This window comes from Oncorhynchus keta, chromosome 28 (assembly GCF_023373465.1).
Source record: "Oncorhynchus keta strain PuntledgeMale-10-30-2019 chromosome 28, Oket_V2, whole genome shotgun sequence".
Taxonomy (NCBI): Eukaryota; Metazoa; Chordata; class Actinopteri; order Salmoniformes; family Salmonidae; genus Oncorhynchus; species Oncorhynchus keta.
The window spans coordinates 26,537,329-26,681,507 of NC_068448.1; the positions used below are offsets into that span (position 1 = coordinate 26,537,329).

The window sequence follows — 144,179 nt, forward strand, 5'->3', positions numbered from 1 at the left end:
CAGTGCTCAGACAGTCCGCAATAGGCTGAGAGAGGCTGGACTGAGGGCTTGTAGGCCTGTTGCAAGGCAGGTCCTCACCAGACATCACTGGCAACAACATCGCCTATGGGCACAAACCCACCGTCGCTAGATCAGACAGGACTGTCAAAAAGTGCTCTTCACTGACAAGTTATGATTTTGTCTCACCAGGGGTGATGGTCGGATTCGCTTTTATCGTTGAAGGAATGAGCATTACACCGAGGCCTGTACTCTAGAGCAGGATGGATTTGGAGGTGGAGGGTCAGTCATGGTCTGGGGCGGTGTGTCACAACATCATCGGAATGAGCTTGTTGTCATTGCAGGCAATCTCAAACCTGTGCGTTACAGGGAAGACATCCTCCTCCCTCATGTAGTACCCGTCCTGCAGGCTCATCCTGACATGACCCTCCAGCATGACAATGCCACCAGCCATACTGTTTGTTCTCTGCATGATTTCCTGCAAGACAGGAATGTCAGTGCTCTGCCATGCCAGCGAAGAGCCCGGATCTCAATCCCATTGAGCACGTCTGGGATCTATTGGATTGGAGGGTGAGGGCTAGGGCCATTCCCCCCAGAAATGTCCGGGAACCTTGGTGCCTTGGTGGAAAAGTGGTGAAACATCTCACAGCAAGAACGGGCAAATCTGGTGCAGTCCATGAGGAGCAGATGCACTGCAGTACTTAATGCAGCTGGTGGCCACACCAGATAATGACTGTTACTTTTGATTTTGACCCCCCATTTGTTCAGGGACACATTATTCCAATTCTGTTACTCACATGTCTGTGGAACTTGTTCAGTTTATGTCTCAGCTGTTGAATCTTGTTATGTTCATACAAATATATGCTGAAAATAAACGCAGTTGACAGTGAGAGGACATTTATTTTTTTGCTGAGATTAGATTTAAACTCTCTCAATGCTAAAAACACTCGGCCATTCACTACTAAAATGTAGACTTTTACAACCCACACTGAGAACATGTTGTTGAGTGTTTTTCAGTGTTTGCTGGCGGCTTGGCGTTACCCACTGGGTACAAACTGGTTCAATCAATACGGTTTCAACGTAATTTGAAACTGTACAGTGAGTGACATGGAATATACTTCGAAAATACATTGGATTTGAAAAAAAGTACATTTGGTAAAATTTAAACCACAGGATTACAGTGGCTTGTGAAAGTATTCACCCTCTTGACATTTTTCCTATTATGTTGCCTTACCATCTGGAATTAAAATACATTTTGGGGGGGTTTGTATAATTTCATTTACAGAACATGCCTACCACTTTGAAGAAGGTAAATATTTTTTATTGTGAAATAAACTAGAAATAACACAAAAAAATGGAAAACTTGAGCTTGCATAACTATTCACTCCCTCAAAGTCAAGACTTTGTAGAGACGCCTTTTGCAGCAATTACAGCTGCAAGTCTCTTGGGGTATCTCTCTATAAGCTTGGCACATCTAGCCACTGGGACTTTTGCCCATTCTTCAAGGCAAAACTGCTCCAGCTCCTTCAAGTTGTATGGGTTCTGCTGAGTGTTGCTTTAGAAGTATAATTAGGGTCACTGTCCTGTCTCAAATCTCTGGAAGACTGAAACACAGGTTTCCCTCAAGAATTTCCCTGAATTTAGCATCATCCATCATTCCTTGAATTCTGACCAGTTTCCCAGTCCCTGCCGATGAAAAACATCCTCACAAAATGATGCTGCCACCACCATGCTTCACTTTGGGGATGGTGTTCTCAGGGTGATGAGAGGTGTTTTGTTTGCGCCAGACATATTGTTTTCCTTGATGGCCAAAAAGAGTCATTTTAGTCTCATCTGACCAGAGTACCTTCTTCCATATGTTTGGGGAGTCTCCCAATTGCCTTTTGGTGAACACCAAATGTGTTTGCTTATTTTTTTCTTTAAACAATGGCTTTTTTTCTGGACACTCTTGTGTAAAGCCCAGCTCTGTGGAGTGTACGGCTTAAAGTGGTCCTATGGACAGATACTCCAATCTCCGCTGTGGAGCTTTGCAGCTCCTTCGGGGCTATCTTTGGTCTCTTTGTTGCCTCTCTGATTAATGCCCTCCTTGCCTGATCCATGATTGTTGGTGGAGGCCCTCTCTTGGCAGGTTTGTTGTGGTGCCGTATTCTTTCCATTCTTTCCATTTTTTAAATATTGATTTAATGGTGCTATATATGTGTGCACCTCTTTTCCGTTTTTAATTTTTTTAAATTTTATTAAACATGTATTTTTTTTTCATTTCACTGCACCAATTTGGACTATTTTGTGTTTTAAATTACAGGTTGTAATGCAACAAAATAGGAAAAACACCAAGGGGGGTGAATACTTTTGCAAGGCACTGTATGTCATCATGGTAACCAAATTTCAACATAAACAAAACTTTGTATAAAATATAATGAAGTTGTACCTTTAAAACAATGTCAGTCTTCGATGTTATTTCCACTATCATAAAAAAACAATAGACTGGGTAGCACCTCGTACTGGAGAATCCACAGCTATCCTTTGGTCTCCCATGCTGGGTTTTAACCAAGTCTAGCCATGTTTAGCTATGATATTTGTCGCAGACTATTAAAATAAAATAAAATGCTATTGATCACATACAGCACATTCAAAAAGCATTCCTTCCTTTTAACTACATTTTGTTACAATACAACCTTATTCTAAAATGGATTAAATTAAACAAATTCCTCATCAATCTACACACTATACCCCACAATGACAAAGAGAAAACCGGTTTTTAGAAATGTTTGCAAATTTGTAGAAAAACTAAAATAGAAATACCTTATTTATATAACTATTCAGACCCTTGCTATGAGACTCAAAATTGAGCTCAGATGCATCCTATTTCCATTGTTCATCCTTGAGATGTTTCTACAACTTGATTGGAGTCCACCAGTGGAAAATGTAATTGATTGGACATGATTTGGAAAGGCACACGCTTGTATATATAAGGTTCCACAGTTGAGAGTGCATGTCAGAGCAAAAACCAAGCCATGAGGTCGAAGGAAATGTCTGCAGCATTGAAGGTCCCCAAGAACACAGGGGCCTCCATTTTTCTCAAATGGAGGAAGTTTGGAACCACCAAGGCACTTCCTGGATGTAACAAAGACGCAGGGAGTCAAGCAGCAGGTGCAGATGGTGAGTTTAATAATAACGGACATGGAGAGTTACAAAACCTGTGATGCATCTGGACATAAAAACAGAACCAATACTGAGTGATGCTAGGGAGTGGTAGATAAAGGGGGAGAAATTAGGGTAGTAGTCCAGGTGTGCCTCATGATGGTGTGTAGGTGTGCATAATGAGAGTTACCGGGTGTGCGCAATGATTGGGTTCCAGGACTGGTGGTTAGTAAACCGGCAAAGTTCTCTGGTCTGATGAAACTAAGAGTCTCTTTGGCCAAGCTTCATGTCTGGAGGAAATTTGGCACCATCCCTAAGATGAAGCCTGGTGGTGGCAGCTAAGATGAAGCCTGGTGGTGGCAGCATCATGCTGTGGAGCTGTTTTCAGCGGCAGGGACTGGGAGACTAGTCAGGATTGAGGGAAAGATTAACGGAGCCAAGTACAGAGAGATCCTTGTTGAAAACCTACTCCAGAGAGCTTTTAACAGGACAACAACCCTAAGCACACAGCCAAAATAACACAGGAGTGGCTTAGAGACAAGTCTCTGAATGTCCTTGAGTGGTGCAGCCAGAGCCCAGACTTGATTCCGATCAAACATTTCTGGAGAGACCTGAAAATAGCTGTGCAGCGACTCTCCCCATCCAACCTGACAGAGCTTGAGAGGATCTCCCGAGAATTGGAGAAACTCCCTAAATACAGGTGTACCAAGCTTGTAGCGTCATACCCAAGACGACTCGAGGCTGTAATCACTTCCAAAGGTGCTTCAACAAAGTACTGAGTAAAGGGTGTGAATATTTATGTAAATGTAATATCTCATTTTTTACATTTGCAAGAATGTCTAAAAACCTGATTGTGCTTTGTCATTATGGGGTATTGTCTGTAGATTGATGAGAGAAAAAAATATTTAATCCATTTCAGAAAGGCTGCAATGTAACAAAATGTGTAAAAAGTCAAGGGGTCTGAATACTTCCTAATGGACTGTACATTGGGGTGGCAGGTAGCCTAGTGTGGTTAGAGCGTTGTGCCAGTATCGAAAGTTTGCTAGATCAAATCCCCGAGCTGACAAGGTAAAAATCTGTCATTCTGTCCCTGAACAAGGCAGTGTTTCTAGGCTGTTATTGTAAATAAGAATTTGTTCTTAACTGACTTGCCTAGTTAAATAAAGGTTTAAAAAAAATATTGAAGTATTATTTGCAATTGTCACTATGACATTATACAATGGGTGGGTATAATCCTGAATGCTGATTGGTTAAAGCCGGTGTCTATTCCACGTTACCACTGGCTAAATCTATGACCTGCCTATTTACTCTGTTCCATCTGACTGAGCAATCCACTGTCTCATCAGCCAGCCAGGCAATTTGTTCACTTGATTTAAACTATAAAAAGCATCTACACACTATCTCACATTTCTTTTAGACTACCATTTAGTTTTAAACAACGGAAATTTGTATCAACCTTGCTGTTTCTCTATCTGACATTTGCAACATTGTTTCAATATTCAAATTCAATCTCCAGCTGTCCCATAGTAATTAACGTGTCGGGATGAGGCAGACAGACAGGCAGTCAAAATCATGAATCAGCATAATTTCTATGGATATATACAAAGAATAGAAATAGAAAATGAAGAGCAGCTAGTTTTCTGTTTTTGCAGCTTCAGTTTGAAGTGATTATGTAGGTTGTGTTGTTGCCTAGCTCTTCTGAACAACAGTGTCCTGACGAGGGAGCATATTTTCTATGCCATTAGCTCATTGTTATGTATGTATCCAAATAAATGTCACTAGGAAAGTTTAAACAAATGCAGCTATTTTGCTGTTATTCTGCCTGCACTGTTTGACGTGATTGTAAATTAGCCGTAGTTGGCTAGCTAGCAAGCAAGGGATAAGAACATTGGATAGCTAGCAAGCAAGGGATAAGAACATTGGATAGCTAGCAAGCAAGGGATAAGAACATTGCCAGCTAGCATGGAAATTGAACATTTAGAACAACATAGAACAGAAAGACTAGGACTGGGTCGTGTCTCTGGCAACTGAAAGGATAGAACGAACGACCAGCCGGCTTGGGTAGCGACCCTAGATTTGTGTTGGGACTATATCTTGTGGAAGGATAAAAATAGTATGAATAAATTAATCAAAATAACGTTGTTAATGAAAATATGTCAACCATTATTTGAAAATATTGGCCACCCGTTGTTTAAATTGATAATAGTTGGTAACACCGGCGCGTGCAATAAGGAAGTAAAGTGGAATTCGAACCCATCACCTCCATTGTTTGGCTGTGGCCATAGCAACGTTCTAAAATGAGGTGAACAGATAGTGGAGGGAAACTCACCTCAACTCCTCTAGGCCTACTTTGACACACATGCAAAACAGACTAGACTAAATTAGGTTTATACTAGGGATACAAAATGGTTTGAACCAAACAATTCCAGTCCCGTTAAGTATTTCTGTAGCCTAATAAGTGAGGAGCAGTTAATTTGAACATCCTGACATGTGCATCATTGAACCAACAGCTGGAGGCAAATGATGGAACACCTGTTGCTAAGCAACCACCAGTCCGTTCTTCAGAGAGGGCCACATATTTGGCCACATATCTTGTTGAGAAACTAGACCCCGGCTTTGAAGCCAACTCACCCCTCGCTCACATTAATCTTTTTGAATAGCTATATCCAGCTTTGTTATGGATGTCGGAGATTTAAACAGTCCTGGAATCGATGGGCCTCATTCCAGTCTCAAGACTGTGCTCCTCTCCTCGCCCCTACCTGGGCTCGAACCAGCCACCCTCGAAGCATCGTTACCCATCGCACCACAAAAGCCACAGCCCTTGCAGAGCAAGGGAAACAACGGCTTCAAGGTCTCAGAGCGAGTGACGTCACTGATTGAAACGCTATTAGCGCGCACCCCGCTAACCATTTCACACTGGTTACACTAACTCCCCTTTTGAACTCCTCCTTTTCCACAGCAACCAGTGATCCGGGTCATGGCACCAATGTAACAGTATAGCTCCTGTCCCTCTCCTCATCCCAACCTGGGCTCGAACCAGGGACCCTCTGCACACATCAACAACTGACACCAACGAAGCATCATTACCCATCGCTCCACAAAAGCCACGGCCCTTGCAGAGCAAGGGAAACAACTACTTCAAGGTCTCAGAGCGACTGACGTCACCGATTGAAACGCTATAAGCACGCACCCCGCTAACTAGCTAGCCATTTCACACCAGTTACACCAACAAGTTTCAATCAGCCTAAGCACCGGACAGAGATCAGAGGAGGTGAGTTTGTTGCCTACGACCTTGCGAGAGCATGCACCACAAACAGATCACTAGTGATGGGTCTGCTTTTTTGAACAGATCTTTTTGGTGAACGTCCGGAACCGAATCACATCGTGAAAGAGCCGTTAATTTTTCTCCCTGATTTACATAGCCTACTGCAACTACATTTTTGTTGTTACTAAAAGATATGTTTTTCTACAGATAAGTTACAACATAATCATTTTAAGAGGGTCCAGTAAATAGTGCTAGAGGGGAAAAGCACGTCAGTCTGGTCCATGCTGATATTTTCAGTGCAGGCATCTAATAATTTGGCCAGGTAAAAAAATATTTGATTTCACATTTCACGATCTGATGTAATGGTAGGCTACATTTAGGGCTTTATGTTGTAGATTAGAATTTATTTTATGGTTCTAGGTCGATTTTAAGGCATTTTGAACGAACAACTATTTGAGAGTGTAACCTCGGAATGCCCATCACTACAGACAGTCCCCTCCCATCCCAGTTTCACATTTTACATTTCTGTGGCAGAAAAAACTTCCTTTTACACAGTTGTCATTTTTGGCTTATGCAATGACATAATCATCAATTTGGTAGTTACAGTCTGTTCTTACTAACTTTTTTCAGTGAAGAGAGAGTTAGCCTTGTACCACTTCAACATTCCCAAATGGACTCTGGGAAAGGATTATGGAGAGTTTACATCTTCAGCTAGAGTAGGAAAGGTCTGACAGTAGTGCACAGAGATTTACTACAGTGCATTTTCCCTCCATGGTAAAACATGACCCTTTGCCAAGCTGCAGTCTGGTCACTCACCTGCTCTTCAACCCGGTCAAGAATGCTCATCACATGTTGACTTGACACACTGCTCTGTGTTCAGATAGGGTTGAGTACAGAACGGCCAGGATGCCAGCCGCACCAATGTTTTGTCAGCAAATGGAGACAAAACTCAGTACAACTGGCAGGTGAAAGGAAATATGTTGAGTTGTATTATTATCTCATGTAAATGTGCCATATTCTAAACCTCACTGTATTACCTCATTTGGTTTTGAGGACCATGCACCTGGTCCCCTCCCATCCCTTTTTACATTTCTGGAGTCACTAGTTACAGGGCAAATGGAGGAGAAGGACATCCCAGCCGCACTGCTTCTTGAACACTGCCCTCCCGGATGACCTGGAAACTCAGTACAACGCCAGTGTCAGCATGTGGCACGCCACCTCATGGGACATCCCAGCCGGCCAAACCCTCCCTGACCTGGACGACGCCAATTGTGCGCCACCTCATGGGTCTTCTGGTCGCGGCCGGCTGCGACACAGCCCGCGATCAAACCCGGATCTGCAGTGACGCCTCAAGCACTGCGAAACAGTGCCTTAGACCGCTGCGCCATTCATGAAGCGCTTCCATCCCTTTCTGACCTCTGATTCCTGCAGGCAGGAGTTTCTGCTGGCCCAGGGGTGCTGGTGTACCCGTATGGATCTGGACGTGGCCCACCAGCACCTCTACTGCTTCTCAGACCTTGGTCTGCTGTGCTAATTCAAAGAGGGCATGACAATTAACATAGGAGTTGGGAAGACAGCACAAACACATCTGGTACCAGGCTATAGCATCAGCCCACCAACCAGGTCTGCTGTTCTCAAATGAGAGTGGAGTAAAGTTACAACATCAAATCAGATTTTATTGGTCACATACACATATTTAGCAGATGTTATTGCGGGTGTAGTGAAATGATAACACCGTAGTCAGTGATCTGTGGTTTGTAATCCATCACTCTCCCATCCTGTTCTCTCTGTAGTCAAAGCGTGGAGCAAGGCGGCCCATCTCCTCCATGTGTTTGAGGGCCATAACCAACCTGTCACCAACCTGGTCCTGCACCCTGACACCCCTCCATCTTCATCTCTGGCTCTCTGGACGGTAGAATCCGCCTCTGGTGCCTGGACACCCTGACCCAGCTCTGCAGGTGACCCCCTGCTCCCTCTACCCTGATCCTCTCACTCATATAGACTCTGAATTGTAGTTAATTGAAAGGTTGGCATGCAGTATATTTTGTGAACACCTGAGGGCGGGCATTCATAAATGGACACAGTCTGATTAGTGAAGTCCCTTCAGCCTTCACTTCCTCTTCTCTTTCCGTCCACTCTCCCCCACATTTTTTTCAGATTACTTTCTATTTTCCATATTCCTCATCTTACTTTCTTTACTTCATGTTATCACCCCTCCATCTGCAGTGTAACATGTGTGAAGGGGGTTCTGGGACTGGGGCTAACAGAGGAGGGGCTGCTGAATGCCTGGTCTCTGAGGAACATGCAGCTCTACCAACCTAACTACTTCCTGGACTTCTGGAGCCACCTGCGCTGCCTAGCCCTCTCCTTCACACTGTGCAAGGCCCTGGACAAGACCACATGCCTTCTCACCCTGGGGGAGGGCAACAGGTCTACTATGTTCACCAGGTTTTATCATCATCTTCAATCTTCTTCATACAGAGTGTATTGAAATGACATCTGTATCCTTGTAAAGTGTTCCATTCCTGTATTTCATGTTTAGATGTCAGGCTTTCTGTTCAAATGGCAATTATGGTCTTTTGATTGGCAAAGAAATTGCCTCGAAGTCACAATTGCAGCATTTTATAGAACATAAAAGTGTGATATATTTTATTGAAGCCTTCCATAGATCTGCCTCTGTCTACTATACAGCCTCCACATCTTCTCCTGTACAGATGGTAAGAAGTTGTGCATGATGCCCCCACACCCCTTCCACTCACTGCTGAAAGTCCTGCCTAACTTTGCCTATGGCCGGGCCAGTCGGGCCATCGCCCTCCTGCTCAGCTCCTGGGAGATCTGGGTCTACACAGCCAGGTAAGTGGGTCAGAACAGGTACTGCTGGGAGTGGCTTGAGTCATTGTAGTTGTTTATATGACACTATGAAATCATATGATCAGATGTGATCAAAGGGTTTGATCAAAGTATTTTCCCCTGTAATCTCTGCAGGACTGACCCAGTGTTCAGTGTGGCTAGGTTGGAAATCAGGGAGATGCAGCAGCTCATTGCTTACATCATGCCAAAGGACAGGGCATGTGTAAAGAGGTGAGGGATTGACGAGGGGCTCCGGCTGAAGCATGGTCAGGTTTTCAGTGGAAAGTGTAGTAAATGCATGCATGTTGTTTATATGTTTATACACAAAAAGGGAAAAGGCATTTGCATTGGCACCGGAGGTGCACCTTGTGACTACGGCATCGAGTTTGGTGTTATTGTCCAGTGGTCAAGGGGTCTGTGCACCTTCATTAGACGTCTCCTGTGAGAAGAGACAAATCTGGGAGTGTTGTAGCCTGGGATTTCTCATCTCTCCTGTCTGCTACTGGACTGATGAGGGAATGGTCTGTGCAGATGCCATCAACTTCATACTGTGTGGCATGTAGGTATCTACACCCCAATTTCCATTTGTCTGCCTGCCTTTTTTATGTCTACTGTATCAGTGTGTCATTTCTCGCCGTCATTCGTGTATCCATATCTTTTGATAATTGTCTTTTCAAGACGAAAGAATACTATTCATGGATGTCATCATTCGAAATCTGAAATTCTGTGAGATTAAAATCCACAAAGATCCTGTAAGCATTCCACTACAAACTTCCCTTCAGTTACATATACCTTACCAGGGGGTTGACAGTTCACTCTTCAGCCACTAAAGGGCCTATATTCTTCTGAGGAGGATGGGCAGGAGGTGGGGGAACTCGCTCTCTCTCAATTCAATTTCAATTTAAGGGGCTTTATTGGCATGGGAACCATGTTTACATTGTCAAAGCAATTGAAATAGATAATAAACAAAAGTGAAATAAACAATAAAAAATAAAAAGTAAACATTACACTCACGAAAGTTCAAAAATAAAGATATTTCAAATGTCATTTTATGTCTATTTACAGTGTTGTAATGATGTGCAAATACCTTTCTCTCTCTCTCAAAGCTATCTGTGTGTGTACACATTTATTTAAGTTTTTCTCTGTAGGATTCAAAGTCCAGTGTGGATGAGATGATACCAGCTCCCTCCCTAACCTACCAGTCCCTGCCCAGTCCCATCTCCTCTCTGTCTGTGCTTCAGAACCCTGCTCCTTAAACATGGACAGTCCACCACGGACCTCATACAGACCCTGGGTGAGACATAAGCCAAGGAGATCGTTAAATCATACTTTATTTCTTTTTATTGACCATCTACATTTGAGTCATTTAGCAGACGCTCTTATCCAGAGCGACTTACAGTTATTGCATTTATATTAAGATAACTAGGTGGGACAACAACATGTCGCAGTCGTAGTAAGTACACTTCTCAATAAAGTCAAAGTTGGTAAGAAAAAAAAGAAGTGTGTGTTAGTTCACAAAAGGGTGGGTTCGAAGAGGCAAGGTTTCCAATGTTTTTGGAAGATGGGCAGGGACTCTGCTGTCCTAGCTTCAGGGGGAAGCTGGTTCCACCATAGGGGTACCAGGACAGAGAACAGCTTGGACCTGGCTGAGCGGGAGCTGCCCTCCTGTAGGGGTGGGAGGGCCAAGAGATCAGAGGTGACAGAACGGAGTGCTCGGGTTGGGGTGTAGGGTTTGAACATTGCATGAAGGTAGGGAGGGGCAGTTCCTCTTGTTGTTCCGTAGGCAAGTACCATGGTCTTGTAGTGGATTCGACCTTCAACTGGAAGCCAGTGGAGTGTGCGGAGGAGCGGTGTGACATAGTGTTTTACATGTGTATCTTGTATTACAATTAGCTTCAATTCTCTTTCAGTAATTTATTTAAAGGTATGTTTTAAAGCCTTGTTTCATCTTCAGACACTATGGTCCAAAACATGAGCGCCAGTCCAATGTTGTCATTACAGTAAACCTCAGGAAGGCTTCCCAGACCTCCAGCATGTGGAACTACTCACTGACAGCACAACCCTCTCTCCATCTGCAAAACATCAATTAGTGTCAAATATGGGTGTTTGAGCAGGCTCAGCTGTGTACAGTATGCACGACTGTGGAGCTACAAACTTTTGAGTTGACATAAAAATGATCTCTAAGGTCAGGGCGTGACACGACTACAGTCATTCAGTGTATACCTTATCACTGACATTGTGTTTAAGGTTTAAGGCAGGTATTAAGATTTTCAAATTGGTTTTGAAATCGCTATCATCTGGTCAGGTTCCTCAGAAAGATTGGCAGCCTGTAGTTTCCTGCCCACGTTCCTCACCAGGGACTGGCAGTGGGAGGCAGGCTGCTGTTGTCTCTAAGAGCAGGCCGGAGAGAGCACATCTGACCTGAGACAGCCATCTCAGGGGCTTCAGAGGAGAGCAAGCTCTCATAGGCCACCTGCAGTCAAAAGGTCAAGGTAGATAATATAGCACAACCTGTAATAATGCTTACATTACATTAGTTCATTGTTGTGATGACGTACAAGTAATAGTTACGCTTACAGATATAACTGTAAATATCAATTTATTTTCCAGGATAAGCCACAGCATCATTCTTCTTGTGCTGAAAAAAATGTGCTGAAAAAAATGCTTGTTAGATGTGCTGTATGTGCCTGTTACCTTGATGTACTTTTTGTTTTGTGAGCAGCAGAAGGAGAGTGGGGATAGGACTCCCAAAAAGACAACCTCTGCATCTAGAAGGGAGTCCAACCACACCCCCAGCTCTGTACCTGACAGAAGACCCAGCACGGTGACTAATAGATTACCCAGCCCTGTGACTGACCCACCCCCAAGCCACACCCTTACCTCAGGTAAAGCACCCATCAAAGCTCACACGCAGACTCTGTCGAGACCGAGTCTGCATCTCTCCCGTGGATAGGCAGACCATTCCATAAAAATGGAGCTCTATAGGAGAAAGCCCTGCCTCCAGCTGTTTGCTTAGAAATTTTAGAGAAAGTAAGGAGATAAAACCTCGAAATCAACCCTAGCCTTAACAGGAAGCCAGTGTAGAGAGGCTAGCACTGGAGTAATATGATCAAATTCTTTGGTTCTAGTCAAGATTCTAATAAACTGAAGTTTATTTAGTGCTTTATCCAGGTAGCCGGAAAGTAGAGCATTGCAGTAGTCTAATTTAGAAGTGACAAAAGTGTATTGTCCGCATAGCAGTGAAAGTTAACATTATGTTTCCGAATGACATCACCATGAGGTAAAATATATAGTGAAAACAATAGTGGACATATAACGGAACCTCGAGGAACACTGAAATTGACAGTTGATTTGTCAGAAGACAAACCATCCACAGACAAACTGATATTTTTCCGACAGATAAGATCTAAACCAGGCCAGAACTTGTCCGTGTAGACCAATTTGGGTTTCCAATCTCTCCAAAAGAATGTGGTGATCAATGGTATCAAAAGCAGCACTAAGGTCTAGGAGAACGAGGACCGATGCAGAGCCTTGGTCTGATGCCAAAACTTCTTATGGCTGGGGGGCAGTATTGAGTAGCTTGGATGAATAAGGTGCCTAAAGTAAACGGCCTGCTCCTCAGTCTCAGTTGTTAATATATGCAGAGTATTATTAGTATTAGATAGAAAACACTCTAAAGTTTCTAAAACTGTTTGAATGGTGTCTGTGAGTATAACAGAACTCATATGGCAGGCAAAATCCTGAGGAGAAATCGAAACAGGAAGTGAGAAATCTGAGCTTCGTATGTATTCACCACAGTTCCCAATGAAATCCCCTTGAGATATGAATGATGTTGCACTTCCTAAGGGTTCCACTAGATGTCAACCATCTATAGAAATTTGAATGAGATGTCTACTGTGTTGTGGGACTGAATGAGAGCAGAATCTATCAGGTGACTGGCAGTCAGCCATTTTCTGATCACGCTCATTCCTCATGGTATCCACTTGCGTTCCACTGCTCATCAAGACACAAAGGAATATTCCGGTTGGAACTTTATTGAAGCTATATGTTAAAAACATCCTAATGATTGAGTCTGTACTTAGTTTGAAATGTTTCTTCGACCTGTAATATAACTTTTTGAAGTTTTTGTCCGACGTAATGCTGACCAGAATGAGTGTTTGGATATGTATTTGGTATTTGGACATAAATAACGGACATTATCGAACAAAACAAACAGTTATTGTGGACCTGGGATTCCTGGAATGCTTTCTGATGAAAATCATCAAAGGTAAGGGAATATTTATCATGTAATTTCTTGTTTATGTTACGGCAACATGGCGGCTATTGTGACCTTTTCTTCTGAGTGCCGTCTCAGATTATTACATGGTTTGCTTATTCTGTAAAGTTTTTTTTAAATCAGACACCGGTTGCATTAAGGAGAGGTATAGCTATAATTCCATGTATATAACTTGTATTATCATCTACATTTATGATGAGTATTTCTGTTGAATGATGTGGCTGTGCAAAATCACTGGCTGTTTTTGGAACAAGTGAATGTAACGCACCAATGTAAACTCATATTTTGAAAAATATGAATTTTATCAAACAAAACATGAATTGTGTAACATGAAGTCCTATGAGTGTCAATCTCATGAAGATTATCAAAGGTTAGTGATGAATTTTAGCTCTATTTGTGCTTTTTATGACTCCTCTCTTTGGCTGGGATAATGGCTGTTTTTATTGTGGTTTGGTGGTCACCTAACATAATCGTTTGTGGTGCTTTCGCCGTAAAGCCTATTTGGAACCGGACACTGTGGTGGAATTAACAACAAGACTACCTTTAAAACGGTATAAGATACTGTACATGTATGTTTGAGGACTTTTAATTATGAGATTTTTGATGTTTTGAATTTGGCGCCCTGCACTATCACTGGCTGTTGTCATATCATCCCGTTAACGGGATTGCAGCCATAAGAAGTTTTAAAAGGTATTTTACCACCTTCACGACTGCAGTCTCAGTGCTATGATGTGCGTTTCGAATACATTGTTTGTCTTCAGGAAGGCAGTGAGTTGCTGCGCAATAGATTTTTCTAACATTTTCGAGAGGAATGGGAGATTCGATATAAGCCGTTAGTGTTTTATTACTGCCACTTTTAGTGAGTTTGGTACACATCCGATGGATAGGGAGCCGTTTATTATATTTAACATAGGATATGACTTGACCATGATAGCTGACTATCCAATATTACACCTAGAAGTTCAACTTCTTCGACTTCTTCAGTGGTCACACCCTTTATGCACAACTCCAGTTGAGGTTTAGGTCTAAGAGAATGCTTTGAACCAAATACCGTGCTTTTTACAGTGCTTTTCCCATTCTGATACTGACTGTAACTCCTGGCTAAGAGTCTCAGTGAGCTCACTAGCTGTAGGTGCTGATGTGTAGAGTGTGCATACGTGGTCATTTTAGTTTCTTGTTGTAAGACAAGTGGCATATCATTTGTAAAAATAGAGAAGAGTAACGGCCCCAAGGCAACTGAGGGAGAACGAACTGTACATACAGTATCTGATGTTAGAGAAGCTTCCCCCCAAGAGTTCTATTGGGTAGGTAATTCTCCAACCATTTTATGGCATGTGATGTAATACCATAACAAGTTAGTTTTTTCAATAACAAATTATGATTAACAACATCAAAGGCTGCACTGAAATCTAACAATACAGCTCCAACTATCATCTTATTATCCATGTATTTTAGCCGATCAGACATCTGAGTCAGTGCAGTACAAGTTGAGTGCCCTTCACTATATGCATGCTGAAAGTCAGTAGTTAGCTTGTTCTTTGAAAAATAGCATGGTATTTGTTCAAACACAATTTTAATAATAATAATAATAATATATGCCATTTAGCTGACGCTTTTATCCAAAGCGACTTACAGTCATGTGTGCATACATTCTACGTATTTTGGGCTTTAGTTTACTAAGAACATGCAGCAAACTGATTGATCGGCCAGCAAAGGGTGGTTTACTATTTTTAGGTAGTGGAATTACTTTTGCTTTTGGACACACACTCCTTGAGGCATAGTGACCTAGGTACTGTATGAATAACAACACACTGCACTTCAAAGCATTTCGACACACTCGCTAGCATTTCGCTACACCCGCAATAACATCTGCTAGATATTTGTGTGACCAATAAAATGTGATTTGATTTAAATCCACACACAGAATGTAGCCAAGAGGTGGAGGAGCAGAAGAAGAACAAAGAACGACATCTAGTTTTCTTCACGCAACACTTAACAGGAAGAGTTTGAGGCATGGCGGACAAGAGTCCCACAGAGGAATTGTGATTGTCTCGACAGCCTCATTCAAGCAAGAAGAACCGAGGGACAGAAGGACACTTGGAAAAGCTGAGGATGGAGGGAGTGGAGAGGAAGAGGTAGAGAGAGTGGAAGAAGAATGTGATGGGAGGAATGAGGATGGGGTTAGGGTAGAGGACATGAATGGGAGGGACAATGAAGAGGACAAGGTATATGGAAAACCTGAAGAAGCATTGGAGAACGATGAAGTACAAGAAGAAGAATGGAAAGGAGAGGATATGTTTTACAATGGTGATGAGGGAGAGTGGAACAAAGCTGAAGAGTGGGATGGTAGACCTAAGGGAGAGGGCAAGATAGAAGAAAGGCCCACAGATGGAGTGAAGAGAGAGGACAGATCAGATGTTAAAGCAAAAGGCATTGTCAACAGAGGGGGAAGAAGCTTGGAGCACAGATGCTTAGCCTGATGTAAGTTCACAAACTTAGTGTAAGATGTAAGTTCAGAAACAACCATTAGAGAGATCTGCTTTAGAAAGTAGATACAGTCAAACAGATTCAGTCAAAACACTCATATTGACTATTCAGAACATGATTAGTCAGACTTCAGTGAAATAGGTCAGTGGAGAATTCATGGAGATATTAAGCATGTCTTGGGAATTGTATGCATGATACAGTATGTTTCAGTGCAGAGTTTAGTTGGCATCATTAGATGCTTAACAGCAGAAAGAGAGAATGATTCATTCTTGGTGCTGTTAATGGGTCAATAAAACAATTTTCACACTCCAGCAATCTATTGGAGGTTTACACGATAAAATTACTAATCATGACTAATCACGCTAAACAAGTGCTTCAGCTGCAACATTGAAACAAATGACAAAACTTTGTGTAAATATTTGAAAAGGCTATCATAGAAATGAACTATTTATCATGATCTTCATTATGCTGGATTATATATGAGATGCGTTTTCTGTTTTCCTCCAGCGTGCTGAAGTTTCCTCAGTCCAAGAATCAGAGGATGTCAAAGCTCAGGACAGCTACAGTAAGCTTCATAACATGATCCATAAACATACTACCTCTGTCCATCATTTACTTAAAGAGATACTTCAGAATTTGGGCGATGAGGCCCTTTATCTACTTCACCAGAGTCAGATGAACCTGTGGATACCATTTGTATGTCTCTGTGTCCAGTATGAAGGAAGTTAGAGGTAGTTTCCTATTGACCAGAAGTCATTGCGCCAGTTGGCATTGGCTCGCGAAACTACCTCAAACTTTCATACTGCACAGACATATAAATGGTATCCACAAGTTCATCTGACTTTGGGGAAGCAGATAAAGGACCTAATGTAAGGATCTATGTATTTGGTATCAGGCAGGAGTATCCGGATCCCAAGTCCCTCTGAAGGCCCAGATAAGACCATAGCGGATTAGTCTTTACTCCCATCAATCACACAACATCAGTGTCTCCTGACCCCCTCCAGTATTTATGCTGCAGTAGTTTATGTGTCAGGGGGCTAGGGTCAGTTTGTTATATCTGGAGTACTTCTCCTGTCCTATTCGGTGTCCTGTGTGAATCTAAGTGTGCGTTCTCTAATTCTCTCCTTCTCTCTTTCTTTCTCTCTCTTGGAGGACCTGAGTCCTAGGACCATGCCCCAGGACTACCTGACATGATGACTCCTTGCTGTCCCCAGTCCACCTGGCCGTGCTGCTGCTCCAGTTTCAACTGTTCTGCCTTATTATTATTCGACCATGCTGGTCATTTATGAACATTTGAACATCTTGGCCATGTTCTGTTATAATCTCCACCCGGCACAGCCAGAAGAGAACTGGCCACCCCACATAGCCTGGTTCCTCTCTAGGTTTCTTCCTAGGTTTTGGCCTTTCTAGGGAGTTTTTCCTAGCCACTTTGGGGTTTTAGGCTGGGTTTCTGTACAGCACTTTGAGATATCAGCTGATGTACGAAGGGCTATATAAATACATTTGATTTGGATTTGACACAGAGGAACTCTGCTCTATGTCAGTTGGACAGTGTTGAGAGCCAGGTAGAAAAGGATCTCCCGAGGTGAGGAGGCTGATGCATGTATTACAGTATTGTGTTTGTACAGTACATATCTCACAACAATTTAATCAGATACATGAAATAATCATTTACAAATATATACTATATTTCCCTCTAACTTGTTTCCCTGCTTGGCCAATCCTAGACATGAGTACCTGCAGAAGGTGCGGAGAGAGAGAACCCGGCGGGCCCATGAGAGGAGAGGGGACGTGGAGCCCCAGCGCCTCCAGCAGTGGGTCAACCAGCCCCACCACACCCGCTGTTGGAGTGCCCACCCTGGGGGCCATGGTGAGACAACATGCTGCTGAACCATGGTGCACATAGTGGCCCAACACTGCCCTTTATGATTATCATGCAATAGCTATTCTAACACTATTATAAACACTCTCACATTGATTCTTATAACATATGTATCGTTTGGGTGACCTGTCCTCTACCATTTTTTGTCAGAGAGGCATATATTTGATGCTCTAGAATCTAGGCAATGTGAGCAGGGTAGGTACATGCCCCGCCATCCAGCTCCATAATGGGGGTACCCCCCACAGTCACCTGCCTCCCCCCAGTCACGCTGCATCTCCACCCCTGGTCTCACTCTGCCACCCCACAGCCAAAACCCTGCATCAGGCCTGGGACTCAGAGGAAGATCAGCCTTTCAGGTAAAAGCTTCCATATGGGCATGTGTTTAGCTCAGTAGGTGATGCAATGTGTATCACAGGCCTTGTGGCCAACGTCTCTTTTTCTTACTGTTATTTTATGAAGTAATGTACAGTATGTGAGTACAGTAATGTCACATCAGTGTTGGTGTGTGCGGTATGTGTGTGCTGAAATCTGCTGTGGTCCACCTTAGGCTCTCGATGTCTGTGGAGCTTTGCAGCTCCTTCAGGGTTATCTTTGGTCTCTTAGTTGCCTCTCTGATTAATGCCCTCCTTGCCTGGTCTGTGAGTTTTGGTGGACGGTTCCCTCTTGGCAGGTTTGTTGTGGTGCCATATTCTTTCCATTTTTTAATAATGGATTTAATGGTGCTCCGTGGGATGTTCAAAGTTTCAGATATTTTTTATAAGCCAACTCTGATCTGTACTTCTCGACAACTTTCTCCCTGACCTGTTTGGAGAGCTCCTTGGTCTTCATGGTTCTGCTTGCTTGGTGGTGGTCCTTGCTTAGTGGTGTTGCAGACTCTGGGGCCTTTCAGAACAGGTGTTTATATACTGAGATCATGTGACAGATCATGTGACACTTAAATAAAGTCCACAAGTGTGCAATCTAACTAATTATGTGACTTCTGAAGGTAATTGGTTGCACCAGATCTTATTTAGGGGCTTCATAGCTTCCGTATATTCTTTTGATTTCACTTCAGCAATTTAGATTATTTTGTGTATGTCCGTTACATGCAATCCAAATCAAAAATCTATTTAAATTACAGGTTGTAATGCAACAAAATAGGAAAAACGCCATGTCATGCAGTTAATATACTTTTTGGGAGGAGATTGATCGAAAGGTCAAATCTGACTTTTAATCTTCTAGCCATGACCGTCCCGCTCAGCGGCTTGTGTTCGCATCAGCGAACTGTAAAGGTCATATCCAAGCGACGACAAAAAACAGTTGGATGTAAACAAATATACAGACAGGGGAGGTATAATTAGCATGTTACTGTGTATTATGATTAAATCCAGAACAGATTTAGAAACAACAGGGTTTCGTTTTTTCACATTTTCACATTTTGGAAGTATTGCATGTCCGCAATTCTTTCTAATTGTCTTATCAACTTGTTTTTTACGTTTGGAACTAAGGAAGTGGTCTAAGGAAGTGGTCGGCTTAGATCAGTGGTTCCCAACTCCGATCCTTGAGTACCTCCAACAGTGCCCCATTTTATTGTAGCCCCGGACAAGCCAACCTGATTCAACTAGTCAACTAATCATCAGGCCCTCAATGAGTTGAATCAGGTATGTTTGTGCGGAGCTGCAACAAAAATGTGTGCTGTTGGAGGTACTTTGTCAGAAGGTGAGTGTAGCTGGTGCATCATGTCAGGCGCAGGAGAGCAAAATGAGTGAGCAACGTACTTTACTCAAAAATTAAAGGCACAAGGTAAACAAATACTCTTGACCAAAAAAACAATGGAAAATATTACTCACAGGTGAACACAGCACCCGTCGAAAAACCAGCCATCGTGAACCGAACTGAACATAGAGATAATTACGCACAACAAACATGGGGGAAACAGAGGGTTAAATACATGATACATTGGATAATGAAAACCAGGTGTGTAGAAAATAAAGACAAAACCAATGGAAAATGAAAGATGGATCAGCGATGGCTAGAAGACCGGTGAACGCCGCCCGTACAAGGAGAGGGGCCGACCTCGGCGGAAGTTGTGACAGTAACCCCCCCCTTGACGCGCAGCTCCAGCAGCGCGCTGACACCGGCCTCGGGGCAACCCGGAGGGCGAGGCGCAGGGCGATCCGGATGGAGACGGTGGAACTCCCGAAGCATCAATGGGTCCACACGTCCTCCACCGGCACCCAGCATATCTTCTCCGGACCATACCCCTCCCACTCCACGAGGTACTGAAGGCCCTCGCCCCACGTCTCAAATCCAGTATGGATCGAACTGCATACGCCGGGGCCCCCTCAATCCAGAGGTGGCGGAAGAACCTCCAGCACCTCAGACTCCTGGAATGGACAGTCCACCACCGGCCTGACGAGAGACACATGGAACTAGGGGTTAATTCGATAATCGGGGGGAAGCTGTAACCTGTAACATACATCGTTCAGTCACCTCAGGACTTTGAATGGCCCCACAAACCGCGGGCCCAGCTTCCGACAGAGCAGGCGGATGGGCAGGTTTCAGGTCAAGAGCCTGGTGCGAACACTGGGGCCTCACTGCTGTGGCTATCTGCGCAGGTTTTCTGGCGCCTCACGGCCCGCTGAAGGTGCACATGAGCGGCATCCCAGGTCTCCTCAGCACGCCTAAACCAGTCATCCACCGCAGGAGCCTCAATCTGGCTCTGATGCCAAGGCGCCCGGACCGGCTGGTACCCCAGTACACACTGGAAGGGGGAAAGGTTAGTGGAGGAGTGGTGGAACGAGTTCTGGGCCATCTCTGCCCAGGGCAAGAATGCCGCCCACTCTCCCGACCTGTCCTGGCAATAGGGCCGCAGAAACCTACCCACATCCTGGTTCCCTCTCTCCACCTGCCCGTTACTCTCGGGGTGAAAACCCGAGGTAAGGCTAACCGAGATCCCCAGACGTTCCATGAACGCCCTCCAGACTGTTGACGTGAACTGCGGACCTCGATCAGATACTATGTCCTCAGGCACCTCTTAGTGCCGGAAGACGTGAGTAAACAGAGCCTCCGCCATCTGTAGGGCTGTAGGGAGACCGGGCAAAGGGAGGAGACGACAGGACTTAGAAAACCGATCCACAACGACCAGGATCATGGTGTTGCCCTGTGATGGAGGAAGATCCTTTAGGAAATCCACCGACAGGTGCGACCACGGCCGTTGTGGAACGGGTAAGGGTTGTAACTTCCCTCTGGGCAAGTGCCTAGGGGCCTTGCACTGGGCGCACACCGAGCAGGAGGAGACATAAACCCTCACGTCCTTAGCTAAAGTGGACCACCAGTACTTCCCACAAAGACAGCGCACTGTCCGACCGATGCCCGGATGACCAGAGGAGGAACGTACAGAACGTACAGACGCCCAGCTGGACATTGAGGGGGAGTGGGCTCTGTACGTAACGCTCGCTCGATGTCCAGCCTCACACTACCGGTGCCACCAGGCACGAGGCCGGGAGTACGGGAGTGGGATCCATGGGTTGCTTCTCTGTGTCATACATCCGGTACAGTGCGTCTGCCTTCCCGTTCTAGTAACCTGGTCTGTAGGATAGGGTGAAAATAAAACAGGTAAAAAACATGGCCCACCTTGCCTGGCGAGGATTCAGTCTCCTCGCCTCCCGGATGTACTCCAGATTGCGATGGTCAGTCCAGATGAGAAAAGGGTGTTTAGCCCCCTCAAGCTCAAGGCAGGTGAAGTGGAGGGCTGAATGTACCCCTGCCCCACGGATTCGGAGACATATGTTTCCATAGCCGTCGTCTCGTCTTATGACAGGGGATACACGTGACCTAATTATGACCCTAATTATACTTCTAAAGCAACACTCGAGTGGTTTAAGGGGAAAATTTTACATTTCTTGGAATGGCCTAGTCAAAGCCCAGACCTCAATCCAATTGAGAATCTGTGGTATGACTTAAAGACTGCTGTACACCAGTGGAACCCATCCAACTTGAAGGAGCTGGAGCAGTTTTGCCTTGAAGAATGGGCAAAAATCCCAGTGGCTAGATGTGCCAAGCTTATAGAGACATACCCCAAGAGACTTGAGGCTGTAACTGCTGCAAACGGTAGCTCTACAAAGTATTGACTTAGGGGGGTTGAATAGTTATGCATGCTCAAGTTCTGTTTTCTTCTCTTATTTCTTGTTTGTTTCACAATAAAAAATATTTAGCATCTTCAAAGTGGTAGGCATGTTGTGTAAATCAAATGATACAAACCCCCCCAAAATCTATTTTAATTCCGGGTTGTAAAGGCAGCAAAGTAGGAAAAATGCCAAGGGGGGTGAATACTTTCACAAGCCACTGTGATCGTCTAGAATGTCTTCGAATGCTGCAGGGTAAGATGTCACCTTTGGATGGTGGATCATTCTTGATACCCTTGGGAAAATGTTGAGGTTGAAAAGAACGATGCGCCTGGCACCTACTACCATACCCTGTTCAAAGGCACTTATATATAGTGTCTTGCCTGTTCATCCTCTGAATCGCACACATACAAAATCCATGTCTCAATTGTCAAGACTTTAAAATCCTTCTTTAATCTGTCTACTCTCCTTCATCTGTAGGTTTCATCAAGTGACATCCTTAATAAGGGTTCTTAGTTTTCACCTGGATTCACCTAGTCAATGTCATGGAAAGTACAGGTGTCCTTAATGTTTAGTATACACATATACAGTACCAGTCAAAAGTTTAGACACACCTACTCATTCAAGGGTTTTACTATTTTCTACATTGTAGAATAATAGTGAAGACATCAAACTATGAAATAACACATATGGAATTATGTAGTAACCACAAGTGTTAAACAAATCAAAATATATCTTATATTTGAGATTCTTCAAAGAAGCCATTGCCCTTGATGACAAATTTGCACACAAAGAGAAACGACAGTCCTTCATTACTAAGACATGAAGGTCAGTCAATCGGAAACATTTCAAGAAATTTTAAAGTTTCTTCAAGCGCAGTTGCAAAAACCATCAAGCGCTATGATTAACTGGCTCTAATGAGGACCGCCACAGAAAAGGAAGACCCAGAGTTACCTCTGCTGCAGAGGATATGTTCATAGAGTTACCAGCCTCAGAAAGTACAGCCCAAATAAATGCTTCACGGAGTTCAAGTAACAGGACATCTCAACATCAACTGTTCAGAGGAGACTGAGTGAATCAGGCCTTCATGATCGAGGTGCTGTAAAGAAACCACTACTAAAGGACACCAATAAGAAGAAGAGACTTGATTGGGCCAAGAAGCACAAGGAATGGACATTAGACCTGTGGAAATATGTCCTTTGGTCTGATGAGTCCAAATTTGAGATTTTTGGTTCCAACCACCGTGTCTTTGTGAGATGTAGAGTAGGTGAGCAGATGATCTCTGCATGTGTGGTTCCCACCATGAAGCATGGAGGAAGAGGTGTGATGAGCTGACAGGGTAGCCTACTGGTTAGAGCGTTGGGCTAGTAACTGAAAGGTTGCGAGATTGAATCCCCTAGCTGACAAGGTAAAAATCTGTTGTTCTGCCCCTGAACAAGGCAGTTAACCCACTGTTCCTAGGCCGTCATCGAAAATAAGAATTTGTTCTTAACTGACTTGCCTAGTTAAATAAAGGTAAAATAAAAATGGTGCTTTGGTGGTGACACTGTCAGTATTTTTATTTATTTATAATTCAAGGCACACTAAACCAGCATGGCTACCACAGCATTCTACAGGGATATACCATCCCATCTGGTTTGCGCTTAGTGGGACTATCATTTGTTTTCAACAGGACAATGACCCAGCACACCTCCAGGCTCTAAGGGCCTTTTTGACCAAGCACAAGAAGGAGATGGAGTGCTGCATCAGATGACCTGGCCTCCACAATCACCCGACCTCAACCCAATTCAGATGGTTTGGGATGAGTTGGACCGCAGAGGGAAGGAAAAGCAGCCAACAAATGCTCAGCATATGTAGGAACTCCTTCAAGACTGTTGGAAAAGCATTCCTCATGAAGCTGGTTGAGAGTCGGAGTGTGCAAAAAGTGTGCAAAGCTGTCAAGGCAAAGGGTGGCTACTTTGAAAAATCTAAAATATATGTATATATTTGTTGAACACTATTTTTGCTTACTTCATGATTCCAAATGTGTTATTCCATAGTGTTGATGTCTTCTCTATTATTCTACAATGTATAAAATATTACAAATAAAGAAAAACCCTTGAATGAGTAGGTGTTCAAACTTTTGACTGGTCCTGTATATATATCTACAGACAATTCCTTCAACCTCATGGCTTGGTTTTTGCTCTGTGTGACCTTACAGTATATAAACAGGTGTGTGCCTTTCCAAATGATGTCCAATCAATTGAATTTACCACAGGTGGACTCCAATCAAGTTGAAAAACATCTCAAGGATGATCAATGGAAACAGGATGAACCTGAGATCAATTTCGAGTCTCATAGCAAAGGGTCTCAATACTTAAGTGAATAAGGTATTTCTGTTTTAAAATGTTAATATATATATATAGGGGTCTCATCTTAATATTGAGGTAGAATAGTAGTTGTGCAGCAGTTTTTCTCTTGTTCCACTCAATTAGCCGATGTCAGCAACATTTTTTAAACTTCGGTAATATAGTCTAGCCATTGATTTTGTTCGTCAGTCTCACTCATATCATATTTAAAACTGCAAACATTTCTCTCCACCCTATGGCAGAAGTAGTAGAATTGCAGAAAATTAGCTGTTGCACTGCAAATGTTTCTCTCTGCCCCATGGCAGAATTTGTAGAATTGCATGAAATTATTTAACAAATGGCAAAATCTTCTCTCCGCCCCATGGCATTTTTTTCTCTCTCTCTCTCCTCTGTCACGAGGGTGGTCATTAAAATGATTTTCTCGCAACAAAATTGAACTTATGGCCCCCAGAAAACTAGGGCCGGCTCTGACTGCATGTGTCAATATGGATTTGGGTATTCACAGCCGCGAGCCACTGCAGCCTCATGATGAGTTCAGATTTTTTGTGGTCCTCACCCCAATCAAAGTTGTCCATCCCTGGGTTAAGGTTAGCTAAAATGCAAAAATGTTCAAATTTGGACATTCATTTGACAAAAGCTAGATCCCTTCTGTGTAAATTAATCTAACCTGCTACTAAAAAGTGACTTCCGGTCATAGCTGTCAAAACAAGACCTAGTCAAAACATGACACTTCGATACAGCTACAACCGGAAGTAACTATCTGTAGCAGGTTAGGAGAGCATTTTTGCTAACCCGAACCCGTTTCCTAACCTCATTCCCCTAACCTGCTGCAGAAGTTCTAACCTGTAACATAAGTCACTTCCAGTAGTAGCTGTATTGAAGTGGCGTGTTTTTAGGGAATATGGTCGCAGGTTTGGACTAGTGGTATATACGTACAGCAGCTAAGACCGGAAGTTACTTTTTCGCAGCAGGTTAGATTAATTTAAGCAGCAGGTTAAGATAATTAGGAAAAGGGTTAGTGTTAGCTAAAGTGCTCTCCTAACCTGCTACGAGAAGTCACTTCCATCTGTAGCTGTACTCAATCTAGTTACAACTATGGTCGCAGGCTGGTTAGTGCTATCCGGATTCCTTGGGATGTCCCTACCCATAACACTAACCTTACCTAACCCTTACCGTAAAAAAAACATTTTAAAATTCAACTTCAATGGGGTAATGTCAGAGTTGGGATGTCCCAAGGATCCCGTCGCAGGCCTGGTCACAGGTCAAGTAATCAATCCGTCGATGACATCGATAGGTGTCCAATGCAGGCATACAAAATGGAATCTGTCAAAAATGATAAATGCATCCTCTCTTCGACTGTAGCCTGCTACATAAGAGTTGAATTGTAAACCAGTAAAAGTCTACAACAAAAGTTTAAAAAAGCACAGAATATTCAGCAAACATTGCATGGAATGGTGTTGATTAATGTATGACGCATAGCCTTTGTCTGGCAATTGCAGTTAGCACTGTAGGCTATTTCAAAACAACCAATGAAATGTATGTAAACTTAATTGAGGTTTTAACATAGTTTCTTTTTTTTCTTCATTTCACCACATGGCGATGAGTAAACATGTAATTGCCTGTTGAATTATTGACCTTTGCGACGTGAATATTCTGTATGCAGTTATCAAGAAAGATCTGCAGTTACTGGATCTGTAACCGGAGGCAAACACAGAGCACATAATTTTAATTGTGCTTTTATCATTGGAAAGAGCCATAAAACTACTATGGCCTTCTCAATTTATGACCAGGTGATAAATGCTGACTGTGATGAACTCATATATAAAGAGGCATGCCTTCTTCAACACAATATGCCTTCAGTCCTCGAAAGAGCAGTGGTGAGTAGACTGCCAGTTATTTTCTGGTTAGGTTGGGTGATTAGCAATAGGATTTGTTTATAGCATGAGCCAGTGGGTTTGGGCAAGCTGATCAATGTCCTACAGCTCTAGCCACCTGTTGAGTTTTAATGTGTCATACAAAGACTCATTGAATGATACAATGAGATATAATGAAATAAAACAAATTCAATCATTTATTGAAATTTAAGTAAGCCTAATTGGGGGACTGAATAGGTCTAAATTGATTGTGGTAAGAAAGACCAAATGTCTTTTCACGATCTGACCTATTCTATATCCATATTGTGCAACTCCATATTGTGCACCTCTATCTCATCTTTACAGGTTGTTGAAGGAGTAAGTGGTATCTGCAGTAAATACAATTCAGGGAAGAATGGCTTCTGACACGGACTCCAATACTGCTGGTGTGCAATACAACCGCTGGAATGAAGACAACATCAATCTGAATGTGGCTGGGACAGGTGTAACGGGGTAAGCTCTGAGGAAGACCCATGACTGGGCGACAGAAGATACAATCAGTGTTCTTACTATTATAGGGTACCCGTTTATTAATCACAGGAGATAGGCGATATCAATTATAGTGAATGACAATGTTTTAGGCAGTTCAAGAAACACTTACTTTCAATTAAGGTATATGAAGTTGAAAATTGTATTCAGTGCAGTGTTTCCTACCTTTCATCCTAGTTTATTAACTTTCCCAAATGATGACCCCTTGAGTTTACTGATCGTGTATGGACTGACCTTAACTGTAATCAGTGGTCATATTATGACATGTTCTGTTCCCCAAAGGCTGTACAACAGATTCTGCACTGGCACCTTGGGCATAGCTATCAAGGTGGCCGGAGCTTTGGCTGCACTGGTGGCTGTCTACATCATTGGATACGTCACTGGATATTACGTCCACAAATGCTGACCGGCCACTGACCGAAGGACCCTCAACAGATGGAATTATGTTGGGATTGCAGTTTGCTTGTTGTAAAGTGATTTTACAGCTTCCCACAGCTTTGTCTTATATGTGAAAAGTCATTGTCTAAAAACATGAACATAATGTTTGACTTACAGTGCTTGGTATTCAATATGTTCTTGTCACTAAGTGATATCTATTTCAATTGTTTTTTCAAGATTGTACTTGTACAGGGCTTGTTATGTTAGCCTATTCAACTGTATATCAAGGCCATGTGGATTCAATATTTTAATGAAAGGACACAGGCAATACTAATAGTAATAAAAAAGCTGTTGAAAATATGTTAATTACCTGTGTTATTCAACAAACATGGTGTGGTAAATATGCTGTCAAACAAGAGGTTTGCCTCTCTTAACAAAGACTGGATTTTTTAAATTTAGGTGTCATCTGCAAATATATCAAACCTAATCATCATTACAAAAATACACTTTAATATTTATTTTCTCACCTCAAATCCTCAAGTCTGTAATGAGAAATAGCTTTATAATCAAACTGTCATAGGGATTAAAAAAAAGTCTGTAAATTTGAGCCCTGGACTGGGGTGTAATTTATAGTGGGAAAGGGGGGGACATGGCCACCGCTCCCAATATTAGAGGCAAATGTTGTCCTCTGCAATGTTCCCCTCCCTAATGTTGAAGTCAAACCTATGCCCACTGCCCATAGAGGCTGTAATGTCCACAATGTATACTGAACAAAAATATCAACAGAACATTCTGGTCCTTCTGTGGCACAGTTGGTAGAGCATGGCGCTTGTAACGCCAGGGTAGTGGGTTCGATTCCCGGGACCACCCATACGTAGAATGTATGCACACATGACTGTAAGTCGCTTTGGATAAAAGCGTCTGCTAAATGGCATATATTATTATTAACATAAGTGTGCCACAGATGTCTCAAGTTGAGGGAGCATGCAATTGGCATGCTGACTGCAGGAATGTTCACCAGAGCTGTTGCCAGAGAATTGAATGTTAATTTCTCTACCATAAGCCACCTCACAACCGCAGACCACGTGTAACCACGCCAGCACAGGACCTCCACATCCGGCTTCTTCACCTGCAGGATCGTCTGAGACCAGCCACCCGATGAAACTGAAGAAAGCCCTTTTGTGAGGGAAAATAATCATTCCGATTGGCTGGTCCTGGCTCACTGTGCCCTCCCAGGCCCACCCATGGCTATACCCCTTCCCAGTCATGTGAAATCCATAAATTAGGGCATAATGAATTTCAATTGACTGATTTCCATATATGAACTATAACTATAATGCTTGACATTGTTGCATGTTGCATTTATATTTTTGTTCAGTATAAATGACAGTGAAAAAGAAAATCTCACCTAGTTGCTCGACCTCATCAAATGAGCTTTTATTACTCTCCCTCGTAGATTATTTTTATGGTGGAAATATCTTGCTCCTCAACAGAATTTACACTATGCATTTCATCATCTAATGAGGAAAATAGGGTGGAGTTGACTTTCAAGACCCATTCTGCAATTCTCTGATCCGTATAATATTCTGCATCATTGGGACAAAGACAGTCTATGCCAGTCTTGATGGTATCTTTGTCTTCAGAGTACCGGGATTCTGTTTTAATAGCCAAGTCATCAGAGGAGAAATCTCTCTGCTGTTTTGTTTCACATAGACTGGCATCGTGTTTAAGCCTCTCCGTCATCACCCCGCTGTAGTTGGCACTAGGGTTACTCACATCATTTCTCCGTTGCCTTACTAACGGGTCTGTTGGTGAGAAACTTGATGCCACAGCTGGCTGGGCCCCAAAGGTCCCCTTGGTGCAATCTAGTCTGGAGCGAGTGTCTGGGTTCTGGATGGAATCTTTTGTAGACCTAGTCAACATGGTTAGACTACTACTAACTAACCCAGCTTTGTTAGACATTTGACAATTCTGCGCATGTTGAGCAACCAGTACCTGAAACACTGTATTTACACTCCTTACACCAGACGTTGACAAGTGTGTGTCTCCGTTGTCTTGTAGTGACACGGCTGGTCTTGCAGAAAGAAACGGCACATTTGAGCCCTCCGCTTTACCAGCAATGATTCTTGATCCAGTGATGGGGGGCAGAAGGATACCCTGGGTGATAGCGGATGTGCTTGCATGGCCTAGTTTATTTTGAATCATTAAATGCCTAGGACAAGTAAGATATTCAATTGGGTTTGTTATCTTTGGAGCTGGTCTCAGGTTAGCATTCGCTTGAGCAGGGTCTCCTCGTGGAGCATTCGGCCTGTCAATCCGTTGCACATTAAGCTCCAAGTACCGCATGTCCTTTTCACTAATGCTTCTCCACCGTGACTTTTTCTCCCTGTTTGTATCGGACCAGGCTTGCTTCTTCTGTACTCTGTAAGTACTTTTCATAGTTCCAATGAATGGGTTGCCTTAAGTGGGAGCTTGCATCTTGTGTCGAGAAGTCCAACCCGGTCCTTAACGTATAGGACACCTAACTGCAACTCTCTGGCTATTCTTTTATACTGTGTGTGTGTGTCTGAGACATCCCCCTACACACTCCCACCAGCCGTTAATAGACACTTGATATGTAACAGTACCCCGCACTTTTTAGTTAACCTGTTAATACCCAAGCAGTTTTACAATTCAGTCAAAGGGCCGTTCACCATGCATACACATTAATTGACCAATCTCTTTGGGGTTTCCTGTGTCATTGAGGCCAAGCATTCCTGAAATTATCAAGAAAATAGGAGAAATGTTTCTAGCCAGAACAAAGCATTGGCTTTCAACATGTGCAATAAAGAAATGCATAACCACTGCTGCTGTCAAGGTTACATTTATTTCAGAGATCTTTTAAAATATTACACATTATACACATTCCCTGCTCTTAATTGGGTAATGGAAAAAGGTTTTATACTTGTTTCAGTTCACAATTGCTAAAATGTTGTCATTAACTATGTCTACACTCTACAGAGCACACAGGCTTGCTACAGACTTTACAGTTATTGTGAGTTGCCTTTAGTGTGTAGCAATATAAAAAATAAGTATACAAAAACGGCAATATTTTAGGTTGGGTGGGTAGGTAGGTAGGTAGGTAGGTAGGTAGGTGAATTATTCTATACCTTAATACAGCAGAAGCTGTTTGTACGTGCCAAAGAGTAATCAAGAACTTTAAGCAAGGGCATAATTACACTATTTCCATGTTTGAGAAATTAGTGGATGTAAATCGGCAAACCAAATACATTGAACAGTGGCAACTCATATACAGTATTGTGATTAACTGTGTGAGACCGTAAGTGTATAAATCAAAAGGCTGGTTGTTGCGCAACTACCAAACGACGTTCAGGTCGCCGACGTCGGTGCAGAGGTCCGTTTTGGACGGGTAGACGACCTTGAGGTTCCCGTCGGGGTCCACGGTGCGAACCTGCTGGATGACCAGCTCTCCTGAGGTGATATCATCCGAGGCAGGGACTGGGGGTGAATCAGACTCTCCCTCTGACCCAGCCTCCTCTCTATGCTCAAACGTGAACTTGTTCAGCTCCGCCATTTTCTGAGAAGGAAACAGAGAGATGTGTTAATTGCTGACCATTGGGACCATATGGATGAAGTCTATTTGAGAAAGTAAACGAGAGCAGGGGTCACCGCAAATGAGTCATTTTTTAAATGTTTTTTGGGAGGGATTTTAGTGTTTGGTCAATAAAAAGAGACTAAAATCACCAGGAATTCTGCAAAAATAAAATCTAAATAGGAAATCTGTTCAAGTATCCCCCCACAAAAAAATATTGTCTCAATGTAATCAAGGTATGAAATTGTTATTATAGCCTCAGTCTTTACATTCTCCTCATTTTATTTCTTAAGCAATGGCGGCAAATTTTGTTGAAGGTATTGTAAACTTTCACCAACTTGCCCCACGTTTGTTGACGCAGTAAAATATTTTTTTTATTTTTTTTATTTCACCTTTATTTAACCAGGTAGGCTAGTTGAGAACAAGTTCTCATTTGCAACTGCGACCTGGCCAAGATAAAGCATAGCAGTGTGAACAGACAACACAGAGTTACACATGGAGTAAACAATTAGCAAGTCAATAACACAGTAGAAAAAAAATGGGCAGTCTATATACAATGTGTGCAAAAGGCATGAGGAGGTAGGCGAATAATACAATTTTGCAGATTAACACTGGAGTGATAAATGATCAGATGGGCATGTACAGGTAGAGATATTGGTGTGCAAAAGAGCAGAAAAGTAAATAAATAAAAACAGTATAAAAACAGTATGGGAATGAGGTAGGTGAAAAGGGTGAGCTATTTACCAATAGACTATGTACAGCTGCAGCGATCGGTTAGCTGCTCGGATAGCTGATGTTTGAAGTTGGTGAGGGAGATAAAAGTCTCCAACTTCAGCGATTTTGCAATTGTTCCAGTCACAGGCAGCAGAGTACTGGAACGAAAGGCGGCCAAATGAGGTGTTGGCTTTAGGGATGATCAGTGAGATACACCTGCTGGAGCGCGTGCTACGGATGGGTGTTGCCATCGTGACCAGTGAACTGAGATAAGGCGGAGCTTTACCTAGCATGGACTTGTAGATGACCTGGAGCCAGTGGGTCTGGCGACGAATATGTAGTGAGGGCCAGCCGACTAGAGCATACAAGTCGCAGTGGTGGGTGGTATAAGGTGCTTTAGTGACAAAACGGATGGCACTGTGATAGACTGCATCCAGTTTGCTGAGTAGAGTGTTGGAAGCCATTTTGTAGATGACATCGCCGAAGTCGAGGATCGGTAGGATAGTCAGTTTTACTAGGGTAAGCTTGGCAGCGTGGGTGAAGGAGGCTTTGTTGCGGAATAGAAAGCCGACTCTGGATTTGATTTTTGATTGGAGATGTTTGATGTGAGTCTGGAAGGAGAGTTTGCAGTCTAGCCAGACACCTAGGTACTTATAGATGTCCACATATTCAAGGTTGGAACCATCCAGGGTGGTGATGCTAGTCGGGCATGCGGGTGCAGGCAGCGATCGGTTGAAAAGCATGCATTTGGTTTTACTCGCGTTTAAGAGCAGTTGGAGGCCACGGAAGGAGTGCTGTATGGCATTGAAGCTCGTTTGGAGGTTGGATAGCACAGTGTCCAATGACGGGCCGAAAGTATATAGAATGGTGTCGTCTGCGTAGAGGTGGATCAGGGAATCGCCCGCAGCAAGAGCAACATCATTGATATATACAGAGAAAAGAGTCGGCCCGAGAATTGAACCCTGTGGCACCCCCATAGAGACTGCCAGAGGACCGGACAGCATGCCCTCCGATTTGACACACTGAACTCTGTCTGCAAAGTAATTGGTGAACCAGGCAAGGCAGTCATCCGAAAAACCGAGGCTGTTGAGTCTGCCGATAAGAATTTGGTGATTGACAGAGTCGAAAGCCTTGGCGAGGTCGATGAAGACGGCTGCACAGTACTGTCTTTTATCGATGGCGGTTATGATATCATTTAGTACCTTGAGTGTGGCTGAGGTGCACCGTGACCGGCTCGAAACCAGATTGCACAGCGGAGAAGGTACGGTGGGATTCGAGATGGTCAGTGACCTGTTTGTTGACTTGGCTTTCAAGACCTTAGATAGGCAGGGCAGGATGGATATAGGTCTATAGCAGTTTGGGTCCAGGGTGTCTCCCCTTTGAAGAGGGGGATGACTGCGGCAGCTTTCCAATCCTTGGGGATCTCAGACGATATGAAAGAGAGGTTGAACAGGCTGGTAATAGGGGTTGCGACAATGGCGGCAGATAGTTTCAGAAATAGCGGGTCCAGATTATCAAGCCCAGCTGATTTGTACATAGGGGGACGTATACAATCTGTCAGTGAGATTGTGGAAATATAGGACAAGCACTTCCAGAACAGGAAGTCTCATCAACAGTGCAACCTATACTGTGTACAAAACATTAGGAGTGCTATTTCCATGACATAGACTGACCAGGTGAAATATATGATCCCTTATTGATATCACCTGTTAAATCCATTTCAAATCAGTGTAAGTGAAGGGGAGACAGGTTAAAGAAGGATTTTTATGCCTTGAGACAATTGAGACATAGATTGTTGAGGTGTGGCAAATCGAGCAGGAATGAAATCAACCCCAAACTCTCATGACCTGACCTCAAATCCCTCCTTCAATCACCACACCCAATCAAAACCGTACCCTCTCTCAATAATGTCTATTTTGGGGCAGGAATCAGAGTGTGGATTAAACCCTTATCGGCTGCTATGTTTCGACAAGGCTGTTATTGAAACGTGTCTGCTGCTGTGTGTATGCAGCTCTAGGGTTGCAGTCGTATTGTGAGCTGTATGTTTAGGCGGTGACACCGTACACCGCCAGGCCACTCACCCCGGGCAGATGAGCTCACTTATTCCACTGAGGGCCAGGATCCAGACATCAAACCAGCACAACACCCTGAGACTGAGCATGACACCCGGTGTCATGACACTTTTCTGCTCTCGCCAGCCACCGTGTGTGTCTGACTGATGCATGCATGTGTAAATGTTTAATTCATGCAATCAACGGCTGTATGTGTTATGCATGTGCATTGAAATGTAGGATTCAGTCCTACTGCATGTCTCTTTGTATACAGGGAGAGAGCTGAGCTTACCACTATGAGAGCATCCATCACATCTTTACAGATCTGCAGGCTGGTAGAACTGGTCACTTCTAAGAAAAGCTCCTTAGTCGTCTTCCTGATCTATAATATGGGACAAAGACACAGTACATCACTTGTATGTAATATTGTCCCCAGCTAAAGCAGACTACTATTTTTTATTATCAAATTAAATCAATCTGTAAAGAGGGATGACAGGATAGAGTTGACAGAACGATATCATATCCATCCGGCATTAGAAAACAAATACATTGAATGCAGTGCATTGCCTGTAAGCCTATTCCACGTCATATTCCCTTGAATTTATAAGCTACTATCTCAAAATTCAGAATAAGGGATCAGAACTACATTTTAGAATCAGGAAATGTCAGGTAAGACAACACCTGGTTGCGTCATCAACTAATAGTCTTAAAAAGTCAGCTTTTGATTTCAAGGCTAAGTACTATACTCAAGATGAATTTATTGCAACCCGGGTACAAGCATGTCCGCAATTAAGCAAGCAATAAAGATACACATTTGTTTCTTTATCTGGTGTGGCTGCAATTTAAAGCTTCCAAAGTCAAAGTGCTGGAGATGTGCAAAGTCTAAGGGAAAGTACAACTCAGCAAGGTTTTAGACTGCATTCTACACTGCTGGGCATTCTATAGGTTGGCTACATGTAGATACTGAGAATAAATATTTATTATAAATCTTAACATTTCTGTTGGTAGCTGTATTGTGAATTCACTGCTGGATCAGCAAGTGATAAGCGGATGAGTGTGACCTGTAAGAAAGGCACCTGTCTTTGGTCTGATAAAGATCACACACACACACCTTGGTTTTCTCGCTGTTGGTGATTGGTGGAAATGAGATCACATGATCCTCTGCATCCACCAGACATGGGTAGAGTTCTTTTCCATCAAGAAGCTGCAGGTATCTGAGTCAAATAAAAAAGTCAAATAACTTTAGCTGAGAAACAATGGCTAGTGTAATATGTGTAATATTGCCCTCATGCCAACGATGGCTACAATAGCCAACAGAACCCTTTCATAAGAGCCCATTGAAAGGTCTACACCCATACTCATGGTGCATATTGAAGTGGCATTTGAGCTCTTTGAAAACTCCCCAAAATACTGTGTCATGGTATTTAGGTCAACCTTAAAGTAAATTAAAATTTGGTAAGTTATCTAACCTAATCTTGTAAATAACAATGTAATCTTTATCACTTGCCTATATCTTTACAGACAGGTCCTAAAAACAACAGTCCACATATTCTCATAGACATAAATAAAGGAGTACGTCTATTTACTTCAACATGGTTTCTGTATCAAACAGCCTTATGGCGCCCTCATGTGTTGAATGAGCAATCTAATCATTTTGCCTTTGTTTTGAGCTCCTGAAACTACTGAAGTGCTCAATAAAAACAATGCATTTGGACACCACACCAACATACTGTAAATGGAAAATGAAATAGGAATTAATTTATTACTACACCATAACATTTATAGGGGCAATCAGCAGTTGGAGACATTTTTGACCGATATGTACCCATTGATAGATAAAGAATATAACTTATAAATGCCTCATTTTATTTCACCTTTATTTAACCAGGTAGGCCAGTTGAGAACAAGTTCTCATTTACAACTGTGACCTGACCAAGATAAAGCAAAGCAGTACGACAAACACAGAGTTACACATGGAATAAACAAATGTACAGCCAATAACACAATAAAAACATATATATACAGTGTGTGCAAATGTAGTAAGATTAGGGAGGTAAGGCAATAAATAGGCCATAGTGGAAAAATAATTATAGTTTAGCATTAACACTGGAGTGATAGATGTGCAGAAGATGATGTGCAAGTAGAGATACTGGGGTGCAAAGGAGCAAAAAAAATGAATAATATGGGGATGAGATAGTTGGGTGGGCTATTTACAGATGGGCTGTGTACAGGTGCAATGATCAGTAAGCTGCTCTGACAGCTGATGCTTGAAAGATATAAGTCTCCAACTTCAGTGATTTTTGCAATTCATTCCAGTCATTGGCAGCAAAGAACTGGAAGGAAAGGCGGCCAAAGTAGTAGTTGGCTTTGGGGATGACCAGTGAAATATACCTGCTGGAGTGTGTACTACGGGTGGGTTTTGCTATGGTGACCAGTGAGCTAAGAGAAGGCCCTTAGTTTGCTTGTCGTACCCCATTAGAACCCAAAATATAAACTTGTTTTAGTCCAATGTTCGTAAACAAACACTGTATAGCATCAAAACATGGTTAACTACACTGAACAAAAATATAAATGCAACAATTTCAAAGATTTTACTGAGTTACAGTTCATAACAAAATCAGTCAATTTAAATAAATTCTTTAGGGTCTAATCTACAGATTTCACATGAGAATACAGATATGCATCTGTTGCTCACAGATACCTTAAAAAAAAGGAAGGGACGTGGATCAGAAAACCAGTTAGTATCTGGTGTGACCACCATTTGCCTCATGCAGCGCAACACATTTCCTTTGCATAGAGTTGATTGTGGCATGTGGAATGTTGCCCCACTCTTGAATTGCTGTGCAAAGTTGCAGGATGTTGCCAGGAATGTGCTGATGTACACATCGATCCAGAGCATCCCACACATGCTCAACGGGTGACGTTTCTGCTGCGTATGCAGGCCATGGAAGAACTGGGACATTTTCAGCTTCCAGGAATTGTACACAGATCCTTGCGACATGGGGCCATCTATTAAAGTGCTGAAACATGAGGTTATAGCAGTGGATTTATGGCAGAACAATGGGCTTCAAGATCTCTTCACGGTATCGGTGCATTCAAACTGACATCAATAAAATGCTATTGTGTTCGTTGTCCGTAGCTTATACCTGCCCATACCATAACCCCACCGTTCACAATGTTGACACCATACACGCTGTCTGCCTTCTGCCCGGTACAGTTAAAAACCGGGACTTATCCATGCCAGTGGCCGTCGAAGGTGAGCATTTGCCCACTGAAGTCAGATTGCAGTCAGGTCAAGACCCTGGTGAGGATGACGAGCAGGCAGCTTCCCTGAGACGGTTTATGCTAGTTTGTGCAGAAATCTCTGGTTGTGCAAACCCAAGGTTTCACCAGCTGTCCAGGTGGCTGGTCTCAGACGATTCCGCAGGTGAAGAAGCCAGATGTGGAGGTCCTGTGCTGGCGTGGTTACAGGTGATCTGTGGTTGAGGCCAGTTGGACGTACTGCCAAATTCTCTAAAATGACCTTGGAGGCAGCTTATGGTAGAGAAATTAACATAAAATTCCCTGGCAACAGCTCTGGTGGACATTCCTGCAGTCAGCATGCCAATTGCACGCTCCCTCAAAACTTGAGACATCCATGGCATTGTGTTGTGTGACAAGACTGCACATTTTAGAGTGGCCTTTTATTGTCCCCAGCACAAGGTGTGCGTTTATTTTTCTTCTAGATAGCATGTGTGTAATGATCATGCTGTTTAATCAGCTTCTTGATATGCCACACCTGATGGATTAACATTATGAGAGAAATAAGCTTTTTGTGCATATAGACAATATAATGGATCTTTTAATTTCAGCTCATGAAACCAACACGTTACATTTATATTTTTGTTCAGTATATGATTTTGATATCATGGATAGTCAGTCCTTGCATCCATAGCTCTGTCTATGAACTGAGAGGGATTACATTTTACAATTGCCATCCCTTAGTTTTTTACGCAAAAATCACTTTGTTATTGTTTCAACTGCTGATTGGCCCTTTAAAAATGACATTTCACGAGCATCCCCGCATATATTGCGATGAACATGATGCAAGACTTCGCTCTCACACAGTCATACAACGTGGCAGCCACTTGGGGTGTAACGGTTTGACAAACCCACGGTTCAGTAGTATTGCGGTTTGGGGTCACCGTTCGGGAAAATTAAATGCCATTCACAATGTTCCTAGAATTGTCTGTTGTGACCGGATTGTTATGTTGGGCCTCAAGGTGGGAATTTACCAGCTATGAAGTCATAAATACCAGTTGGATACATTCATGTGATTTGAGCTGGTTGATTAACACAGATTGGCTAATGGCCAACAAGATGCATCCACCATAAACTAAAAGTACATCTATCATGCTTGTAAACAAATGACAGTTCAGAAACCACATTAATGGACCGCTTTTTATAAATAATGTGTTGCTGCATTCAATTGCCGAAAGTGCTGTTATAGAGGACATTTCCTTAGTAGGTGATGTCAGATGTCACCATGTGGGAGAGGTGGGTGCTCTCGATGATAGACGACTTTCCCACTAGTAATTACCAGTTGGATGGCCATTCAAGTGGATTTTTCATAGTCGTATGTGATAAATTCCCACTTCCATCTTGGTTAAAAACACATGACACTGTTTCCTTCAGTGCCATATGAGTACTTGTGACTCTCATAAAGGGGGCGTGTCTGCAGCACGATACCCCCCGGGGAAATGTGATGGGCTGTCACTGTTAAGTAAGCACTTATTAATTGAAAACGTTGGCTTGGCTTATTTAGAGCGGGTATCGCTATGCTGAAATGGGTGCAAGAGGGAAGTTCGTAATGTGGTTTGAGCAGTTTCACGAGGTGCTCCCTGAAACCCCACCCATTTTTAACCACAGAATGGGCACATATCTACAGCTATAAACCAAAAACTGTAAGAGCCTACTTATCGCTCTTGTAATTTATTTGGTCCAGTCAGAATCAGCTGCCAAGGGCCACTTGAATGCAGAGGGGAGACGTGTTGTGTTGTTTCTTTGCGTTTCCGTCTTGCTCCGGTATACTGGGGTGATGTCGGCTTAAATGTGTCAACATATTTGAGGTGTTGGCAGCTGCATAGGTTATTCTCGTTTAGTGTGGAGACATACTGTCAACGTTTTATCCACAACTCTCTGTCCGTCGCCATTGTCATCTACTGGGAAGCCAAAATGTTCCCAAATTGGAAATTTAAACGATGATGGAGGATCCTTCAATTCTGGTTTATTGACCCCACCACTCACCATCGTACAGAACTAGTTCCTGGCTGCGTCTCATAAAGGACCGTTTGAAATGAGCCAAATAAGATTATAATTTTATTACAATGTGAGCATAGGCTCTAGTTGTCTTAACGCAATAGCCTGAAATGATTTTTTTGTTGCTCAGATTTACTCAAGAGGCATAGGTCTACAAAGCAGCGTAGGCTTAGCCTATAGGCCTTGCTTTAATTGTGTTTTTTGTTTTATTTTCATTCGGATTCACAGTGTGGACCGAACCGAGAACCCGTACAAAACGGTTTGGTCCGAATACGTGTACCGTTACACTCCTAGTAACCACGTGACCAAAACAGGGGAGAAGGTTAGCCTCGCGCTCTTAGTTGTTGCGGAAATTGACTCACTATGCTGTTTATTTGTGCATCTACATATCGCTGACTCTACCTTTAAGAATGCTGGCGTAAACCCAGAGGCCACTTTGTGATTTATTTTTTTGCCCCCTCCTTCTAATAACAAAACAAAAAAGAATGGGCATCAAGCCGACTGCAGCTTTGGGCTGCGTTTCCGATTCTACATCCTCCAGAAGTGTGCACTTTTATACTTCCTGTCATGGATTTATTGAATTGGTGTAATCATTTGCTGTATAGTTTCCATCATTGTTAAATCCATGAAGGGAAGTTTGCAAATATACTTTGGAAGAAGAGTGCAGAATCTGGACTCACCTATACTTTCAACTCTGCCTTAAAGACAGGTGTTTATACTCACTTGTGGAGGCCAGACACATTCTGCCGCTTCCTCTGTTTCCTCTGGTCCTCTGCCTCTAGCTGCAGCTGCCTCATCAGCTCCACCGCAGTCATCTCCTTACGGCCCAGAGGGACTATCTAATAAACAACATTTTATGAGAGGGAGTTTATGAGAAATGTATGCTCCTTTCAAAAGACCATTTGCTTGTTTAAATAACCGTGAATGGGACCGAAATGCATTGACACAAACCTGAATGCAATTTATGAATATACTGATTTGTTCATATGCCAAGAGCGACAGGCAACAACCAGCAACAATTATTTTGTGTTCAAACTGTTGAGGTGAAGCCGCATGAAGGTCTTTCAATAACAGACTGATGTCACTATAACAGGCTTGTTGCCTGGCGTTGGCGTAAAATATGTTTAAAAGGATCATGAATTATTAAGAACAGAATAATGTTATGGCTCATAACTACTGATTAAAACTGTCCTTCAAAATAATGGATTCTACTCAAGAAAACAGAGGTATTATGTTCAATAGAAAGAGAGCCTTGTTATGTTCTCCAGAAACATTTGAGACTGCCTGTATAAACTACTTGAACAAGGTCCTGATAAATGTCATCATAAACCAATCAAATGAGAAGAGTTTAAAATACCTTGGAAAACACATAGAAGCTAGGAAGGGGGGCGGGGGTAGCTGGGTAGTTAACGTTAACTAGCGCTAGAGTAGGCTGTACCTGCGGCAAAACTCAGGCATTTCTCATCCTATTGTTTGTTCTCCATCTTCTTTTTAAAATGGTGAGCCAACATGTTTTGGGGCACTTTTATCTCAAAATTATCATGGCTCTCTTCAGCAGACATACTGTAGTGTGCAATACATTTGAAATATATATCGAATCGCAATACATATTGTCAGCACCTAAGTATCGTGAGGTCCCTGACAATTCCCAGCCCTAGTATAAGAAGTTAGTCATAGTAAATGTGTCAGATGTAAAAGTGTTTTTTAATTCCATCTCAGAGAGACTTACATTTGAGAATTTGTGGCCGGCTAACATTGTATGAGCAAAATGTCATGCAATGTGTCATACCTTTAACATAGGAGGTGTTCTGGCATCATACATGAGAGGTCCCTTGAGTAGCTGCATGTCGTGTGTTGCGATGGTCGCAGTTGTCCTTTTACCACATAGGTCATCGTGAAGTTTGGTCTAAAATACAATAGGTAAGAGAAAGAGTGGTGAAAACGGAATAATGCAAAAGAGACTTGACAATCATATATTATGTTACATAGCCTATCGAGGATGGTGTCAATTTATGAGCTTGCACAGTGGTGTAAAGTACTTAAGTAAAAATACTTTAAAGTACTAATTAAGTAGTTTTGGGGTGCATCTGTACTTCACTTTTGCCAACTTTTACTTCACTACATTCCTAAAGAAAATGTAGTTTTTACTCCATACATTTTCCTTGACACCGAAAAGTAGGACCAATTCATGCACTTATCAAGAGAACATCCCTGGTCATCCCTACTGCCTCTGATCTGGCAGACTCACTAAACAGAGAACATCCCTGGTCATCCCTACTGCCTCTGATCTGGCAGACTCACTAAACAGAGATCATCCCTGGTCATCCCTACTGCCTCTGATCTGGCAGACTCACTAAACACAAATGCTTAGTTTGTAAATTATGTTGGAGTGTGCCTCTGACAATATGTAAATAAAACATTTACACATTGTGCCATCTGGTTTGCTTAATATAAGGAATTTGAAATGATTTAATTTTATTTTTAATCTTGATACTTAAGTCAATTTAAAACCAAATACCCAGTAAAAGTTTAAAAGTAACTTTCACTCGAGTCATTTTCTATCAAGGCATCTTTCCTTTTACTCAATTATGACAATTGAGTACTTTTTCCACCACTGAGCTTGAGTTTATTTTGTAGCGTGTTCTTAGTCTGTTTCTGCATTCACAAACTACTAGCCTACATAGTTTCCTTGCCAAATACCGCAACATAGAAGTTGACTAACGCAGAAACAGTCTGGTACCAAGGCTAACGTGTTCTCATCTCTGAACAGCATTACCTGCGCAACCAGGAACCTCTTGAGCGCATTCCCGGACTGGAAGTTCATGCCTCTGACCACACAGCACACCAAGTACGGCCTCACGTCCTTCAGTTCATTGGCCACCTTTACAGTGAATGCCCCTGGGTTGTCAGACACATGAAGCACTTTCACCACTAGCCGGTTCATCTCATCCACCTCATCCTCCTCCTCCTCGGTCTTCTTCTTTTTCTGCTTGCGCTGCTTTTTGGTCTGGGTCTTCTCTGCGTTCCGGCCCCCGTCGGCCTTATCCCCATCGGCCTGCTTGCTGCCTTTGCCTTTCCCTCGGCCACCGGCCCGAAGGTAGTCCAGGATGGACTTGGTCTGGCAACCGTTGACCATCTTCTCCAGTCGCTTGTCTTTGAGTTTGTTTCCTTTGAAGTTGATCTCCTTCAGTTTGGAGCAGTCACTCAGCTCGTAGGGGATGTCACTGAGCTTGTTGTTGGATAGGTCCAAAACCTGAGGAAAATTGTATATTTATTACATTCAACTATGATAACAACATGAATTAAGATTAATAACCAAATGGGGTTTATCCTGGTCTCAGGTGTCTCACCATCGTTGAGGCCTTGTGCCAGGAAAATGTTAAGACAGTCTCAGGTTTAATACAATGTCGATAAGATTAACTGAGAACTACCCTGTCAATCATGACCATAATTCAGTAGGAATAGACTAGAAGTATTTATGAAGTCATGCACATTTTTGGTAGCAGTGAGATTATGGATTATTTCAAATACAAACTTTTAGAGCAGAGAGCTTGTGAACATCTCCACTCAGCTCTTCTATGGAATTCTCAGAGGCGATGACAGTGCTGAGGAGATCCAGGCGATAAAGGTCATCAGGGAACCGAGTGATGTCATTTTTGGAGATGTTGATGGTAGAGAGTTTCGTGCAACGACACAGTCCATCTGGTAGTGACTCGATGTTGTTGCAGCTCACGTTGAGTGTATTGAGATCGCTTAGCTGGGTTATCTCTTCAGGCAAATCTTTCAGGTTGTTAACTGAAATGTCGAGGACTTTCAGGGACTTCAGATTTCCAATGGTTTTTGGAATAGAGGAGAGCTTATTCCTACAAAGAATCAAGCTCGTAAGGGTGGTCAGATTTTGTATGTCTCCGTGAATCTCTGTCAAACTCGGACATTGGATGATTTCTAGGTAATTTAGGAGCTTGAGAGAATAGATTGCGGGACACAGACCTCCATTCGATGATATCTTTTCATCGATAACTGCACCTTGAAGGACCAGTTCGCGTCTTTTCTCTTTTGAGGCTTTCTCAATTTCTGGCCAACTCTCTTGACCATCCATGCTGCTACACCAGACCCGGAAAAGGAAAACTCATGCCACCCGGTAACACTTGAGCACAGACGCTTTAAGCCACCCGGTAACACTTGAGCACAAACGCTTAAACGACCCGGTAACACTTGAGCACATACACTTTAAAATGTCTATCTACCGAATGGAAGACGCAGTGAAATATGCATCGAGCAGTGGCGATGATATGCGCAGCGTACGTGCAGACTGGACGTACGTAAATTTTTTTTTTTTTTAATTGATTAAAAACTTCATGGACCACAGTCCTTCGCGGTGAGACGATGGTCCGGCACATGCGCACCTTAGCTTAGTAGTTGTTGTCAGTGGTGGTTATGGAGATGAAATGGGACTTGGGCAAGCTGTCAACATTTTTGTAATGTTCATGGTAAGATATCTTTGATATATTTGTGGTAACACTATACTTCAATAGGAAATACGTTGTATTCAAACGGTGGTTTTATTGTGCATCCGGTGTCACTATATTTATGTGAATTCAATGTGTTTTACGTTACCATTCTAAGTAGGAACGAGTTAGCTAACGTTAGCTAGTTACAACAAGCTCGCTAGCCCTGTCTTTTACTCGCGCTGTCATCGCTCCAAGTTCATTCCTTCCCACCCCAGGGACGTCAGAAGCAAGCAAGCAAGCAAGCAAGCAATGCAATTCCATATAGCTAACACGGAGTATTGAAATGTATGCTATTGAACTCATTTGTTTAGGGGCATAAATTTGATATTAAATGCCAGAATGATATGAAGATTAAATGGCAGAATGATATCCCAAGTTCACCTACACATCTAATATTGTGTCCATTGTAGAGTAGTGTAGCTGTCAAGGTTTATCTCAATCCCAGGGTGAATATTGCTGTCTGTCTTCCATGGTTTATGAGTATAGGTAGCTAGCTAATTACTGTGTCAATCTATTTGATAGTGAAAGGTGCTTCAGATGATATTCAGTTGTAGATTGTTATGTTTCTCCATATTTGAAATTGTGCAGCAGCAGGATGCCCCGGAAGATAGGATTCACCCTGGTCAGTTCCTCTGGTCACGAAGATAACTTCAGTGCCAAGGAGCTGATGGTCCATGCACCAACGGTCAATGGCTGGAGATCTGCCAGGTAGACACTCTCTCTCACACACACACTCTCTCATGTGCGCCTCCGCCATATGCAAGTGTCCCAAAGCCTCCGAAGGCCACTTTGACCAAGGCTGCAGGCTCCAGAGCAAAGTGATATCCTAACACACACTGCAATATGTTTGGAGTTTGTGCATTTTCATAGGTGGAATTTCAGGCTTGTTTTATTATTTAAATGTAGGACATGAATTGCGTCATTCAAGTCAGGAGTGTGCCCTGAAGTTGATGGGTTTATTGATCCCCTCACCACTCTTTTGAAGTTATCTTCTGAGTTTCGTCACCAACACGTGACAACTGAGGGTCCTCCAAACGAGTTTGTTGGGGCGAGGGGCTGGTTTGAGATTCACACACGCACACACTGCTTTTGGATCTGTTTTTCAGTAATGTACTGTAAGGGCAGTACTAGAAGTACCAACCTCACTGTTTCTTTCCACAGGTTCTGTCCATACCCTCAGCAGGTCACTTTGCAGTTGCCAGAGCGGAGTCGGGTCCGTAAGCTGCAGCTGCTTGCCCACCAGTACCTGATCTCAGGCAAAATAGAGTTCCACATCGGGGACCGATTATTAGAAGCTGACTCACCTGGTCTCTCTGGGCACCTCCGCAGGCTAGGGTGAGTCAGTAGAACCAGCCAAAAGAGATGTCTGACCGACACAGACAAGGCACCAAAAGCAAGAAACTGAGCTGAAACATTGAGGGAGTATCTGAAGTCTTCTGATAGAAAATGTGTTTTTTTTCTGTTGCAAAACATTTTGCTATGGTGTACCCTAATGTATATGAGTCTGGCTTAGTTGGTTGTCATGTTTCTATGGAGCATGGTGCTGTGAACAGAAAGGTTGTTGGTTCAATTTCTACCTGACACACACATTGTAATGAATATAGATGCTGAACTTCATCATCTGTTATTTCTAAGTAACTATATTACTATTATGATATATAGGCCTACATTTTCATCATATTTACTGCTTTGTTGTTACAAGAAAGGTGCACAGTAATAGAAATTGATATGCAACCTTTGCCATAGGTATGTTTCTTTATCAGACAATGAGAAAACAGGCTTCAAAGCCCGGGAGCTGAAGTCTGTTCACGTGGATGCCATTGGAACATACCTCCGTATAACCTTTCACAGAAACCATGTCAACCGCTACAACCTTTACAACCAGGTACTCCACTATGAAGTCATAAAGTCATTCCCCTTAACCTGTTTATTTGACATACATACTACCACATTCATATCATTTTATAGTTTATTTGATTTATTTTTTCATCGACTTTTGTTTATCATTTCAGGTTGCATTGGTTGCCATTAATGTTTTGGGAGATTCTTTGGATGGCACTGCTGTTGACACAATTGTAAGTGGTTGCTCTTTAATGTGTGTGAGTGTTCTGTCATGTTTAATGTTACTGTATATTTAAGGTGCAGTACTACTGTGAAACACCAGAATGCGCTGCTGTGCTAGTATTTGTGTGAGCCTGCCAACCTGAAGTAAATTTCTTGATAGGCTGCGCTAATAAAAACATCTATTTGATTTCATTACTTGTCCATAAGCATTTAACCCACAACGGTGAGTATGGCTACTAGAACCATATACACATTATATACCTACATTGTTCTGCAGATAATCATCGTCGATATTTCTGAATATTGTGGACTTGCCTAGTTAAATAAAGCTAAAATAATGGATAAAGCGTCTGCTAAATGGTATATATTTTATTGGTGTTATGTGTTTCCATAATATGTATTTATGTATAGAGAAAATAGAAAAAACCCTTTTCCACTGTTTATATATTCAAACTGTGTGTTGGTGTATGTTTACAAAATGCACACAGACTACAGTTTGCACACAAACACAGTGTTTGCATGGTGGTCACTGTGTGTGCCTGTATTGGCATCTGTATTGGTGTGTGCGCTGCTTGCCCTGACAGGCGTGGGGCAGGAATGTGGTAATCCGACTCCGAGGGCAGAGTAATCACAGAGGAGGCCTTAGCCACTGTAATCAGATAGACCTGCGGACGGACAGCCCCTGGAAGAGAGTGGCCCAGCTCCTGGGGGGGAAGTTTCCCCTAGCTGCAGATATAAGATCAGCTTCCCCTCCCCAGTCCTAACCTTAACCATTCATGTGGAAAATGCAAAGCTGACCAAAGATCAGCGTCTAGGGGCAACTTTCCCCTATACCAAGTGGTCCAGCCGTACCTCTCCAACACACAGATAGGCAGATTCCACGGTACAAGCTTCACATTTTCACTCTCTAATCCCACTCTTAGGCACCTCCACCCTGCCACATTGTTAGCTTGCCTGGTTATCTCTCAGGGAGTTTAGTTTTCTTACTGCTGCATGTATGTTGTGATTGTACAGGGAAAGCCTATAGAGTGACTTTGAAGTATGTGTAGTGAGAACTGGTCGTATCATTGACATACTACTTGTGGTAGATCACCTAACTCTGTGGTGTTGTGGCACTGATGACTTGCCTCATCAAGTATTATACAGAGTTGAGTAGTCCTCTTATCAAGTCCATGTTACTGTTCACTCTTGTTTACCACCATTCTTGTATCCATAATAATGACTCCGTTAAGTGGTTGTGTGTTTTGCTGAGCAGATGACCTGTCTGGGCCTTATGGCTGTGTGTTTTGCAGCCTGTCATTGAGGGAGGTTAATTGTACCTCTGTTTGTCCTCAGCCTAGCAGAGAGCAACTGATTGAGCACTACCTCAACATTAGTCAACACGAGACCGCCTTGGATGGAACATACATGGGGTAAGGGTTGAAGGCTCAAGGCGCATTGTACTGTGAAGTGCTCTGTGACAATGCTGTTTAAACAAAACATTAGCCTTGAAGTTGACGTATGATTACCACTCAATTTGCCATTTCCATTTTACAGTTTTTCTTTTCGCTTGGACTATAGTCTTAACAGTAGATCTGGCAAATGTAGAACCCAGGAACTGATGCATCAATTGGAATAGTTGTCAATTTGTCACTCTGAGACTCCAAGATGTCATTCACATTTTTAGAAAAACAAATCAATATCCCATAGATCAGGGGTAAGCATCTAGATTCAGCTTCGGGACGATTTTGTTCTTTGAGCCGATGGTCGGGGGGCCGGAACATAATTATAATATTTTGTTCACTTTAAATTGACCACAACTACTGTAAGCCCAAAAAGAGAGAATTTCATACCTTGAATACATTGAGATAATCTTTTTTTTATTTGTGGGAATACTTCCTAAATGAAACACATTTTTTGCTGAATTCCTCTAGTGATTTTAGTTTTTGAACAAAAACGAAAATCCTAAATATACTTACTGACTTTATTGTCCCCATGGGGATTTTTTTTTTGCAGTGTCGTATGTACACGTTTAAATACAAAACAAAATTGACAATACAACTTTCATAACAGTTACATACAAATAAAACATTTTTTTTTTTAAGACTAGCCTGCTGGCCTTACTGCGTCGGTCGATATGAACATTAGCCCGAGCTATTTAGGAGGGATATCACACCTGGCACAAATGATTGTCTTGTTCTGTTTTTCCTGCTGAGGGGTGCCCTATACCTGCGCCCAGAGGGAAGTAGTTCAAAGTCCGGGTACAGGGGGTGGCTTGGGTCTAAAATGATTTTGTGAGGCTTGCGGTGGGCCCTGACCTTAAAGATCTCATCCAGGCCTGTCTGTTTGACTCCAACTACCTTGCTTGCTGTGGTAATAATCCTTCTCAGCATATTTCTCTGGCTGACCGTGGCATTGCGAAACCAACAAACAATACAAAAAGTTAAAATACTCTCAATGAAAGATTTGTAAAACAGAGTCCGTATAGTACAGTCTACATTAAAAGATCCCAGCTTTTTGAGCAAGTAGAGTCTCTGTTGGCTCGTTGTAGATCAGGTCTGTATATTTACTCAGCTGAAGCTTATTGTCCAAGAGGACAGACACCCAGGTATTTGTATTTTTCTTTATTTGGACTATTTTCTACATTGTAGAATAACTATAAAATAACACATATGGAATCATGTAGTCACCAAAAAAGTAGCCACCCTTTGCCTTGATGAAAGCTTTGCACACTCTTGGCATTCTCTCAACAAGCTTCATGAGAAATGCTTTTCCAACAGTCTTGAAGGTGTTCTCGCATATGATGAGCACTTGTTGGCTGCTTTTCCTTCACTCTGCGGTCCAACTCATCCCCCAAACTATCTAAATTGGGTTGAGGTTGGGTGATTGTGGATGCCAGGTCATCTGATGCAGCACTCCATCACTATCCTTCTTGGTCAAATATACCTTAGCCTGGAGGTGTGTTGGGTCATTGTCCTGTTGAAAAACAAATGATAGTCCCACTAAGCGAAAACCAGATGGGTTGGCGTATCGCTGCAGAATGGTGTGGTAGCCATGCTGGTTAAGTGTGCCTTGAATTCTAAATAAATCAGACAGTGTCACCAGCAAAGCACCATCACACCTCCTCCTCTATGCTTCACAGTGAGAACCACATATGCCGAGATCATCTGTTCACCTACTCTGCGTCTCACAAATACACAGTGGTTTCAACCAAAAATGGCAAATTTGGACTCATCAGACCAATGGACAGATTTCCACCGGTCTAATTAAAAAATGTAAATATAATAAATGTAATGTAAATATCTCATGTTTCTTGGCCCAAGCAAGTCTATTCTTCTTACTGGTGTCCTTTAGTAGTGGGCTTGAGTTTATTTTGGGATGCAAAGAAACCAATACTAAAGGACACCAATAAGAAGAAGAGACTTGCTTAGGTCATGAAACCCGAGTGAGCAATGGACATTTAGACCGGTGGAAATTTGGTTCCAACCGCAGTTTCTTTGTGAGATGCGGTGTAGGTGAAGGAAAAACAGCCAACAAGTGCTCAGCATATGTGGGAACTCATTCAGAGAATGCCAAAAGTGTGTAAAGCAATAGAAAAACGGCTCCCTGCCATAGATGTTAAAAATCATATTTTTTTAACAATACTGATAATACTTGGGAGGCGTGTTGTGACTCAACAAATGTAAAGAATGTGTTTAACTAATCACTCACTTTCAGATAACAATGTACCCCAATTAGGTGTTCAAAATGTTATCTGAAAGTGTGAAATTAAGCTCTGGTCTCTGCATTAAAAGTGGCTCTATCCCATTGTTTTTGTTCAGTAAGTGTGAGTCCATCTCTCCTCTGGATGACCTGGCTTTTGACATGTACCAGGACCCCGAGGTAGCCCACATCATCCGCCTGCTGGATGACAAGAAGCAGGAGATGGTCCGTCAGGAGAGATACGAGTTCGCCAAAACACTCAAGCAGGCTATCGCTGACCTGCAGAAGGTACTTCTAGGGTCTTCTGTGTGAAAATTGAACAAAATACTCAATAGCCTGACCCCCCTTGGCCCTTGTGTAGATCTGAAAAGATGTATTGCATAGTTAGATTCAAGTAATATGACAGAAATTCCACCTAGCCTATCAGAGGATAAGGTGGAGTGCCATATTGCCTATACAGTACCTACCTATCCATCTACATGAAGTGCTTAGGGGTAGGGGAGAAAAGTGTTGTTAGAATCACAAGCAAGAAGTTTGACATTGAAACAGTACACAGATATGCTATCTTTGCAATACAAATGGACACAAAGTATACTCCATATCACATCTTGTGAGTGAATTCAGACGCCACCCCGTAGGCAAAGAACTTCCCAATTCCAATCCACTTGTACACCTGGCCAATTAGCATTGCATGCGCTGCTGTTGCCAAGGTGGTCAAACCGAGACTCTTCCACCATAGCCTCTTGAGGGCATAGCTCACACCATCGTAGGATTTATAGAAAAGGCAATTACTTCATATTGTGCTTCCGAGTGGCGCAGCGGTCTAAGGCACTGGATGTCAATGCAAGAGGCGTCACTACAGTCCCTGGTTCGAATCCAGGCTGAATCACATCTGGCTGTGATTGGGAGTCCCATAGGGCGGCACACAATTGGCCCAGCGTTGTCCGGGTTTGGCCGGGGTAGGACGTCATTGTAAATAAGAATTTGTTCTTAACTGGCTTGCCTAGTTAAAGGTTGAATATTGTCACATACTTCAAATATATCTACTAGTAATTGTCTTTCACATCAGTAGCTGTGTTACCCATAGACTTATATATGTGTGCTACCTGGCACCGGACTAGCAAGCTTGCTCAGTTCTATGAAATATCCCTGTAAAATGATGCTTTGGACTGGAACCTCTGGTCTCTGTCCTAAGTGGCACCCTATTCCCTATGTACTGCACTACTTCCCTATGGGCCCTGGTCAAACTATAAAGTTATAGGGTACCATTTTGGATATTGACAACGGTAAAATATCCAGTTCGTAAATGTTCCATCCATGGAATACCATGATGCCCTGTGGGCATGGCAATGCCCCGTTGCATACTAACCACAATTTAAGGAGAATTTGCTCAACATTTATTTTATGCAGTCATGTTGAACAATAATAGATAGTTTGCCACTTCCTTCCAACATCTAGGCCTTTAGTTGTCCATTCATGGACATTAAAATATTTAATCACAAAAAAAGAATAAAACATACTCTGTTTCTCTATCTCCGTCCTCTCTCCTCTTTCTTCCTTCTGTCCCCCTGTGTGACTGGGCTAGGTAGGAGAACGTCTGGGCCGATATGACGTGGAGAAATGCTGTGCCATAGAAAAGGAGGACTATGACACAGCCAAGAAGAAGAAGGAGCAAATGGAGGAGTACAGGATGACGGTGTACCATCAACTAGAGGTCCACAACCTACTGGACATGGGCATGGTGAGTGGCTCAATGTGGCTTCTTCAGTCATTTGAATTGTTGTGACTGAAAATGTACACTATATATACAAAAGTATGTGGACCCGTTGCTGACAGGTGTATAAAATTGAGCACACGGACATGCAATCTCCATAGACAAACATTGGAAGTAGAATGGCCTTACTGCTGAAGACCTCAGTGATTTACAACGTGGCACCGTAATAGGATGCCACCTTTCCAACAAGTCAGTTTGTTATAAATAGTCTGTCCTCGGTTGCAACACGCACTGCCGAGTTCCAAACTGCCTCTTTCAAGCACAAGCTTAAGATCACCATGCGCAATGCCAAGCATCGGCTGGAGTGATGTAATGCTCGCTGTCATTGGACTCTGGAGCAGTGGAAACGCGTTCTCTGGAGTGATGAATCACGCTTCATCATCTGGCAGTCCGACGGATGAATCTGGTTTTGATGGATGCCAGGAGAACACTACCTGTCTGAATTCCTGGTGCCAACTGTAAAGTTTCCTGGAGGAGGAATAAGGGTCTAGGGCTGTTTTTCATGGTTTGGGCTAGGCCCCTTAGTTCCAGTGAAGGGAAATCTTAATGCTACAGCATACAATGACATTCTAGACGATTCTGTGCATCCAACTCTTGTGGAAATAGTTTGGGGAAGACCCTTTCCTGTTTCAGCATATCAATGCCCCTGTGCACAAAGTGAGTTCCATACAGAAATGGTTTGTTGAGATCGGTGTGGAATAACTTGACTGGCCTGCACAGAGCCCTGACCTCAACCCCATCGGACACTTTTGGGATAAATTGAAACACCGACTGCGAGCCAGGCCTAATCACCCAACATCAATGTCCAACCTCACTAAAGCTCTTGTGGAAGCAGGTCCCCAGCAATGTTCCAACATCTAGTGGGAAGCCTCCAGTAGAGTGGAGTCTGTTATAGCAGCAAAGGTGAGACCATCTCCATATTCATGCCCATGATTTCGGATTGAGATGTTTGACGAGCAGGTGTCCAAATACTTTTGGTCATGTAGTGTATCTTAATACCCTCATTTAACAATATTAATTGGGTTTTTGGATAAAACGGCATAAACCGTGCTGTGACAACATATCAACTGAAAACAAACATGACCTTATAATGGAAAAATACATTACAAGTTCGTTCACTATGGCAGCAGTTCCCAAACTTTTCCTTTCCGGGGACCACCAAGTCACAGTCAAAGGCTATTGAGGTCCACCATTCGCAGAGTCGCATAATTTTTTTACATAAAATATCTATCTTAGCGGACAATTTTTTTCTATTTTATCAGTGAATGTAACAGCTTAAAGGCCTATTATGTTTGTTATTCAATTTGCATTGTGAAAAGTAATGTAAAATTGCTTACAACTTCATTATAGGCCCAACTATTATTATTTCTCACAAAAAAATGAAACCAGTTGAAAACCACTGCACTATGGTAATTAATGGTATTTTTATTATTTTGTAAACAAATTAACTAGCATTTCTACAAATATTCATATTCTTTGTCACTTTAGCAGACACTTTTATCCAGAGTGTCTTACAAGAGCAATTACGGTTAACTGCCTTGCTGAAGGGCACATCGACAGATTTTTCACCTAGTATACTCGGGGATTTGAACCAGTGACCTTTCGATTACTGGCCCATTGTGCTTAAACTTTAGGCTACCTGGCTCCCCATATATCCCATCTTCCATCTTGCATTAAATTACATTTGGTCATCTTTCAACCTTGACACCCACCAACATTGCAAAGCCAAGCAGTTTGATGAGGAAAGCCCTCCCTCTTCTCTCCTCATGTTGACTTTAGATAAAGGAGATGACAGAGTCACCATCTGAGGACTCTCCCGATGTGCCTTCCCCACGCCGCCACCAAGTAGGACACAAGATAAGGGTTGTCACGGAAACGAGGAGGAGGAGAAACCAGGAACCTGTGATCACGGAGACTGTGGAACCTTCCCCCAAACCTGTCAGTCCCCCCCAAACCCTGCTGCGCTCCCTCCCTCCGACACCACGCTCCTACCCAGCAGTGCCCAGGATAGATGTGAGTCCCACACTGAATCATACTATGTAGCACTATTGTTTCACTTGTGAAACGAAGCATGATTCTGTTTGGATTTCAAGTCTAGCAAAGACTAACCTGCCAAGTTAAAAAGCTCTGATTGATGCCCAGTTATAGTTGAAGTTTTCTTATGCTATTCACAACTTTTTCCCTTTTCCTATGTTATACTAAACACCAAAAGTTATTGAAAAAGAGTTATTGTCACGACAAGAAACACACTGAGCCCCTCCTTATAATCTGCAGGGGTGTTTGAAACACTCAAATGTGAGATTATGACCAAGATGTTATATGGTTTACTCACTAGTGTGACTGCAGACAGGTTCAGTTTCACAATTTAATTAAAAGTGCGAAACAGTTGAGTGACTTTAGCACAAGCCAACCTGGCTGGAAGGCCCTGCTTTTGGCCTTTTACAGGACAGGAGTATTGTGCCAGTTGGCTGGCAGTTAAACTTGGATTAGATATTATACCTGGGTTCTAAAACTCATTATACATACAACGACAGCATCATCAATGAAAGCAACATTTGTTTTAGTAGATAATCTGATCAGTCAATCTTTTCACCAGTTTGTCTAGCTCGGTTCTGTTTGGTTGGTTACATAGTCTTTTTCTCTTGAATACGGAATATTTCAGTGTATCTCAACACTTGCGATATCTGGGTGTAAGAAATGTAAACCTGCTTAAATCTTCACTCATCAAGTCCAAACTCTTAACCAACCCAACAGGTAACTTTAGTTTATTTCAACCCTCAATTAGTGTTGCTGCAAGCAAAGTAATATTAGCGTCATGTGAGGTTATCTTAAAGAAGTGAATTGATCTATATAGAAACATGATCTAACCACAATAATTAAACAATAGTTTGATGCCCCATTGATCTCCCATTGAATGACTGTATGCACAGGTCACTGCCCTGCCTTATGATGAGAGACCCCTACCTGCCCTGCAGAGAAAGGGGGAGATGCCCCAGAGCCACCCTGAGGAGTCCGGTCTCCCCCCCTCTCCCCTGGCCACCATCATCCCCTGTAGCCCTGGTGTGACTGGGGAGCCTGAGCCCCTGACAGAGAGTGCCCAGAGAGAGGCCAGTTTCCCTATCGAGGTGTACGGAGACGGACTGGTGAGATAAATACACACAAGCATGTATGCACACACACATACACAGGAAAAACCCAGACTTCACATGATGTATCTCTCATAGTCAGTCCGTCATCCTCTGGACAGTTTGACTTTCTAATCCTCTCATCCGCCCTAGGTGGCTGGAGCTTATTCAAAAACGTGGTCCTACCGGGAAGATGCCCTGCTGGCTGTATACAAGAAGCTGACGGAAGTATCGGCCGGGACGCCCAAGGAGAAACTGAGGAACATGATGAGGGCAGCAGTGTTTCTGGTCAAGAAGGCCCTCAAGGATAAAGTATCATCTGTGAGTTTTAAATGACATCGCAATGTGTGTCCCAAATGGTATCGTATTCCCTATATGGTGCACTACTTTTGACCAGATCCCAATGGGACCTAGTCAAATTTATATAGGGAATAGGGTGTCATTTTGGACACAGGCACTCCCTATTTAGCCTAGGAATGATAATTTACCGGTAGATCTTTTGGGGGTTGTGTTCTTTATTACTCAGAACAGTAGGTTAACATGTTTACCTTTTCGTGCCTTTAACCACACTTGGCCCAGATTGAAGTTACAAACAACATGTAGAACATAAAAAGAGCTAGCTACATGCCTTAGGCCACAATGACTAACCACCCTTGTTGCCTGGGGCTGATTTATGGAGGCCAACAGTCAATCTAACCCACGCTTGGGAAACCTGCACTGGGGGAAGTGATATGGTACCGTTTCACAGTAGTGTGTTGTAATGAACAGAGAAGTCTATGTGCACTGAGAAGTTTTTGAACAGAGTAAATATTGATCATGCAGTATTAGAGGGTGGTTTGCACACAAAAATAGACAACTTCAGAAATGTATACATTTTGGGGCTTAGCCGACATAGCAGGCAGCGGGGACATTTTTGTTAAATGTTTGTCTATTTTTGTGGTCGAACCATGCTCTTATTTGTGGACTTCCTTGTTTAGGCATTATTTAACATGGGATGATGATATTTGTGACACCTTTCTCCCTGTGTTTGATGAACAAGATAACAGGGTTTTTCCCTTAAAAGTCTATTCGATCAGCGTAATATAGAATGATTAAGTGAAAGGCATTGTCCATGTTTTGAAGGCAGTAGCGGTGTGGGTAAAATCACTGGGTAAGCCAAGACAGACAAAAAAGGTATACTACAACCTATGAGTTGTAATAATTGCGTTGTTTGCTCTAACCTGTTAGTTCATATGTGTTGACACTGATATTTTTGGAGGCTCCCGAGTGGCGCAGTGGTCTAAGGCACTGCATCTCAGTGCAAACTACAAACTCTGGTTCGATCCTGGGCTGTAATCACAACCTGCCGTGATCGGGAGTCCCATAGGGAGGTGCACACTTGGCCCAGCGTCATCCATGTTAGGGAAGGGTTTGGCCTAGGTAGGACATCATTGTAAAATAAGAATTGGTTTTAACTGACTTATATATATATATATATCACACACACACACACACACACACACACACACACACACCCACAGTTGAAGTCGGAAGTTTACATACACTTAGGTTGGAGTCATTAAAACTAGTTTTTCAACCACTCCACAATTTTCTTGTTAACAAACTATAGTTTTGGCAAGTCGGTTAGGACATCTACTTTGTGCATGACACAAGTAATTTTTCCAACAATTGTTTACAGACTGATTATTTCACTTATAATTCACTGTATCACAATTCCAGTGGGTCAGAAGTTTACATACACTAAGTTGACTGTGCCTTTAAACAGCTTGGAAAATTCCAGAAAACTATGTCATGGCTTTAGAAGCTTCTGATAGGCTAATTTACATAATTTGAGTCAATTGGAGGTGTACCTGTGGATGTATTTCAAGGCCTACCTTCAAACTCAGTGCCTCTTTGCTTGACATCATGGGAAAATCAAAATAATTCAGCCAATGAGCCATTCAGAAATGAAATTGTAGACATTCACAAGTCTGGTTCATCCTTGGAAGCAATTTCCAAATGCCTGAAGGTACCACGTTCATCTGTACAAACAATAGTACGCAAGTATAAACACCGTGGGACCACGCCACCGTCATACTGCTGAGGAAGGAGACGCGTTCTGTCTCCTAGGGATGAACGTACTTTGGTGCGAAAAGTGCAAATCAATCCCAGAACCACAGCAAAAAACTTTGAAGATGCTGGAGGAAACCGGTAGAAAAGTATCTATATCCACAGTAAAACGAGTCCTATATCAACATAACCTGAAAGGCTTCTCAGCAAGGAAGAAGCCACTGCTCCAAAACCACCATGAAAAAGCCAGACTATGGTTTGCAACTGCACATGGGGACAAAGATCGTACTTTTTGGAGAAATGCCCTCTGGTCTGATGAAACAAAAATAGAACTGTTTGGCAATAATGACCATCGTTATGTTTGGAGAAAAAGGGGGATGCTTGCAAGCCGAAGAACACCATTCCAACCGGGAAGCACGGGGGTGGCAGCATCATGTGGGGGTGCTTAGCTACAGGAGGGACTGGTGCGCTTCACAAAATAGATGGCATCATGAGGTAAGAAAATGATGTGGATATATTGAAGCAACATCTCAAGACATCAGTCAGGAAGTTAAAGCTTGGTCACAAATGGGTCTTCCAAATGGACAATGACCCCAAGCATACTTCCAAGCATACTTGTGGTAAAATGGCTTCTGGACAACAAAGTCAAGGTATTGGAGTGTCCATCACAAAGCCTTGACCTCAACTCTATAGAAAATGTGTGGGCAGAATTTAAAAAGCGTGTGCGAACAAGGAGGCCTACAAACCTGACTCAGTTACACCAGCTTAGTCTGGAGGAATGGGCCAAAATTCACCCAACGTTTTGTGGGAAGCTTGTTGAAGGCTACCTGACACGTTTGACCTAAGTTAAACAATTTAAAGGCAATGCTACCAAATACTAATTGAGTGTATGTAAACTTCTGACCCACTGGGAATGTGATGAAAGAAATAAAAGCTGAAAGAAATCATTCTCTCTACTATTATTCTGACATTTCACATTCTTAAAATGAAATGGTGATCCTTACTGACCTAAGACAGGGAATTTTACTAGGATTAAATGTCAGACATTGTGAAAAACTGAGTTTAAATATATTTGGCTAAGGTTTATGTAAACTTCCGACTTCAAGTGTGTGTGTGTGTATATTATTTGTTTCATCACAAAACCGGAGAGCAACATCTGTCTGGTGAGGTCCTCAAAACGTATTACATGTAACAAATCATTACATGACCTACTACAGCATGGTCAAGCAAGTTAATGATTTCATCATTTTCGGGCTACTTAGAAACACGGAGAGTTGCCTCAAGTCTCAAAGAAAACCGGTGCTGCCTCCACTATTCCAGCACCCTTTTAACTTCAACATCATCTAATCACCTATGCTAGTCCAATACAGTGACAACTAAAAACATTTTTAAAAATAATTTAGTTTTCTGTTATTATCTCCACCCGGCACTGCCAGAAGAGGACTGGCCACACCTCATAGCCTGGTTCCTCTCTAGGTTTCTTCCTAGGTTTTGGCCTTTCTAGGTAGTTTTTCCTAGCCACTGTGCTTCTACACCTGCATTGCTTGCTGTTTGGGGTTTTAGGCTGGGTTTCTGTACAGCACTTTTGAGATCTCAGCTGATGTAAGAAGGGATATATAAATACATTTGATTTGAATTTGATTTAGTCCAATCAACGTCAGCTAATTATGATGTGGCTGTCCATTGTACTGATATCTGTGTTTGTGTGCAAGTCAAAAAAACATGTCGACTTGCCCTACTTGTAGTGAAATGCCATCCTCCTCTTTCATGTTGCCTAAACGGTCTATGACTCTGTCATGATACAGTACACACTTTTAGTTTTTGTTGTCCTAGGCTACCTGGCTAAAATTCCATTCCAGCTAGTTAACATTAGCATACTACATCTAGCTACATGTTGAACTTTCATCCTCTCAGGCCAGGGGCACAATGTCTGAATTTATAGTTGGATCAGAATCGGCGTTATAATCAATGGCCAGTACGGAAAATTTAGTAAAAACACAAAAATAATTATTTCCGTCCCTGGCTAATTTAGGAAAGTGCCAATGCTCGCTGGCTTCTCTTGTATTCAATGCTACGGGCGGCAACAATATCATATTATTTTTGACCAGACCACATCAGATAGATGAGCTTCACATACAGAGACAGAGTGGCGCTGTTTCGCTCGCTCTGAATACTTTCTCTGCGAATTGAAGGGAAATTATGAAGCTCAGAAACGAAAGATGCATTATTTAATGTCTTTCTTTTTTTGGGTGGGAAACCTGGCTTATCTTGGCACCCATGAAGACACCACTGGAATGTGTAAGGTTTTGTTGTCATTTGGAAAGCTTTAGGCTGTGTAAATTGAATTGAAAAGGGATAATTTGTTAGCAGTGACCCACACAGACACACATGAAGGCCAGATATGTTTATTCCTGTCACAGGCTCTCTGAGTGCTATACACACACATTCTAGCCCCTCAACAATGCTATCCCAGTCCCACTCACATTCCCACTGCTCGCTGCTAGAGGTCTCTCCTTAAACAAATATTGGAGAGGATTGGTGACAATGCTGGCCTTGTTAAGTTGCAACCACTTTCCCTGACTTGTCCTGCAATGAGAAAGATGGTCCTGAGACATTGGGTCCACTGGATTTCCAACCCCCAAAACTTCCAATCTCAGGGAGGACACTCAGCTGCTGAGTTGACTAATGTTATACAAACAAAAATAAAACTAGAGTAAATAACTATGTTTAATAGGACATTACAGAATTTTGTAATGAGATTACTTTTTCATTACTTCTAATGTGTGTTGTTGATGGTCCTGTCCTGTAGGTGTTCCAGGCATCTCTGAAGCTGCTGCGGCTGCTGCTGACCCAGCTGATCCCAGGCCAGGCCCTGGGCAGAGCCGAGGTGGTCCACTGCGTGGAGCAGACCTGGCCCAACCTACTCTCCAGGACCGGGGACTCGGCCACCAGACTTCGGGCCATGGCCATAGCTTTCATCCAGGTGGGTAGAGTTAGATCAGGGATGGGCAACTTTGATGGGGGTGGGGGCCACAGAAAAATCTGAACTCCTCATGAGGGGCCACAGTTGCTCGCGGGTCTGTGTACCCACATACATTGTTTAGCAAAACATTTTAGCGGCCCCCCTCTTGACAACGAAGATACATTTAAGTTTTACAGTAAATTGCATGCAATACTACACAGGAATACTTGCAGTTTTTAAAATTATATCTGAGTGAGACTAACTAAATCAATGGGGGCCCCCGGCCAGTAATTCGACCATGATAACAAGTTTAGATAGTAGTTTAGTTTAGTGGCCAGCTAACTTAGCAATCTAAAAAATGTTAGCTGACATGGGGTAAATGACTGACTATCAGTGACTAACACACAAATAGAAACACTGCTGATGCACAACAACATTTTACTGTACTAACTCGCAACAGTAAGTAGAGACCCCGGAGGGGGTGATTGATCCGAGGGCAGCGTAGCCTAGTGGTTAGAGTGTTGGACTAGTAACCGGAAGGTTGCGAGTTCAAACCCCCGAGCTGACAAGGTACAAATCTGTCGTTCTGCCCCTGAACAGGCAGTTAACCCACTGTTCCCAGGCCGTCATTGAAAATAAGAATGTGTTCTTAACTGACTTGCCTGGTTAAATAAAGGTACAAAAAAAAAAAAAAAATCAAAAGGGGAGCTGCGGGCTACATCATTGAAGACTTCAGCCAGGTGGGTTGATGCTCTATGGATGCACTTATCGTGCTCTGGCCAAATTCCCAACCTGGTCCCCTTCATTTGCAGACCTGATTTCTTGCTAGGCCTATATTGCTGTTCTAGTACGTTCCTAACCTACACTGTGATAGCAGGCCATTGTGTGGCAGGCGTTTGGCCACAAAATGTCTGCCACCGATCACCCAGGTGGGAACTACATGTTGTGGATGAGATTAATTACAGAATATTGCTTTACAATACATCACCATTCCATTACAAACGTCTCATTGACTGCATGCCATCGAGGCCCGCGCCCGATCTAGAACGTTTACAGTAAATGTTAACTAAATGTCTAAACTTTAGACATTTAGTTAACATTTACTGTAGATCTGTTTGGATGAAGAGCTGGAGGTGTTGCAGCTGATTTCAAACTCTCCAACAAGCCCCGTGTTGTACTAGAAATGTTGGGGCCCTACAGAGAATCAGAGGGACTGTGTGTGTGCGCGCAAAACATTATTGGCCTCTGTCTATATAAACAACAATGGAGACACAAATGAAACTTTAAATTTTTAGTAGTACCATAAAAATACACATAGCATGAAAGGGTCTTCTGGTCCATTCTAGGAGCAATAATACGTCCTTATCCATTATGCATTCATCTCACTTTCCCAGAACATTATTGTGAGCAAAACATTGGTAGGGTACTGTAGGTTAGCATGCAATGACCTTTAAAGGCCCTTTACACATTATAGAACTTTAGCACAATGTTGCTTTAAAGGCTCTTGACTATGCACCTTTTAAAGATATTAGTGAATAGAGAACAAGCTTGTATTGTAGCTTTTCATGAATGTGCTTTGCCAATGTAAAAATCATGCTTATGATTTAAGCACAAAAGCACATTAACACACAAAAGGGGAAACCTAGTTAACCTCACATTCAGTGAGTTGAAAGTTCTATGTTTAGCACCTGACTACACCGTGCAGTTTGGATGAAATGATTGAATAACATGCATACATTCGTTTTGCAATGCTCGTGCACGGAACTTGGCAGGTATAGTCAGCATGCTACACTCCGTAGAACAGGACACGTTCCAGTACTTTTCTTTGGTGCAATTGTTGTGCCCAAGGTCTGCATTCTAGAAAATGTTAAATGTATCAATATCATGTTTGTGTAGATCATTTTTTTGTTGTTGATGTTTTTCAGCATGAAACATGATTTGAAGGGTCATCCTGAACCATTTTATATTCACTTATGTCATCTCCAAGGACTGAGCACACATTCTGGGGTTTATTAAATCTTTAAATTCCTGGTCGTAGCTCCCTCTCTGGCATTACTGCTTCTCCACTACTACCTCCTGGTTTCAAAATGGCTGCCTTGCCTCTTGCTCCTGTGCAGGATATGGCCCTGTTTAAAGAGGTGCAGGCCCTGCAGTTGGTCCCTGGGGAGCTGGTGAAGCCCATTAAATCCAACATCCCCACACGGCAGGCCCTGAGCAGGGCTGAACTACTGGAGAAGCTGCTGGGAGAACTGGGTACAGACAACTCAGGTTTCACTCTGGACAACGTCATGAAGGTAAACACTTAAGGCAACCATGATTTTTGTTACTGTCACTCCTGGAGGGTTGCAAGTGTGTGCAACCCTTTTTTAAGAACAGTGGATGTCCACTCCCCATTCATATTTGTTTATTTATTGTATCACTCAGAATTACATGGAGAGACAGAATAGAACATTTCAGGGCGGGTTTTGAACCCATGTGTGGTCTAGAGTCAGCAACCCTACCACTGCACCAGACTCTGGCACGTTTTTGCAGGCTTTTGAGCATTGTCACCCTGGTGCCACTTGCTGTCACACGTTTCTGGGCTCAGGCATAGATGGGAAGAAGAATCTGTAGTTCCACTATCCGGGCTCTTGAGAAGCAGTGAATGAAGATGCCCCAGAAGTCAATCAACACACTAGAGTAAAAATAGACCTTAGGCCTCCACTTATCTTTACTGTTGTCCATTTCTATGCAGTTCTATACCATAAGTTGATCAGTGGAATTGATAGCCAAATTAATGATGTCCGTGTTTTGAATCAGTCATCCTAATTCACTCAACTCAAATAGGCGTTAGTCAACTCTGGTCAGCTGGGGGCATGCTGTCATTGGTGAATGCCACAGCACACCCCAACTCTCTCTCAGGACAGAATATAATATTTTAGCTATGATGTACAATATAGCATTCACATAAGGCTCAGAAGCATACACACATAAATGTGTTCCACAAATTAAACCACCAAATAAATAAACAATAAATAAATAACAAGCATATTGTGGCATACATTGCTTGAAATGCAAGAAGCAGTACCCAATGAACATAGGGAATAGTTTTTTTTTTCTTCATATAGACCAGGGCTCTCCAATCCTGTTTTTGGAGAGCTACTGTCCTGTAGATTTTCACTCCCAACCCTAATCTTGTGGACCTGGTTCTAATAGTTAGCTCATTGATAAGCTAAATCAGGTTAGTTGGAACTGGGGTTGGAGCGAAAACCTACAGGAGGGTAGCTCTCCAGGAAAATGGTTGAAGAGCCATGATCTAGACAAATGTTAATGAGAACATGTTCATCATCTTCTTTCTTGCATGCATCAAAGGTTAATGTATCACATTTTATTTTCCCTCTCTCTTTTTTCATATTTAGAGAAGTATAGCTATGTTTGGTAGGAATCCAGGAGCCAGGTTTTCTGAGTGAGTAGGCCTCATTCCCTTCGTTCCACCTCAGTGCAGGGATGTACAGTACTTGATGCATTGCTTAGAGCGCAATAACAGGCCTGCGAAGAAGACAGACCTGGCTGCTAGGATGGTCAACATTGTCCCACGCAATTGTCTGTGTGGCAAAGTTCAGCAGGTAATCTGGTCTTTGAGATTTCTCTCCACTATCGAGATTGTGCAGTTGGGTCAGCGGCATGTCACCTCGTTTCCTGGGGAAAGCGATTAGCAAAGTCCCGGGGTGCCCACTTTGATGTATTCATTCTCTCTCTCTCTCTTTCTTCTCTCTTCTCTCTCTCAACAGTGACCTAGTATCTATGTGTCAACTATCCAAGTGTTGACAAAGTGGGCAGTGTGATTGTCTGTCCTCTAGTTGACGTCAGACTTATTTTGGCCGGCCTCTGCTTCACCGCTGGCTTTATGGTAGGCGGGAGCAAATTGTTAAATTCTGCACCGGAGTCCCTCAAGTTGAAGAGCCCCTGACGGTACTCTCCTCGGTGGCGTTTGTTTGTGTGCTTGCAGACAGCTAGCACATGCACCAACTCCTTTATGTCAGCTCCTTTCAATGTTTGCTGAAAACTTTTGGGGTAAGCGTTGCATTCGGAGGCATTAGTGGGAGGGCATATAATGCTTGCTCGCTACTTAAGACTGGAATTTGTTTCAGTTGAAAACTGTTGGTGTTCATTGACAGCCCCTTCAGGAGTCTTGGTGCACCACTTGGCCTAAAAACACATAATATGTAAACCCTGTGGGTTCAGTCAGTGAGGTGTTGTATGAAAATTGGTGTCTCAGTCATAAACATGAATTCCCAGACACAGTTTTGTAAACACACCTGTTTGCTATTGTGAGATGATGGCTTCATGTCCACCCTCAGGCCTGTGTCGTCTCACTGAACAAAGGGGGGTTATGCAACTGAGCCGTACTGCTTGAATTTCACACCTTCCTCCTCGGGCTCACTCTTACAGCGGACAGACTGTTGGGCACAGCAGGGCAGCTTGGGACTACTGTAGGGTCTATAACACGTAGGAACAAACCTGAAGAGGTCTGGATTGTGCACCTGTTGTTGTGTCTGGCTCAAATATATTTGTTTTAAGATAGTAGCCTATAGCATAACTTCCTAGTGTAATGCTTGCCACATTGACCAGATTGGAACGAACCCTGAATTTGATGGTAATTGAGCCTACCATTTCCCCATTCTCTTTAGTGATTATAATGAGCCTGCACCTAGGCAGGGTTCTCCAAAGAATGTAAGAGATTAGTATCAAATAAGGCAATTCTTTGCTCTAGATTGCATGAAATGGCAGTTACAGGTGTTAAAAAAACACAAAAATCTCTGAGGCCTCCCTCTTGGTAGTAGTCAGTAGCACCACCTTGTTATAAAATCCTTGGGAGAACCCTGCTAGGTTGCTCTTTGCTCAGTGCAGGGTCAGCCGGGTTATTTCCCCCTGGTCCAAGGACTGATACATTTATCCCTTTCCCCTCCGGTTACCAGGGAGATAGGCCGGAGCAAAGAGGTGATTGAATTTCCTGTAATTAAAATGAGAAGCAGAGAGAGACAACAGAATAATGGCTGCCTGTCCCCAGCCCATTGACAGAGTATAGGTGCCCTTTGTACACAGTTTACCTTTTGATGTAAATGCTCTCTCCGAATGTTCTCTAGCCGATATGCTATGACAGCTATTGAGCTATCATTCTCACCAGACTATCGTAATATAATGACTGTTGGTTTAAAAAAGCATTGATTAGTATCATGTTTCAATGAAATGTAGAATTTCTGCATATCAATCACATATGCAGGCTTTTTCATTCAGTCAAAAATAACTAATTTATACATCTGAGTGGTGCAAGCATGCTTGCTTCTTTTTGGACATGCAACCTCCTTTTGTAGTTCATCCTCTGTACAGGTACATCATGCTAAACTCAGTATGTTGTAGCTTTTTTAGCCTGCTACTGTATCCTCTTTGTTTTTGCTTCATTTCTGTTAAGGCTCTTATAGGCGGTTTCCCAGACTACAAATGAAGCCTTGTTCTGGACTAAAAAACACTTTCAATGGAGATTCTCCATTAAGCAGGAGTTTTTTTGTCCAGGATTAGACTTAATCTGTCTCTTTTAAACCAGTCTTTTTGTTTCCATTTCAGCTTTCTAAAAGCTCTTGTTCTCTCTTGTTCATCACTTCTGTGCCTCTGTGTCAGTTCTGTACAGGTGGGCTGCAGCACAGTGCGTCAGAGGTGAGAGAGACGGTCATGCTCATCATCCTGGCTATGTACCGCCTGCACAAGACCGCCATCCTCAGCTACCTCCCGGCCAACGATGCCGCCACTCGCAAGAACGTCCTCTATAAAAACATATTTGACGGCTTCGCCAGGATTGATGGGCGGCCGGTGGAGTCACAGGCAAGGCTCGGCCCATCTGTGTGTTTGAATGAGTCATGACTTAACATTGGACACGCTGTGATTCTGAACAAGTTCTCAGTTGTTTTGGATGGGTGACAAGCTGCTTCTTTTCTGTCACTTGTGTTCTCTCACCCCATTAGTCCCATTACGTAATGACTGTGCTACTGTTAAGTAATGTTCCACTGCTAAAATTCTGGCCATGTCTCCTTGGGTAAGTTGAGGACACATCGTCATCACTGCAGTAGAGTCTGTCTGGAAGGCTTCCAGACATGACTGGGTTGTTAGAGAAGCATGGACAAACTCAGAGAGAGGGAGAGGAAGAGCGATAGAGGAGAAGAAGAACGAGAGGGAGAGGAGAAAAGGAATGAGTTTGTGAGAGACTTATACAGTACCATGGCATTAAGTGTCACTATACTTCTTTAATTTAGTTTCAGACGTCAAAGAAGGGAGGAGTACAGCAGGAGGGGGAGAAGGAGAAAGAGGAGATCCGTAGTCTTCGGGAGCAGCTGGCTGCCTTGAATGAGATCAGTGTAGGTGGAGCTGTCATCACTGCACTATTACCTCATTTCCTTCAACAGGCCAGCGTGTCTGTGTCACTCCTCCTTGTTGTGCACTCATTCCACTGTACTGTTTGTCCACAGTATAGACCACTGAAGTAAATAGAACACACACGTAATAGTCTCTATGGTGTTGATTATTTCCAAAAGACACTTAATCATGTGTACCATTGTTATGGATATAAGCACAGGTATATTGTTTTACAACACTTTTTAGACTGTATGTACTGTATCTCTGCAAGATGTTGATTTGCTGTTTTGTTTTTTTAATTCTAGAAGGCCAATTCCAAAGTGGAAAACGAGAAGGGAAATACCAAAGAACAGAAGAAAGAGGCTGTTAAAGTTGTAAAAACAGGTCGGTATGAACCCTATCCTCAACCACTGTTCACACGTATACTGACTTTGTTAAACCCACCTGAAATACCACAAAAGGTTTTGGCCAAACCCATTGTGGTTCACGTTTTTGTTTTTACAGTGGAATGCCGGTTGCACCACTTTGAGGCATTATTTTAGGACCTACAATACACTGTCCCTCTAGTTTGTAGTGACAGGTGAAAAATACCTGTTGCTTTCCAGGTGTCAAAACTGCACCCCAAAGCAACCCGGAAGATGCAGGAAATAACCAGTCTTCAGTTGTCAACAACTTGGACAAGTGAGTGTTGATGCCCAGCAAAATCAGAAAGGAATCTCAGAAGCTGACTGAAATGCTGTAAAATTGTCTAACGCATAAAAGAGTGGAAAACACCTAATTGTCACCATGGAATGCCTTTGAATTGTATTTTCCAGCCTGTATTTATTCATAATGTGTGTCTGTGTATTCTTAATGTTATAGCGTATGTATATTCTGAATTGGTTTCAGCCTGTGTATATTCTCAATGTGTTTCAGCCTCTGTATATTCTGCAGTGGAAAAGATGAGTCCTTCACTGAGGATGGATTGGACCTGCACTATTGGAAGCACTGTCCTATGTTGCATTGCTGTGACCAATGTAGACAGGTACCCAAAGGCCAGTAGGGCCACTTCTTCAAGTAACTTCTATCAAAATATTACAAAATGACCCATTGTGGAAGGACCATAGGGTGGGGAACCAGCAGGAGCTTTGGGTGGAGTAAGGATATGACCGTGTAGTGCGTAGACACATTAAAGTGTAGTTTTGTGTGTCCTTGTGTTGGAGACCAGTGTGTTTTTGTGACTGACGTTGTCTCTCTCAGGTGGTTGAGATAGCCAGCCTCACAGAGCACCTGTTGGGGGAGTGTGAGAACAGGGCCAGGTTCAGTCAGTGCCCTCGCTGCTCAGAGGCCGTGTCCATTGACGAGCTCACCCACCACACCCAGAGCCCTGCCTGCAACCGTAAGACTCAACGTTCCTCTAGCACTAGCGAACTGTTAACTTTGCTAACTTCTTACCCTGCTAACTATGCTAACCTTGCCAAATGCTTGATCCCTTCTTTTAGTCTTTGTAAGCAAGTATATTCTAACAAGAATCCAACACAGCCAAGGATATTGAGTCTTTTGTGCTTGTTACTATAAACACTCATCTACTCTTTCATTTATGTCTGTTGGGTTGTCGAGTAAGCTCATTAAAACAGTACTTGTGTAAATGACTGATAGAAAGGAAACATTATCACTGAGAGGTAACATCACTGCATGGAGTATATACATTGGTGCTCAACCAAAATATGGCCAATTAGTTGAATCTATAGCTTGAATAGTGCTGAATAAAAAGTATAGACAACATCCTTTTGGTTTGCGAGGGAATGGGAACAGTTGTTTTAAAACAATACCATGGCAGTGTTATTATTAGGGCTAGCAAGGTAAATGTATAACCGTGTAACCAATGATTATGGATAATGATCATGGATAAAATAATCGTCGGAACTGTTCTAATACTTTCATTGTATTGTATTTTTAAGCAGAGGTCCGTGTGGTGTAATGACTGAATGGTCAGACAGCTACCAACAATGACACGAAGCTGCCATGTGAGGAGTCATAGGTGGCTTGTTTTAGCTAAACCAACCTGTCTATACATTTTGTCCGCTTTGTAAAGATTCAAAAACTATACTAAAAGCCACCATCTCTGCTGAAATGAACTACCAAATGTAATTCTTGGTGAGTATGGAAATGTATAGACTGGTTGGTTGTTTAGCAACAAAACCGACGCGTATGTGCAACTATGGGGCAAAACAGACTGGGTTGGCTTAGATTGTTGACAACATGTAAACTATATTTAGTGTCTGTTTATTGAAAACATAAATACATTTGCACAATGACCACTTGTTGTCTCTCAAATACATTGTTACAGATGTTGGTTAGCTAGCAAGCACATTTGAGCCATATTAGCATAAACATGACATCAGTCAAAACACCTCAAAACAAGACATGGTATCAATAACAAGATACAATGAGCTGAAAAGAGCCATCTATGATTCCCCACATGGTAGATTCTTGTCATTGTTGCTAGCTATCTGGCCATCCAGAATCACAACAACACAGACTTCTGCCTCATTGAAGCGTGTGCATTGTTTTCGTGACATTGGCAGCTAACCCATCTATAAGTGAATGTAAATCTGAGGCAAAGCAAACATTGCAAACTGCAAACAAAGATTTGTATAACTAACCCAAGACCACAGCCTGTCTTTTCCAATGGGAACAAATGAGTCATAGTGGGCAGAAGAAGCAAGGAGGTGGGCAGAGCCAAGCACAAGCTAGAGAGAATAATCCCAACAGGGTGGAACCTAACAGGGTGAACATTTGGAGCCTAAATTAGCCATCGCTCTGTGGGTTAAGGGTAGAATAATGGTAAACACTTGAAGATTTTAACATTTAGAAATGTTATTTATTGTGGCAATGTAGGAGTGAGACAGACTAACATAATGAAACATGGAAAAATAGATAAAACCAAGTGTTTATATTTATTTAGCTTTGGACCATTGCTTTCCCACCAAACAAATGATGACACTTCATGAACATGATGTCAATGTGGGAAGGGGCTGTTTTCTTAAAGGACTATTACTGCAAACTAACGAGGTGGAAAGTGATATCAGGGACACACAATGTTAAATAATATAATAATAAATACAATCATGAAAAAAAGTTATAAAGTAATGAAGATATTAAATGTTATTATTTTATGGCTTCTATTTCTTGTAGAAGTTGATGAATAACAAGGACATGGCAAAAAAGCCACTGAAAAAAAAGTTGAAAATCATGTGACCTTTTATATTTAAAGCCTTTTGCAATCCACATTTTACCCTACAAAATTATAATTCCTGGGGACAGAAAAGACACCGCATTGTAGGAACAACACAGCTAACTAATTCAGAACATCAACACATCACAAGCAGATGCAGAAAGGAAATAATTTTGGGCAATTTCGCTTTTGATGTGATTTGATTGGTGTTATGCCAAATCCAAACTGGCCTCTCTTGGGGGGGGTGTTTTGGTGCGCAAGGACCACCCACAGTTGCGGTCAGCTCAACACTGATTGGGTAATTATTTTATACTTTTTATGCTCACTGGGAACAATCAATCAAATGCTACGGCGGGAACATGTCATACTCTTTTTGTTCAGACAGCATTAGATACATGAGGGGGGCTGATTCACTCGCTCTGAAGATTTCTCCGGTGAGATAGGTGCTGTCAATTGCGAATTGAAGGGAAATGATAAAAACACAGATTAAATAGTTTTATACTAAATTATTGGTCCATTTTTGGGGGGAAGCCTGGCTTCTCTTGGCATTCATAAATACATGCAACTGGTGGGCATTTTGGGGTTCTGTGCAGGGTTGTGCTACTCATGTTTCTCTTTGTTTTCAGCTCCTGGCTCAGTCAAAGGCTCCAACCACTGTCCTTTGTGTCACAACAACTTCATGTCTGGAGAAGAGGTGAGATTCTGTTGCACTCCCACAGATTATATAATAAAGGACCGCAAATACTGGCCGTGGTCCTTTTCACTGTAGCCAGTCACTGTCAGACTCGGGCCACCTATGCATTTTTTGGGGATGACTAAGCTCAAACAGTAAAAAAAAAAATATATATGTGTATGTGTGTGTGTGTGTGTGTGTGTGTGTGTGTGTGTGTGTGTGTGTGTGTGTGTATACACACACACACACACATACACAGTGGGGCAAAAAAGTATTTAGTCAGCCACCAATTGTGCAAGTTCTCCCACTTAAAAAAATGAGAGGCCTGTACTTTTCATCATAGGTACACTTCAACTATGACAGACAAAATGAGAAAAAAACAATCCAGAAAATCACATTGTAGGATTTTTACTGAATTTATTTGCAAAAAGGCACAACTTAGTGTATGTAAACTTCTGACCCACTGGAATTGTGATACAGTGAATTCTAAGTGAAATACTCTGTCTGTAAACAATTGTTGGAAAAGTTACTTGTGTCACGCACAAAGTAGATGTCCTAACTGACTTGCCAAAACTATAGTTTTTGTGGAGTGGTTGAAAAACAAGTTTTAATGACTCCAACCTAAGTGTATGTAAACTTCTGACTTCAACTGTTTGTGTGTGTGTAATTATTTTTTGGGAAGGAAAAACAAATTAAGTGTAAACTTAAATTACTAAAACCAGATATAACGTATGTAGAAAAGATAAAAAGGATTTATTTTGTTTTATAGTATCTTTGAGAACTAATAATCACCAAAATAAAAGCTAGACTGTCAGGGAGAATAGAACATTTCCAAAATAATTAATTTAGCAGTATTGATTTTGTTATAATTTGTTAGCAAAAGAACACCTCATTAAGCATGGCAAAATGCATAGAATTGCAAGAAATTCACTTTAAAACTGCAACATTTTCTCTCAGCTACATTGCAAAATGTGTAGAATTTACAGGAAGCGTGCTTTAAAACTGAAAAAAAAGTATTGCTAAAATCAAGCAGTTCCGACAGGCCAACCACTCCCATTGCCACACTCTATGCCACGCCCACCACCTATGCCCCTTTTTGATCCAGAAAAAAAAACGGTGATTTCAACAGTACTTCTTGTCAAAACACAAAATATGCCTGCATTATTTCAAAAATTTAGTTTATCAAATGTAGCAGTTTCAACTAAGGCAGGTGCATATTGTTTAGGCTGGGATTTAATCCGATCGTGCTTTGTCGGCTATGCACCTTTCAAAAGGAATGTTTCCGTCTTCGCTAAAACCACATTCACGGCAAACTGCATTATGTGGGCTCATTCTAAAATTAGCTTTAAATGGCGCGTAGCCGACAAAATTTGATTGGATTCAAACCTCGCCTTAGTTTAGCTTGTGTCGCCTTTTGAGATTAGGGGGGAAAACGTGACACGTGTTTAAAGTGGAACGGACAGCATTTTAACTTCTTTGCAGATATGAAACAAACATACAATCATATCAGTAAAAAATATCAAATTCCCAGTTTATGCAACAACAACAAAACATACTTAATATAGGTACTATTTTACCCAACATTCCATGATGGCAGAATAGATGGATTCGGTTCAATGCGTGATTAATATAACTCACCAATACATTTCTTCTTAGTCCAAAAAATATTGCTATCAGGTTGTAATTCACAGCTGGCCTGGTACATTGTTTGCTGCCTCTATTCGGGATGCACAGTTTCAGTGTCAATGACTCATTATTTTGGACAAGAACTGACGAATGTAAGGCGGGGCATGTCAATAGAACCAAACTAGTGAGGGCAATGATCACAAATCAGTCATAACGTGGCTAATATGCTAGTGTATCTATTTATGTAGCAAGCTACAAACACTAGCTAGCTAACTGCTAGGAGGACGTCATGTCATTGGAGGAGTGGTTGAGTGCCTGACTTTTTCCCCTTGTATCGTTTTTTGGTGGCTACACAGCTAGGGCAGAGATGCACGTGTCATTTAGTTTGAAATTGAATTGCTTTGCTAGCTATGTTACCATATCTCTTGCGTTCGTGAATTCACTTAGCTACCTACTCCGATTTCAGAGCACTCTTGTGTGAGTGTGTCAGAGCGCAGAATAACTGAATTTAAGAACACGAAACACCTGCTGAATTTGTGCCACATTGTGCAACTTCTGTTGCGCGTTTATTGTGAACACTGAGGCTGTAACCGCTTTAATTACAATTATAACAGTGGCCAAGTAGGCTGCTGTGGCTATTTGATTATAATGTAGGCCTATCAGTGGCCTAACATCAAAAACAATGGAGAAAATGTATCCCATAACATTTTAACATGAAAATAGCTGTCATCCAGCCTACAGTGGCAGCCAATGGGTGGTGTTTAATGTAGACCTACATTCCATGAGACTTTTGGAAAAATTATGCAGGGCAAAAAATATTAACAAATGTGCACATGTGGCTATATCCAGCTCTCGCTTTGATCGCAAATCAAGCGCATCTACTCGCGACCACTCATGCTCTAAACACAGTCCAGTTCAAAGTGAATGGCACAGGTCCATATATGGCAATGGTCTATTTGCATATGTAACTCACCACTTGGATTTGGTCTTATGTAGCGAAATTGTGTTTTGACATTGGATAAAAGTAGAGACTCGGAGCTACACAATTATATACCATACTGCATTTTTGAGGAGCAATGGGAAAGTAATTCTGCTTTGAAAGTTGATAAACTTGTTCACTCACCTTTGAGAAAATGGCCTTTGAAATGTTTTGGTATCTAGTAAAGAGCTCCACTTTGTTTAAACCCATTCAGCATCGTTCACACCCTCTTAAGCTTTAGCCCACTCATCTTGTTTCGCCCTCTGAGCTTTCAAAGCGCACACTTGAAGCTCTGGCCGATGATTTCTTTCCCTAGGATAACATGAAAACAGCCTAACCAGCTCTGCTGGCAAAAATGTTGCTTCTTTCCTCTAACTAGCAAAGCAAACAACTCTGGGATACAAATAACAACGTCCGCTACAGAGCCAGCCAGCTAACGTTAGCTAGATAGCTAACAATACACTTTAGCTTGAAATGAAACCACTTTCTGTCAAAATTAGAAACGTGTAATATCTGAAAATGTAGCTAGCTATCTTACCTGTATACATCATCATGGACATGTCTCCCTGTCATGGATGTCATGCCACAGTTGCTCTTGTTTGAAGATGTAATCCAGAGACAGGTGTTTTCTCCATCTCTTTAGCTATCATACTCTAATTCCACTGATTTCAAAACTTGATCCTTCAGACAGTGGAGAGTAACACTTAGCTATGCAACTCCACTACACAATGCATTTAAAAAAAGAGCCGTGTTCGACAGAATTACCAACACAGACTGACCAGCTCAAATAGGCCTTCTATATGGCAGACCAATCCTCTCTCCTCTCTCAGCATGTCCAGCCACTCATGGCTAGTGGGAAGTGACTTTTTTTCTGTGGTTTTAACCAACAAGACTCATAATTTAACAATTTTATTCGTATTTACAGATGGCATACAAGTTTGTTATTAAGGTACATGAAAGTTCACATGTTCAAGAAGGCATTTCTGCCAAGAAAGCTCATTTTGATATAAAACAATGACGTTCAAACAGCTCTCCTGTGAAGTCGTGAATTGCGACATACGCCTAATTTCCTGAATCAGGTCACATATAGGGATACTGCAGCTCTGATTGGTTATGCCGCACCGATCTGGTCTGTAGAGTATGGGCTGAGTTGTGCCTGTCAATGCAATAGAATTCTACTCCGTTGTGTTCCGCCTACAAGAATCTCTTGCATATTTCCTTTTGTATGTTGCAATGGAAGTGGCTAATATTGGCAATTCCCACAGTAGAGGGAAACATTGATAGTGTTAATTAAAGGGGAAAACTAGAAAGTTGAGTGAAGTTCAATCTCTTGCTTCTCTGCGCGGGCTAATATTTAGTCTGTGCGACAGTTCCAGGGGAGCTGCGTGTAGTTTAGAGGGAACTTTGCTCATGAACGATCTATATAACATGTAAACAGCCTAACCAGGTTAGTGAGGTGTTCTCTCATTTGTGTATGGATGTAGCAAGCTAGCCAACTTTAGCCAGTTAGCTTGGGTGCTTGGTTGGGACAACGCATGCAATGGCAGGCAAGCTGCAGAAGGACGAGCAGGCTATTCCCCATCGTTTATCAGTGCAATTTTAACTGCCAACCAGCTGAAAAAGTTTGAGAGGGTTTATCTAATGTTCCTTTGTTAGAGTTTAGCTCATCTTTCTCTGGCTTGCATTAGTTATTGATCTTGTTGTTGTTGAGATGCATATAGGGAAAGATAGCCAACCTTTTTATGATTGTATGATAAATAGAACTGTAACGTTCCCAAAATGTAAGAGGACTCCCGTGGTATTTAGGTACATATTTGCAGAAATATGAGAGGCTTTTGCCGAAATGCGTTCTAATGATCTAAAGTTGCGCTGTTGCAACTGCCTGTAAATACAGTCCAGTTCAAAGTGAATGATGGCAGGCCCTTGTTTGCATATAGGCATACTGTACCTCTGATTGGCTATGGTGCACATGTCTGCGTAGACTCGGTCCTGGACAAGACAAATGTTTTTATTCAATTTTATTTACTGCAGTGTCTAATTGTACAAACACACAGCTGCTTTCCCACTCTATATTGCTATAGAATTGTCATAAATGCTTTAGTATACGTAATTCCCAAACATTTTAATAATTTATGAAAACTTTAAAATGACCATATCTAAGTGCTCGTTTGTCAGATTTTAGAATTTTTTAAAGTGTAATTCTTTCTGGGGGTGTATATTAACAGATTTTAATAAGATTTCATGTTGCTAAAATGCTGTCAGTTCCACTTTAAGGTGAATGAGACCGAAGGCTAAAATACTAAGTAGATAGATATAAAGGTGGTTTAAGACTTGTAAAGGCATTCACTAGCACAAACACAGTTGTACCGTGCCTCTCTCTTTTCCTCGCTCTGTCAATCTGCCACCACCCAGAGTGCTGTTAATGTTAGGCTTAAGGACCAAACAGCTGTGTGGAAAACATTGTCTGTCTTTAAAGTCAGTGGACTCCAAAGCCCTCACTTCAAAATATAAATGTTGTTAATCCAAAGGAAAATAAAATGTGACAACTTTTCTTGCGTTATGATTTTCTTTTGGGCATGGCATTTTGGAAAAAAATCTAACTGTTAAAGATGTAATCGCCTTTCAGTTTCTTTCTCCGATGTTCATTTCTATTTTTTTCCCTAATCAATCATACAGCTTAGCTCACGGCAAAGCATCTTCTTCCTTTACTTAATTCCATTGTTTGATACTTGGGCTTTCCATGTTGCCTGGCCACTTAAGTCAGGGAGGGGCAACTCCAGTCCTCTGGGGCCTGATTGGTGTCGCTCCTTTCCCCCAGCCTTAAAGCTAACACACTTGATTAAACTGAATACCATGATTAGTTGATTATTGGAGTCCGGTGTGTTAACTGAGGCTGGGGCAAAAGTGTGGCACCAATCCAGGCCCCCGAGGACTGGAGTTGCCCATCCCTGACTAAAGTAATGAAATGCTCTTGTGTCCACGGGGCAAAAGAAACACTGGCAGCACCTCAAACCTCTAACCACCTCAAACCTTTCATCCTTCTGATGAAATGGCTCAAAACAAGGCTGACATGTTACAATACAATACTATTCAACTTTGTCCATATGTTACAGCGTACAACGTAAATTAGTCTTCTGCGCTGTACTCAATGATAACTTTTCTGCTCATGCTTTTGTTTCTCAATGTCTTACCCACCACTAGTGTGCGTGGCCAAAGAGGTCTATTTTCATGTCATCTGACCATAGCACTGGTTCCAATCCAAGTGCCAATGCTGTTTAGGTCTGCGGGTAGCACTCCCACCATTTTCTGGCACTCTAAATGTCAAGCTTCTGCCTCTAACCCTATGAAACTTTTTTTCCACATTCTCCCTCTCTGCGGATGACTTTGTCAACCACTTTGGAGAAAAAAAGGTTAACGACATCCGCTCCTCATTCACTCAGCTTATTCATTCCACTGGTCCCAGTCAAACAACTACCCTCCGCCTGGACCTCTTTCTCACCTCTCTCCAGATGAAAGCCAGTGACTAGTGGGGTCAGGCCACTCGACAACCTGCCTGCTCAACCCCATCCCCTTCTCCTGACCAGCTCTGAAGACCTCCCATTCTTCACTCCCCTCCTCTCTCACTCGACTCCTCTCACGTCAAAAATTACAGACACTTCAGCGTGCTGTTTTTGACCAACTCTCTTGCTATCTCTCTCAGAATGATCTTCTTAAACCTAACCTGTCAGGCTTCAAGACGGGTCACTTAACCGAGACTGTTCTTCTCTGTGTCACGGAGGCTCTCCACACTGCCAAAGGTGACTCTATCTCCTCTGCTCGCATCCTACTAGATCAATCCGATGTCATCAACACCGTGAACCATCAGACCCTCCTCTCCACCCTCTTTGGGCTATGGGCGTCTCAGGGTCTGCACACTCTAGGATTGCATCCTACCTAACAGGCCAGTCCTACCAGGTGACGTGGAAAGGATCTGTGTCAGCACTACTTACTCTCACTACTGGTGTCCCCCAGGGCTCAGATCTACGCCCTCTTCTCTCTATACACCAAGTCGTTCTGCTCTGTCACATCCTCACATGGTCTATCCTATCATTGCTATGCAGATGACACTCAACTACTTTTCTCCTTTCCCCCCTTCTGACACCCAGGTGGCGACACGCATCTCCGCTTGGATATCGGCCCACCAGCTCAAGCTCAACCTCGACAGGATGGAGCTGCTCTTCCTCCCGGGGAAGGTCGACCCGCTCCAAGACCTCTCCATCACGGTTGACAACTCCATGGTTTCTCCCTCCCGGTGACCCTTGGCGTGACTCTGGACACCCTGTCGTTCTCTGCAAACATCAAAGCAGTGACTCTGTCCTGCAGGTTCATGCTACAACATCTGTAGAGTACAATCCTACCTCACACAGGAAGCGGTGCAGGTCCTATTCCAGGCACTTGTCATCTCCCGTCTGGACTACTGCAACTCTGGCTGGGCTTCACGCTTGTGTTATCAAGCACCTACATCTTATCCAGAACGTTGCAGCCCGCCTGGTGTTCAACCTTCCCAATTTCTCCCATGTCACCCTGCTCCCGAACACTCCACTGGCTTCCAGTCGAAGCTCGCAGCCACTACAAGACCATGGTACTTGCCTACGGAGTAGCAAGAGGAACTGCCCTTCCCTACTTTCAAGCTATGCTCAAACCCTACACCCCAACCTGAGCACTCCGTTCTGCCACCTCTGGTCTCTTGGCTCTCCCACCCCTACGGGAAGGCCGCTCCCGCTCAGCCCAGTCCAAGCTTCTCCGTCCTAGTACCCCAATGGTGGACCTAGCTTCCACCTAGATAGCAGAGTTTCTGCCCATCTTCCGGAAACATTTGAAACCCTACCTCTTATTCAAATTATCACCCAATTGCCTTTGGTGAACTAACATTCACACTTGACTTTTTTTTCACACGCTCTGTCACGAGAATTAGGTTCTCAATGTTCATAAACCAATTCATTTAAATTACTCAGTCTGTGGCCAGGATTTGTAAGATACTGTGTTATGTTAATGACTGTGTTATGCAGTTGTTCCACCTAGCTATATGAATGCACTAACTGTAAATCATTCTGGATAAGAGTGTCTGCTAAATGACTAAAATGTACTCCAGGAGGTGGTATGGTCAGATGACATGCAAATAGAGATTATTTGGCCACCACACCAGTGGAGGGTTTGGTGTTGAAGAACTGAAGCATATGCAGAAATATAATACCTCATACCTATGGTAAAATATGGTGGTGGATCTTTGATGTTGTGGGGCTAGTTTGCTTCCACTGGACTTTACCAAGGACCAGGACATTTTAGCCAAAAACCTGGTTGTCTCTGCCAGGAGGCTGACACTTGGACGCAAGTGGATCTTCCAGAAAGACACTAACCATATGCACTAATCAAAAGCCACAAAGAAATTGTTAATTTACCACAAAACCAACAGTATAAAATAATGTAATTTACAACTTTTGGAGCATACAATATAGCTCAGTATTTTTATTATTTATTTTGGTCGTTTTTGCTCATCTTTATCAAGGGTGCAAATAATTATGGGCCTAAGTATATATCATGATATTAAAAGGTCCAAAATGTATATAGCAATTGCAGATTACCCCTTTTAAATAGTAAGAAATATGTTCTTTATCAGGGCTGTTAAGTATCAGTCCTGGAGGGCCGAAACACTTCTGGTTTTCATCCTCTCCTTCTAATAAGGGACTAATTCAGAACTGGGATACCAGGTAAGTGCAATTAACTACCAGGTAGAAACAAAAACCTGGCAAAAAAACCTTTTAAGGATGATGAGTATTCTACAGTGGCAAGAAAAGGTATGTGAGCCCTTTGGAATTACCTGGATTTCTGTGTAAATTGGTCATCAAATTTGATCTGATCTTCATCTAAGTCACAACAATAGACAAACATAGTGTGCTTAAACTTTTAAAACACAACTTATTGTATTTTTCTTGTCTATTGAATACATCATTTAAACATTCAGTGTAGGTTGGGAAAAGTAGGTGAACCCCGAGGCTTATGACTTCTCCAAAAGCTATTTGGAGTCAGGAGTCTGGTAACCTGGAGTCCAATCAATAAGACGAGATTGGAGATGTCGGTTAGAGCTGCCTTGCCTTGCCTTACAAGCTGCCTTGCCTTTACAAGAAGCATTGCCTGATGTGAACCATGCCTCGAACAAAAGAGATCTCAGAAGACCTAAGAATTGTTGACTTGCATAAAGCTGGAAATGGTTACAAAAGTATCTCTAAAAGCCTTGATGTTCAGCAGTCCAGGGTAAGCCAAATTGTCTATAAATGGAGAAAGTTCAGCACTGTTGCTACTCTTCCTAGGAGTGGCCGTCCTGCAAAGATTACTGCAAGAGCACAGCGCAGTATGCTCAATGAGGTTAAGAAGAATCCTAGAGTGACAACTAAAGACTTAAAGAAATCTCTGGAACATGCTAACATCTCTGTTGATGAGTCTACGATACATAAAACACTAAACGAGAATGGTGTTCATAGGACACCATGGAAGAAGCCACTGCAGTCCCAAAAAACAACATTGCTGCACGTCTGAAATTTGCAAAAGTGCACCTGGATGTTCCACAGCACTACTGGCAAAATATTTTGTGGACAGATGAAACTAAAGTTTAGTTGTTTGGAAGGAACACAACACTATGTGTGGAGAAAAGAAGGCACAACACACCAACATCAAAACTTCATCCCAACTGTAAAGTATGGTGGAGGGAGCATCATGGTTTGGGGCTGCTTTGCTCTCTCAGGGCCTGGACAGCTTGCTATCATCAATGGACAAATGAATTCCCAAGTTTATCAAGACATTTTGCAGGAGAATGTTAGGCTATCTGTCTGCCAATTTAAGCTCAACAGAAGTTGGGCGACGCAACAGGACAACGACCCAAAACACAGAAGTAAACCAACAACAGAATGGCTTCAACAGAAGTCCTGACCTCAACCCGATTGAGATGCTGTGGCATGACCTCAAGAGAACAGTTCACACCAGACATCCCAAGAATATTGCTGAACTGAAACAGTTTTGTAAAGAGGAATGGTTCAAAATTCCTCCTGACTGTTGTGCAGGTCTGATCCGCAACTACAGAAAACATTTTGTTGAGGTTATTGCTACCAAAGGAGGGTCAACCAGTTATTAAATCCAAGGGTTCACATTTTTCCCACCCTGCACTGTGAATGTTTACACGGTGTGTTCAATAAAGACATAAAATTATACGTTTTCTTGTGTTATTAGTTTAAGCAGACTTTGTCTATTGTTGTGACCTAGAGGAATCAAATTTCATGACCGAATTATGCAGAAATCCAGGGTTCACATACTTTTTCTTGCCACTGTAAATAGAAATATTAGAATAGAATGTAAATGCTCTATTTGAGCTGCATTGTCAATGCATGTCGACACTAAGCCTCCTTTTGGGGGAAATTTGACAGTGTAACTCTTCCGTATATAACATCCGAAACCTGTTTGTGTGTCAGTCAGGCAAAGATTGAAAATGTCTTTCAGCGACTTCGGAGCTGTTGTCTGTGCCAAATAATGTTTGTATCATGCTTTGTGCTGCTGCCATGTTGTGTTGCTACTGTATTGTTGTCATGTTGTGTTGCTACCATGCTGTGTTGTCATGTGTTGCTGCCATGCTGTGTTGTCTTAGGTCTCTCTTTATGTAGTGTTGTGGGGTCTCTCTTCTTGTGATGTATGTTTTGTCCTACATTTTTATTTTTAATCCCCCATCCCCGCAGGAGGCCTTTTGGCTTTTGGTAGGCCGTCATTGTAAATAAAAATGTGTTCTTAACTGACTTGCCTTTTTAAATTCATAAAAACACACATGCAGTGTCCTTCTTAAGATGAACTGAGGAGGCACATTTTCAGGAAGCCCTCAAGCAGCGCTGCCGCATTCATTCTCCCTCGCACTTCTCCTTCTTACCTTCGACAAGGAAAACTTTCAGTAGCAGTTGAACCTCTGCGGCCCAAACCCTTGCCTGGTGTGCCAGAGAACCCCCTGTGCCAAGTCGGCCATTAGCCAGGCTCTGACACCGGCCCACAGTGCTGCTGCAAAGCAAAGGCATGCATGGAGTAAGAGGGAGAGAGTCAATTTTATAGGCCAGCAGCAGACTGACTTGCTCTTTGTCCTTCAGGCCTGGAAGGCACACCTCATGGGCCGAGAGGGCTGTAAACAGAACTCACGGAGGACTGCGGTATTGCAGAGAGCCCAGCTGGCACAAGGTAAGTCATTCATACACCCACTTAACCCCCCGCTCTTCCACCCAAGCCTGCGGGGGGTAGTGTTAGACCCATGGAAAGGACCCATGCTGCATATTGGTCAAATATAGAGCTGTGTTCCAGTCTCATGCTGAGAGATGCATTGAAATGTCAATTTGTTGTATAGTAAATAATGTGTTTTGCATTCTTGTGAATTCATAACAGAAAAAGGCAGTAATGCTTTCAAAATGCAAAACCAATTAGTGCATGTAAATGATCAGTACAGTATGTGCTCAAGTTATAGTTCATTGGTTACGAATTTTCTCTGTTTATACCCTTTCACTGAAAGTGTATTTTTTTGTTTGTATTTGTCATTTCCTGACCTTTGCCATCACAGGAACGTTCATGTTTTTTCCTCTGTCCTTTGTTTGCGCATACATGCATGCCAGTCAGTGGAGGCTGCTGAGGGGAGGACGGCTCATAATAATGACTGGAATGGAGTAAATGGAATGGCATCAAGCGTTTGCTGTATTTTGATACTATTCCACTCCAACCATTACCTTGAGCCCGTCCTCCCCAATTAAGGTGCCACCAATCTCCTCTGATGCACATTCTGCAAACGTGTACACACACACACAGCATTCAAACACTGTACAACCTTCTTGCCTTGCAGGTTACCTGTATACAGTACACACAAGGCAATTCCAGACTGAATTTTTTTTTGCTATCAGATTGTTCTGGCAATTCTCACATAGAAACTTAATTGGGAGGAAAGATGTTTGGCATGCTTTTACATTTGTATTTTTATTTATTTTTTAAAATCATGATGAAAAGTGGCAATTTTAGGCCCTTTTTAGACCTACAGTGCATTCGAAAAGAATTCAGACCCCTTGACTTTTTCCACATTTTGTTACGTTACAGCCTTATTCTAAAATTGATTAATTTGTTTCCCTCAATCTACACACAATACCCCATAATGACAAAACAAAAACAGGTTTTCAGAAAGGTTTGCAAATGTATAAAACAATGTACATAAGTATTCAGACCCTTTACTCAGTACTTTGTAGCACATTTTGGCAGCAATTACAACCTCAAGTCTTCTTGGGTAGGATGCTACAAGCTTGGCACACCTGTATTTGGGGAGTTTCTCCCATTCTCTGCAGATCCTCTCAAGCTCTGTCAGGTTGGATGGGGAGCGTCGCTGCACAGCTATTTTCAGGTCTCCAGAGATGTTTGATCGGGTTCAAGTCCGGGCTCTGGCTGGGACATGCAGAGACTTGTAGGTTTTCATCAAGGATCTCTCTGTACTTTGCTCCGTTCATCTTTTCCTCGATCATGACTAGTCTTCCTGCCGCTGAAAAACATCCCCACAGCATGATGCTGCTACCACCATGCTTCACCGTAAGGATGATGCCAGGTTTCCTCCAGATGAGACACTTTGCATTCAGGACAAAGAGTTCAATCTTGGTTTCATCAGACCAGAGAATCATGTTTCTCAGTCAGAGTCCTTTAGGTGCCTTTTTGCAAACTCCAAGCGGGCTGTCATGTGCCTTTTACTGAGGAGTGGCTTCCGTCTGATCACTCTACCATAAACGCCTGATTGGTGGAGTGCTGCAGAGATGGGAGAACCTTCCAGAAGGACAACCATTTCCACAGAGGAACTCTGGAACTCTGTCAGTGACCATCCCTTCTCACCCCAATTGCTCACTTTTGCCGGGCGGCCAGCTCGAGGAAGAGTCTTGGTGGTTCCAAACTTCTTCCATTTAAGAATGATGTAGGCCACCGTATTCTTGGGGACCTTTAATGCTGCAGAAATTGTTTTTTTGGTACTCTTGCCCAGATCTGTGCCTCGACACAATCCTGTCTCGGCGCTCTACGGATACTTCCTTCGAACTCATGGCTTGGTTTTTTCTCTGACATGCACTGTCAACTGTGGAACCTTATATAGACAGGTGTTTTCTTTCCAAATCACGTCCAATCAATTTTATTTACCACAGGTGGACTCCAATCAAGTTGTACAAACATCTCAAGGATGATCAATGAAAACAGGATGCACCTGAGCTCAATTTCAAGTTTCATAGCAAGGGGTCTGAATACTACATTAAATAACATATTTCTGTTTTATTTGTATTAAATTTACAAACATTTCTACAAACCTGTTTTCAATTTGTCATTATGGGATATTATGTGTGTGCATTTGTTCATGTGCCCGTGTGGTTGGTTGGGGGGGGGGTATTTTAGAATAACACTCAGTACTTCCTAATGGTGGAGGAAGTCATTCTCTTCTTTTTCTCCTGTGTTCAGGGAAGCCTGGCAGTGTGGCTAAGCTTAAGCAGGTGTGGTCAGTGGGAAGTAGGGGCAGGGCAATGGGCAAAGGGAGCAGGATTCCGGCCTTGGCACCCAGAGCCAGCCGAACCCACACCAGCCGCCTCACCCCAGTCAAACGGTGAACCCACACCCAACCGTCCCTGCCCCAGTCTTCTCACACAAGAGCACCCTAGATTGTCCAAATGCTTGGAATGAGGAAGAACCATGGTACCGTCCCAACAGTATAAAATACATTCCTTTACAATCACTGATCTAAAATGACATGATAGGTTTCAATCATATGGCTTTATCCCAACCTATGTAGTCGCCTTACACCAATGGGAGAGGAAATGAGGGAAGAACATTTGTCAGTTTTGGGCTACAGTTTCATGTTGACACCCTGACTAGGGAGGACTGGATTAATCTCCCTTGCAACTGAGTCTGTCAGAACAGGGACCAAAATCTGGCTAAAATCAAAAGGGAGGGATACTGAACGATATTGCAATTTATTATATATTAGTATACTACATACTAAGGTATTATAATATAGTAACAATACTATTCTAAGCTGTTTATTGATTACTCCAAATCCAATAACAGCCTGAGTATAGCTACAACCAGCTTTATGCAGGGCATCTGTTTACATTTCTCTTTACGTCTCTCTGTGTGGCTTGTAATCTAATCAAATATGTTTTACATTGATACAGTAGTTGTGTAAATGTCTGTTTCTTACTGTAATTAATTTCCCTACTTAGTTATTATATAGCACCTTTTGCTTGGCAATGGAATTTGTCTTTTTTTTTTACATTGTCACACTATTTATTGTTTCAATCTGTTTTTTTAAATATATATTTTGACTGTTTAGACAATCAACACTAAGCACAGATATATGGCCTAGCCAAAAAGCCATTTAAGGTAAAATAGGAATTATTAATTGCTAATTGAAATAGAAAATAAATGAGAACAAACATTCTCTTTTTTTCTTTAGGAGTAATGTACATTAGTGGTAATTTTCCCAAACATCTAAGATTTCAGAATGGTCCCACTTGATGAAACCTCTTAGGCACTTAGTTCACTGTAATACTTTCTAGATATGGTAAGATGCACCCTTTTATAGGGTTGCATTTTTTCCCATATGTTACTTAACATGCTGCTGCATTTCGTATAGGTAGCCTAAATCAGAGGGATTTTATACCAAATGTGTGAATCTTGACCTAAATCTACAAGTCATAATTAACTCCAAGGTACACCCTACATCAGTACAATGTGGACTGGAACTAATATAAAGGGTTCACTTAGCAGACGCAGACAATACTATTTTACTATTTTACTGCTTCATATGTTATATGGTGTGTTTCATTGTTATCTGCTTGAATTACCAAACTTGATCAAATTATAGGACAATTTGACATTTTCTTACATCCCAATCTTTTTGTCTCTTTCAGCTTTTTAATATTTAGGAAATGACAGGTGTATATTACAGGAGGCTGGTGGCACCTTAATTGGGGAGGACAGGCTCGTGGTAATGGATGGAGCGGAATCAGTGGAATGGTATCAAATACATCAAACGCATGGTTTACATGTATTTGATGCCATTCTATTTGCCCCGTTCCAGCCATTATTACAAGCCGTCCTCCTCTCAGCAGCCTCCACTGATGTATATATTTTCCTTGTGGATTTTCAGTACATATCAATCAGTATTGACTGTACATATTTGATTTACAACCATTCTGTGCAGAGATAGATGTTTCAATGTTTGATTAAATGAAGTTAACAGCACTGTATAGATTCATTTGTCTCTTACTCTGGTGAGTTTGAGATGCCAAATATGTATTTCATAGACAACTGTTGCAATATTTTACACCAACAATTACAGTATCTGTTATCCACCCAGCAGCCCTCAACTCTTACCCAGCAGTCAGACACATTAAAACACTGGTATAACAATACATATTTAATGAATCCGTTACAAACATCAACACAAAAACTAGTTGTGACTCTTAAAATGTCATTAAATATTTGTTCTAGAATCTATGGCAAACATTTACCAAATTATATTTTCATGTAACCTTTTTAGTTACTAAAACATCCATAATCTCAAAAATCAAAGGCACTAAACTGGCATGAAAAAGGCTTTTCAGTGTTCAATACTGCCATATATTTACAGTTTGCTGAAAAAGTGGTTAATTTTGTATAGACATAAGTCATGTACACTTACTAATTTGGTTTTCCTACCTATTGACATTACAATAAACATTACAAAAGTGAAACATTAAACAGGTCAGTGAGAATTAAAGAATGTCATTCTTTTCACATTGTCTTTGTTAGTTGGATATTTTAGTGTTGGATATTTTAGTGTTGGATGTTTTAGTTTATCAGTGTGTCCTACTAGGCCTACATACACATATTACAATTAACAATTTAACAATATTTGTTGCATAACCTTTGTCACACTGAGCTTTAGCTTGACAATCATGGTGCAGTGTTTTTGGCACAGACCAGCTCCTTATTTTCCACTACACTCCACATCCTGAATAGCTCCTGAGGACTCAATTTATGGACTACGATGAGTTTTTTGAAAAAGCAAGGTTCTCTGTTCATTGGACTCACTCTGCGTTTCATGATGCCAAAGGTCCTGAAACCTATGTGCATCTCTGGAGTCAAGTGTAGCTTCTGGAGGCACATTCCCAAAAACACATCATCAATGGGATAGAGCTCCAAGTCCTCTGAAACCACAAACAGTCTATGAGCTAATTGTGAGGACATTAAAAACCCACCACCACCAACATAAGGTGGGTACGGTTTGTCAAACAGCTCTTTGGGGATGTAGTATTTACTTTGATGGTTTCTGATGGGGATGGCTTTGGATATGGTGTCCCCAACAAATAAGTTCAGCACTTTGCGGTCCTCAGTCTTGAAACCAATAAGTTCCAGTAAGTTCTTTGTATTCACGAAAACGTCGTCATCCCCTTTGAATATAAACTTGGCACTGGAGCAGTGAATATCAAACCATTTCAGAAAATTTACCTCTTTCAAGGTGAGGTTGAAAAATGTGTCCATAAAATCCCATTGAAGAATGTCTCCATATATAATGTCCTCATACTCAATCAACTTTTGAAGGTTTTTCGTGTCTTTACCATTTGTAGGGCTTCCTAGAAGAAACAGCGTTTTTATTCTCTTACCATCAATTTCCTGTTCCCTACCCCAGGTATTACGCACGGCCTCTCGCCTATCATGCTGCTCTATAACGGATTTTACAACCATGAGCAAGTGTACGTCTCCATTCCTGCATTTATCCGGGTGATTTATTAACATTGGGAAATACCGACAATGTCTGTGTAGCACAAATTGGTGGAACCTCGGATCCAAACGTCGAAACCAATCATTTTTCCTCACGGCTGAATCTTCACTGCAGTTCATAACGTGTACATCCCAAGTAGCTGGAGTAGCGTCGGACACCTTCACCCGTGGCGCATCCAAATCATCACCAAGAACAGGCGAGTAGTTTCCCAAACTGCTTTTCAATAGGCCTTTTCCTTTGTAGAAATCACAGTCAGGTCCACACCAACCGGCTTCTTCCTTGCGTTTAACCTCCATATCATCCTTGATGCTGTTATCCACAAGCTTGAACTTTTGGATCATCAATAAAGACGCAAAAACTAGAGACAAGCTGAGGAGAGTTTTCAATGCCCTCTTTCTTCTGAAAAAAATATCCATATCTATGGCGCAAAACGTGTAATGAATAAGAAATCCTTAAATTGAATATGTACCCTTATTGTTAAAGCATCTCATCATTCATTTTGGCTACATCTTAGTGAGTCTATTCACTGCCACCATGCTATTCCTTTAGCGTACAAAAAGACTAATCTATATTTCTTGGAAAGTAATCTCTGTTATATCATACAACAAAACAACGTTATCGATGAGATTGTGGACTGGTCTTGAAAAGTGACTGTTGCCTACAAACTTATCCACTTACTCAGTTCCCACGAAGCATGGACCGACTTCTTTTGTACATATTTTGTGGGGGTCCTGTCCAGACCGGCCTTCTTTGTTTGGTATTTTTTTGGTGTGGTTTGGACCAGCCACCGATTGTTAATTTTTGATCCGGTCCGAACCAATCACAGATGTCTATATTTGGTTCAGATTTCGTCCAGTCCGGAAAATATGTATTTTGAACTTTCATTCATAACCTAAAATTAACCTAACTTTGACGTCAGAAAATATACGTATTTTCAACATTATTTTGTTTACTGGGTTTTTTATCCTCCCCATTACACATATATGTGACACGCTTTGGATAAAAGCGTCTGCTAAATGGCATATATTATTATTATTATTATTATATGCAGGTTTCTTATTTCACACCACAGGTGGCTCACTGCGTCTCAGGTTGGCTCACTCATCTTTTAGTCTTTCAATTAGATATCTAATAGCATAAGTTACTTGAAAAACTAAGGCTCAGGCTATATTGTCCATTTGATTGCACCTGCTATTTATTTATCAGCCATCAAGCAATACAGTGTATTGTCTTATTATAATGATAATAATACTGTATTATATAATAGGTTATTGTGCATTATTATATGCATTATAATATCACAGCCTACATACAATTGCCCATCAACGTATCTAAGGAACTCAATTTAAGTCCCTTAGCTACCATCAACGTAGCTTCAGAAAACGTAATTATAAATTATAGGGTACATTTGTTTTGCAATAATCATCCATTAACACAAAAATATATTTATCACACACATACACACAGAGAGAAAGAGAGATCCACAGGGACAAAATCAGTGTAACTCTAGACGCCCAAGCACATATGAAAGGGGAAACCGGTGTCTTTGGGCTGTGTGAGGAAATACATTACAAGCTTTTACCACCCTCGTGTGTCGGTTTTGGAAATTGTCAAATGTGTCGTGTTTTTCCACCTCAAACAACGACCTTATTTATGCCCTGTATAAACATGTATTAAGTGTAGTAAGACACGACACTCAAGTTTTAGTCGCAATAACAGAGGCAAACAGTAAGCTAGTAGGCACCATTGACTGGCACAAGGAATCAAATGTTTCTTGATCATTCAGCGTCAAAGAGACCTCGACCTCTGATTGAACTGCACGTGACTTCTAGACGTAGCTACATTTTTCGGAATTCGAGCGCTGTCTCGATTCACCACTCGGACCAGAAAACAACACGGTGTCTGAACGACGATTTTACCGTTTGCTGACGACCTGTATTTAGAACAAAATTACTATTGGTTGAATTAGCTAGCGACGTCTACAGAAATTTGTGCAAAAGCGACTGTTAACAAGCTTGCAATCCAGTGACTGACATGTAGCTAACTTCCGAAAATGAGGAAGAAACAGGTGAGTTTGTCCGAGTTAGTAGCTAGCAAACGTTAGCTAGTTAACCTCCCACAATATATACTATTATTTAACAGTATTTAGTTAGCGATTAAATTGTCCTATGCTACCTAGCAAGCTATTCAATTGTCCACTGTCTTTGGGAATCCTGATTAGTCCTTCTTTCATCGACTAACGGTAGTCTGTTAGCTAGCGGGGCAGTAGTTAGCTAGCTAACTATCTGTTGGTTACGGTAGCCAACTAAGAAGTGTTCGTTATTTAGCTAGTTAATGTCTGTGCAACTGTTGATTAACAAAATATCTGAACTCATTTCAGATGTCGAGTCGAGTTAGCAACTTGAAGCGGCGAAAGGAGAAGTGCGCTTTTCCCTCAAGCGACCGAAACCTCAAGGTGAAGAGTCCAGATAAGGTGAATGTTGTTTTTCGTTCTCGGTTTAGATACGTGTTAAATTATGGCTGGTCCATCAGTGAAGCCTTTTAATATTTTGAATAATCTGTTTTGCCTTCAGAGTTCAGTGAAGAGGATGGATGTTAAAAAAATGGAAGACTCAAAAACCGAAATTCCCCTGAATGACTGTATGGTTGGAAGTTGTATGGAGTCAAAAACTACTTCTGAGAGGCTCATCTGTGACGATTATAAATGGGATGAAAAGACAGGGTGTGGCGCACCACCAGACATGGATGAATTGTGGGAGGGTAAAGAGAATGGTCTGAGATTTGAGTTGAATTACCGCAGAACAAACGTGTTACCAGAGAATATGGAGGGTGATGAAACTGAAGCGGGTGTTGTGATTGATAAGAGCATCTTCCTTGATGATGACAGCAACCAGGTTCTTCCTGTGGAAAAGTTCTTCGGAAACATGGAAGTTGTACAGGTGAGAGGAGATTTTTACAAGAAGTGCTTGGTGTGATGGGTGAAATAATGGTCAGATGTTTGGAGTATGTGGCCTAATTTCAAATACTGGTATTTCCATTTGCCTTGTAGGATTGTCCACAGAGATCTGCAGCCTCCTCGACCTTCAGCAGGAGGGAGCACCGGAGACGACAGTACTACGCCAAAGAGGACAGTGATGAAGAGGGCTACACCGACATGCAGCAAGAGGACATAAATGGCACTTAGTTTATAGAACTAAATCCTATCAATGGGATGGATTAAAACCTCTGTCCTTTTACTAGCCTAATGGCAGACAAGCCTGGGAAAGTGGATTTGTTCAATGGAACGAGGGTATCAAGTTAACTTTTTGCCAGCATGTACCCCAAAGTTTTTAAATTTGTATTGATATTTAAAAAGCTATTTGCACTAACAAAGTAACTTCTTGCTTTTCAATTATCAGGACCTATAGTGTGTATATATTGTTTAATTGGTACAGGGTAAGCGCTCGTTCTATTTTTATTGAATGTGTCTTTTACTTTGTTACTGGTTGCCTTGTCAGTATGTATGCACAGTAATATCTTTTTATTTGGTGTTTTTATATTGCTATATAATATCACGACTGAATGAATGCAACATATAAATCATGTAGTCTTTAGGCAGGTTTCCATTGACCCGGGTTTATTAGACAAAAGCAATGTAGCGACAAAAAAATGGTGATGTGTAACGGAAACTGCAGATATAGGAAACACTTTCTAAAGACACACATTACAACATATCAGTTCGATGGGTGGGATTTTCCTTTCTTCAAACTTTCTTTGTAATAAATGATTGCTGAATACTTTGGACGGTTCATGGGGAGTGTCATCATGAGCTCCATGCTACATTTAATTCTAAATGCCTACTGCTTGCAAAATCAATTTCTTCAACTGGTTGACTGGCAACTCACCATTTAGTTATTTTTGATCTGCACGAGTGTAAATTTCATAGTGGCACGGACAGTGGTGATACGTTGGCACAAAATTAGTCAATTATTGGATTATATCCATTCTGGCTTTCTCGGACTACCTGAGACATGAAACCGATAGGTGGAAGAGAATACAGTCTGTTGCCAGTTTAAGTGCAATTTGCCTAAATGGGTAATGGAAACTCATTCTGATTGGCTGGGCCTGGCTCCCCAGTGGGTAGGCATGGCTGCACACCTGCCCGGTCGTGACTAGACATGAATTTATTTCAATTGACTTATTTTCCTTATATGAACTGTTACTCAGTAAAAAAAAAAAAATTGTTGCATGTTTTATATTTTTGTTCAGTATATTTTCAATGCCAACTTTGTAAATGTTGACAAAAATCACTGTAGAAGTTAAACATAGGTAATGTTACACTGCCAATACAAGGAGCAAGTAAACTTTTTTTGAATTTTCAATGACCTGTGTCTGTATTCCACAAAAACATTTACACTTGCCCAAATGAAAGCATAATTTTATCACATAATTATCTAATGACACTTACAGGCCATGTAGCTGCAATCAGTTCTCAAGTCAAATTTTATTTGTCAAATGCGCCAAATACAACAGGTGTATTTTCAAACCTTAGTGAAATGCTTACTTACAAGCCCTTAACCAACAATGCTTTGAGAAGTTTTAAGAAAAATAAGTGTTAAGTAAAACATAGAAAATTAAAGTTACAAATAATTAAACAGCAGCAGTAAAATAACAATGTGAGGCTATATACAGGGGGTACCAGTACAGAGTCAATGTGCGAGGGCAACTGTTAGTCGAGGTAAAAGAGGGGTCTGGTTGGCCCTTTGATTAGCTGTTCAGGAGTCTTATGGCTTGGGTGTAGAAGCTGTTAAGAAGCCTTTTGGACCGAGACTTGGCGCTCTGGTTCAGCTTTCCGTGCGGTAGCAGAGAGAACAGTCTATGACTAGGGTGGCTGGAGTCTGACCATTTTTAGGGCCTTCCAATGACACGGCCAAGTATTGAGGTCCTGGATGACAGGAAGCTTGGCCCCAGTGATGTACTGGGCTGTATCCACTACCCTCTGTAGTGCCTTGCAGTCGGAGGCCGAGCAGTTGCCATACCAGGCAGTGATGCAACCAGTCAAGACGCTCTCGATGGTGCAGCTGTAGAACCTTTTGAGGATCTGAAGACCCATGCCGAATCTTTTCAATCTCCTGATGGGGAATAGGTTTTGCTGTGCCCTCTTCATGACTGTCTTAGTGTGTTTGGACCATGATAGTTTGTTGGTGATGTGGATACCAACCTGCTCCATTACAGCCCCGTCGATGAGAATGGGGGTGTGCTCGGTCCTCCTTTTCCTGTAGTCTACCATCATCTCCTTTGTCTTGATCACGATGAGGGAGAGGTTGTTGTCCTGGCACCACACGGCCAGGTCTCTGACCTCCCTTAGGCTGTGTCATCGTTGTCTGTGATCAGGCCTACCACTATTGTGTCATCTGCAAACTTGATGATGGTGTTAAGAGTTGTGCCTAGCCATGCAGTCATGAGTGAACAGGGAGTACAGGAGGGGACTGAGCACGCACCCCTGAGGGGCCCCCCGTGTTGAGGATCAGCAAGGCGGATGTGTTGTTACCTACCCTTACCACCTGGGGGTGGCCCGTCAGGTAGTCCAGGATCCAGTTTCAGAGGGAGGTGTTTTGTCCCAGGGTCCTTAGCTAAGTGATGAGCTTTGAGGGCACTATGGTGTTGAATGCTGAGCTGCAGTAAATGAATAGCATTCTCAAATAGGTGTTCCTTTTGTCCAGATGAGAAAGGGCAGTGTTGAGTGCAATAGAGATTGCATCATCTGTGGATCTGTTGGAGTGGTAAGCAAATTGGAGTGGGTCAAGGGTTTCTGGAATAATGTTGTTGATGTGAGCCATGACCAGCCTTTCAAAGCACTTTATGGCTACAGACGTGAGTGCTATGGGTCGGTATTCAATTAGGCATGATATTTTAGTGTTCTTACGGAGAGCGTGATCACACAGTCATCCGGAACAGCTGATGCTCTCATGCATGTTTCAGTGTTACTTGCCTCAAAGTGAGCATAGAAGTAATTTAGCTCGCCTGGTATGCTCGTGTCACTGGGCAGCTCGCGGCTGTGCTTCTCTTTGTAGTCTGTAAAAGTTTGCAAGTCCTGACACATCCGACGCGTGTCGTACGATTCAATCTTAGTCCTGTATTGACGCTTTGCTCTTACAAGCTTCCGGGGTAGAGTCCCGCTCCTTGAAAGCGGCAGCGCTACCCTTTGCTAAGTGCGGATGATGCCTGTAATCCATGGCTTCTGGTTGGGGTATGTACGTACGGTCACTGGAGACGTCATCGATGCACTTACTGATGAAGCCAGTGACTGATGTGGTGTACTCAATGCCATCGAAAGAATCCCGGAACATATTCCAGTCGGTGCTCGGAAAACAGTCCTGTAGTTTAGCATCCGCTTCATCTGACCACTTTCTTATTGACCGAGTCACTGGTGCTTCCTGCTTTAGTTTTTGATTGTAAGCAGGAATCAGAGGGATATAATTATGGTCTGATTTGCCAAATGGAGGGCGAGCTTTGTATACATATCTGTGTGGAGTAAAGGTGGTCTCGTTAGAAATGATAGATAGGTAGAAATGATGTAAAATAAATGTAAAGTTTCCCTGCATTAAAGTCCCCGGCATCTAGGAGCTCCACCTCTGGATAAGCGTTTTCCTGTTTGCTTATGGCCGTAAACAGCTCTGCTCTAATAAAATCTGCGTGACTCCAAAACAATATAGTCAAACCTGAGACAACTTTCTTTCAATACTTTATTGGTTCCCCCCACACAATTATTGTGGAAACAGTAATGAAATTAGAATATATATCCAAATATAATGTGAGAGCACATTAAAAGTATAATGTGTATATATATATATATATATATATATATATGAAAATGTCCAAACAAATCATTCTCTATGCATTGGAGTGGCAGGGTAGCCTTGTGGTTAGTGTTAGACGAGTAACCGAAAGGTTGCAAGATCCCTGACCTGACAAGGTACAAATCTGTTATTCTGCCCATGAACAAGGCAGTTAACCCACTGTTCTTAGGCCGTCATTGAAAATAATAATTTGTTCTTAACTGACTTGTCTAGTTAAATAAAGGTAAAATAAAAAATGGATTAGACAGGTGTAATCAATCTAGTAATAGTTCCACCTTGACATCTGATAAGAAAGGGGGTCTTCAGTACAACAAAACAGTGTTTTGCATTTTAAATTAAACTGAAAAGGGTAGAGAACGACCAGTTGAAGAACAGTGTGATTATGGCGTCCCAGAAGATTGTACGGTATGTGCTTCACGTGTTTCAAATTTTAAATAGTTACATCCATATTGATCAGGCCACAACCACCAAACGGGCACAAATTTACCTCAAAGGCTGTTGAAGCATGGTACGCACCATTTTGGGGACACGTGTCTTTCAGTACAAACCGTCACACAATGTAGCAAGCATTGAATCACACTGAATGCACCCTGTGCATAGGGATTAGGGGACGATTTGGGATTGGCCCATTGACTACTACCCAATCAGTGGCTCATAATGGAGTGCTTTTTAATATCACTAGCACAAAATGATCAACAAATCAGCTGTTCTGAGAGCAGCAGAAAACAATGTTCCCTGCCCAGAATTACATTTAGTTAAATTTACCAGTAGTTATAAGTATTATACTTTATCTGTTTAAGAACAAACATACACACATTACAAAAGGCATCTGCCCTGAAATGTAAAAAGCATTTTCCCTTTATAATCCTTTTCGTTTGCCCCATTTGTACATGTTTCTTTTATCACACAGCAAGTCATGGGCACTTTTCTTGTGGCATACAATATGCACCAGCTTTAGATTCTCCCGAGTGAACAGCAGTTTATAAAAATAGTCCAGGTTTATGTTGCTGCTCTTGCGGTTCTGCAGTGCTTCCACCAGGGCAGGAATGACCGTCCTCTTCTTCTCAATCCTGGGACAGAGATTTCTACAGATTTGATCCATAACTGACAGGACATGCATAGCATTCCAATTGATGATTAAGAAAGCTTTTTTTGTAATACTGTTTCAAACACGATTGTGAGCCTGACATTCTGAATGATATTAATAACCGTTATTCACTAAACCCACCTGTGGTCCAAGTTCCAGGTGCTAAAGAGAATCCTGCTCTCTCGGTTGCCATAGGGGTTGATGGAGTGGAGGGAAATGCATTCATCCTGGTCAAATGCACCCTGAGGAAAGGAGAGGGATGAGGGAAGGACACAGGCTATAAGACAGGATGCTATGGAGCCAAACATGATCTGGAACTGTTGGTAACCATTCACAGCTCCATCATGACTGTGACTATTGTACATCACATAATTAATTATGTTGTGTTTATGCTTTATTATAGTCAAATCCTGCATTACTAGCCACTTTCAGGTTCATAATTGTTACCTGACAGGAGAACCATCCATCCTTGGTGCATAGTCGATTGAGTTCCTTCTCTGTCCTGTTGAAGTAGCAGCCATTGTACTTGTCAGACTTCAGCTGCATCACCAAGGACTCTGCAGTCTTCTTGTATTCAGCCTTGAGTTTAGGCTTTTGGATAGTTTGAGCATAACTATCCACCTGTGAATAAGCAAACTATAAAATCAGTCATGAGTAAGTATATTGTTTCCCCTCAGAAAATAGAAGGGCAGATAACAATTTGGAGTAGATTTGTTATAATGAGGTATTCCTTGAGAATCACTTCTTGACAGTCCCAACCACTTTCAGTGTCAAACCAAAGCATCAGTAATACAGTTTTACCTCCTTCATGTATCCACGAATCCTGCTCTCACAGTTGTACTTCATGTAGGCCGATTTAGTCTTAAATCTGACATCAATTCCTGAAAGCGCAGAAATGGAAGAGTGCAACTTTAAAAAGGCACAGTTTGGTTCAGCTAAATATAAAAAGTGTCTTATACTTTGCTCCATCTTGCTTTTGGCTATCACATTGTTTCCTGCAGGATTTCTTTCCATCCCAAGATAAAGGACTTTTTACCTTGGAACCAGTCTTCATCATCTTCTCTGTTTTCAGTCTCAGAGCTGTCCTTCAAATGCAGCAGCAGTTCCCCCAGGAGTTTGCGTCTCTTTGGAGACCGCTCGTCAGAGAGAAGCCCCTTAGCCGCATCAATCAGAAGATCTGAGTTCCTGTCGGTGTCCAGCAACCGGCTTATGTCACAGACAACTGGAATAATAACAAATCATACCTGTTATTTAAATGGATTCACAGAACAACTTTTGTTAGCTACACATCTAAGCCATGGCACCAATGTGACCAACTGGGTTTGAAGCCCAGACAGCCTAACTGGCCAACCTGGACTCCGAGGTAGACGTAACATAGTAAATGTAAATCTGGAACACTCCAATTAGTATGATATGTTGCGTTTCTTATGGTACGTATTAATTTGTGGATGTCCATCATCCATTTCGTATGATACGTTACAAATTAAAATTCATATTAATACTGTATGTAACAAATTGTAATTCATACAATATGTTTCTAATTCCAATTTGTTGTGGCTAATGTTGGCTAGGTGGCTAACGTTAGCTAGGTTAGGGGTTAGAATCAAGATGATTAGTTAGGTTAAAGGGTTAAGGTTAGTGCAGTGTTTCCCAGGACCAAGTTTGGGAAATACTGGGTTTGGGGAAGGGTTAGCTAACATGCTAAGTAATTGTAAAGTAGAAGGTAGTCAAAGTTACTAAAGCTGTCCGTGATGAGATTCAAACACGCAACCTTTAGGTTGCTAGATGTTTGCGTTATCCACCCTACTTTTTGCTTAAGTAACCTTCTGTCTTATGCAACCATGCCAAACATATCATACTAATTTGGGTGTCCCGGATTTACATGTACTCTGTTATGTCTAGTCTATGAGACCAGGCTGCACTGGCAAGTAAAGTTAAGCTACACATTAGTGAGTGTCGTTAACTGCTCTTCCTACAAGTGAAAGCATGGCTCATCCATCGTTTCAAATCAATTAACGCAATTATTTGCCTACGTAAAGTATTTGAAGTGCATATTTAAATTAGTATTGTTATCATACATTTACCATGCACAGCTACATAAAGTAGGTCTCATCATTATATTAATGTGCATGCAACTAAGTCTGAGGTGGTTAGTTGGCTAGTTGTTTGTCACAGTTAAAATATTTAACTCACATCCGCTCCATCTCTCACCCATGGCAAGAAGGACAAGTTCAGCATTGTCTGGAAGACTTCGGAAATAGTCCTCTGACAATTCTGTTCCATCTTCATACAAGCAAATATGCGAACCCACGAGTGGAACCTATAAGAAAAGGATTCACATAATTTAAACAAAAGCACAATGTAACTGTAACTATCGCCATTTCCTTATTGCAGGTGTTGCTGTTTCGGTCTGGTAGCAGTAGAATGTGCTGAATATTGCTAAACTACTGGGCGAAATCGTACCTGTAGAAGTTTACTCCCCTTTTTGAGAAGCTCTTTCAGACTTGTTGCAGCCACCCCATGTTTTGTAGTTTCATTCAGACTTCTTATTTTGACAAGTTTGTTTTTTCTGAAAAGTCCAAACATCGCGCCTTTTCTTCTATGAAGACCATTGTGCAAAAACATGCAAAGAAAGTACTCATACTGCCAACTACTGGACAGGCTGTAAAATGATCCAATATTCTTCTTCTTCTATGGTATATTGGCGATCACACAATGTAATGTGATTTCCGGATGGAAACAGGATTCCCCCCCCAAAACTCTGGTCCCTACACAGGGGAGCCTGGGAGGGTGGGTCTTCCGGCACCAGTACCTGTTGCAAGTCTTCTAATGAAAAATCCTTAAGTCCTGAAAACTTTTCTGCCACAGCCACAATTATGTCCAGTTTCTTAGACTTGTTTGAGACTTGTGGTGTATAGTTTATAACTGTGGCAATGAACGCAACAAAATCCACCCTTTTAACACAGGGTATCTCTTGTCTGGCAGAAAACATTTACTGTGGTGTATCCACTACTATTTCTTCACTAGCATCACATGTTTTCTCAATTATTTTAATCGCCTCTGCATAGGATATTCGATTGAGAGGTCTAACTTTTGCCATCTCAATCTCGTTCACCCTTAAAGGGCACTTCAAGAACTCAGGATCATGATCCCCACCACAATTGCAACACGGTCGTCCTTCTACACACCGTTCTTCAGTATACTCTGTTCGTCTGCATACACTTGAAAGATGGCCAAATCCTTTCAAGTCTTACACTACAGTGGTTTGGGGACAAAAGTTCTTACGGCTTATCTTACATAACCAAGATTCACATGCGTAGGTATTTCATCTTTATCAAAAAACAACAGGACCAACAGACTTACTTATTTTTCCCCATTCACCCAGCGGTCAGACACCGGGCACCAATCACACCAGGAAATCTCTTCTTGTATTCAACCTGAACATCCGTTGTCACCCCTGAGATGACTCTGTGCTCTACTCCGAAGTTCAAAACATAAAACTTCTGTTGTGCGGATTCTTCTGAGCCCCACTGCAATATTCCTCTGCTCTTCAGAAATACATTTAATCAAAATAAGACCACTCCTGGTCACTCTGACAGACTCCACTTTTCCAGGCGCATTCTTCACCATTTTCGACACCTCAAATGGATTTCCCACATATGCATCCTTACTCAACAAACGCATCTCAACAAGATGCGATTCATTATCATTCACACACATATATTCCACTCTAATTTTAGACATTTTCCTTTTTGTTCCAGTTTTTGATACTACTGTTGTCCATTCAGAACAGCAATTTTCAATTCAAAAGCTTTATTAGCATGAGAAACATACACCATTTATACAAAAGTATGGGGATACCCCTTCAAATGAGTGGATTCGGCTATTTCAGCAACACCCATTGCTGACAGGTGTATAAAATTGAGCACACAGCCATGCAATCTCCATAGACAAACACTGGCAGTAGAATGGCCTTACTGAAGAACTCAGTGACATTCAATGTGGCACCGTCATAGCAAGCCACCTTCCCAACAAGTCAGTTCATCAAATTTCTTCCCTGCTAGAGCTGCTCTGGTCAACTGTAAGTGCTTTTATTGTGAAGTGTAAACCTCTAGGAGCAACAACAGCTCAGCTGCGAAGTGATAGGCCACACAAGCTCACAGAACGGGACCGCTGAGTGCGTAGTGCGTAGTACAAACTGCCTCTGAAAGCAACATTAGCACAATAACTGTTCGTCGGGAGCTTCATGAAATGTGTTTCCATTGCCGAGCAGCTGCACACAAGCCTAAAATCACCATAATCACCATTATTTTTCACAAAGTCTGATGCCTCAGTTTGTATGATGGCAATTTGCATAAACTGTTATGATGTTATAACAGTATAACAGTATATGACGTTATGTTATGAACAGTGCTCAGATGAATTGCAATTAATTGCAAAGTCCCTCTTTGCCATGCAAATGAACTGAATCCCCTAAAAACATTTCCACTGCATTTCAGCCCTGCCACACGGCTCTGAAGGAAGGTGTTCTTCCTAGCAGCTTTCCAGACAGCATCCCTGTAGAATCTGGCAGTGAAGATGATGATATCGCTTGGTCTTGAATCGTTTTGCTGTTGCTTCTTGCTGAGGCGATGCGCAACATTAATGGTATCACCAACTTTGTTAATCTCTGCAGGCATAACTTCTTGGCAGATAGCCTCTCGTCGCACATCCCCATTCTCCGTCTCTGGCACGCCGTAGAGTCTCAGGCTCTTCTTGTGTATTGTTCCAGATCAGTGAGACGTCTATGGTAGACATTGTTATTCTTTTCCACAACTTATTTTTTCAACTTCTGTCACTCCTTTTCACGTCCTTGATTTCACCATATGCAAACTCCAGTCTTTTTCAAGCCTTCGATAACCATGGTGTTCGCGCCTACTATTTTCTCAATGGCGTCAGACCTGGAGTTGATGAGTAAAGAGAAGGTAGACACAATGTCAGAGTTCATGTTGGGTTTTTTGGAGGGTGGAGGTTTGCACAGAGTAACCGGTAAATCTCACCGTCCAGGTTTGGCCGGTGTAGGCGTCACTGTAAATTAGAATGTGTTCTTAACTGACTTGCCTAGTTAAATAAAGGTTCAATAAAAAATAAAACTACTTTCAGTGAGCATTAATCCCATGTCCCTGTGCTAGAGTGTTGACTCGAACTAGTTTTGGCTGCCATCTATTGTATTGGAAAGGAATGGTAACCACTGGGCAGCTAGTTGGCAGAGTCAAAGTAGACTTTAATAATATATGCCATTTAGCCGACGCCTTTATCCTCCAGCCCCATCCCTCAGCTTTTTACTGAAAGAGTTGCAATAAAGTTGTCCAGTGTCTAACACTAGCCTAGTCAACAACAGTCATGACCGGTTAACGTTACTTCAGGCTCCATTGCATTTACTCACGTCGCCTCCTCCATTCAGTTGCTTTTGCTTGACTCCAAAAATCATTGATGTTCATGATGGTCGGTTGGTAACCCCTACACCATAACCCTCAATTTCAAATGGAGGCGCAAGCAGAGGGCTTCAACGTAGGCCTATGACTCCTTTCCATTCGGAAACTCCAAGTTTCCTCATCGAAAGTGCCCTTCATTGCGAAGTCTGCCTCCGCAAAGTGCTGTCTGCAGATCCTGCTAGGTCAAGCTGGCATGTCCTTCCTTTTCAGGACATGGAGCCACTTCTTCTAAAGTTGTAGGTCCATGGGAAGCCGATGGTAGTTTACAGAGGGATTTTTTGGGGCCAATTCAAACAGCCTGGCGCTATACAGTTCATGTTTGAATTACAACTTGCTGTTGCCATCTTCGTTGTCCGCCCCTAACCTCACTCTCTTCATTCACTCTCAGCACAAAAACTCAATTACCACAGAAAATTTGCTGATGCCTGCCAGTGAGCACTGGCATCAGTCGTTACTATGGCAATTTAAAATGGCGCTGACCGTAGCTCAAATAAACCTTGTCGGCGATCAAAATACTAAATATAGAGATGTTTTTATGTTAAATGCACATGTTTTTAGTATAAGTGGATTAAATACATCTCTTTGCTTAGATTTACTTCCTAAAGTGTGTCCATTCCCCTTTAACAGGTTAAAATTCCCAACGAATGTGCATTGACACCTTAACGCCAGCCGAAAATAGAGATCTACAGGGGCACGGGCTAGGCTAATAGTTTCTGGACTGGGCTAGAATGTCCAAGGAAATGGAAGTCAATTCTTAAGAACGTTTCCAGTGGTCAGCAGTCTTTAGACTAGTTATACGGAATTTGTTCAAGGGAGAGGTGACCCGAAATTAGCTGTTAAATGGGTTCAGTCGCTAAGTAGCTATTGGCCAAAATTGTTTTGATGCAAAATTAGCATCTGAAGCTAAGCAGGGTTGGTCCTGGTCAGTCCCTGGATGGGAGACCAGATGCTTCTGGAAGTGGTGTTGGAGGGCCAATAGGAGGCACTCTTTCCTCTGGTCTAAAAATATCCCAATGACCCAGGCCAATGATTGGGGACACTGCCCTGTGTAGGGTGCTATCTTTCGGATGGGACGTTAAACGGGTGTCCTGACTATCTGCGGTCATTAAAGATCCCATGGCACTTATTGTAAGAGTAGGGGTGTTAACCCCGGTGTCCTGGCTAAATTGCCAATCTGGCCATCAAACCATCATGGTCACCTAATAATCCCCAGTTTACAATTGGCTCATTCATCCCCCTCCTCTCCCCTGTAACTATTCCCCAGGTTGTTGCTGCAAATGAGAATGTGTTCTCAGTCAACTTACCTGGTAAAATAACGGATAAATAAAATAATATGCCACTGTGCATTTCACATTAGACCCCTCCGAGGACAAGCTATTAAGAATGTTGCAATGTTTGAGCACTAAGAATTTGTCAGCTGCTTAATAAAAATAAAAGTGAGTAAATATATTTCTTCACAAAGGTTGGGGTCAATTCCAGTAATGCAGTCAATATAGGATTTGTACTCAAATTAAATGGCCATTTTCAGTTCATTAAGGTATTTTTCAAATGATCCTGAATTGACTGAATACAATTTAATTAACCCCATGCCTGTTCTATTTTAGTCACTTAGCAGATGCTCTTATCCAGAGCAACTTGGGTTAAGTGCCTTGCTCAAGGGCACATCGACCTATTTCTCACCTAGTCAGCTCGGGGATTCAAACCAGCGACCTTATGCTTACTGGTCCAACCCCCTTAACCGCTAAGCTACCTGCCACGGCTGTTGTGCACAAACACCATTGAGCAGCAGAAATACTGCATTCACAGACGCATACTGTAGGCCTTCATTAATTCCACATTTCAGATCCCATCAGCCCCAGGCGGTCGTAACACGTCATAAATCTTATCAGGATTATTAAGTGACTACGGTCTGGTTTCTGTCAGGCTACAAGAGGCATATCCATTTTTGATTTGATTTGGGCCGATGCATTGCATTCATGTTGGTGTTTATGAGTGGCAAGTTGCTGTTTGATCTCCAAATAAAGTCTCAGGGACTCTAGCCGAACAGCGGGGGAGCTCAGTGAAATTGCATAGGTCCCGATGGATTGGTTTTAATATCAGGCAAAGAGAATGACTCACAAACAATCAAAGCTATTAAGGCAGAAAGAAAAGGCTCCTATTAAGTCTTCTCTCTCTCTCTCACTCACTCACACTCTCACTGTCTCTCTCTCTCTCTCTCTCTCTCTCTCTTTCTCTCTCTGTAGAATTGAGGCATTGACATCATGACAATGAGGATGTTCATGTTTATGGACACATAATTGAGTCCTTCACAGGTGGAACTTTTAATGACAGAAGAACCCAAATTTTAAACTGCTTTTATTGACGTATTTACTTTTATTGGGGGTTCACAGCAAAGCTTTTTTGTATTTTATTAGGATCCCCATTCACTGTTGAACAAGCAGCAGCTACTCTTTAGCTACTCTTCCTGGGGCTCACAGAGAGAACCCCAAGGCTTTCCCACTGCACCAAAACATAAAATCCATGTGCCTGTCTTTTCAGTCCTCTCTCTCTCTCTTTTTTATATTTCTTAGAGATGTATGGTTATCGCATATCATGTTGCAAAATGATTGGTTGAGGTTTCTTGGATGCGTGACGTCACTCTGACCCCTTACCAAAACACCAAACATGGCAGACAGTTTCTCTCACAATCTGAAACCAGTAGTAACCACTAACTTTAATGGCAGTTAAGTTCAAATTAGAAGACTAATCTAACTTTCCGTGCCCCAATAACATTGTCACAAAGGAGGGCATGCTAGATATTGACAGTGTTTGAGTCATCTCACCCCATTTCTTGTAAAACAGAATTAGCATTTTGCTAGATCTCTGATTACTACGTTGTTTCCTTTTCGGTCTCCCTCTCCTCCAAACCTATCCACTCAGCCCCTACCCAGATGGTCATATACCGTCGCAATCTTTGCTCTCTCTCTCCCACTACTCTCTCCTCTTCTATCCTATCATCTCTTCCTTCTGCTAAATCCTTCTCCCTCCTGTCTCCTGATTCTGCCTCTTTGACCCTACTCTCCTCTCTTCTACATCCTATGACTCGCAATGTCCCCTTTCCTACCGGCTGGCTCGGCCCTCCCCTCCTGCTCCATGGCTGAGTGATGCATTGCGAATTTACAGAACAGGGCCTCAGGCAGCTGGAGGAAAACGATGGTGGAAAACGAAACTTCTGAGGGCCTATCATCCTTCCTCTCTACATTCTCTTCTTCTGTATCTGCTGCTAAAGCCACTTTCTATCACATTAAATGTAAAGCTTTCGCCTATAAGCCTAGGAAACTCTATCCCTCTGAGCAGTATCACTTCTGTATTTTCTTTCCAAAACACTTGTGTGCTGTCTCTGACCAACTCTCTTGCTATCTCTCCCAGAAAGATCTTCTTGACCCTAACCAGTCAGGCTCAACCGAGACTGCTGTCCTCTGTTAAGGAGGCTCTCCGCACTGCCAAATCTGACTCTCTCTCTGTTCTCATTCTCCTAAATCTATCCGCTGTGAACCATCAGACCCTCCTCTCCATCCAACAGGGCTGGGAATCGCAGGCTCTTCACAACCTTGGATTGCATCCTACCTGGCAAGTTGCTCCTACCAGGTGACATGGAGAGGATCTGTGTCTGCACCACATACTCTCAATACGGGTGTCCCGCAAGGCTCGGTTCTAGGCCCTCAACTTTTCTCTCTATAAATCAAGTCACTCAGCTCCATCAGATCTTCACATGGTCTCGCCTATCATTGCTATGTAGATGACACTCAACTACTTTTCTCCTTTTCCCCTTCTGACACCCAGGTAGCAACATGCATCTCTGCATGCCTGGCAGATATCTCAGCTTGGATGTAGACCCACCACCTCAAGCTCAACCTCGACAAGACGGAGCTGCTCTTCCTTCCTGGGAAGGTTGGCCAGCTCCGAGACCTCTTCATCACATTTGACAACTCCATGTTGTCCCCCTGCCCAGAGTGCATAGATCCTTGGCGTGACCCTGGACAACACCCAACATAACATGGTTGTCACTCATTCCAGAGGGCAGAGTGTTTGTAGGTTTCTGTTTTTTCCTTTCAATTAAGTACTATACAACCAGGTGAGCAGAGTTTCTTACTAATTAGGGACCATAATTCATAAATTATGTACAAGGGAGGAGTGAAAACCCCACAGACACTCTGTGGAATGAGTTTGACACGTGCTCTACAACATCCGTACAGTATCAGTATGACCCTACTTCACACAGGAAGCGGTGCAGGTCCTAATCTCCCATCTGAACTACTGCAACTCGCTATGCCTACTATATTTATTTCTCAAATTTCCTGACATTTAAGGCTAGGGGGCAGTATTCAGAAGTTTGGATGACTGAGGTGCCCAAAGTAAACTGCCTGTTACTCATGCCCAGAAGCTAGGATATGCATATGCATGGTAGTATTGGATAGAAAACACTCTAAAGTTTCTAAAACTGCTAAAATAATGTCTGTGTATAATAGAACTGATTTGGCAGGCGAAACCCAGAGGACAATCCATCCATGAATTTTTGTTGTTGTTGAGGTCATTGGACTTTTCAATGCTTTTCTATCGGAAAGCCTACTTATTAGTACCCAGATTGCAGTTCCTATGGCTTCCACGAGATGTCAACAGTCTTTAGAAATTGTATAATGTTTTTTTTTAAATTAAGAAGTATTCGTATTCTTTCAAAGTGTCACTCAGAAGGACTCTAGTCTTTTGGTGCGCGTGAATGAGTGTGCTCTCCTCGTTGTTTTTCTCCGGTATTGAAAACAGTTTATTCCATCTTAAATTTGATTATTTACATATTAAGGTACCTGAGGTTGGATTAGAAACATTGTTTGAAATGTTTGGACCAAGTTTACAGGTAACTTTTTAGTTTCCTTTGTAGGCATGTTGGGCGAGTTGGAACAGGTGTATTTCTGAATCAAACGCGCCAAATAAACAGACATTTTTGGGATAAAAAGAAGGACTTTATCGAACAAATCGACCATTCATTGTGTAACTGGGAGTCTTGTGATTGCAAAAAGATGAAGATCTTCAAAGGTAAGTGATATATTTTTTGCGCTATTTCTGACTTTCGTGATGCATCTGCTTGGCTGGAAAATGTTTGACGCGCTCCGGTGAGTGCGCGCACTTGATTATTTATCTCCGGTATTGAATATACTATTTTCCGTCTTAAATTTGATTGTTTATTACATATTAGGGTACCTGAGGATTGATTGGGAACGTTGCTTGACATGTTTGGACCAAGTTTATTGGTAACGTTTGGGATTCATTTTGTATGCATTTTGAACTAGGGGAAACGTGGATTATTGAATGAAGCGTGCCAAATAAACAAACTTTTTTGGGATATAAGGACTTTATCAAACAAAAGGACTATTTGTTATGTAACTGGGTCCCTTGTGATTGCAACCAGAGGAAGATCTTCAAAGGTAAGGGATTTATTTTATCGCTATTTCTGACTTTTGCGATGCATCTGCTTGCTTGGAAAATGTTTTTAATGCTTTTGTATGCGGGGCGCTGTCCTCAGATAATCGCATGGAGTGCTTTTGTTGTAAAAGCCTTTTTGAAATCTGACAACGTGGCTGGATTAACAAAAAATGTATCTTTTAAATGATGTATGACACTTGTATTTTCATGAATGTTTACTATTACGATTTCTGTCATTTGGATTCGGTGCTCTGCAATTTCACCGGATGTTGTCGAGGTGGGTTGCTTGAGGCATGTCTAGCCCAAAGAGCACATTGTTACAACAGGAGTATAGCCTACCAGGCTGGCATGAAAATTAACCATGGGAAAAGTGTCCTCCATTCACAATTTCAGTACATTGATAACATGTATTTTTTCCGCTGCCCGTTTTGATACAGGTGTATGATAATGGTCCATTCTAAATCAAAACAAATTTCACACATATAATATTTAGTATATGTAAAGACAAGATTAAATCAAGAATCGTGTCATGGGTGACAATATTAGCTTGTGAATTCTATATTATCACTTGTGAATGATGCCTAGTTTGAGTCAAGAAAGGCGCATGCTTTTTTTGTGATTTTATTTTTTATTTTTTTTCAAATCATAGTCGCACACTTTATGAAGCCGAAGCCCATAGGCCTATATATTTTGATAAGGTTTGTATCACAACTAAAGTGGCCAAATAACTTCTTAAAGGGAAGCACATGAATTCACTTTACAATGGGTGTAGAGTCTAAGAGGTATACACATACGCAGCGAGTTCCAAGTTTGTGAGAAAAAAAATTCAACATAAAAAATGCACCTTTATAATAAAAGCATTGCATACATAATCACATTTGTGGGCACGTTTGAGAATGGTGTTTTCCTGCTAATGGAACATTTGCGCTTATAGCCTACTGCCGTGTGCACATTGCTGCGCTTATAATGTGAAGATATAGCCTAATAGTTTATTAACATTTTAAGCTAAACGTTCTCATCTGCTGCGTCAGGCTAATTTCTTAAAACACGTTTTTTTATGCTAGTGGTTGTATTCATTTGGGATCTATCGCATCCCACCACTGTCTCAGACTATGTTTGGAATATTTATTTCTGGTACAAAATAGAATAGGTCAACTTTTGTACTATGGTAGATTACTACGATAGTAGATTGACATAGGCTAGTGCTTTTGCTGTTCGTTAGGCCTACCCATCTTGTTGGCTGATGAAAAGTAAATGTGAACAGTTCTTCCAATATCTTCAATGTGCGCCTCGGAATTGGATAAGGACGCACACAGTTGCGTCCCCAATGTGTCTGTCTTCATCTGTAGCCTGTGAGAAAGACCTGATCACGTGACGGAGAGCCGTGTAAGTGAGGGGTGCTTCGCCACGCAGCCGGGAGAAGGGAATTATAATGATTATATTCAGCCGCAAAAGGCATGGATTTGTTTTAGGGGGCATTACGGCCACACAAAGGGGATGCAGCTGGGAAATTCAAGGCATTATCAAGTGCTTGTCAAATTGTGAATGAGAGACTGATGAAGTGTGTACAGCCTGCGCAAAAAAAACAAGCAGAGCTCATGCCTTTCATGCAACTTTTTTTAAATCATCATTAGTCGTATCATGCAGCCTTAGAATGTATAAAAAAATCTAAACATATAGCCCAAACTTTATATCACTACCAAAGTTACATAAATAACTCCAGATTAAGCATATAGGAGTACTTGTTTCTCAACACAGAATAGCCGCATGTGCACACTCCGTCAAATGGTTTGGAGAAAATATCCTTTATATTTTATCCAGCTATGTTCAATTATATTCTTCATCCTAAATAATGCCACGGAAGTCTAAGCAAATCTTGTCTGCTAAATGAACTAGTGTAGTGTTATGAGAATTATGTTATCAATGTTCATAAACTGAACTTCAATTAAACTACTCAGTCTGCAACTCAGAATTTGTAAGAATCTGGTTGAATGAAACAGACAGAGTCCCAGCTTAGAATAGTCAAAAGGTTTATTCACAAGAGCTCTAAAAAATCATACAATGCACATAGCCTTTTATACCTCACATTTCGTAATATACAGTGCCTTGCAAAAGTATTCGGCCACCTTTTGCCACATTTCAGGCTCCAAACATAAAGATATAAAACTGTATTTTTTTGTGAAGAATCAACAACAAGTGGGACACAATCATGAACATTTATTGGATATTTCAAACTTTTTTAACAAATCAAAAACTGAAAAATTGGGCGTGCAAAATTATTCAGCCCCTTTACTTTCAGTGCAGCTGTCACGACTTCCGCCGAGGTTGGCTCTCCTGCCCGTTCAGGCTGTGCTCGGCGGTCGTCGTCACCATCCTATTAGCCACTACAGATCCCTTTTCGGTTATCTGTTGGTTTTGTCTGATTGTTTTCACCTGTGTGTTAGTTAATTAGTATCTGTATTTAATGTGGGTTGTCCCACCCTTGTTTTGTGCGGGATTGTTTGTTTTTGACTTTTCGTTTCGGCTGTCTGTGTTTTTGTGTTTTATTTCTCCGGTTTGTCTGTAAATTCCTGTTTTGGATATTTTTCACCCTGTTTGTATTTTGGGTTGTCCGTGTTTATTGTTGTTCTCCGGAGAATAAACCTTTATTCATTATTTGCTCTCTGCGCCTGATTCCACCCACCTTGACTAGTCGTGACAGCAGCAAACTCTCTCCAGAAGTTCAGTGAGGATCTCTGAATGATCCAATGTTGACCTAAATGACTAATGATGATAAATACAATCCACCTGTGTGTAATCAAGTCTCCGTATAAATGCACCTGCACTGTGATAGTCTCAGAGGTCCGTTAAAAGCGCAGAGAGCATCATGAAGAACAAGGAACACAGCAGGCAGGTCCGAGATACTGTTGTGAAGAAGTTTAAACCCGGATTTGGATACAAAAAGATTTCCCAAGCTTTAAACATCCCAAGGAGCACTGTGCAAGCGATAATATTGAAATGGAAGGAGTATCACACCACTGCAAATCTACCAAGACCTGGCCGTCCCTCTAAACTTTCAGCTCATACAAGGAGAAGACTGATCAGAGATGCAGCCAAGAGGCCCATGATCACTCTGGATGAACTGCAGAGATCTACAGCTGAGGTGGGAGACTCTGTCCATAGGACAACAATCAGTCGTATATTGCACAAATCTGGCCTTTATGGAAGAGTGGCAAGAAGAAAGACATTTCTTAAAGACATCCATAAAAAGTGTCGTTTAAAATTTGCCACAAGCCACCTTTGAGACACACCAAACATGTGGAAGAAGGTGCTCTGGTCAGATGAAACAAAAATGTAACTTTTTGGCAACAATGCAAAACGTTATGTTTGGCGTAAAAGCAACACAGCTCATCACCCTGAACACACCATCCCCACTGTCAAACATGGTGGTGGCAGCATCATGGTTTGGGCCTGCTTTTCTTCAGCAGGGACAGGGAAGATGGTTAAAATTGATGGGAAGATGGATGGAGCCAAATACAGGACCGTTCTGGAAGAAAACCTGATGGAGTCTGCAAAACACCCGAGACTGAGATTTGTCTTCCAACAAGACAATGATCCAAAACATAAAGCAAAATCTACAATGGAATGGTTCAAAAATAAACATATCCAGGTGTTAGAATGGCCAAGTCAAAGTCCAGACCTGAATCCAATCGAGAATCTGTGGAAAGAACTGAAAACTGCTGTTCACAAATGCTCTCCATCCAACCTCACTGAGCTCGAGCTTTTTTGCAAGGAGTAATGGGAAAAAAATCAGTCTCTCGATGTGCAAAACTGATAGAGACATACCCCAAGCGACTTACAGCTGTAATCGCAGCAAAAGGTGGCGCTACAAAGTATTAACTTAAGGGGGCTGAATAATTTTGCACGCCCAATTTTTCCGTTTTTGATTTGTTAAAAAAGTTTGAAATATCCAATAAATGTCGTTCCACTTCATGATTGTGTCCCACTTGTTGTTGATTCTTCACAAAAAAAGACAGTTTTATATCTTTATGTTTGAAGCCTGAAATGTGGCAAAAGGCCGCAAAGTTCAAGGGGGCCGAATACTTTCGCACGGCACTGTAAATGCCCCTCCTCTTCTCCTAACACTGTCAATACGGTTTACAAGTCTTCTCCTACAGATACATTGCTTATCATATCCTGCCACATGTTACAAAATCTACTGCAAATCTAACGGTTTCGGGTGGGGAGACCTCTTTCCCTGTCATCAGTTTCACAGTGGTCACAAGTTGTCTGCCACAGTTCCTTGTCTGTTAACAGTTCCTCTTTTCCTATGCACATACATTCAAGAATTCTAGTCTTATGATTCAAATACATTTCACTCCATTATACGAACTGATGTCGCTCTTGCTGCTGGTGAGTCTCTGATCCACCTCTACGCAGACGACACCATTCTCTATACTTCTGGCCCTTCTTTGGACACTGTGTTAACAACCCTCCAGGCAAGCTTCAATGCCACACACCTCTCCTTCCGTGGCCTCCAATTGCTCTTAAATACAAGTAAAACTAAATGCATGCTCTTCAACCGATCGCTGCCTGCACCTGCCCGCCTGTCCAACATCACTACTCTGGACGGCTCTGACTTAGAATACGTGGACAACTACAAATACCTCGGTGTCTGGTTAGACTGTAAACTCTCCTTCCAGACCCACATCAAACATCTCCAATCCAAAGTTAAATCTAGAATTGGCTTCCTATTTCACAACAAAGCATCCTTCACTCATGCTGCCAAACATACCCTTGTAAAACTGACCATCCTACCAATCCTGGACTTCGGCAATGTCATTTACAAAATAGCCTCCAATACCCTACTCAACAAATTGGATGCAGTCTATCACAGTGCCATCCGTTTTGTCACCAATCCCCATATACTACCCACCATTGCGACCTGTACGCTCTCGTTGGCTGGCCCTCGCTTCATACTCATCGCCAAACCCACTGGCTCCATGTCATCTACAAGACCCTGCTAGGTAAAGTCCCCCCTTATCTCAGCTCGCTGGTCACCATAGCATCTCCCACCTGTAGCACACGCTCCAGCAGGTATATCTCTCTAGTCACCCCCAAAACCAATTCTTTCTTTGGCCGCCTCTCCTTCCAGTTCTCTGCTGCCAATGACTGGAACGAACTACAAACATCTCTGAAATTGGAAACACTTATCTCCCTCACTAGCTTTAAGCACCAACTGTCAGAGCAGCTCACAGATTACTGCACCTGTACATAGCCCACCTATAATTTAGCCAAACAACTACCTCTTTCCCTACTGTATTTATTTTACTTATTTATTTTGCTCCTTTACACCCCTTTATTTTTATTTCTACTTTGCACATTCTTCCACTGCAAATCTACCATTCCAGTGTTTTACTTGCTATATTGTATTTACTTTGCCACCATGGCCTTTTTTTTGCCTTTACCTCCCTTATCTCACCTCATTTGCTCACATCGTATATAGATTTGTTTCTACTGTATTATTGACTGTATGTTTGTTTTACTCCATGTGTAACTCTGTGTCGTTGTATGTGTCAAACTGCTTTGCTTTATCTTGGCCAGGTCACAATTGTAAATGAGAACTTGTTCTCAACTTGCCTACCTGGTTAAATAAAGGTGAATAAAATAATAATAATACAGTGACAGGGTGGAATAATGTTATTGTCTTAACATTACTTCAAATGTATAAATAATTTAGTCATTATCATACTATTAACTTAAACATATAAATCATATGAATTTCTATAAGATGTAGCCCACAGCCATATGGCAAAGCCAGATCAGGGCCTAACATAAGGACAACTCGGTGTATGTTATTCTGTTCTTCTGAAATGGACTACATTTTCATCATATCATGTTTCTCTAGACCGGTAAAATAATGGATTTATTGTGATGGTGTAGGCCAGGGGTGTCAAACTCATTTCGCATCGTGGGCCACATACGGCCTAGGGAGATGTCAAGTGGGCCGGACCATTAAAATTATACCATACTCTGCTATAAATAACCAAAATATCATGTCTTTCCTTTGTTTTGGTGTAAAGAAGCACAAGAACATTAGGAAAATATTGAAATTTAATGAACTATCCTTTTACAAAACATTTCATGAAACACCTCATATTTCCTTAGACAAATGTGCAATTTACTTTTATCATTCACAAATATGCATTGCAACTGATCCCACTGATTGTACAAAGGCACAAAACTTTAATTGGTACTGAAAAATATAGTAATGCACTTTAAGATTAAATGAGACTTTTAAAGAAAGGAATTTTTAAACCACTTACACATACGCATATAAAATCTAAATGTAATCCCTGCGTACACCTTACAAACTAAGGAGAGTGATTTTAAATGTGTAATGAAGAAAGTGTTCGCCTGTCCTGTAAATCTGTAAACTTCATACATGAAACATACATACACATACAATACATACTGAAAATGTATGGAGTTGTATGAACAGTAGAATTCCATCACACAACTTTTGTTTTGAAGCTGCTGACTAACATTAAAGTGCACATTTTTTAAATCACCACAGTAAGGATTCATCTTCACAGAGCTGTATTCTTTCAATGCAAACAGTATCTAAGGCAGCATTTTAAAGGTGTTAGTCTAGTCTGGACTTGTATTTGTACCTGAAACTTGGCATCTTTTGGCCTGTACAAGTGCATCAACACCAGGTGTCATGTCCTGACTAGCTGTCACTTTCAGAATGTCATTTAAGTGCTTGTTTGTGAGCCTTGAACGCATTTTTGTTTTATTGATATTCATCACTGAGAAAATTTGTTCACAAAGGTAGGTTGTCCCAAACATGCACAAAATTTTAGCAGCCAGGGCTGTTAATTTGGGGTACCCTGGTAGTAGATACTGATAAAATCTGTCCAGACCTACAGAGGCAAATTTGCCCTTCAAATCTGCATCACACTGCAAATCAATTATCTCTAGCTGAATTTCGACCGGCAGATCAGAAGCTTTAACTGTGAAAGGTGAGCGAAAAACTGAAAATTCTGTCTCAAGTTCACCAAATACCTGAAAACGTTTCTCAAACTCCCGCAGTAGTCCTGAAATTTTGTCTTTGTACCGTTTCATGTCCGCATCAGGTCTGGTCACACACACATCTCTCAGACAGGGGAAATGAGCAGGGTTGCCAGTTGCATCTCCCACAAAGTCAGCTTCAACTTAAATGCATGTATGTTGTCAGAAAACTGTGTGACAACTTTTTTGCGGCCTTGCAACATTTTGTTCAGATTGTTCAAGTGTTCAGTAATATCAACCAAGAATGCAAGGTCCCGTAGCCATTCCTGAGATTGTAATTCCAACACCGGTTTTCCTTTTTTCTCCATGAACTGTCCGATTTCCTCTCGTAGATCAAAGAAATGCCTCAGCACAGCGCCTCGGCTTAACCATCTCACTTCAGTGTGGTATGGCAGGCTGTGGGTAATGTTGCTGTCGCTGAGAAGTTTGTCAAACTGACGATGGTTCAGACCTCTGGACCGGATGAAATTTACAGTGCGAACAACCACCTCCATGACGTGGTCCATTTTCAGCGACTTGCAACACAATGCCTCCTGGTGCAAAATACAGTGAAATGTCCAGAAACGATCTCCTCCATTAAGGGCTTGTACTTTGTCTTTGAACTTTGTCGCGACACCTGCTTTCTTTCCGACCATGGATGGCGCGCCGTCTGTAGCCAGGCTGACAGCGCGGGACCAGTCCACTCCAACTCTGTCCAATGCAGCAAGGACAGAGCCGAAAATGTCCTCGGCTGTTGTGGTGTCCATCATTGGCACCAACTCAAGAAACTCTTCAGTAACAGTCAATGTCTCATCAACTCCTCGAATAAATATGGCCAGTTGGGCCACGTCTGTGATGTCAGTGCTCTCGTCAATTGCCACGGAAAATGCAATAAATGACTTGACTCTCTGTTTCAATTGACTGTCTAAATCTGCCGATAGTTCCGAAATCCTCTCTGCTATAGTATTCCTCGTCATGCTAATATTGGCAAAAGCTTGTCGCTTCTCGGGACATACAAGTTCAGCCGCCTTCATCATGCATCGTTTAACAAAGTCACCGTCGGAATACGGCTTCGATGCTAATGCTATTTCGCTAGCAATTAGGTAGCTGGCTTTTACCGCTGCTTCACTGACTTCTCGGCTCTGGATGAAAGTTGACTGCTGTTTCCTCAGACCCGCCAGCAATTCGTTAATCTTATCTCTTCTCAGTTGTCCTTGCAAGCCGTCATATTTTTCGCTGTGATGAGTCTCGTAGTGGCGTCGAATATTATATTCCTTCAATACCGAAACTTGTTGCAAACACACCAAGCACAAAGGTTTTCCGTGCATCTCTGTAAATAAATAGGACGTGGTCCATTTTTCTTTGAAAATTCTACACTCCTTATCTACTTTTCTCCGTTTGGATAACGACATTTTGGCTAATGAGGGTGTAGTGGAGAGGTAGAGACATTAACAATCTTAACAACGTCGTAACAAGCAGCAGATGGCGCATTGATACCGTCTGCTGTTTTCAGTCTGTCTCAGTGATGCGGCTTGTCTTAAAAAAAAAAATATTAATTCCATGTCTTTTATGCATTTTTTCCACTTTCAAATTATCCTGCGGGCCTGATCGAACCTCCTTGGGGGCGGTTCCGGCCCGCGGGCCGTATGTTTGACACCCCTGGTGTAGGCTATGTTACATGAATTTAAAATGTAGATGTTCAAAAGGTCTTCATCAGTGGCTTGTAGGCTATGCATCGAAGTAAGGAGATACTAAATGTGTTTGTTAATTAACGGGCAATTACCATGAGACCGGCAGTTATTTGCTTGACAATCACAGGCTGACAAAATTGAATGCCTGCCACAGCCCTAAGTGTACCAACTGATATTTAAATCAACATGGTAGTCCTTTCACTGATTGCACATAAAGGAACGTAGTTCCTACATGATAGAGTGCTTGCTTTGTTATCCAACAAAAGCTGTCCTTTCTGTCAACCTGTGAGCCCTTTTCATTGCTCCACACAGCTATATTTTGTTTAGATTTGAAATGTAGGCCATTGTTGCTGAATTGCCCATTAATGAGCAGAGAAAACAGAAATAATGTTGTGTTGAATGCTATCATGAAATACTACATTGTTCGGCAGGCCTGCAATTGAATTTGCAACAGCCTAAATTCATTGGGGCATGGACTCTACAAGGTGTCGAATGCGTTCCAAGGGATGCTGGCCCATGTTGACTCCAATGCTTCTCATAGTTGTGTCAAGTTGGCTGGTGGACCATTCTTGATACAAATGGAAAACTGTTCTGCATGAAAAACCCAGCAGCATTGCAGTTCTTGACACAAACAAGTGCACCTGGCTCTTACTACCATACCTCGTTCAAAGACAATTCAATATTTTGTCTTGCCCATTCACCCTCTGCATGGCACACACAATCCATGTCTCAATTATCTCAAGGCTTAAAAATCATTCTTAACCTGTGTCATTCCTTTCATCTACACTGATTTGAAGTGGATTTAACAAGTGACATCAATAAAGGATCACAGGATGACCAGGTGAATCCAGGTGAAAGCTATGTCATGGAAAGAGCAGGCGTTCTTAATGTTTTGTATTCTTGGTGTATATTTTTTTCAATAAGCTATATTTCAAATTCAAACCTTGCTGTGTTCTTTAGGCATAGTATGTCCACATCCAGTGAAATTTTCCAGTTGCTGACAAAGACCTATTGTGGTTCGAAACATTGTCCTTATTGAAAACAAATCAAATAGAAGACTACAACAGATTGCAGGTTAATGTTTTAACCATGAGGCTTTGGTTCTGTGTATTCTGTTAGTCAGAATGATAAAAATGATAAATATAGCACCTCTTTTAGTCTCTTAAAAAATTGTGTTTTGCACAATTCACACACAATTAATGAATTGGAAATGAATAGTTTTGGAATGAAGCTGGAAGTTGTCCCCTTCACTACTTCGACTTTCTAAGCAGTACGGGATGTCATCTGGTTCCTCAGCTGTTCCAATTATGTCAACCAGCTCCATTCATTCTCTGTCAGTAGGCCTAATTAATAGTACCTGTTGAGTTTATTGGTCAAACTTGACATTTTAAGTTGTGTTGGTGATAGTAATAGTTCTCTCATTCTCCACCCTCGCTGTGAGTTTGAGGCAATGCCCGTTTTGGTCAGTAGATGGCTCTGTTGTGCCATAGGTGGCCTGAAGAGAGAGCTAGCCTCATGGAGGTGGAAGTATGTAGCTCTGCTCTGGAGTTCATGCTCTCATTCTGATCACTCCATTTTGTTACATCGTTAATAAGAACCTATGGTGCCATCTCTTTCCAAAAGCATGCCCAGGTTTGTTGATGCACTTGGTCCTTCTGTAGCTCAGTTGGTAGAGCATGGCGCTTGTAACGCCAGGGTAGTGGGTTCGATTCCCGGAACCACCCATACGTAGAATGTATGCACACATGACTGTAAGTCGCTTTGGATAAAAGCGTCTGCTAAATGGCATATATTATTATTATTATTATTACTTTATGTGTGAGTGATACAGGTAAGGCATTTTTGTTCTGAACACGCACGCCATTACGTACTTATTGAAAGGCAGTAAGTCACTACTGGGAAAACATTTGAACATCTGTGAGTAGAGCAATTTTGCTTTTGCATATGCGCTCTAAAGAGCACAGTGGTTTCAAAAGTAGAAATCCTCCCTGCGCTTAACCTACAATAGCAAATGTGTGGCAATGTTAGACATCGCACATTTGTCCATTTTAAAACTCCTGTTTTCAACAGTGACTAAACTTTTCCCCAGGACCAAAATACACTGAACAAAAATATAAACGTAACATGCAACAATTTCAAAGATTTTACTGAGTTACAGTTTATATAAGGAAATCAGTCAATTTAAATAAATTCATTAGGCCCTAATCTATGGATTTCTCATAACTGGGAATACAAATATGCATCAGTTGGTCACAGATACACACCCCTACTTAAAAAAAAGGAGAACCAGTCAGTATCTGGTATGACCACCATTTGCCTCATGCAGCACTACACATCTCCTTAGAATAGAGTTGATCGAGTTTTTGATTGTGGCCTGTGGAATGTTGTCCCACTCCTCTTCAATGGCTGTGCGAAGTTGCTGGATATTGGCGGGAACTGGAACACCCTATCATACACGACGATCCAGGGCATCCCAAATGCTCAATAGGTGACATGACTGGTGAGTATGCAGGCCATGGAAGAACATTTTGAGCTTACAGGAATGGTGTACAGATCCTTGCGACATGGGGCCGTGCATTATCATGGTAAAACATGAGGTGATGGCGGCAGATGAATGCCACGACAATGGGCCTCAGGATCTTGTGACGGTATCGCTGTGCATTCAAATTGCCATCGATAAAATGCAATTGTGTTCGTTGTCCGTAGTTTATGCCTGCCCAACCCCACCACCACCACCATGGGACACTATTCACAATGTTAACATCAGCAAACTGCTTGGCTGCACATTGCCATACTTGAGGTCGACCGATTAATCGGAATGGCCAAATTCCTCACTTCCCAACTTCTCCTCAATTTCAATTGTATACACAATTATACATAGAAAAAGGGAACTGGTGGGGCTTTGGGTTTTGCCGGGTAACTCCCTTTTTGACAGCTATGCTTGGAAATCCCACTTCAATTATACATGGAGCTGGCTCAGTCCTGTGCTTTGTCTGGCTGGGAGCGATCAATATTTCAGCTCCTGTGGGAGTAAACATCTTGTGGAGCAGCTGCTCCTTAAAGGCTTTACACAATCCAGCTGTGTTCTCGGTAATCTACCTCTGTGTGACCATTGAGAGCATTTCAGACTCTGCCACCACCACCAGACCAGAGCAGCTAGGACAGAGATGAGGTGTCTCTTTCACTCTCCCCCACTCTCACTGACACATACAAAACATGCGTGTGCACACACACACGCTCCTATGTGCTTGACCCATAATTCTGCTATTAGCTCTCCCAAGGGCCTGCTCTGTGTGGGGATAAAAAAAGACTGAAAATTGAGGGTGCCGTTTCGCAACGGCGCAGGGCGCTGTGATATCACTGCGTTCTGGACAGTCCCTATTGAAATGAATGCCATCCGGCACAACGCAATGGACTGCTCGGATGTAACGTGAATAAGGCATGAGATCTTGTTTCATTGTGATGGAGCTGCAGGCGTTTAAAGACCTGGTTCTTGTCAGGGAATGACGGATAGAGACGATATCAGAGGCACAGGTGAAGAGAACTCTGCTGTTTTGGGAGTACTTTACTAGGTTACTTCAGTTGGTATAACAACATATAGGCCTGTTCATTTAAAATAACATCTAGTTGATCAAATACAGTGTAGACATTGTTAATTATGTAAATGACTACTGTAGCTGAAACAGATTTTTTTTTAACGGAATATCTACATAGGCGCACAGAGGCCCATTATCAGCAACCATCACTCCTGTGTTCCAAAGGCACGTTGTGTTAGCTAATCCAAGTTTATCATTTTAAAAGGCTAGTTGAACATTAGAAAACCCTTTTGCGTTTGTTAGCACAGCTGAAAACTGTTGTGCTGATGAACCTTTTCACACATACCAACACAAGGGTGTGATCATTCTACAGTGGTCCCTTTAGTGTATGATCAAACTGGTGTGATTAGAATGCATATTTAGAATGTCCAGTTTCGACTAATGATGCAACACAGTTTTTTCAGAAACATTTTGCACAAACAAAGTCCTTACAAAGTTATGTCCAGAATCTGAGCAGTTTATTATTAGAATAGCTACAGCTACAGCATAATACAATCATCCAAACCGGAAAGATGTAGGCTACATTTGTCCTAGACTAACTGAGGAAAGAATATAACCATGCCTTCATATTTTTACAACTCTCGGCTGATAGAAACTACTTGTTTTTTTCTGCATCAACCAAAGATAATAAGAGACGACAAGATAAGTTTGGTCTGTTTATAGTATGCAAGTTGAAGGGGGTGTGTCGTCTACGATCATTCACTTCCCGGAAGTTTACACCTCATTATAACATCTTTGGTCTGGCAGATTACGTGACACCCAGAATGCATTCTATAATGTCAACAAACATGGCGCCACACATAGCTGTCAGATAGCTTAGCTAATTATAATTTGTGCAACTTTCCAAAAAGTATTTTACACACATCATAGGTGTCATTACAATATATGCAATAATCAGAATGCATTATTTGTCACCAGTAACTGAAAACATGAATAAAACTGTAAATACATTATGCTCCATACATGTATACTGTACACGCCTACAGTAGAAACACAATATACAGAAAATAAGGAACTTTGATAGGAATGTGCACATGTCCAAAGTTAAGTCTAAGGAAAACAACAAGGAAGGCATAGCGAGCACCAGCAAGAAAATATTACGATTCTTGCAAGATTGCGCAAATATATGCATACTTGACTTGCGCAAACATGAGTGAAGTGTGATGGGTTCTCCTGGAAGGGAGAAGTTGCAACGCTGAAATGGACTACTTCTATGTGAATTAATGAGGCGAAACACACCTCAATTCAAAGTGTTGTTAGAAAATACAACTTGTTAGAAAATAATTTCAAACTGACAAGTTGAAATAGCCTATAGATAATTAGCAGGCAGAGCGTGTGAACTGTCCTGTTGCGTAATAATCACATTTTGGAAAAGTGAGTGCATTTTGACATCACATGCATGCATCAAACAACTCACGCTGGGGTGACCTTCAGAGATATTTGGAACTCACCTGTGAAAAGGTTAAATAAGCAATAAAACTGGCCTTTAGACTAGTTGAGTATCTGGAGCATTTGTGGTTTCGATTACAGGCTCAAAATGGCCAGAAACAAAGAACTTTCTTCTGAAACTTGTCAGTCTATTCTTGTTCTGAGAAATGAATGCTATTCCATGCGAAACATTGCCAAGATCTTTTGCCAAGAAACTGAAGATCTCGTACAACGCTGTGTACTACTCCCTTCACAGAACAGCGCAAACTGGCTCTAACCAGAATAGAAAGAGGAGGCTCGGGTGCACAACTGAGCAAGAGGATTTGAGAACAGACGCCTCACAAGTCCTCAACTGGCAGCTTCATTAAATAGTACCCGCAAAACACCAGTCTCAACGTCAACAGTGAAGAGGCGACTCCGGGATGCTGGCCTTGTAGACAGAGTTGCAAAGAAAAAGCCATATCTCAGAATGGCCAATAAAAAGAAAAGATTAAGATGGGCAAAAGAACACAGACACTGGACAGAGGAAGATTGGAAAAAAGTGTTATGGACAGACGGATCTAAGTCCGAGGTGTTTGGATCACAAACAAGAACATTCGTGAGATGCAGAAAAAAAATGACAAAATGCTGGAGGAGTGCTTGACGACATCTGTCAAACAAGGTGGAGGCAATGTGATGGTCTGGGGGTGCTTTGGTGGTGAAGTGGGAGATTTGTACAGGGTAAAAGGCATCTTGAAGAAGGAATGCTATCACTCCATTGTGCAACTCCATGCCATACCACCCTGTGGACAGCGCTTAATTGGAGCCAATTTCCTCCTACAACAGGACAATGACCCAAAGCACAGCTCCAAGCTATGCAATAACTATTTAGTGAAGAAGCAGTCAGCTGGTATTTTGTCTATAATGGAGTGGCCAGCACTGTCACTGGATCTCAAAACTAGTGAGCTGTTGTGGGAGCCAATCCAATTTGTGGGAGGTGCTTCGGGAAGCACGGGGTGAAATCTCTTCAGATTACCTCAACAAATTGACAACTAGAATGCCAATGGTCTGCAAGGCTGTAATTGCTGCAAATGCAGGATTCTTTGATGAAGCAAAGTTTGAAGGACACAATTAATATTTAAATAAAAAATCATTTATGACCTTGTCAACTTCTTAACTATATGTCCTATTCATTTTGAAACTCATTTCATGTATGTTTTCATGGAAAGCAAGGACATTTCTAAGTGACCCCAAACTTTTGAACTTTAGTGTATATGTATATATATATATATATATATATATATATATATATATATATATATATATATATATATATATATATATATATACACACACATTGTGGAATAATAGTGAAGACATTAAATATATGAAATAACACATGGAATTATGTAGTAACCAAAAAACAAATCTAAATATATTTGAGATTCTTCAAAGTAGCCACCCTTTGCCTTGATGACAGCTTTGCACACTCTTGGTATTCTCTCAACCAGCTTTATGAGGTAGTCACCTAGAATGCATTTCAATTAACAGGTGTGCCCTGTTTAAAGTACATTTGTGGAATGTATTTCCTTCCTAATGCGTTTGAGCCAATCAGTTGTGTTGTGACAAGGTAAGGGTGGTGTTCAGAAGATAGCCCCGTTTGGAAAAAGACCAAGTCCATATTATGGAAAGAACAGCTCGAATAAAGGAAAGAGAAACGGCAGTCCACCATTACTTTAAAACATGAAGGTCAGTCAATCCGGAACATTTCAAGAACTTTGTAAGTTTCTTCAAGTGCAGTTGCAAAAACAATCAAGAGCTATGATGAAACTGGCTCTCATGAGGACCGCCACAAGAAAGGAAGACCCAGAGTTACTTGCTGCAAAGAAGCCACTACTAAAGTACACCAATGAGAAGAAGTGACTTGCTTCAGCCAAGAAACACAAGCAACGGACACTAAACACAAGCAATGGAAATCTGTCCTTTGGTCTGATGAGTCCAAATTTGAGATTTCTGGTTCCAACCGCTGTGTCTTTGTGAGAAGCAGAGTAGGTGAACGGATTATCTCTGCATGTGTGGTTCCCACTGTGATGCATGGAGGAGGAGGTGTGATGTTGTGGGGGTGCTTTGCTGGTGATACTGTCAGTGATTTATTTAGAATGCAAGGCACACTTAACCAGCATGGCTACCACAGCATTCTGCAGCGATACGCCATCCCATCTAGCACTTAGTGGGACTATGATTTGTTTTTCGACAGGACAATGACCCAAAACACACCTCCAGGCTGTGTAAAGGCTATTTGACCAAGGAGAGTGATGGAGTGCTGCATCAGATGACCTAGCCTCCACAATCACCTGACCTCAACCCAATTGAGACGGTTTGGGAAGAGTTGGACCGCAAACTGAAAGAAAGCAGTCAACAAGTGCTCAGCATATGTGGGAACTCCTTCAAGACTGTTGGAAAAGCATTCCAGGTGAAGCTGGTTGAGATAATGCCAAGAGTGTGCATCATCAAGGCAGAGGGTGGCTACTTTGAAGAACTCAAATATATAATATTTTTTAAATGATTCCATATGAGTTATTTCGTAGTTTTGATATCTTTACTATTATTCTACAATGTAGAAAATAGTGAAACTAAAGGTGTGTCCAAACTTTTGACTGGTACTGTACATACATACTGTATATTGTTACTCATTGTATTTATCCAATTCCTACTTTGGTCGTCTTTCCTTCCAGTTCTCTGCTGCCAATGACTAGAACGAACTGCAAAAATCTCTGAAGCTTCGGAAAAAAAATCGCTAGCATTAAGCACCAGCTGTTCAAGCAGCTCACAGATCACTGCCTCTGTACATACCCCCTTTGTAAACAGCCCATCTATCTACCTACCTCATCCCCATACAGTATTTATTCATTTATCTTGCTCCTTTGCACCCCAGTATCTCTACATTCATCTTCTGCACATCTGTGTGATAGCCAGTGTTTAAATTGCTATATTGTAATTATTTCGCCACCGTGGCCTATTTATTGCCTTAACTCCCTCATCTTACCTCATTTGCACACACTGTATATAGAGTTTTTGTTTTCTTTTGTTCTGCTGTATTATTGACTATGTTTTGTTTATTCCATGTGTAACTCTGTATTGATGTATGTGTCAAATTGCTATGCGTTTATCTTGGCCAGGTCGCAGTTTCAAATGAGAACTATTTCTCTATTTTATTTCACTCTGCATTGTTGGGAATGACCCGTAAGTAAGCATTTCACTGTTAGTCTACACCTGTTGTTTACAAAGCATGTGACAAATACAATTTGATTTGAAATGTATTGTGTGATAAAGACAGTCTGAGAATTTCACATGAAGAGGATCTGGCGCTCTGACATACCCACTGGTTATATGCCTGTCAAATGATTTATCTCCCCCCAAACGCATCCTCTGTGCTGCCAAAACACAGTATTAAAACAGTACAACTGAGCATCTGCCTGAAAGCATGTGCTTAGCTTCACAAAATGTCATGCACCAAGTGACGAGTTTGTTGTTTTAAGTTATTCCCTTTAACAAGAAGTAATTGGCTCAGTCACGTGGCAGGAGGTTGACTTAAGGAGCTAGTGAATATTATAGAGCAGTATGCCGTTTCAGTTGTATTCATTAGGGTGCATTGTAGCAAAACTTTTTGAAACCAAGCATTTCTTATTAGACAGATTCAGGTAGTCCCTCCATGTTTCAGTCCATTTGCTTCCGTTTGTTGCCTAATGAATACGACCCAGCTCTGGCATATTCAACCATTCTCTCGTAGCTCACTTGCTCATTCAGGTTACATAGAAGTGTTTTAGTGCTGTGTGTTCAAAGGGCAGCATGTGTACATGTTAGGTCCAGATGAACAGATGATTCCTGCCCTGCTCATTGAGGAGGTAGCTGACTCGTGTTGCCAGTGCCTGTCTCTCCGTGTCCTGCATATGTAAATGCCCTCTGCTCGCCTTTCTCTCTCTCGTTCTCTTTCTCTCACTTTTTTGTTGAAAAAATTGTGCCGAAGAGGATGGCTGACGTTTTACATTCCTGTAATCAATTGTGCTATTTTGTTCTTATTTTTTGTACTTATTTTGTACATAATGTTGCTGCTACCGTCTCTTATGATAAAATAACTTCTGGACATCAGAACTGGTATTACACACCACGGACTGGAAGAAGCTTTTTCCTTTACTGAGTCCGATGAGTAAGATATACAGCTCTCCTGGGAACAAGCACAGATCCACGCCATTTGTGTGAAGAAAAGAGGACGCAGATCAGGCTGAGAATCCGTAGGCGAGAGAGTAAGCTCCATTGCCATCAATTCTACTTGCTAACATGCAATCACTGGAAAATAAAATGGAATGACTTACGATTATCCTACCATTAAGAACTGTAATATCTTATGTTTCACTGAGTCGTGGCTGAATGACGACACAAACAATATAGAGCTGGGGGGATTTTCAATGCACCGGCAGAACAGAGAAGCTACGTCTGTTAAGACGATGGGTAGGGGTGTGTGTCTTTTTGTCAATAACAGCTGGTGTGCGCTGTCTAATATTAAAAACATCTCGAGGTATTGCTTGCCTGAGGTAGAGTACCTTATGATAAACTGTAGACCATACTATCTACCAAGAGAGTTCTCATTTATATTATTCATAGCAATCTATTTACCACCACAGACAGATGCTGGCACTAAGAGTGCACTCAAATAACTTTATAAGGCCATAAGCAAACAAGAAAATCCTCATCCAGAAGCGGCGCTCCTAGTGGCCGGGGACTTTAATGCAGGCAAACTTAAATCAGTTAACATAATTTCTACCAGCACGTCACAAGTGCAAACAGAAAAAAAAAATCTAAACATCATTTACTCCACACACAGAGATGCATTTAAAGCTCTCCCCCGTCCTCCATTTGGCAAATCTGACCATAATTATATCCTCCTGATATCCTCCTGATTTAAAGCAGGAAGTCCCAGTGACTCACTCAATACGGAAGTAGTCAGATGGATGCTACGCTACATGACTGTTTTGCGAGCACAGACTGGAATATGTTCCGGGATTCATCCAATGGCATTGAGGAGTATACCACCTCAGTCATCGGCTTCATCAATAAGTGCATCGACGACGTCGTCCCCACAGTGACCGAATGTACATTTCCCAACCAGAAGCCATGGATTACAGGTAACATCCACATCGAACTAAAGTCTAGAGCTGCCACTTTCAAGGAGCGGGACACTAATCCAGAGGCCTATAAGAAATCCTGCTATGCCCTCAGACGAACCATCAAACAAGCAATACGTCAATACAGGATTAAGATTCAATCCTACCACACTGGCTCTGTCGCTTGTCGGATGTGACAGGGCTTGAAAACTATTACAGGCTACAAAGAAAAACCCAAACGCGACCTGGTCAGTGACGCGAGCCTACCAGACGAGCTAAATGCCTTTTTATGCTCACTTCAAGACAAGCGACACTGAAGCATGCACGAGAGCACCAGCTGTTCTGGAGTACTGTGTGATAACGATCTCGGTAGCCGATGTGAGCAAGACCTTTAAACAGGTCAACATTCACAAAGCCGCTGGGCCAGACGGATTACCAGGACATTTACTCAAAGCATGCGCGGACCAACTGGCAAGTGTCTTCACTGTAATTTTCAACCTCTCCCTGACTGAGTCTGTAATACCTACAGTGCCTTGCGAAAGTATTCGGCCCCCTTGAACTTTGCGACCTTTTGCCACATTTCAGGCTTCAAACATAAAGATATAAAACTGTATATTTTTGTGAAGAATCAACAACAAGTGGGACACAATCATGAAGTGGAACGACATTTATTGGATATTTCAAACTTTTTTAACAAATCAAAAACTAAAAAATTGGGTGTTCAAGGGGGCCGAATACTTTCGCAAGGCACTGTATATGTTTCAAGCAGACCACCATAGTCCCTGTGCCTAAGGCAGCAAAGGTAACCTGCCTAAATGACTACAGACCCGTAGCCATGAAATACTTTGAAAGGCTGGTCATGGCTCACATCAACAGCATCCTCCAGGATACTCTAGACCCACTCCAATTCGCAAACCACCCCAACAGATCCACAGATGACGCAATCTCAATCGCACTCCACACTTCCCTTTCCCATCTGGACAAAAGGAACATCTATGTGAGAATGTTGTTCATTGACTACAGCTCAGCATTCAACACCATAGTGCCCATGAAGCTCATCACTAAGCTAAGGACCCTGGGACGAAACACCTCCCTCTGCAACTGGATCCTGGACTTCCTGACATGCTGCCCCCAGGTGGTAAGGGTAGGGAACAACACATCCGCCATGCTGATCCTCAACACGTGGGCCCCTCAGGGGTGCGTGCTCAGTCCCCTCCTGTACCCGCTGTTCACTCATGACTGCATGGCCAGGCATGACTCCAACACCATCATTAAGTTTGCTGAGACACAACAGTGGTAGGCTTGATCACCGACAACGATGAGACAGCCTATAGGGACCATCCTCGTCTGCAGGACAGTTTGAAGTGGTGTGATCAGACTCACTCAGGATGGGGGAGATACTTTTTCCTGCTGCGCTCTCTCTTTGATCCTGTCAAAGTCCTGCTGGAACTGCATGAGGAGGCCCTGCACCATTACTGTCCCAGACATGTACGCATTGACAGAGGTTGTTTCAATTACCTCAATGTCTAGTGTTCCGAGTTTCCACCCTGGGCCAATACTCTCTCTCGTGGCACAGGGGTAGTGTGCTCTTATAGCACTGTGCCATGCCAGGGGATGGTCTGTGTGGAAACTTAAGTTGCTTACGTTCCCCTCTTTGTAGCAGTCAGCAAATAGTGTCTCTAGATTGTCCATGATGAGCTTTTTTTTTGGTACTACTTCAGTGCAGTGTTTTTTAAATGTTTTATCCATGGGGTACTGTATTGTAATGACCTCTGCACAGGGATAAGCCATGGGGCTTCAAAGGCCTCTGCATCTGGGTGGGGGGTCTGAAACTCTCCTGCCATTGTTAGGCTCAAGAGTTTTCATACCTCTCACTTCACACTTCAGTGCTAATTGAAGTTGCAGCAAGGTCAGTTCTGTCCTAGCAGCTAGGTAGCTTAGGAGCCTTATTTATGAAGCTTTATATAACAAAATTACCTAGAGATGATTGTATTTGACTTTTTAGCTTCAGAAGTAGGTTTAGACTGAACATTACTCACTCAGTTTGTGTTGGATGGTATTTCCAGGTTCCGCTGTGTTTCCTCTGTAGGTTTTGGTTTGTTAGACGTTTTTTCTTGATAGTACTTGGTAGTAATAGTCCATTCTGGTAATTTTGTCAAAAATCAACGTGTTAGGTGTGGAATTTGGATTTGGATTGAAGGTTTTGATGTTGAGATTAGTATCTTGTTTAAGTTTTATCCAACTGTAATTCTATCTTTTTGCAGAACTCAGGAGCCCATGAGCTCTCTCTCTCTCTCTCTCTCTCTCTCTCTCTCTCTCTCTCTCTCTCTCTCTCTCTCTCTCTCTCTCAGCTCGGAATCTCTCTCTTGGAATCACTTGGGTTTGATGACAAGTCTCTGTCAGTTAGAGAGTTTCCTTATAAAGAGCCCTCCATGCTAAAAGACAGTTTATTGTATTTTTACCAAGACTTTAGTCCTCCAGGTGTTCAGCCTGGGAGGTATTTATTCAGCCAACAAACAGAATAGACTGAAACAGGGAGGGACTACCTGAACTTGTCGAATAAGACATGTTCGTTTTGCCGTTGCTTACCCTGGTGAACTTGTGAGTTGAGTGGTTGATCTTGACAAAATGATAAAATAATGTATATGTTGAAAGATAATGGTAAAATAATTCCACTCTGAAACCTTATAATTGTATGAAATGGATTAGAATCATAAAATTATAATCTGATGACGTGTGTAGTTTTAGTCAGAATTAGATCAAATAATGTATCTGTATAGTGGAAAAACACAGACTATCTGAGCAAACCGTAGTTTAGGATTTGAACTTGTATGTGTGTGCCGAAGAAACAAACCGAGAACAGTTAAACTGTGTTTGGACCGACCTGGCTTCTCAAGGTTTCCCTAATCTCGGGGGAATGGAACTGTCGGCTGGGCAGTGATACACAGTGGTGAGAACTATGGAGAAGGATAAAACTCACCTACTGTTTGTGTGGAAGTATGTGCTTAGAATACCTACTGTTTGTGTGGAAGTATGTGCGCAGCTATAAAATGGATGTCTTTGTATAATGAACTTTCTCTGAATAAATGCTTCTAATTTTTTGCATAAGCTGAGTCTTTGCCCTAATTATTATTACACCCATGGTCTTACAAACCTTGGGGATTGGTCAAAGCTATTGATTGATAGTTATTATCATTGGGATTGAAAATTCTCGTGACACAAAATCTTTTCAGAGCCCATCACCAAATTAGCCAGTTAGCCTACGATATGTGTGTTTGGTATTAGCAACGGGAAATTGATAGTTACATATCGGGATATTATTTTTGCTCTAATTTGTTATACCTGCACCAAAACTCCAGTGTTTTTTCTCCATCTTCTTTTTAAATAGGGAGCCAATTTTGTTTTCATCACTTTTATTTCCATGACTGAACTTTCTCATGGCTCTCTCTTGTCTCTCTGCAGCAGACATATGGTGAGCAATATGTTTGGAACATTGAATTGCAATAAAATCACAGTATTGAACCGCAATACATATAGAATCATGAGATTGGCAAAATATCATATCAGCACCCAAGTATCGTGATATAATATCGTACTGTGAGGTCCCTGGCAATTCCCAGCCCTATTTACTATGAGTTGGACAGCTTAGGACAGCATTGGGGAATATAAGGTCTTATAATACCAATAACATTCTGAACAATAATACCAAGGGGATAGGACATATATACCAATTGAATGAGTAAATACCCCAAAGTCCTACCGGAAATGTGCAGGTGATGAATTTGAAATGTCAGTGAAGTAGGCTCACGTACAGTAGAAGCTGTAGTTTAGGGCCCACCCGGAGACACAATGAGTCCAATCCTACCCAGCCATGTTGTTCTGGAATTTATTCTCTCCAAACACTGCACATTAACAATGATGGCAGACACCATATAAAATTGTCCCACAGAACAGTAAAAAGCACTGGGTTGTTTTAACGCTGCAAACCTCAATGATGTGTGCTCATTGTTGTATAACAAACCCCCTCTCGCACATAGGGCCTTGTTAATTTATCTGTCACCCTCAGCGCAGCGGCTGACTATAATCCCCTATCTGCTGACACTGACAGGGTGCTGCTTCTGTTACTGCTGGTGCTACTGCTGGTGCTGTCTGGGCTATAGAGCTATATCCTGGATGATGATGTTTTAATGCAGCCCCATTACAGCTCTTTTTGCCTTTGTCATATTCACAGGAATATTTACCCCTTTGACACACGATTAATGGTTTGTTGACTAAGTTGCTTGAGAATACCCTCTCATTAGGTAAAGCATGTGTTATCCCTGGCATTGCCGGCGCGCAAGCTGTTTTCTCATTGACATCCTTACACTCCCGTGGCGACAGGAAAGAGCAAGATGTCAAACAGCTTTTCTGCAAGGTTCTCAGTATGTGACTGCGCTGTACTAGTCGGCCTATTTGCAATGCGCTGCCCCTGTTTGTTGCATAGACAATGATCGTGATTTTAAGTGTCGCTGAAGTGAATTAGAATGTAATTCAAGTGTCGGCATCTGCTATTTGAGGGTGGGCGTGTGGCGTGCCCCTGACAAGAAGAGCCTGCAGATATCAGTGAGGGAGTGAAGAAGATTCCAACAAATGACTGATGACGTTGGGATTGGGGAACTGTGGTTGTGACTAGATGGAGTAAAGCTATGCCTGGAAGAGACTTTTCGTAGCATGTTAGGAAAGCATTTTAGCTAACCCTAACCCCTTTCCTAACCTTAACCTAATTCTCCTAACCTGCTACATTAATTCTCCTAACCTGCTGCGTAAGTTGTCCTAACCTGTTACGAAAACTGCCTTTTCGTTTGAAGGTCAGTCTCTGGTTTTGAGTTGGCTTCTGGTTTTTAGTTGGCTTCATACCTTTGTTATAAGACCTTGATCATGTTCAGAGTTTGCAATTTCTTGTTAAACACTCAGTCCTCCAGGAATTGGAATCCCTGCAAATTGAGAAAGGATATTTGGATAAGAGCAGTTGATTTTAGAGGAATTGGAAGGGAATCAATTTGGAGGAGAATCAAAGAGAAGCTCTAAAAAAAGGAGGACTCTGTCTTTGAATTAGAAATCCATGTTCTGAACAACGTCCATTGCGGATAGCCTGGAGACTAGGGTCAGTGTCTCTAAACACAATGCAAATCAGTATCGCAGGGGAGTAAATGTGGGTGAACCATGATAGAACAAATGGATTCCTATAACTCTGTTTATTCAACGCCGAGTGGTTCAAATTCAGTTCACTTTAAAATAAGCCTTTGATTTGGGAGTTAAGGTAATATGTTTTTTTAATAAAAACAATTGGAAGGAAAGTTTTCAATCTGTGAATATTGAATGAAATTCATTTTTGGAGGATGCATTTCATTTCCCAAGCCAAGCCGTTATTTGTGTTTGCCAACACATTTCCCTGTGCTTTCGATGCACATATGCATACGCACGATGGCCATTCTAAATCAAGCCAAGATTACAATTTGAAAAATATTATTTAATATACCCCCCAAAAAAATTTCTGTCCATTATCATTTCTCTCATCAGACTCTTCCATGGTGTTCAGTATTGGATTTCTGCATAGTAATTCAGTCAGCCATGCAGAATTCTAAAACATTGTCACCCATCACTTTCTGTCACATTGAATTGTTCTTGACAAGGTCGAGTGCATAATGTAATAATGATGAATCATGTACCAAGTGGGGATTTTCAAACTGCGAGGCTCAATGAACTTGATGCTATCGTCTTTGAATGGCTAAGGCTTGGCTGACAAGGCAGCCTCGCACACATATACAGTACACACACACACAGTACACACACATACATACAGTACACACACATACATACAGTACACACACACATACAGTACACACACACATACAGTACACACACACACATACAGTACACACACACACATACAGTACACACACACATGGCACACAGAGCCTCTGCTGTCCCTTTTCTATCTCCCATTTCTCTCCATTTACATGTAGCGGTATTTGAGAAACTTCCAGGATGTGATTTAGAGTTAAAACATGTCGTGCACGAAATGCAGATGATAAAAGATTGATGTGGCTAAAATGCGGTGCCCCTGTGGTTTTGAATTTGAAAACACCGTTGCCTACTTGGAGCAGCCAACAGAGTAAAAATGAACAGGCAGAGACGCGGGTGCCATCAGAAATTGCCTCTGTATTTCAAGGTGCCTCTTGACAACTTTCACTCAATTGAAAAAATAATAATGTTGGAGGGGAGGGGACGTTACCAACAAATGGCTTGGCTGTGCTTACAGGACCAATATATCATAAATGTGTGTTTCTCACGTTCAACATCTAAAGAAATGCACATGTAGGCTGCCATGTGTGGCTTTGCAAATGGTCAATATTACCTGTATATTTGTATACTGCTTGTCTAATGTGGTATGAAGGTATCTCATTGTGTCAAAGTCATTCAATTGGCTTTGAGATGAACACTCACTCTGTTCACTGTTACTCTTAGTATCTTGTGTCCTTTGCAGGTGGTGTAGTAGTTCATGATCAATTGTTTAAATCTGTTTTTCTTTTCACACCCTACTGTTTAACCCCACTACTAATCCTACTAATACTAATGATCTTGGCACACACACATTTAGTCATCTCACTCACTCACTCACTCACTCACTCACTCACTCACTCACTCACTCACTCACTCACTCACTCACTCACTCACTCACTCACTCACTCACTCACTCACTCACTCACTCACGTCTTGTCCTGTGTGTGTGTGTGTTCCATTGCAGGTGGTGTACTTCCACAACTCTCTTTCTGCCAATCGTGGTGGCTGTGGTGGAGCTGGTGGAGTTACAGCCCAGGACAGATGGCTCCCAGCAAGCACTGGGGTGCTGCTAAGACATCCTGCACCTCTTCTCAGCAGGTCAGAACCTCAGGCAGGTGAGGGGGACAGAAGGTGATTGGCCCTGTACTGATACACAACACACACCTTAATTACAGTCTTACAGTTTTCCCATCAAGAGCCATGTGATGGATTTTCATAGATAATCAACTCCTCGTTACAGTGCCTTCAAAAAGTATTCAGACCCCTTGACTTTTTCCACATTTTGTTGTGTTACAGCCTGAATTGAATTACATTTATATTTTTGGTCACTGGCCTACACACAGTACTCCATAATGAAAAAATGTGGAATTATATTTTTACAAATGAATTACAAGTGGAAAGATAAAATGTCTTGGTTTAATAAGTATTCAACCCCTTTGTTATAGCAAGCCTAAATAAGTTCAGGAGTAAAACTTTGCGTAACAAGTTGTATGGACTTTATGCAATAATAGTGTTTAGCATGATACCCTACACATATACAATTAATTATATGTAAGGTCCCTCAGTCTAGCAGTGAATGTCGAAACACAGATTCAACCGCAAAGACCCATTTTGACTTAAATGTACTTGAAAATCTACAGCATGACCTGAAAATTGTTGTCTAGCAATGATCAACAACCAATTTGATGGCGCTTGAAGAATTTTGTATGGAATAACTGGCAAATGTTGCACAATAGAGTGTGAATGCTCTTAGAGACTTACCCAGAAAGACTCACAGCTGTAAGCGCTGCCAAAATGCTTCTTCAAAGTATTGACTGTGGGGTGTGAATTTCTGAATTTCATTTCCAGTATTCTTGAAGATTTTTCTAAAAACATGTTTTCACTTTGTCTTTACAGTGTATTGTAGAAGAGTATTAGAGCCAAGTGAATAGAAAAACTAAAATAAACAGCGATGGGTGGTGGTACTTGGATTTTCATGTCATGGTGCCTTTCGAATTTGCTATAATGTTTTCCTCAATCCCCTGCATATGCCAACACCTTGCATAGTATCTTAGATTGTAAAAGCTAGCCCAGCAGCCTATATTTCAAAACGAAAGGTTAACTTACAAATTTGTGCGTAATGGCATGATGTTTTATTCCAATGATGTAACTTCATAGGCCTACGCTTATTATCTTGTGAATGCAAATCACGGATTGCATGGAGACGGATAGCGAATCCCTGTCGGGCTCTTGGGCTGTACCCAAACCCCTGTCATGGACCTTGTAAAGCCAGGGGCAGGAGTTTGATTAAAGTCCCGTCTGAGACAGCAATTTACGTTCCATTACTATAACCTAACAGGTCTAGCCACTAGACTCTATAAGGTGAACATGTGGTAGCAGTATGTATACCTGAGACAAATAGCTGCATCGAACATGATGGGAGACAGAGAGCTGGTTTCAAGCGCAGGTGTTTATTTCTAAAGGACCACAGGAGGAGGCAGGTAGCTGGGTCCAAAAAGGCAACAGGACAGGCAGGGAAAAGGCTAGTAATGTCTTCCGGGAGATCAGGCAATAGGTTGATAACAGGAAATCCAATAGGCTAAAGTACAGGCAGGGAATAGGCAAAAAGGCATCGTTAGAGAGGCAGGCAAAAATGATCATACATGGTTGGATTAAATGATTGGAAACAGATCTCCGAATAGAAGTGTGTCACAAAACAAACAATACCTCACAATGATGTGGTGCAAAGAACTGAACTAAATAGTGTGTGATAATGACATGCAGGTGCGTGAACAGGTGATCAGAATTCAGGTGATTGGGATCTAGAGATGAGCTGCGTTGGGGGGATCTACGTGTTTGAGAATGTGAGTTGGAAGCAGACGTTACAATAACAGAGACGATGCCCCTGACTGTTTTGGGATAACCTATGCATCCTTCATTCCTCCCATCCTTGAAGACATCACTGATAGATGGATAATGAAAGGAGATATTACACTAGGCTACCAAACAAGTCAGATCAGTGGTTATTTCTTTATAGCCTATATAGCCTATAATTTATCTAATAGGCCTACTGTATATTTAGATTAAAGATTATTTAAAGAAAGGGAGATTCCATCCATGGATATATTCAAACAGCGCCTCAGATGAGCTGCTTTGCGCATGCAGGAGCGGTCCTTGAGCTGCCTCTCCTCCCACAGACATGTTTGTGTAAAACCCCTGCTTCATTATTCAGTCCTCCCGCAGCCGTTGGATAGGCTTATAATTTACTTTAGCTTGCCCACTGTAACGTATGATTAGCCTACAGGTTAGGTTACTTCAATCTAGTGGGCAGCTATAGGTATATAATGGGTTGCAAAATAGCGGTGTTGTAGTGTATTTGGAGAGCAGCTTGACATGGGACATGCACATGCATAACCCCCAGTCTCCAGGATCCCAAGATAATTTGTTTTATTGAGTAGCCTACTAGCCTAGCCAGGTCACACTTGATACAAGTCAGTATTCGACGTCCATCGATTGGAACAACTTCAAAATGTGATGTTTGAGAAACATGGATGAACGTCTAATTCTGACGTGAGACTGAAAGCTGGTAGCAGAGCTTATAGTTGTTACAAGGATAGTTGTCATATGGGGGAAATACTACCCTTACTAAAGCACCACGGATGAGGTAATGACAAGTGGCTTTATGCACAGATCTTTTGCGAGATGTTCACCTAGGCTATGCAGCAGAACGTTGTAGCGAATTTGGAGGGCAGACTAACGGGGACTCAACCCCAGTTCTCTTCTCATTCAGTGACAAGAAAGTTTTTTTGGTTTGTGCTCATAACGCACCATGGCCATTAGAAGAGAGTATGTCTATAGTCCTGAAATTACTAGGGGGAAACTGTGTGTGTGTGTGTGTGTGCGAGTAATTAGATCATTAGATTGATAAGCATGAGTGCATTTGTTTTTACCCCCTGCCCCCCACACACACAACCCTCTTATCTCCACATACAGTGCATTCGGAAAGTATTTAGACCCCTTGACTTTTTCCATATTTTGATACGTTACAGCCTTATTCTAAAATGGATTAAATAATTTTTCCCCCTCATCAATCAATACACAATACCCCATAATGACAAAGCAAAACACGTTTTTAGAATTGTTTGCACATTTATAAAAAATAAACAGAAATTCTACATTTACATAAGTATTCCGACCCTTTACTCAGTACTTTGTTGAAGCACCTATGGCAGCCTTATCGCCTCGGGTCTTCTTGGGTATGACGCTGCAAGCTTGGCACAGCTGCATTTGGGCAGTTTCTCCCATTCTTCTCTGCAGATCTTCTCAAGCTTTGTCAGGTAGAATGGGGAGCATCGCTGCACAGCCATTTTTAGGCCTCTCCAGAGATGTTCAATCGGGTTCAAGTCCGGGCTCTGGTTGGGCGACTCAAAGATATTCACTTGTCCTGAAGCCACTCCTGCATTGTCTTGGCTGTGGGCTTAGGGTCGTTGTCCTGTTGGAAGTTGAACCTTCACCCTGGTTGTTTAATCTTTCCCTCGATCCTGACTAGTCTCCCAGTTTATGCCGCTGAAAAACATCCCCACACCATGATGCTGCCACCACCATGCTTCACCGTAAGAATGGGGCCAGGTTTCCTTCAGACGTGACTACTTGCATTCAGGCCAGAGAGTTCAATATTGGTTTCATCAGACCAGAGAATCTTGTTTCTCATGGTCTGAGATTCCTTTAGGTGCCTTTTGACAAACTCCAAGCAAGCTGTCGTGACTTTTACTCAGGAGTGGCTTCCGTCTGGCCCCTCTACCAAGAAGGCTGCATAGATGGTTGTCCTTCTGGAAGGTTCTCCTATCTCCACAGAGGAATTCTGGAGCTCTGTCAGAGTGACAGTCGGGTTCTTGGTCACCTCCCTGACCAAGGCCCTTCTCCCCAATTTCTCAGTTTGGCCAGGCAGCCAGCTCTAGGAAGAGTCTTGGTGGTTCTAAACCGCTGTTCTAAGGCCGCTGTGTTCTTTGGGTACCTTCAATGCTGATACAGTTCCCCAGATCTGTGCCTCGACACAATCCTGTCTCTGAGCTCTACAGACAATTCCTTCGACCTCATGGCTTGGTTTTTGCTCTGACATGCACTGTCAACTGTGGGACTTTCTATAGACAGGTGTGTTCCTTTCCAAATCATGTCCAATCAATTGAATTTACCAGAGGTGTACTCCAATCAAGTTGTAGAAACATCTCAAGGATGATCAATGGAAACAGGAAGCGCACCTGAGCTCAATTTCGAGTCTTAAATCAAATTGTCTGAATACTTATGTAAATAAGTCATTTCTGTTTTTTATTTTAATTACATTTGCAAACCTGTTTTTCCTTGTCATTTTGGGGTGTTGTGTGTAGTTGGATGAGGGGAAGAAATAATTGTATACATTTTAGAATTAGGCTGTAACGTAACTAAATGTAGAAAAAGTCGAGGGGTCTGAATACTTTCTGAATGCACTGCACTGAATGCACAGTTCCTTCTGAAAATAATATGTGGCACAACCTCTTCCAGGTCCTAATAATTATTATAATATGGTTATTATGTGCTATAAGAGCAAGGATTTCCTTGTTACTAAGTATAGTTTCACCAGTGGCTCGTATAGCAACAGGCAGCCAGGGAGACATGCAATTAACCAATTACCTTAATCTTGAAATATAAATGTGACTTTATTCTCAACATTTTTAGTTTATTCTCAAAATACTGCCTTTTTTTCTCAAAATATTGCCTCTTTATTCTTGAAATATTGCCACTCTTTTAAAGTACCATCCTGCATTTTTTTTAATACAAGTACCACTTGGCCCTAATACTCATCCTTAGTATTGTGGGTGATGGGTGAGATTTTTTAACACAACAAAATGTGGGATACATTTACATTTAAATTAAACAATAGAAAAATCTTTGCTTCATAAATTGATACTGAATCAAGACCCCAACTCATTGAGGGAAGGAATAATATAACTGTTTTGGAATAGAAAAAAACTGGTGTACTTTCCCTTTTAGGAAATAGGTCTATTGAATGTTGTGTAACACTTAAAACGAACATGTATAATACTTTAAAACATATTATTATTGTGAACATGTACCTCTATTAGCCTAGTAGGGTGTTTCACATTACATTTGCAAAAACTGCATTGGGCCAGCCATTGTTTTTCCCGTGGAGGAGGAGGAGCATAGAGGCTCTGAAGAGTTCCATTTATAACAGTGGCACATGGCAAGAGTCTTTGGGGGCTCTAAGTTCAAATTATTTGAACTTCCCAATGCTCTTGCCTCCTGCACCTACCTTAAACTTACAGCAAGAAAAGCACATTTTAATATGAGACAGTCATAGTCACCAAATGTCCACAGAACACAGATAAAGCTGACAGCTCTCAATTGAAAAAAGGTAGACAAACTTTTCTACGAAAATGTGAAATTATTATTGGTTCTAATACAGTATTTCACAAATGTTTCATGTGCATTTGTGTCTATTATGAGTCACTCCCTAAACAACTTGTCTTGATTGATTCTCACCGTCGTTTCCTTTGTTCATAGGCTAAGTTTATACCACGAAACACCCAGGACCCTGCTCCATCTACTGCCGAGGGATCCTAGCAAGCGTAAGTATCTTTTATATGCCCTCTTACACCAGTACACCACTGTCAATATTCAGCTTTAACAACCATTAAGGCTGAACCCAAATGGCACCCTATTCCCTTCATAGTGCACTATGAAGGCAGTAGGGTGCCATTTCAGACACATCCTAACTTAGATACACAGACAGGCGAACAACTAGGCTAGATCTTACGACCGCCTCATAAACGCTGCAGTCCGCTTTGAAATTCAATTCAACTGGCAGATGTCAACATTGAGTCTCTAAGGAACCCTTGTAGACACACACTAATCCAAGTGGAGTGGGCCGCCCTTGTGTTGAATCTAATTACGACGCGTTTTGTTTTGAGTGTTTAATAAAGAGATACAGTATCAACACCCGAGTGCCAATGACAAAGCATGCTAAATCCCAGGGATATTTTAATTGGGAGAGGCGGTGCCACTGTCTGATTACATGTAATCATATTTAGTAAGTCTAGTGTGCCACAACCATCTCAGCCAATTTGAATAGAGTGAACACTACTTTAGTGCGTGTTGTAACCAAATGACATAGGAACCATGTTAGAATAGGCCTACCACATTCAGATTTGAGGTATGTAATAGTGTTCAAATGTCATTCCACTGGGTGGAGTAGACCGTATAAAAAAGAATATGCTGATCTTCCACGTTATACAATATACTTACAGCAGCCTGTAGAATGAAATAGGCTATTTGGTCCAAACACATTCACTAGGCTATTTGGTCCAAACACCACTCACTTTTTTGTAGCAAAGTTTGGCTGATGGTATAGAGCTCATTTCAGGCCCTTTAGGAATGTAATTATTTTCAATATGAAAGAAGGCCGGCATTTTACATTTCTTTACAGTGACGGAATAAAACCTACAGTTGAAGTCGAAAGTTTACATACACTGAGGTTGGAGTCATTTAAACTCGTTTTTCAACCACTCCACAAATTTCTTGTCAACAAACTATAGTTTTGGCAAGTCGGTTAGGACATCTACTTTGAGTATGACAGTAATTTCTCCGACAATTGTTTACAGACAGATTATTTCACTTATAATTTACTGTATCACATTTCCATTGGTCAGAAGTTTACATAAAGTTGACTGTCCCTTTAAACAGCTTGAAAAAAATTCAGAAAATTATGTCATGGCTTTAGAAGCTTCTGACAGGCTAATTGACATAATTTGAGTCAATTGGAGGTGTACCTGTGGATGTATTTCAAGGCCTACCTTCAAACTCAGTGCCTCTTTGCTTGACATCATGGGAAAATCAAAATAAATCAGCCAAGGCCTCCACAAGTCTAGTTCATCCTTGGGAGCAATTTCCAAATGCCTGAAGGTACCACGTTCATCTGTACAAACAATAGTACGCAAGTATAAACACCATGGGACCACGCAGCCGTCATAGTACTCAGGAAGGGGACGCATTCTGTCTCCTAGAGAAGAACGTACTTTGGTGCGAAAAGTGCAAATCAATCCCAGGACCTTGTGAAGATGCTATAGGAAACAGGTACAAAAGTATCTATATCCACAGTAAAATGAGTCCTATATTGACATAACCTGAAAGGCCACTCAGCAAGGAAGAAGCCACTGCTCCAAAACTGCCATAGAAATGCCAGACTACTATTTGCAACTGCACATGGGGACAAAGATCATACTTTTTGGAGAAATGTCCTCTGGTCTGATGAAACAAAAATACAGCTGTTTGGCCATAATGACCATCGTTATGCTTGGAGGAAAAAGGGGGAGGCTTGCAAGCCAAAGAATACCATCCCAATCGTGAAGGACGGGGGTGGCAGCATCATGTTGTGGGGGTGCTTTTCTCCAGAAGGGACTGGTGCTCTTCACAAAATAAATGGCATCATGAGGGAGGATAATTATGTGGATATATTGAAGCAACTGAAGACATTAGTCAGGAAGTTAAAGCTTGGTGGCAAATGGGTCTTCCAAATGGACAATGACCCCAAGCATACTTCCAAAGTTGTGGTAAAATGACTTAAGGAGGACAAAGTCTAGGCATGGAGTGGCCATCACAAAGCCTTGACCTCAAACCTATAGAACATTTGTGGGCAGAACTGAAAAAGTGCGTACGAGCAAGGAGGCCTACAAACCTGACTCAGTTACACCAACTTTGTCAGGAGGAATGGGCCAAAATTCACCCAACTTATTGTGGGAAGCTTGTGGAAGGCTACCCGAAATGTTTGACCCAAGTTAAACAATTTAAAGGCAATGCAACCAAATACTAATTGAGTGTATGTAAATTTCTGACCCACTGGGAATGTGATGAAAGAAATAAAAGGTGAAATAAATCATTCTCTCTACTATTATTCTGACATTTCACATTCTTTAAATAAAGCGGTTATCCTAACTGACCTAAGACAGGGAATTTGTACTAGGATTAAATGTCAGGAATTGTGAAACTGATTTTAATTGTATGTAAGGTTGTAAGGTGTATGTAAACGTCCGACTTCAACTGTATGTATGCAAAGAGTTGCGCAGTAGAATTTCTAATATTTGAATTACAACATAATAGTCCAAGTAGTCATGTTGGCTATTTTATAACATGAATATTGGAAAGGCCTCTCTCAAATGGACTCCTATGTACATTTAATTATTAAAAGAGTGTCTGTAGGATGCCTTTTTTTGTTTTCATGTCAACGACTAGTACTTCCATGTTTAAGCGGCTCTCTTCTTACAGTCAATGATGTCCGCACACACACACAGTGACAACACACACACATTCTGTGTGCTGTGAATTAAGACCGCTGTTTACCTTGCTGTCTGGGATAACAAGATCAAACAAAGCAAACCTTAGTGTCGTTCCACCTCAAAAAGCACAAGAAAGAGGATTTCAACACCCACCATCTCAGATTGTTCTGAAATCGGTTATGTTGTTAGAAGCAGTTAACATTAGCATTCCTGCAACATTATTTTGTTGAAATATAATTTGATCTCTGGGAAATTAAGCTAACTGATTGCACCCAATTTGGCCATTTTAATTTATAGTACCTAACATCTGATTAGGACTAAACGTTTTCTAACAATGAATAAGACACGAGGAATCCAAAGAAGTGGTCAAAAGTAATCCACAGACCCCCTACACTCCATGCCAATCCCACCCCAACAACAAGTATATTGTATCTGTTCTGTTTGACAAGTAGTATGGAGCTGCAGCTCTGAGTATTGTTTCTTCATCCTATGTAATATATTCTTAGTTTCTTCCTCCCATTCAGAGAAGATGTTGGGTACATGTCCCATCCTACATCCTGATATTACCAGGTCTGACCACTAGATTGTGCTGTTCCTGCTATTAAGTGATTCATTTTTAAATGGATAGGGTGTAATCAATTAGCTTAAGTTCTCAGAGTTTCCAGAATGCTTAACTTATCGGTTTCTAAATACAGAAATTATTTCAGAACAATCTTAGATGGTAGTCTCGTGGCTTGCTGAACTTAACTTTGGACCTCAAAGCCACTGCTTTTTTTCATTCTTCCCCTCTAATCAGGGAGTGATTTTGACCTGGGACCTACCAGATGGGTACAATTCATTATCAGCTAGAACAGCAAACCAGCAGGCTTCAGACCTCGTAGGGTAAGAGTTGAATTACACTGCCCTATTCATTTTAACAATGGAGACTTTTTTCTTGAGCCGAAGGCCAAAGAAATGTGTATTGTCCTGTTCTCTTGAGGCAGAGCTTCATCTGCTGTTCATTTGAAGAGCACAATTAAAGCAAAGTATTATTTACTTCATGTTGAAAAAGAAGAGTGCTCAAAAGAGGATTTGCAGCAACATTTGTTTCTTGTGGCATAATATGTGGTATTTATTTTTCACGGAGCAAGGATTTTGAGTCCAATGACCTCAGTATACCTCTCCCTCCTCCTCTAGTGTGTACTCCTCACTCTAGCCTCACTCCTCTCTAATCATCTTCTCACCCCATAGAGACAGAGAGACAGGGGTCAGGAGTACACGCTCTACACCTGGGGCCTCTCCAGTCATTATCAAATCGTGTGTGTGTGCGTCTGCGTGCATGCACGGGTGTGTGCCCAGCATGCCAGGGAGAGTGCCGGTGGGTGGGGGTTACTTGGTGCCAGGAGGAAGGGGGACGGCCACTGTGGTAGGAAAGGGAGCCTCTGTGCTGCCCTGCTTGCCAGCCTCTTCTGTCTATGTTCTCCTGCCCAGTCCCGGCCAGCCGCCACTGCGTACTGCCACCTAAGCCCCTTTGCTAGAGCCACCTGGGGAAACAAGAGATTGGACAAGGGGGGTGGGGAGGGATGATATTTGGTCGTTTTGGAGCCTGCTGAAGCTCCTCTCCTTGACTGACCTCTGGGGGTGGGGGGGATCATGGAGGGAGACAGAGAGATAAGGAAAGAGAGGGGGAGATGGGGTTACTTCTAGGCTCACCTAATCTCAACTTCCGGACTGACCATGAGGGTACCAGAGTGTGAGGAGGAGGGAGGAAGAGAGGGAAAAATGGGCTGCTCTTGGGCACACTCGGAGAGATGGGGAAACAACCAGATGGCACAGTGCTTCTTGGTGTTGTGAGACTACGTTGTGTTCACATTACTGTGTTGAAATCCACTTTCAAGTTAAAACTGCCGTGTGTTTTAGCTTGTTATCATCTTTAAGGAAACTCAATTGATTCAGAGTTCAATGTGCCATTTAAAGGTCTGAAATTTCAAATATTTATCTAGCTTTAATGACCACTGTACTGAAAGTATTTAGTTGAGACGTTACTGCTACTCTACTGGAATCTGCTATTTAATTTTTCATTTTGAATGGCCTGAATCAATGCCCCTTTGCTTTTCAGAGACCAACCTGTTTCTGACCCTTAAAACCCCTCTTTTCACATGCAGTCCATTTGGTATTCATCTCCATCGGTCTCTTCCCCGTCACCGTTGGAAATCCACCAGCCCTCTGATGCTGCTGAGCTACCTTTAAATTTGTACCTCCGCTTCATCTCCTGCCAAGTTTGCACACCTGACACTAAGGTACCAAGATGTCTGCTTGGTTTCCCTAATCCGTGTGATGCATCAGAGAGGCAAGTGTGATGCATTATGAAAAATATAAAATAAATTATGAAAAAATTACCCAGATCTCACCACCTAGGGGCACATCTGTGTTCAGCTAGCTAGTTGATTTGAATGTTACATTTTTACCCCTCCACATTTTTTAAAATACTACAGCAAGAGTCAGTTTTCCAAGAAAGCAGTGCTGTGCTCTGAAAGGGGTGTGCCGCAAGTTTAGCTGCGGCTTCAAGGGAACGTACATGCACAATGCACAACAACGACACAGCAGAAACAACTGAATACCAGGTTTGATTGAGCCCTAATCGAACATACCACTTAGGGGAGTGACGTGACATGGTGATCATTTAAATGTACTATGCCATTTGATTATTGAATTGAATAAAAACCAACCATAAGTTAACCCTCTCAACTTCTCCAAATGTAATACTGGAAGACACTCCCCAAATACATCTTCACTGTCAACCTGATAAAGAGGCGGTCACTGGGAGTGAATGGAGCTTCTATTAATGATCGTCACTGTCTCCGTTGAAGATGTAATTATCAGAGCTGTCAGAGTGAGCGATCACCATGCACGCCACAGCACAAGCCTGGGATGTACTACTGAACACATCAAATTCACTGTGCTGCCTTTCTCAGGTTGTTGCTCAACACCTTAGACTGCGTGTTGATGAAAAGCGTCATGGGGCCGTGTTTTTCATTGAAAGGTGGGTTTGAAGGATACATGTGTCAACCCATCCATCACACCTCAGAGCCGTTTCCTCGTCTGCCGCTCTGCGCTCCTCTCTCCTACACTCCGGGGATGAGGGAGCCCTTGTCCATGGCAACGAATTGTCATTTTGCACGCCCAGGTTCTCCTGCAAACAGCCCCCCAACGTAATGGAGCATGCACCTCAGCAACTAAATAGAATATTGAGAAATGGAAGTGTCGGTGTCGCTTTTTCAAAGTGCCGTGCTCCTTGTTCCTGGCTGGAACGGCAACCTATTCAACACCTGCAGGACGGGTGACAGTTGTTTGTGAGTAGTGACAGGCAATACTCTATGTCCCCCATAAAGATGATAGGAATCATATATTCATCTCTAGAGTGGTGGAACATTAGTTCCTCCTGTGACATTGCCTGTAATATGAAAGCGTTTGTGATAAAATGATTAATTGAAACACTGTGTTGTGTGTTATGTTGTGCAGAGAGCAAGCTGTTGTCGGCAATCAATGAAACTCATTTGGTGTGCAGTTTGAAGCTTCACCCTGCTCTGGCCCCTGCCATGCACCTATTCCCCCAGAACATGGTGTCTGGGGAAGAGAACATCCCCGGGGTTACGCCCTCCCCTACAGGTGGGACTACAGTGGAAACCGCAGGCTGTGTTTCCCTCTTACAGTTAACATTGATGTTATTTGTACAAGGTGGCCCTTTGTCCAATGTCCCGTTCTCTGTCACTTTCATTTTCCATCTAACTCTTTTGAAACTTGCATAAAATGTAAGGCCCCTAGCCTCAATTGGTTTCCATAGAAAATGTTTGTGATGTTGGAACTTGGCAGGCCAATACATTTTGACGATTTCTGCAAACCAACTCACAAAACATTAAACCGACAAACAATAAAGTGCCTCAGTGCCTTACTTCACCCAGTAATGCGTTAGCTTACCTTAGTTCAAGCAAACTTGAAAGGCTTTTGTAATGTAATTTAATTATCAGTAATTTAAATTATAATGTCATTTAAATATTTCACTTAAAAACAACATCTCCGTAAAGGCATTTGAAAGAATCTCAGGGTGCAATCTGGAGGTAATCCGTCAACTCACTTAGCTCTCCTCTGTGGCACCGTCTCCTAATTGAAAAACAAATCAGAGGTGCTGGGAATGTAAACATTAAAGACAATCAGCTGCTCTCATTTGGGCGTTAATCGAAAGTCACGCTTAAAATGTAATTATTTGACATACACTATATATACACACAAAGTATTTGGACACCTCGTAAAATGTGTGGATTCGGCTATTTTAGCCACACCCATTGACAGGTATATAAAATCGAGCACACCGCCATGCAATCTCCATAGACAAACAGTGGCAGTAGAATGGCCTTACTGAAGAGCTCAGTGACTTTCAACATGGCACCGTCATAGGATGCCACTTTCCCAACAAGTCAGGTCATCAAATGTCTGCTCTGCTAGTGCTTCCCCGATCAACTGTAAGTGCTGTTATTGTGAAGTGGAAACGTCTAGGAGCAACAACGGCTCAGCCATGAAGTGATAGGCCACACAAGCTCACAGAACAGGACCACCGAGTGCTGAAGTGCGTAGCGTGTAGAAATTGTCTGTCCTCGGTTGCAACACTCACTACCGAGTTCCAAACTGCCACTGCCACTGGAAGCAATGTCAGCAAAATAACTGTTCATCGTGAGCTTCACTTACATTCCAAGATGGTTTAGCAGTCAGACGTCTTTGTCCTCGTCTTGTCATGTCCCGCATATATATCTTTTAATATATTTTTTCTTTGCATATATATATATATATACACGACTCATACCAGAGCAAATCGGACTCATTTTGCTCCATATCTCCGTATTCCTGCCGCAAGCCTTGAACCTTTTCACCTGGATCATCGCAGCTAGCTAGCTGCTATTCAGAGTGGCCACTCCTGGCTAACGTTTCTGTCCCGAAGCAAGAACCAATTAGCCTGGAGCTAGCCTTTGCTAGGCCCATCTCCAGGCTAACCTAAGAGGTCCATCAGCCACTCCTTGGGCTACAATACCTATTTTGACAATAGGCCTGGACCCCTTTTACTGCTGACACGGAGCCCCATCGATTCACGACTGGAATACCGAAGTTTTCTGCCCTCCGTCGCAACGTCCCCTGATTGTTCATCTGATAGCCTGCTAGCCGTGGCCCACTAGCTGTCTAGAGTATATCGGACTGTTAGCTGAAGAGGCCCATAGGACAAATTCTTCTGGCCACTATACCTATTTTGCCAATTGGCCTGGACCCTTTTACTGGACCACCAGGATCTCAGCGATCATTGCCTCATTGCCTGACAATCACCCCTCACTGTCAAATGCTCCCTCAAACATTTCAGCGAGCAGGCCTTTCTAATAGACGGTATTGTGGAAGGAAGCCTGGTTATTCTTTAAAAGTGCTTTCCTCACCATCTTAAATAAGCATGCCCCATTCAAGAAATGTTGAACCAGGAACAGATATAGCCCTTGATTCACTCCAGACCTGACTGCCCTTGACCAGCACAAAAACATCCGTACTGCATTAGCATCGAATAGCCGCCGCGATATGCAACTTTTCAGGGAAGTTAGGAACCAATATACACAGGCAGTTAGGAAAGCA

The 144,179-nt window shown here is 42.0% G+C and overlaps 5 protein-coding genes, 1 long non-coding RNA gene and 1 other non-coding gene across 9 annotated transcripts; 4 read left to right on the forward strand and 3 right to left on the reverse strand.

The window, feature by feature from the left end:
• Positions 1-9,157: 9,157 nt before the first annotated feature.
• Positions 9,158-12,132, forward strand: LOC118360406 (uncharacterized). The gene is made up of 4 exons (XR_004820854.2): positions 9,158-9,256; positions 9,389-9,812; positions 10,402-10,547; positions 11,976-12,132. It is a non-coding gene; the product is annotated as an uncharacterized LOC118360406 (long non-coding RNA).
• Positions 12,133-15,462: 3,330 nt separating this feature from the next.
• On the forward strand, positions 15,463-26,628 carry LOC118360407 (uncharacterized). Its single transcript, XR_008085468.1, has 4 exons — positions 15,463-16,010; positions 16,524-16,581; positions 17,169-26,229; positions 26,572-26,628. It is a non-coding gene; the product is annotated as an uncharacterized LOC118360407 (transcript).
• A 3,351-nt stretch (positions 26,629-29,979) lies between these two features.
• LOC118360927 (leucine-rich repeat-containing protein 47-like) lies at positions 29,980-43,033 on the reverse strand. The gene is made up of 7 exons (XM_035740501.2): positions 42,323-43,033; positions 41,564-42,040; positions 40,577-40,693; positions 39,511-39,626; positions 34,601-34,703; positions 33,782-33,871; positions 29,980-30,709 (listed from the first exon to the last, which is right to left on the reverse strand). Exons 1-7 carry the CDS (start codon positions 42,884-42,886, stop codon positions 30,488-30,490), a joined length of 1,689 nt encoding a protein of 562 aa, XP_035596394.1. The 5' UTR covers positions 42,887-43,033; the 3' UTR covers positions 29,980-30,487.
• A 91-nt stretch (positions 43,034-43,124) lies between these two features.
• LOC118360925 (centrosomal protein of 104 kDa-like) lies at positions 43,125-84,141 on the forward strand. 2 transcript variants are annotated; one of them, XM_035740499.2, is made up of 22 exons: positions 43,126-43,277; positions 43,887-44,006; positions 44,460-44,633; positions 45,045-45,183; positions 45,311-45,373; positions 46,698-46,774; positions 49,163-49,331; positions 50,629-50,784; positions 52,597-52,830; positions 53,748-53,960; positions 54,096-54,263; positions 58,801-58,974; positions 61,071-61,247; positions 64,612-64,812; positions 65,241-65,342; positions 65,646-65,724; positions 65,946-66,021; positions 66,256-66,364; positions 66,580-66,718; positions 69,184-69,251; positions 79,992-80,079; positions 82,360-84,141. In XM_035740499.2, exons 2-22 carry the CDS (start codon positions 43,894-43,896, stop codon positions 82,503-82,505), a joined length of 2,865 nt encoding a protein of 954 aa, XP_035596392.2. In that variant the 5' UTR covers positions 43,126-43,277; positions 43,887-43,893; the 3' UTR covers positions 82,506-84,141. The 2 variants fall into 2 exon arrangements, with proteins under 2 accessions (XP_035596393.2, XP_035596392.2); XM_035740500.2 differs by lacking the exon at positions 65,241-65,342 and having other exon boundaries at positions 43,125-43,277.
• Positions 84,142-84,453: 312 nt separating this feature from the next.
• Positions 84,454-86,409, reverse strand: LOC118360928 (UDP-GlcNAc:betaGal beta-1,3-N-acetylglucosaminyltransferase 7-like). Its single transcript, XM_035740502.2, has one exon. It carries the CDS (start codon positions 86,077-86,079, stop codon positions 84,835-84,837), a length of 1,245 nt encoding a protein of 414 aa, XP_035596395.1. The 5' UTR covers positions 86,080-86,409; the 3' UTR covers positions 84,454-84,834.
• A 939-nt stretch (positions 86,410-87,348) lies between these two features.
• LOC118360929 (UPF0688 protein C1orf174 homolog) lies at positions 87,349-90,024 on the forward strand. The gene is made up of 4 exons (XM_035740503.2): positions 87,349-87,731; positions 88,044-88,136; positions 88,237-88,602; positions 88,713-90,024. Exons 1-4 carry the CDS (start codon positions 87,717-87,719, stop codon positions 88,845-88,847), a joined length of 609 nt encoding a protein of 202 aa, XP_035596396.1. The 5' UTR covers positions 87,349-87,716; the 3' UTR covers positions 88,848-90,024.
• Positions 90,025-93,037: 3,013 nt separating this feature from the next.
• On the reverse strand, positions 93,038-96,237 carry LOC118360930 (DNA fragmentation factor subunit beta-like). 2 transcript variants are annotated; one of them, XM_035740505.2, is made up of 7 exons: positions 96,053-96,237; positions 95,801-95,909; positions 94,626-94,811; positions 94,391-94,470; positions 94,037-94,210; positions 93,731-93,831; positions 93,038-93,572 (listed from the first exon to the last, which is right to left on the reverse strand). In XM_035740505.2, the coding sequence occupies exons 1-7, from the start codon at positions 96,212-96,214 to the stop codon at positions 93,362-93,364; spliced, it is 1,023 nt and encodes a 340-aa protein (XP_035596398.1). In that variant the 5' UTR covers positions 96,215-96,237; the 3' UTR covers positions 93,038-93,361. The 2 variants fall into 2 exon arrangements, with proteins under 2 accessions (XP_035596398.1, XP_035596397.1); XM_035740504.2 differs by having other exon boundaries at positions 95,783-95,909; positions 96,053-96,233.
• Between the last annotated feature and the right edge of the window lie 47,942 nt (positions 96,238-144,179).

Coding starts and splice junctions, on each gene's coding strand:
- LOC118360927 (XM_035740501.2), bottom strand. CDS start 42,886: ATGGATGGTCAAGAGAGTTGGCCAGAAATTGAGAAAGCCTCAAAAGAG. Junction 42,041..42,322: donor ACAAGCTCTCTGCTCTAAAA/GTTTGTATTTGA, acceptor AATTTTCCTCAG/GTTTTGGACCTATCCAACAA. Junction 33,872..34,600: donor CCAACAGCGAGAAAACCAAG/GTGTGTGTGTGT, acceptor CCCATATTATAG/ATCAGGAAGACGACTAAGGA.
- LOC118360925 (XM_035740499.2), top strand. CDS start 43,894: ATGCCCCGGAAGATAGGATTCACCCTGGTCAGTTCCTCTGGTCACGAA. Junction 46,775..49,162: donor TTGGATGGAACATACATGGG/GTAAGGGTTGAA, acceptor GTTTTTGTTCAG/TAAGTGTGAGTCCATCTCTC. Junction 65,343..65,645: donor CTGCCTTGAATGAGATCAGT/GTAGGTGGAGCT, acceptor TTTTAATTCTAG/AAGGCCAATTCCAAAGTGGA.
- LOC118360928 (XM_035740502.2), bottom strand. CDS start 86,079: ATGGATATTTTTTTCAGAAGAAAGAGGGCATTGAAAACTCTCCTCAGC.
- LOC118360929 (XM_035740503.2), top strand. Junction 88,137..88,236: donor AGGTGAAGAGTCCAGATAAG/GTGAATGTTGTT, acceptor TTTTGCCTTCAG/AGTTCAGTGAAGAGGATGGA. Junction 88,603..88,712: donor GAAACATGGAAGTTGTACAG/GTGAGAGGAGAT, acceptor TTTGCCTTGTAG/GATTGTCCACAGAGATCTGC.
- LOC118360930 (XM_035740504.2), bottom strand. CDS start 96,214: ATGTTTTTGCACAATGGTCTTCATAGAAGAAAAGGCGCGATGTTTGGA. Junction 95,910..96,052: donor AGGGGAGTAAACTTCTACAG/GTACGATTTCGC, acceptor CTTTTCTTATAG/GTTCCACTCGTGGGTTCGCA. Junction 93,832..94,036: donor ATGGATGGTTCTCCTGTCAG/GTAACAATTATG, acceptor TCCTTTCCTCAG/GGTGCATTTGACCAGGATGA.